General features: G+C 39.2%; 2 long non-coding RNA genes across 2 annotated transcripts; both read right to left on the bottom strand.

The window, feature by feature from the left end:
* Positions 1-27,814: 27,814 nt before the first annotated feature.
* On the bottom strand, positions 27,815-31,735 carry LOC140598435 (uncharacterized). The gene is made up of 2 exons (XR_012000866.1): positions 31,644-31,735; positions 27,815-30,470 (listed from the first exon to the last, which is right to left on the bottom strand). It is a non-coding gene; the product is annotated as an uncharacterized lncRNA (long non-coding RNA).
* A 14,378-nt stretch (positions 31,736-46,113) lies between these two features.
* Positions 46,114-117,284, bottom strand: LOC140598434 (uncharacterized). Its single transcript, XR_012000865.1, has 5 exons — positions 116,997-117,284; positions 115,570-115,660; positions 70,155-70,258; positions 58,113-58,329; positions 46,114-46,205 (listed from the first exon to the last, which is right to left on the bottom strand). It is a non-coding gene; the product is annotated as an uncharacterized lncRNA (long non-coding RNA).
* Positions 117,285-136,287: the final 19,003 nt, after the last annotated feature.

Below are 136,287 nucleotides of genomic sequence, written 5' to 3'. Positions count from 1 at the left end.
AGTGTCTTACTGTCTATGATTGCATGACAAATTACCGCAAATTGATGGCTGAAGATAACACGCATTTATTATCGCCATCTGGTACATCAGGGGTTGCTGTGACACAGCTGGATGCTCTACTCAAGAGTCTCACGCAGTTGAAATACAGGTGTCTCTGCAAGTGCAATCTCATCCATTTGCATCCATCAACCCAGAAGACCCAGGGTTCTCTTCCAAGCCCCTTGGCTGTTGGCAGAATTAATAACCTTGGACTGGGGTTACTGTTGTTTTGCTCCTTGGCCAGAGGGGAGTCTTGTGCCTTTGCCAGATGGCTCTTCCATAGACTTTCTCATACTGCGAGTCTGACTTCATGGAGATCCCTTTTAAGGATTCATCTAACTGGGTTAGACCTAGTCAGTTAATTTACCCTTAGCTAAATTTTTTTTTTTTTTTACCTTTGATGAATTTAATCCGGGAAGTGAATCCTATCATATTCACAGGCTCTGGCCACACTCAAAATGAGGAGAGTATCTAAAATGTGCTCCTTGGGGGATCCCTGGGTGGCGCAGCGGTTTGGCGCCTGCCTTTGGCCCAGGGCGTGATCCTGGAGACCCGGGATCGAATCCCACATCAGGCTCCCGGTGCATGGAGCCTCCTTCTCCCTCTGCCTGTATCTCTGCCTTGTCCCTCTCTCTCTCTCTCTGTATGACTATCATAAAAAAATAATAATAAATTGAAAAGATTCCTTTAAAAAAATAAAAAATAAATAAAATGTGCTCCTTAGAGGATTTTTCTGCCATCTTAGAATGCTGCCTATGACAGTGTTATCAGATTTTGATCAGTTTGAAACATACCTAATAGGCCAAGTAGCCCTAAAATATTTTCCGTACACCCTTCAATCTTTTGTACCTGTGTATACACACAGGTGTGTTTAAATCACCATCTTTTCACTACTTCCACCAGGAATTTAGAGGCAGAACTCGGGCATTATACTGGTAGAGCCACATGCTCAGCTTACTACAAATAAAAATTGTTTCTCTTTCTGAGGAATTTTATATTGATACTGAGCACGTAACGAAATATTTTCTTCGGTTTCATTTTTCTGAATATGTAAATAATTGTTGGTATAATTTTGGAGATTCTAGAATTTACTTTTTTAATTTTTTTATTTAATAAATTTATTTTTTATTGGTGTTCAATTTACCAACATACAGAATAATACCCAGTGCTCATCCCGTCAAGTGCCCCCCTCAGTGCCCATCACCCAGTCACCCCCACCCCCCGCCCTCCTCCCCTTCCACCACACCTAGTTCGTTTCCCAGAGTTAGGAGTCTTTATGTTCTGTCTCCCTTTCTGATATTTCCCACACATTTCTTCTCCTTTCCCCTTTATTCCCTTTCACTATTATTTATATTTCCAAAATGAATGAGAACATACACTGTTTGTCCTTCTACGATTGACTCACTTCACTCAGCATAATACCCTCCAGTTCCATCCACATCGAAGCAAATGGTGGGTATTTGTCGTTTCTAATGGCTGAGTAATATTCCATTTTATACATAAACCACATCTCCTTTATCCATTCATCTTTCGATGGACACCAAGGCTCCTTCCATAGTTTGGTATTGTGGACATTGCTGCTATAAACATTGGGGTGCAGGTGTCCCGGCGTTTCATTGCATCTGAATCTTTGGGGTAAATCCCCACAGTGCAATTGCTGGGTCGTAGGGCAGATCTATTTTTAATTCTTTGAGGAACCTCCACACAGTTTTCCAGAGTGGCTGCGCCAGTTCACATTCCCACCAACAGTGTAAGAGGGTTCCCTTTTCTCCGCATCCTCTCCAATATTTGTGGTTTCCTGCCTTATTAATTTTCCCCTCTCTCACTGGTGTGAGGTGGTATCTCATTGTGGTTTTGATTTGTATTTCCCTAATGGCAAGTGATGCAGAGCACTTTCTCATGTGCATGTTGGCCATGTCTATGTCTTCCTCTGTGAGATTCCTCTTCATGTCTTTTGCCCATTTCATGATTGGATTGTTTGTTTCTTTGGTGTTGAGTGTAATAAGTTCTTTATAGATCTTGGAAACTAGCCCTTTATCTGATACGTCATTTGCAAATATTTTCTCCCATTCTGTAGGTTGTCTTCGAGTTTTGTTAACTGTATCCTTTGCTGTGCAAAAGCTTCTTATCTTGATGAAGTCCCAATAGTTCATTTTTGCTTTTGTTTCTTTTGTCTTTGTGGATGTATCTTGCAAGAAGTTACTGTGGCCGAGTTCAAAAAGGGTGTTGCCTGTGTTCCCCTCTAGGATTTTGATGGAGTCTTGTCTCACATTTAGATCTTTCATCAATTTTGAGTTTATCTTTGTGTGTGGTGAAAGAGAGTGGTCTAGTTTCATTCTTCTGCAAGTGGATGTCCAATTTTCCTAGCACCATTTATTGAAGAGACTGTCTTTCTTCCAGTGGATAGTCTTTCCTCCTTTATCGAATATTAGTTGACCATAAAGTTGAGGGTCTACTTCTGGGTTCTCTATTCTGTTCCATTGATCTATGTGTCTGTTTTTGTGCCAGTACCACACTGTCTTGATGACCACAGCTTTGTAGTACAACCTGAAATCTGGCATTGTGATGGCCCCAGCTATGGTTTCCTTTTTTAAACTTCCCCTGGCTCTTCGGGATCTTTTCTGATTCCACACAAATCTTAAAATAATTTGTTCTAACTCTCTGAAGAAAGTCCATGGTATTTTGATAGGGAATACATTAAACGTGTAAATTGCCCTGGGTAACATTGACATTTTCACAATATTAATTCTGCCAATCCATGAGCATGGAATATTTTTCCATCTCTTTGTGTCTTCCTCAATTTCTTTCAGAAGTGTTCTATAGTTTTTAGGGTATAGATCCTTTACCTCTTTGGTTAGGTTTATTCCTAGACATCTTATGCTTTTGGGTGCAATTGTAAATGGGATGGACTCCTTAATTTCTCTTTCTTCAGTCACATTGTTAGTGTATAGAAATGCCATTGATTTCTGGGCATTGATTTTGTATCCTGCCACGCTACCAAATTGCTCTATGAGTTCTAGCAATCTTGGGGTGTAAGCTTTTGGGTTTTCTATGTAGAGTATCTTGTCATCGGCGAAGAGGGAGGGTTTGACTTCTTCTTTGCCAATTTGAATGCCTTTAATGTCTTTTTGTTAACACTGATTTTCTAAGCACAGAGTGGGTATAAGACTGTCTACACGTCCATCACACGAAGAAGGCAAGCTGCCCAAGCACCCCACAGGATGGCTTCACTGTACACTATTGAAGGTGGATGCCTAATGATCTAGGGCAAAATGCAACAGCCACACACCAGTGACCTCTTCAGTTTCCAAAAATGCTTAGGAGCAATTCTAACTAAAAAAAACAAACAAAACAAAACAAAACAAAAAACAACAACAACAACAACTGTGGATAAATAACCTCAAGAACAAACAATTTTACATCTTAGAAGAAGGTCAAAGCAATGCATGTGTAAGTCCGGGTGACCCTCTGTTGATATTCTCAAATTAAAAAGAACTTTCAAGGTGTTACCCTCAGCCTCCTGTGCTCCTCCCTTACTTTCCCTCTAAGAGGCTTAATACTTCAGCACTTTGGACCACGAGGAGTTGAAGAGGGCACCACTCCTAGAATATGTTCTAGCTAGACAAAGGAAAGCTGGGAAGAGGTGATAAAAGAAGTTGTAAAATTGTCATCCTGGTTCTGTGACTTCTAGTGAGTGCAACCTTATAATTTCAATTTACTACTCTGACTTGTAACCAGATCACGTGACTAGGTGAGAAAAGGGTCTCTTGTTGTTATACATTCTGAGAGAAAACAAAATTTAGGGCACCAGAGAACAGGGAGTCTTTACTCTTGGTTATCGTCTGGTATGCAACATATGTTTATTGAGCGCACACCAGATGCCGAGTGCTGGGCTTGGCCCTGCTGAAGAATAGATAAAGATAGGTTAGGTCCCTTCCCCCAAGCTTGCACTCAATTCAAGAGAAAAGATGAAAATACATCACTTTGATCATACCTAGCAAACAAAGTGAGGGTTAGTGGACCAGCGGCACTGGGTCACCTGAGATTTATTAGAAATGTGAATCATCAGGCTTTACCCCAGCCCTCCTGAGTCAGAAGCTATATTTTACCAAGATCCCCAGGTAATTTTGTATGCAATCCAAAGTACTTTGAGAAGTACTAACAAATAGAACACTATTTTCTCCTCCCATGGGTCTATTATGCTGCAACGTTAAAAATGGCCACTGGCCCAGCTACATGCCAAGACCAAATGTGTATGTTCATGAAAGACAAGGAATAATTTAAATGAAATATGCCTACGAGGCTGGAGATAACAGTAGACAAGCTTAGCAGAGATGCTTTTGTTCATTTTTAGTGCTATCAGAGTATAAAAAAAGAAGACATTCTTTTATTTAGCTTGCTATTTGTAGACCACTAAAAGGTACAAGTGACCTCATTAAAGGGAAGAAAAATCTACAGTTTGAAATATGTTTCCATTAGTTTACAAGGCTAAAAAGGATAGCATCTGGAGGTTATTCAATTTTACAAAAGATTTTGTGATTTAGTGATTAAAATTCTTGTCTCCTTATCCTCTTTCTGGAATTATCATATCTCTAGGATATGTCAACAAAAGGAGACCTATCAGCTAATGAGGATTTTTTTCAAAGGACGTTTCAGTTTGCATGTAAGAAAACCAAAAGTATCAGGGTGAGTTGTGGAAGGCTACAGCATGTAATTTAAGTACAACATATGTAATATAGTATCAAAATATTTTCATATTTAAAATTTATTCGAAATTAAAAAACAGCCAATTTTTGTACTCAGTAAAGATAAACAAAACCAATTTTAAAGTGATGGCTGATATCGGCAGAAAATGTACAACAATTGCTTTGTATCACTGGACTATGAGGGAAACACCTGAGAATTATTAATGATTACTAAATTGCTCTTCACAGTGTGGAGGCCAAGAAAAATCAAAGCCTTTCCACCTCAAGTTTAGCGTTAGCACAAGTACAGCCATTTTAGGCCCCTGTGAATAAGAGCTGAACTTTATGGGAAAACTGCAGAATGTCCTCAGTGTCCTCGGCAGGTAATCCCATATCAGAAAGACAACAGAGCCCACGCCCATGGTAGAAAGTCCCATATTAGAACAAGAACAGACCCCAAGCCAAGGGCAGGAAGCCCCTATTAGAATAAGAACAGAGCTCAATGCCCTTGAAAGCCCCATATCAGAATGTAAACAGAACTTGAGAAATTCCTCCATCCCTTCTGAAAATCCCCTAGACCAGCCCATAAAAACCCAGCTGTAACCCACTTCGGGGTCCAAGTCCTTGTTCCGCTGTGTCGGGTATACTTGGACCCAAGCTCGAGCTTGCTAATAAACCCTCGTGTGCTTGCATCGTTGTCAGCTCCTCGGTGGTTTCTCGGATTCCCTATCTTGGGCACAACAACAGTACTGATTACACTTTGCACTATATTCTGCAATTAGGTAGATGTATAATTATTACACATTACCATCATATTACTATTCTTATACATTCATTCTTTATTCTTTTAGGTCCCTTAAAGAATCAATGGCATTCCTGGAAGCTAAAGTAGATTTCATTTACATTAATGCAGGTTCTGATTAGTTCATGGAAAATAATTCTATGCAAGTTCCTGTATTGAATTATCCTTTATAGGTTTTTCACATGACTCTCTACTCTTTGTGTATTAGTATTTGTGGAGTGAAATGTAGTTCAAAAGAAGGAAGATGTTCTTCCTTTTATCATTTCTGACTCCTTTTTAAATGCAAGATTAATCATGTTACTCACTAAACATGACTTCTGAAAATCACATTTGGTCATTGAAGAACTATTTTTTCTCTTTTGTGGACTTCAATTCCCAATAGTGATGATATCTTACCATTTGCTGTGAGAAGGAAAACATAGCTGTGTTCCTAAAAGAAATTAAAAATATACTCTATTCTTGGTATATCACCATTAATGGGAATATAAATTTGTAAGAACATCACAAAGGCATTTGTTCTATCCAAAGTATTTGTCTTGTTTACCATGATGCTGTGGGATCCATGTTAAGAGATCCATGTTAAGGTCACATAAATGGCCTGCACCACTATAGAGTCTAACAATTGTGCTGTTGTCCCATTTACTTGGTTTGGGTGTTTAATGAGTTAACCATCACTATCTCTAAAGTATGAGGTAGGTCAAAAAATATAAATACCTTAGAAATGAAATATAAATATGTAAGCATATGTATAGGGGGAAATGTGAAAATATTTATATTTCTAGAAATGTCTATATTTATATAAAATGTATAAATGAACATAAAAATGTCAAACAGTAAGACTTTTAGTTCTAGAATATAAAAGTTCAGGTCTGTCATATTCTTTAGTTAGACACAAAGATATTTCTTCTCAAAGTAACACATTTATTGTAAAAATGCACTTTGGGTGTCATGTTCATCATGAGTGTTTCAGAATTTGAGACATATAAAAACTTTTTTTAGGTAATCTCTAGACCCAACGTGGGACTCAAACTTATAAACAACCCCAAGGTCAAAAGTCACATGCTCCACTGACTGAACCAGCCAGGCACCCTTAAAAATTATTTTTAATAGGGTGAGTAGTTTCTTTTTTCTCAACCAGATTTTCCAATGTTTATTTCATAATCATATCCTTATAGATACAGTTACTTTTAATTACAAGACACTATTCTAACATTTTGCTATATGCATGAAATAGTCAATATCTCATCTTCTCACAATGAGGTAAGTCGTCTTCTGGGGCAGTCTCATACAGATTCATGGAGATGTTGGTAATCAATACAAAGAAAATTTAGAGATCAGTGATTTTTCATGTCTCAAAACAGAAATTAATAAATCAGACAAATTCAGTTTTTACAAGAATGGCATAAAATAAAAAATCACAAAGGAAATATAACTATTACTCCAACAGCCTCCTGTAATCAAGCCAGTATCAGAGTAAGAAGAAAATTCTTCAAGGGAAATGTTTCACACTAAGGTTTTTTCTGTTCATTTTCTTGATGTTTATTTAGGAATCACAGCTGGGGTTTTTCCACATGCAATTTTCCATAAGTGGAAATCTGAATTTTCATGTTAACTTACATATTCTCTAAAATTGTGCCCTATGATTAGAGCTTCTATAATGATGGAATAAAGAAAGGGGCATTCTGGAGACATAATAAATGCCTATTTGGAGCCACAGGACTGAATTATCTGCTTTAGAGAACTCAGAGTAAATTCTCTGCAAAACTCTTATTATGTAACTGACAGCATTTTGCTAATATTTTTGTCCCTTCGCTTATTTATGTAAGAACTCATTAATGTATGTGATAAAGAACTGTGTGATGCTACTTTGTCCTACAATGCAGTATATGAAAGGGTCTTTTCTGGAATACAAACTCAATGGTATTTTCTTTACAATTCAGTTCATTTCATAACATATTACATATTATATACATATTATATACGAAGTACCTACTATGTGAGAAGTATAAGACCCTGTGTTTGACCCTACAAGGGATGGGATATAACAAGATAAATACGACTTAATCCAGCAAAATTACAATCTCTTTTTTTTAAGATTTTATTTATTTATTCATGTGAGACACACACAGAGAGAGAGGCAGAGACACAGGCAGAGGGAGAAGCAGGCTCCACGCAGGGAGCCCGACATGGGACTCGATCCTGGGTCTCCAGGATCAGGCCCTGGGCCGAAGGCGGCGCTAAACCGCTAAGCCACCTGGGCTGCCCAAATTACAATCTCATAAAGAAAACAGGACATGTAGCATTAGTTACTCTACTATAATCTCCCCCACAAAGGTGTCACGGGAATGATTTAAACATGGAGTAGACATATAGAGGACAGAGATAATTTCTTAATAGAGAAGGCTGAGGGAAAAAATATTTGATCCCATGACTTAGGTAGCACTCACAATGTTTTCAATCCAAATATCAGGCATACATTAAAAAAAATTGGTACAGGCTTGGTTTCATAGTTTTTGGGCAATGGCATCATAACTCATTAGCATCTACTAAGACGTCAGAAATTCCCCCATGGTCTCCCTCAGCAGTCCTTCATTTATTGTCCTCTTCATCCCTACTCCTGGACCTCTTCCACACTGCTTCCATGGTACAGATGACTCTGGGATCATCCCAACCCTCTCTGCTTAGACACACTCAACTACCTCCTAGGAGTCCCAGTGGGAACAGGGACAGTCCTTTTTTGACTTCTCTATTCTTTAGAGTCCTCTAAATTTTTCTGCAGCTGTGATCACCTCTTACCTTTAGGGGACACTACCTTGAGGTAAAAAGATTTTGTGGCAAAGATCCACAGTGGTGTGCACAAATGTATAACATATTGAAAAATGGCTAAGATGTTGCCATGCTGATGGGTGCCTGGGTGGCTCGGTGTTTGAGCATCTGCCTTTGGCTCAGGGCATGATCCCAGGGCCCTGGGATCAAGTCCTGCATCAGGCTCCCTGTGAGGAGCCTGCTTCTCCCTTGGCCTCTGTCTCTGCCTCTCTCTCTATGTGTGTCTTATGAATAAATATATAAAATCTTTTTTTTTAAAAGGATTTTGCCAGGATCCCTGGGTGGCGCAGCAGTTTGGCACCTGCCTTTGGCCCAGGGCACGATCCTGGAGACCCCGGATCGAATCCCACGTCGGGCTCCCGGTGCATGGAGCCTGCTTCTCCCTCTGCCTATGTCTCTGCCTCTCTCTCTGTGTGTGTGTGACTATCATAAATAAATAAAAAAAAAATTAAAAAAAAAAAACTTCGTCATTCTTTAAAAAAAAAAAAAAGGATTTTGCCATGACATGACAGAATGAACTACTCTTTACATATTGCAAATAGGAAAGTTTAGAGGTCAGTTTCAACGTGCCACCTCAAAAAATGGGCTGGGGGTAGTGGTACTTTGGTTCCAAGTCGCAATTGAGAGTTTGCCACTTAACTGACTGAATCACCCAGGCACCCCATGATGGTAGTTTTAAATGTATCTTAGGAAAAATATCAGAAATCCAATGGATATTTTCTTCGATAGATAATTAAAAAAACATAAATAAGTAAATACAATTAAGTACATTAATCACTCTGAACTTTAACTCATCTTGAGTCCCCTGTTTCTTCACTCTGATCTCCCTAATTTACTTTTACTTTCTGAATACCACACTAACAAATACAAGGTTTTATCTGGAAGGCAAATGGGAAAATTCTAGTTTTTTCAAGCAGAAGAAATGTATGGTATCCATGTGTTTCAGAGAAAAATAACCTATAGGTGTAATAAGAATTAAGTGCATTAACTGTTAACATAATTTATGGACCAGAGTTGTCAAAAAGAAGGCACTGGGACTAAAATAAGAACATAGAATCTTAGTTATGAACATTGATTTTTTTAATCGCACAGCCCTGAATTTCAGTCCTATTCTAGATTATTTACCATGTGAATTTGGAAAAGTTTTAAAATATTTTTAAGGGACACCTGGGTGGCTCAGCTGTTGAACGTCTGCCTTGGCTCAGGGCATGATCCCCGAGTTCCTGGATCGAGTCCCACATCAGGCTCTTTGCCTGGAGCCTGCTTCTCCCTCTGCCTATGTCTCTGCCCCTCTCTGTGTTTTTCATGAATGAATGAATGAATGAATAAATCTTGTTGCTTATGAGCCTTCAAGATTTAGCTTTCTAGGAAACAAAAAAGATTCATGGCATAGAGTCAAAGATTTCGGTGGCAATCCCATGGGAAAAGCCCCAAACCACTGGGTAGGTACATGAGATATCTGCACCATTTCCTGGATGGAAACCAAAAGGAAGCAGAAATTCCTCACAGAATAATGAGCTGACAAGTCTAAGAAAGAAGGGGCCTTCTATGTCCATGCAGAGTTGCTTATACCTCAACATGGAACAGATCAGTTAGTAAATGTCTTTCGATCAGTACCAGAATAGTATGGAAGAAATAGAGAGCCACTGCGATTGAAAGACGTGCCTCAGCAACAGGCGTACAGACCAATTTCCCATGGTCAGATAGCAGTTTGGACACCTCAGTGGCTATTAGTATACATCAATGACACAGAGCAACCAGATAAGTGCCACTTCACCATTTTACAGCCTCTACAGCACCAAAAGACTCTAGAACATAGACACACTCATGAGGGCAATTAAGAAATCCTAAATCTCTGGCAGTCTTGGAACAGAGAATCAAACTAGACATCAAGTGAGCTATTTAGAACTACAGAATTGGGATCCCTGGGTGGCGCAGCGGTTTGGCGCCTGTCTTTGGCCCAGGGCGCGATCCTGGAGACCCGGGATCGAATCCCACATCGGGCTCCCAGTGCATGGAGCCTGCTTCTCCCTCTGCCTGTGTCTCTGCCTCTCTCTCTCTCTCTCTGTGACTATCATAAATTTAAAAAAAAAAAAATAGAACTACAGAATTGTACATTTCTTACATATGCCAGTGTATAGACAGAGATTGCTATCAGTGCATATAGAATATATGATCCATGCATTGTTTTCCCATTTCCAGAGAAGGTTCCCCTGTCAAATAGGTTTGGAAAATTCATACTTTCCCTTTGAAAGTCAAATGCCCCAATTTTTTTCCATATTTATTTGACATTACTTGACCCTTTTGAAGTGACCCCATTAATTAATCATCCTGGGGACATTTACACTACATGAACATGCTGTATATTGGCCATGGTGAAAATAAGGCTAAGTGAATTAAAATACACTAATCGGGATCCCTGGGTGGCGCAGCGGTTTGGCGCCTGCCTTTGGCCCAGGGCGCGATCCTGGAGACCCGGGATCGAATCCCACGTCGGGCTCCCGGTGCATGGAGCCTGCTTCTCCCTCTGCCTGTGTCTCTGCCTCTCTCTATCTCTCTGTGACTATCATAAATAAATAAAAAAAAAAATTAAAAAAAAATAAACATATAAAAAAAAATAAAAATAAAAAAAAATAAAATACACTAATCAACCTTCTTCCTTAGATACAGGCCACAAGACCATGAAAAGCAGTGCTTTCAGAACTTGGCATTTTGGTGGTGCGCTGGCACTTGTCAGAACAACCAGTGCACAACTGCACCATCTGCAAAACCAGGACAGCTCTTTGGAGTTTCCCTCACAGATATCTGTGATAATGACAACTTGCCCTTCCCAATTCTGGTAGGTCTCAGTTTGGTCTTTTATTGCCTTCCTGAGGAGAAGGAACTTGGAGAGGCCAAGTGTTTTCATACAAACCTACCCCCAAATGTGGAAATTATTAGACAGCCCCTGGCTGTGGCTGAGAAGCCTTGGTAGTGTCATTTGATTTAGCCACTGCAGAGTCATGAGGCCAATACAGCAGCACAACTTTTTGTCCATTCCACTTGTTTCCATAGAGACCCATGTAGGCCTGTTCAGATCAGTCAAAATGGACTCTGTGTGCATGAATCATCTTCACATTTTCCCACTGTTTTCTGAACTTACAGTAGACTCCAGTCTCCTTAAACTGAGTCTACTTAATCTAAAAACAGAAAACATCTTACCTAAGCATAAAGACTCACCCTGCAGCAAATATGAATCCATTAATCCTAACAGAATATGTTAAATGACAGCCACTAGTTTGGCCTGTGTTATCTCAAATCGGTCTACTGAATTGTTGCTGTGCAAATTTACTAAGTACCCAGTACCTCTGCAAGCACTACACTAGATTTGGGAATGTATGCTAGGTGTGAAGACATATACCACGTTAGTTACATGCTAGCTACTACCCCGGTACTTGTATCACGGCAATTTTTGGGGGTAGGTAGAACTATCATCCTCCACAATTTACAAATGAATTAGAAATGTTTCAGTACAGTTAACATGTGCCCCAGGTCACACAATAGAATAGAAGGATAATAGATTTCCGATCCCTTGGTCTTTCTGACTTCAGCCCTTATTATCTTTCTACACTGCAGGAAGAGGACATGTAGATAGATCAAAGGACAGTGAAAGACTCATGAAGGGAATGTAATTGGAGAATAAGAAGAGAGCATTTGAGCTTGATTTTAATAGAGGAAATGAAATAGAGGTAGTACGAATGCAGCATGCAATCACTTAAAGAGGAATCAACAAATGGGAAATGAGTACGGCAAAAAAATTTCCATACTTGGGGCAAGAGCATCTATGGAAGGGAATAAGGAGAAAAGACTGGTAAAGTAGGAGACAGGCAAGGATTCCACAAAGGCCTTGAAACATGGAGTTTGATTTAAAAGGGTAAATGCAATGAAAAAAGTCAAATTAAAATAAGTGATTACAATGTTTCAGTGTATGACTGTAAGGTGGATTTTTGGGTAGAAACTATAGAGAGACATTGACTAAAGAATCTAAATTGACTTTAGTCTCCCCAGCTGTAAAACCACATATTGTCACATTCCCTAGGTCTTTCATAAAGGAAGCAAGCTTTTGCTCTGGGATTGGGATATGAAATGCCATATACTATTCTTCTTTTCCTACAGAATATGCTTTCATTTATCAATCAGAAAGGACCACTCATGAAAGACATCTTCAGAAAATCAGGAAGTAGAAAATCATGCAGAATCCTAAAGGAGAAACTAAATATTGGGGACAGAGTGAACTTGGACAGCGAATCTGTCCTTGTGGTAGCATCGGTTTTAAAGGTGGGGAAAGTTCTAGCTTTATCCACACATGAGTAGCTCAAGTGGTGATTGGTGTCTTTCAATCATGATTTTCCAAGAACCATCATAGGCATAACTGATTAAGAACTTGACACACTGGAAAAAACTTCATCAAATCAAAATTTAAGGAAGATACTGTAGGAGTTAAAAGCCCCAAACATTAGAAATACTTTGTTTTTACCACACACCGCCCACCTGAAGACTCCATGCAGAATACTAATGCTAATATGACTACTAGTAATAATAATAAATTTCAAAATATCCACTGGCACATACATGATGTTTACCAAAGCAAACACCTGCTTTTGATGACGTCCTCACCACCCTAATGAAGGCAGTTTCCAAAAGAAAAATCATATGATACATTTGAGAATAGACATAGAAGTTCACAATAGTAAGCAAATGTTTACTTTATGAGGAATCCAAAAAGGCTCAGTGAGGTGACCAAATCATTCTTAAGCATCATTGTCTCCTGTTTCTTAGTGCCTTTTACTTTATAAGTCATGGAGGAAATATTTTGCCATTTGTGTCTCTTTTTACCACATCCTAAGCATCCTTTTGTTAATATTTGTGATGTCTAGCCCACCATCCAAAGTGATAACAACATGGCAACCAGCTCTTGCTACATGCCTCTTTTGATAAATCTAACTTTTGAAGTAGGTGCAATGGACAAAAGTAGTTTGGAATTCTGAAAATTCAATAGATCGACTAAGAAATAGATTAATTTTGAAATTATACACCCTAAATCACAGATATCGCATTGTATTGCTAAAATGGTAATAGAGAAAGAAGTGAGAACTAGAACAAAGAATTTAATCCATCTACCTTGGTACATGCTAACACCTCTAAACAAAACTATGGTAATGCAGTAATGATGACACTCTTAGAATCAAGGTCATATTTGGTCCTTCCTTGTCACATTTGGTCTTTCCTTCTACCCCATTACTGTTCAACTATACAATAATAGCAATACTCCCTAACCACTACTACACTGGGCTACAGTAAAACACACCACAATGTATATATCAAGCGACAGGGGAAAGAATGATGATACATTAGGTACACAGATAACATGATAAGTGTAGCCCTCTTTAAGGTGCACACATGGAATTGACTTTTCTAGCAAGACTTAGTCAGGTCTTTTCTATTTCTGTGTTATAAGCACAGACTAGGAAGATGGTGACCACGTGTGCATAGAGTTCTTAGACATTTCTAAAGTTTTCCCTTCCTAAAGTTGACTAATCTTTGTGGAGAATCAGACTCTGCAACCTTGGCCTGAATAGTATCATATCAAACTATCTGGAGAACTGGCCTACACTAGAAATGAATATATCCTCAGGACCAACATGAGTTTGCCATTAGACCGTCTACTTTTATACAGTTAAGGAAAGGAAGAATGAAGCAATTATGAGAGTAGCTTTTGTAATAGTTTGCAAAAAAGTACACAAAAGAGTAAGTGCGATATGATGGAAGGGAGCTTTGTCTTCCTTTCCACTGAAGCCTAGGCTCTGCTTTGATGCTTTCATTTTTTTGTTGGAGAAAATCCACTCTCCTGCTTTTGCACGTGCAAGTAAATGGATAGTCAGAGCTGAGCTCCGTGTGGGTCACAGTTTGGGTATCTATGAAGGAAGTAGGGACCAAAGTGAAGTTTCAACTCAGTGTTTTCTCTGTAAAACTTCCAATATATATTTTCTATTTTATATCTATGTTTGTTTGTATATATCTTTTTTAATCTACATAAGGATTTTTTTCAAGATATCCAGGGAAGTATATTTTCATTCGACCTCTATGATAAATGGCTTGGTGTTATTGATGAATTGACTGAGGAGGAGAAAATAAATGTAGCCCAAAGGTAATGATACAATAATTACTCTATTCTGGTCATGTCTCTGAAATACAGCAAATATACTATTAGGAAAATATTGGCTTATATTTTGCCACTTTGTCCTCCAAAATAACAATCAATGCCAAAGAGTTTTAATTCTTCACACCCATGGAGGCCAGTTTCAGAATACAGGCATGCCTTATGGCTATTAATGCTCTTCGCCTGAAGAGCATTATTAATGTGGACTCCTTAGCCATTGTACACCTTCTGAATATGTGAAGCTGGTAGACAAAATTCAGTGGCCTACGAGAGATACTAGAGCATCAACAGCCAGTGGTATAACCTTAAGTTTGTCAAACATTACCAGAGTGGGTTACCTCAGAAATCGAATTCAGTGAAACATTTTTGTATACATTCATGCCTGGAACTCTGCTACAGCGGGTTGTGTACTAGATCTAAAAAGATGTCCTCTGTTCTCCGTCTCTATGCTTCCAGCTTCCTAAGTGCAATGACTTGCCTTATTCAAAAGTGCATCTTTCTGACTTTAGGCTTCTAGCCCAGCTGCCAAAAGCGAATCTTGTTCTCTTGTGATGCCGTTTTGGAGTGTTATACAACATTGAGCAACGAACCTCATCCAATCAGATGACAGCTTTTATTTTATCACTGCATATAGCCCCAAGCATTCTTTGTCTGTCTAATTCCTGCAGCTTGGAATTGTAAGACAACTTCCTAAAAAAGGTAGAGAGAGCTCTCATTTGTGTCCTCTGGGGTTTAGAATCCATGCTTTGAATGTGAAATGTGTAGTAGTAAATCGGATGGATCAGTACTGAAAAGAGCAATCTTATAGGCTTCCTTGGAATGGCAGAGTTTGTTATCCTACTCGGGTGGAATGTGGGAAGGGGTGTTGTTAAAGTGGGAAATGCAGAGCAGTTGAGTAGCTCCTTTCCTATCCAGGAGATTCAATACTAGACTGACTAAACAAAAGAGAGAGAAGAGTGGGGTGATATGGTAGAAAAGAACCTGGGCTCCAGAGTTTGACATGCCAAGCTTCAACTCTCAACCTGATCCTTGAGGGGGGAGCTTGGAACCTTGGGCAAAGCCATGGCTCCTCATGACACAGTGGTAACAATACCTAGCTCCTCTGGTCGTTACTGGCACATCCTAGGTGGCTTGGGCACTATGAGCACCCATGGCTCCAAACACATTGGCCTTGCTCTGCAAGTTGTGGCTCATTTAGAAAAATACTTGGCTACTGTTTTGCCTCTGCTACATCAGACAGAAACTACTAGAGTATTCCAGGACATCCTAATGGAGCCACAATGCCTAATACGATGATAGCTTTTCCGCAAGCTCATGTCTAGAGTCCGCATTAGGCAAAGCAAGACATGAGAAGGGGACTGCCCTGCAGTTAGACACACGTTTTCTCTCCAGCCATGTGAGTTTTTCCTCAAAAAACAAAACAAAAACAAACAAACAAAAAAAAGCCCACAGGAATCTCCAAATTCCACTAAGATACTTCCTCATTTAAGAAATGGATTTCATCAGTTTTTGTCTATGCTTTATGCATTTAAATAAGATGTTATACATAAGTTACAACCCAATATAAAGTGGAAACGAAATTTTGAAAAATAAGTAGTTTAATAAATTAGGTTACTTTGAAAACCATCCTAGTTTTAAAAATGTAACCATTGATATCACAATGTTAGCTATTAAACTAGGCCACAAATTAGAACTTTAGCCCACTGACTAGTAGTATTTTAAAATCTGTACCCAAAGTTCACTGTAAAGTATCACTCTATGTTATTTTTCTTAGAGAACTCTGGTCTCTCTCTATTTTTATCAACTCTGAATTCTTCTTAGAAGTCTTTCACATTATTGGTTAGATCCAAGATTTTAAACAAAATGTGACTTATAGCTATACTATATGATAAAGAGCACCGCTTTGTGGTCTTTTTGCATTACAGGCTTGTCTTGTACACTTTTTGATTGATAATGGCCTCAAGATATTTGGAGAAGACATCACTTCTCTCTTGGGAGAGAATTAAAAAAGAGTTGTGATAACAATGAGAAGGCTGCAGGTACTGTGAATAACTTAATTGGCTTTGGCCAGATATAGACAGCAAGGTTGCCAGAGTTCATGGTAGATACTTAGCCCTGTTCTGGAGCCCAGAGCATCCCCAGGGCAATGATCGATTGCCAGCTGCTCCTTCTTCCAAAGGCTGGCTCAGAGGTCAAGGGAAGTTTCACACTGCTGGAGACCAAAGAAAGCATAGAAACTTCAAGAAGTTTCTAGCAGTATTAGGAGATAGCATGGTATGATAGAGCGTTTGGCAATTTTTTCTAACAAAATTTTAAATTGATCCCATATCTATATTATATTATATTATATTATATTATATTATATTATATTATATTATATATGCAGTTAGGCATATAATACGCAATTATGTAAATCTATTTATAATATATAAATGTGTTCTGGTTGAAACCAGAGCATGAGGCTTTTATTCATTCTTCCTCCTTGTTTTGCTCAGTGCTCTTGAGGCACCACAGGATTCCAGTTTTCTTTAAAATGAGTTGAAGGGAACCAGCATCATTGAGTACAAAGGACTTGACTTGATGTCAAACTACCTCTCCAGAGTACAAACTCCAGTGCCCCCATTTATCAGCTATATGACCTTTGGCCAATTACTCTAGCTCAGTAACAGTTTATTCATCTCTAAAATTTGGATAAAAATAATGTATCAATCTTAGAAATGATGTAAAAATTAAATAAGATAATGATGTAAAATACATTTCTAATAAAGCAATTAATAGAACTAGGAGAAGTTCCCCCTGAGACTAGTGCGAGTGTTATTGGAGCCTAGCTGACCACAGCTCACTGGCAACACCCCATTTTGTAAAACAGAGTTTAGATTCAGAACCTGGAGACACATATCATAAATCCCTCCCTACTTTTGACATGTCTTCGCTTTATGACATATACCTCATTGTGTTGAGGGAATCTTTAGGGTAATCCGTGTCATCAGGAATTAAGATGAGTCTAGTGTCATGTCTGAGAATATGCTGGATAAGACAAGTGTCTGTTTTTCATTTCATCAGTGACAGAAAAACAAACTACTGAATCCAAGCCACTGAGAGTGATAATGATTTCCAAAAGAGCACAACTGCAGAATGCTACCAAGTCCCTATCTGGCATGGGTCCATCCACCTACATGTCTACAGTTTACTAAGTCACAAAAGACTGGAATCTCCATAATGACCCTTGACACTTCCTCTTTCTTTATTTTTCCAATGAATGAAAAATGAACCCCTTCCAAGACCAAGCTATTTCCATTTAAAGCTTTTTCCTTGGTCCCTTACATTCATATTGAGGAAATCTTCCCACAAATTATCTCCTCTATCTTCAATGCCTACCATATCCTATGACATATTTTTGGAATCGTACTGTATTGTACTGTATGGTATTGTATTGTGTTGTATGTTTTTATATGGATACTAAAAATCATTCCATAACTCAGTAGGTTAGACAACCATTTCATTTGTTTATGATTCACAGAACACTTCAGTGGAGGCTCACCTGAGCAGTTCTGGCCGCAGCTGAGGTCACTTATGCAATTGCAGTTAGCCTGCAGCTCATCTGGAGCTAACCTAGGTGTCTGTCTATTGGTGCTGGCTCTTATTGGTCCCCATGTCTTCAAGTAGTTGGAATTCTGAAAATTCAATAGATCGACTCAAGAAATAGATTAATTTTGAAGTTATACAGCTAAATCACAGATATCCAGTTCTATTTCTAAAAGGGAAATTGAGAAAGAAGTGAAAACGAAAACAAAGAATTTAATCCATCTACCTTGGCACTTGCTAAAAGCTCTGAACAAAACTATGTTAAGGCAATAATGATGACACTCTTAGAATCAAGGTCATATTTGGTCCATTACTGTTCAACTCTATGATAAATCGCAATAGTCCCTGACCACTACTACACTGGGCTACAGTAAAACACAGCACTAAATATATATATATATATATATATATATATATATATATATATATAGGCATCAAGAGACAGGGGAAAGAATGATGATACATTAGGTACTCAGATAACATGATAAGTGTTGCCCTCTTTAAGGTGCACACATGGAATTCATGTTTCTAGAAGACTTAGTAGGGTCTTTTCTATTTCCATGTTATAAGCACAGACTAGGAAGATGGTGACCACGTGTGCATAGAGTTCTTAGACATTTCTAAAGTTTTCCCTTCCTAAAGTTGACTAATCTTTGTGGAGAATCAGACTCTGCAACCTTGGCCTGAATAGTATCATGTCAAACTATCTGGAGAATTGGCCTACACTAGAAATGAATATATCCTCAGGGCCAACATGAGGTTGTCATTAGACCATCTACTTTTATACAGTTAAGGAAAGGAAGAATGAAGCAATTATGAGAGTAGCTTTTGTAATAGTTTGCAAAAGTACACAAAAGAGTAAGTGCGATATGATGGAAGGGAGCTTTGTCTTCCTTTCCACTGAACCCTAGGCTCTGCTTTGATGCTTTCATTTTTGTTGGAGAAAATCCACACACCTGCTTTTGCATGTGCAAGTCAATGGATAGTCAGAGCTGAGCTCCACGTGGGTCACAGTTTGGGTATCTATGAAGGAAGTAGGGACTGAGAGAAGCTTCAACTAAGTGTTTTCTCTGTAATATTTCCAATAAATATTTTATATTATATATACATATATATGTGCATATATTTATATTTTTTAATCTACATAAGGATTTTCTTCGAAATATCCAAGGATGTATATTTTCATTCTACCTTTATGATAAATGCCTTGGTGTTATTGATGAATCGAGTGAGGAGGAGAAAATAAATGCAGCCCAAATGTAATGATACAATAATTGCTCTTGTCTGGTCATTTCTCAGAAATACAGCCAATATACTATTAGGAAAATATTGTCTTACTTTTTGCCACTTTGTCCACTAAAATACCGATCAATGCCAAAGAATTTCAATTCTACATACCCGTGGAGGCATGTTTCAGAATACAAGCATGTGTTATGGCTATTATTGCTCTTCACTTGACCTTATTAATGTAGATTCCTTAGCCATTGTACACCTTCTGAATATATGAAACTGGTAGACAAAATTCAGTGGCCTAAGAGATATCCTAGAGCATCAACAGCCCATGGTATAACCTTACGTTTGTCAAACATTTAACCAGAGTGGGTTACCTCAGAAATCGAATTCGGTGAAACATTTTTGTATACGTTCATGCCTGGAACTCTGCTACAGCGGGTTGTGTACTAGATCTAAAAAGATGTCCTCTGTTCTCCGTCTCTATGCTTCCAGCTTCCTAAGTGCAATGACTTGCCTTATTCAAAAGTGCATCTTTCTGACTTTAGGCTTCTAGCCCAGCTGCCAAAAGCGAATCTTGTTCTCTTGTGATGCCGTTTTGGAGTGTTATACAACATTGAGCAATGAACCTCATCCAATCAGATGACAGCTTTTATTTTATCACTGCGTATAGCCCCAAGCATTCTTTGTCCGTCTAATTCCTGCAGCTTGGAATTGTAAGACAACTTCCTAAAAAAGGTAGAGAGAGCTCTCATTTGTGTCCTCTGGGGTTTAGAATCCATAGTAGTAAATCGGATGCATCAGTACTGAAAAGAGCACATCTTCATAGGCTTCCTTGGAATGGCAGAGTTTGTTATCCTACTCGGGTGGAATATGGGAAGGGGTGTTGTTAAAGTGGGAAATGCAGAGCAGTTGAGTAGCTCCTTTCCTATCCAGGAGATTCAATACTAGACTGACTAAACAAAAGAGATAGAGTGGGGTGATATGGTAGAAAAGAACCTGGGCTCCGGAGTTTGACATGCCAAGCTTCAACTCTCAACCTGATCCTTGAGGGGGGAGCTTGGAACCTTGGGCAAAGCCATGGCTCCTCATGACACAGTGGTAACAACACCCAGCTCCTCTGGTCATTAAGGCACATTCTAGTTGGCTCGGGCACTATGAGCACCCATGGCTCCAAATACATTGGCCTTGCTCTGCAAGTTGTGGCTCATTTAGAAAAATACTTGGCTACTGTTTTGCCTCTGCTACATCAGACAGAAACCTCTAGAGTATTTAGGAATTCCTAATGTAGTCACACCTACCTAATAAGATGACAGATTTTTCCCAGCCCATGTCTAGAGCCAGCATTAGGCAAAGCAAGACATGAGAAGGGACTGCAGTTAGACAGACAGACATGTTTTCTCTCCAGCCATGTGAGATTTTCCTCAAAAAACAGACAAATGAACAAACAAAAAAACCCACGAGAATCTCCACGTTCCAACTAAGATACTTCCTCTTTTAAGAAATGGATTTCATAAGTTTTTGTCTATGGTTTACGCATTTAAATAAGATATTATACATAAGTTACAATCCAATATAAACTGGAAATGAGATTTTGAAAAATAAGTAAAGTTTAATAAAGTAGGTTACTTTGAAAACCATGCTAGTTTAAAAAATGTAACCATTGATATCACAATGTTAGCTATTAAACTAGGCGACAAATTAGAACTTTAGCCCACTGACTAGTAGTATTTTAAAATCTGTACCCAAAGTACACTGTAAAGTATCACTCTATGTTATTTTTCTTAGAGAACTCAGGTTTCTCTATATTTTTATCAACTCTGAATTCTTCTTAGAAGTCTTTCACATTATTGGTTAGATCCAAGATTTATAAACAAAATGTGACTTATAGCTATGCCATATAAAAAAGAGCACCCCTTTGTGGTCTTTTTGCATTACAGGCTTGTCTTGTACACTTTTTGATTGAAAATTGCCTCAAGATATTTGGAGAAGACATCACTTCTCTCTTGGGAGAGAATTCAATGAGTTGTGATAACAATGAGAAGGCCGCAGGTACTGTGAATAATTTAATTGGCTTTGGCCAGATGCAGACAGCAAGGTTGCCGGGGGTCATGGTAGATACTTCGCCCCGTTTTGGAGCCCAGAGCATCCCCAGGGCAATGATTCCCAGCTGCTCCTTTTTCCGAAGGCTAGCTCACAGTTCAAGGGAGGTTTCATACTGTTGGAGAACAAAGAAAGCATAGAAACTTCAAGAAGTTTCTAGCAGTATTAGGAGATAGCATGGTATGATAGAGTGTTTGGGAATTTTTTTTTAAACACAGTTTTAAATGGATCCCACATATATATTATATTATATATGTAGTTAAGCATATAATGCATAATTTTGTATTTCTATTTGTAATATATAAATGTGTTCTGTTTGAAACCAGAGTGCAAGGCTTTATTCCTCCTCCCTCCTTGTTTTGCTCAGTGGTCTTGAGGTACCATAGGATTCCAGTGCTCTTTGAAATGAGTTGAAAAGAACCAACATCATTGAGTAAAAAAGGACTTGACTTGACTTCAAACCACCTCTCCAGAGTACAAACTCCAGTGCTCCCATTAATCAGCTATATGACATTTGACCTATTACTCAAGCTCAGTATCAGTTTATTGATCCCTAATATGTGGATAAAAATAATGTCTAAATCTCAGATATGCTGTAAAGATTAAATAAAATAATGTATGTAAAATACATTTCTAATAAAGCAACTAATGGAACTAGAAGTTCCCCCTGAGACTAGAGCGAGTATTATTGGAGCCTAGCTGACCACAGCTCTCTGGCAACACCCCATTTTGTAAAACAGAGTTTAGATTCAGAACCTAGAGACACATATCATAAATCTCTCCATAGTTTTGACATGTCTGCATTTTTACGACATATACCTCATTGTGTTGAGGAAATCTTTAGGGTAACCCACGTCATTAGGAATTAAGATTAGTCTAGTGTCATGTCTGAGAATATGCTGGTATAAGACAATTGTTTGTTTTTCATCAGTGACATAAAAACAAACTCCTGAAAATAAGCCACTGAGAGTGATAGTGATTTCCAAAAAGGCAAAACTGTAGAATGCTACAAAGTACCCATCTGGCACGGGTCCATCCATCTACATGTCTACAGTTTACTAAGTCCTGAAGACTGGAATCTCCATAATGACGCTTGACTTTTCCTCTTTCTTTATTTTTCCAGTGAATGAGAAATGAACCCCTTCCAAGACCCAGCTATTTCCATTTAATTTTTTTCCCTTGGTCCCATATATTCATATTGAGGAAATCTTCCCACAAAATATCTCCTTTTTCTTCAATGCCTACCATATCCTATTACATACTTTTTGTATTGTATTTTAATGTATTGTATTGTACTGTACTGTATTGTGTTGTGTTGTATGTTTTTATATGGATAATAAAAATCATTCCATAACTCAGTAGGTTAGACAACTTTTTAACTTGGTTATGATTCACATAACACTTCAGTGGAGGCTCATCTGAGGTCACTTGTGCACTTGCAGTTAGCCTGCAGCTCATCTGGAGCTAACCTAGGTGGCTGTCTGTTGGAGCTGGCTCTCAATTGGTCCTCATGTCTTCCATAAGGTAGCTTCTCCTCCTTTCATAGGGTGGAGGAAGAGTTCCCAGAACCAAAAGAGACTTTTCAAGAGTTAATGTGGGAGAGGACTGTGCAAAGGACCACGCCCAAGATGGTGGTTTACAAGATGAGGAGGCATTATTTCTTGAGACCACACATCATAAAACTCATGGCAGCACCACTACTACACATATCCTCTTCTTCACTGGCTTTTAATCCTCAGTTCTCTACAACAGCATTTCCTAAGGGGTATTCCAAGTATGGTAGGAAGTATCTTTGAAGTACTAACTCATTTTTTTACCTCAGGTATTTTGTCCCTCATCCTTCTTCCCATCTTAAGCTGCCTTAAGAGGCAACTAAATCACCTCCTCAGGGAATAGAAGCAAGAAGAGAATATGAGGAAAAGGGAGCTCTTTGTTGCTTATGAGTCTTAAAGATTTAGCTTTCTAGGAAACAAAAATGATTCATGGCATAGAGTAGAAGATTTTGGTGGCAATCTCATGGGAAAAGCTCAAAACCACTAGGCAGGTCCATGGGATATCTGCACCATTTCCTGCATGGAAACCAAAAGGAAGCAGATATTCCTCACAGAATAGCGAGCTGACATGTCTAAGAAATATGGCCCTCTATGGTCACGCAGAGTTTCTTATACCTCAACATGGAACAGATCGGTTAGTAAAAGTATCTCCATCAGTCACAGAATAGTATGGAAGAAATAGAAATCCACTGGGTTTGAAAGACATGCCTCATCAACAGGCACACAGACCAATTTCCCAGGTCAAGAGAGCAGTGCCGACACCTCAATGGCCATTAGTGAACATCAATGACACAGAGCAACCAGATAAGTGCCACTTCACCATTTTACAGCCTCCCTGGCACTAGAAGACTCCAGATAATAGACACACTCATGGGGGCAATTAAGGAATCCTAAAACTCTAGCAGTCTTGGAACAGAGAACCAAACTAGACATCAAGTGAGCTATTTAGAACTACAGAACTGTAGGTTTCTTACATATGCCAGTGTATAGACAGAGATTGGTATCTGTGCATATAGAATATATGATCCGTGCATTGTTTTCCCATTCCCAGAAATGTTCCATTGTCAAATTGCTTTGGAAAATTCATATTTTTATTTTGAAAGTCAAATGCCCCAAATTTTGCCACATTTATTTGTCATTATTTGACCTTTTTGAAGTGACCCCGAAAATTAATCATCCTGGGGACATTTATTGCCTTGTGCTGAGTAGAATATTATATATTTAGTTTAAGAGTTGTAGGCAGCATCATTTATGTTAAAGTTGAGCAAACCGAAGCTTTAAAATGCTGAGCTTCCTAAGTGGCAGAACCAGGATGCTTCTGGTGGAGTGCTGGCACCCACATCAGTGGAGGTGGTGATGTACTCACTACATTCCAGAAAAGCCAAGAGGCCAGGTGTTTAAGGTCATTTGGTGAAATGTTGCTCATCTCTTTATCCTTCAACAGCTTGGCTCATCTGTTGACTTTTAAGGAATTCACTTATTTAAGCAATGTTAAGGTATCTTCAAAGGAAAACATTCATAGCTGACCACTCGAAACACTGAATTCAGCTTTTCACTGCTGATCACCTTTTCTTTGGAAAGCTCTTCCTTTGATAGGGAATGTTGAGTAATTAAAAATCATCTCTGGAAACTGGTGGTAAATAAATGCATTTATAACCTCTCATTGTTTTGCTTTTTCTATGTTTTCTCAAGCTTGTACTTGTGTGTAGATGTATATATACATGTATGTTTGAGTGTGTGTATGAGGAAGTGTGTTTCCACAGTTCATTGTGGTTTAGGCTCTTTTCAGTAAATGTTAAACATATTTAAACAAAAACATCATCTCTGGGTGGGTTGGTGGGGTATGACAAGAAAACACAGCCACCACATAGCCAGCATGTGATGACAACTTCCCAAGGACCCTGACTGCAGAAAGTCGTCCTTGAAGATGACCCAGAGCAGAGGAACCAGAGAAGTAGGGCTCAGGCAAATTGTGTCACAAGAGGCAGATCCTCTGCATGGGAGAAACTTGAGCACTGAGAAAACCAAAGAGGATATCTGAGGCTGAGGGGAGAAGGGCTGGGAAAGCCTATGATTAGCAAACTCCACGTGATTTGAATATAAATCCTTCTAGCTTTTAAAATGAGATCCGACACCTGAACCCACTGATCACACCAGTAGAAAACAAACGTCTACAGGTTCAGTGTCTCCTGATGCAGTGTAATCGACAGTAACTGATGGCACAGGAAATACTGACCTTGAGTGTGATCGAGTCTCTAGTCTTAACCATCAGTCTGAAGGATATGGGCAAGAAGTCTTCAACACCAAGAGGATGGTATTAGCCAACATCAGAACGTGCAGAATTCTATACAACAAATGACTCAGTTTCCCTCGTCTAGCCAGTACAATGAACACGCTGTATAATAGCAATGGTGAAAATAAGGCTAAGTGAATTAAAATACACTAATCTCCCTTCTTCCTTAGATTCAGGCCAGAAGACCATTAAAATTAGTGTTTTCAGAAACTTGGCCTTTTGGCGGTGCGCTGGCACTTGCAAAAATAACCAGTGCACACCTGCACCTTCTGCAAAACCCAGACAGCTCTTTCCATTTTCCCTCATTGATATCTGTGATAATGACAACTTGCCCTTCCCAATTCTGGTAGGTCTCAGTTTGGTCTTTTATTGCCTTCCTGAGGAGGGGGACCTTGGAGAGGCCAAGTGTTTTCATGTAAACCTACACCCAAATGGAGAAATCATTGGACAGCCCCTGCTGTGGCTGAGAAGCTTTCGTAGTGTCATTTGATTTAGGTATTGCAGAGTCATGAGGCTAATACAATAGGACAACTTTTTGTCCATTCCACTTGTTTCCACAGAGACCTACGTAGTGCTGTTCAGATCAGTCAAAATGGACTCTGTGTGCATGAATCATCTTCACAGTCTGCCATTGTCTTCCGGAACTCACAGTAGTTTCAGGTCTCCTTCAACTGAGTCTACTTAATCTAACACTAGAAAACATCTTACCTAAGCATAAAGACTCATCTTGTGGCAAATATGAATCCATTAATCCTACCAGAATATGTTAAATGACAGCCAAAGAGTTTGGTTATGTGTTATCTGAAATTGGTGTACTGAATTTTCAGTGTGGAAATTCACTGAGTACCCAGGACCTCTGCAAGCACTGCACTAGATTTGGGAATGTTATGCTATGTGTGAAGAAATTTACCACATTACTTACTTGCTAGCTACTACCCCAGTCCTTACATCATGGCAATTTTAGGGGGTAGCTAAAACTATCATCCTCCACAATTTACAAATGAATTAGAAAGTTCTCAGTACAGTTTGCATGTGCCCAAGGTCCCACAATAGATCAGAAGCATAATAAGTTTCTGGTCCCTTGGTCTATCTCACTCCAGCCCTTATTATCTTTCTACACTGCAGGGAGAGGACATGAAGATAGAGCAAAGGACAGTGAAAGACTCATGAAGGGAATGTAATAAGAGAATAAGAAGAGAGCATTTGAGCTTGATTTGAAAAGAGGAAATGAAATAGAGATAGTAGGAATGGAGGATGCAATCACTTAAAGAGGAATCAATGAATGGGAAATGAGTATGGCAAAAAGTATTCCATACTTGGGGGAAGAGCATCTATGTAAGGGAATAAGGAGAAAAGACTGGTAAAGTAGGAGACAGGCGAGGATTCCACAAAGGCCTTGAAACATGGAAGTTTGTTTAAAAGGATAAATTACCCCAAAGATTCAGATGCAATGAAACGTCGGGACACCTGCACCCCGATGTTTCTATCAGCAATGGCCACAATAGCCAAACTGTGGAAGGAGCCTCGGTGTCCATCAAAAGATGAATGGATAAAGAAGATGTGGTTTATGTATACAATGGAATATTACTCAGCAATTAGAAACGACAGATACCCACCATTTGCTTCAACGTGGATGGAACTGGAGGGTATTATGCTGAGTGAAATAAGTCAGTCGGAGAAGGACAAACAGTGTATGTTCTCATTCATTTGGGGAATATGAATAATAGTGAAAGGGAATATAAAGGAAGGGAGAAGAAATGTTGGGAAATATCAGGAAGGGAGACAGAACATAAAGACTCCTAACTCGGGGAAACGAACTAGGGGTGGTGGAGGGGGAGGAGGGCGGGTGTTGGAGGGGAATGGGTGACGGGCACTGAGGTGGACACTTGACGGGATGAGCACTGGGTGTTTTTCTGTATGTTGGTAAATTGAACACCAATAAAAATTAATTAAAAAAAAAAAAAGGATAAATTCAATGAAAAAATCTTATTAAAATAAGTGATTACAATATTTCAGTGTATGACTGTAAGGTGGATTTTTTGGTTAGAAACTATAGAGAGTCATTGACTAAAGAATCTAAATTGACTTTAGTACTTCCAGCTCTAAAATGTATACCATCACATCCCTACCTCTTTCCAAAAGGAAGAAAGCTTTTGCTCTGGGCTTGGGATATGAAATGCTATATACTCTTTCTTTTTTTTCCCTACAGGATATGCATTCCTTTATCAATCAGAAAGGACCACTCACAGAAGGCATCTTCAGAAAATCAGCCCATATAAATTCATACGGAATCATAAAGGAGAAACTAAATTCTGGGGACAGAGTGAACTTTGACAGTGAATCTGTTCTTGTGGTAGCATCTGTTTTAAAGCTGGGCAAAGTTCTAGCTTTATCCACACATGAACAACTCAAGGTTTGATTGTTGTCTTTCATTATGATTGCCCAGGAACCATCATAGGCATAACTGATTAAGAACTTGACACACTGGAAAACACTTCATGAAATCAAAATTTAAGGAAGATACTGTAGGAGTTAAAAGCCCCATACATTAGAAATACGTTCTGTTTTCACCATTCACCGCCCGCCTGAAGACCCCATGCAAAATACTAATGCTAATATGACTACTAGTAAAAATAAATTTCAAAATATCCACTGGCACATACATAATGTTTACCAAAGCAAACATCCCGCTTTTGATTACATCCTCACCACCCTCCTAATGCAGGCAGTTTCCAAAAGAAAAATCATATGAAACATTTGAAAATAGGTATAGAAGTTTACAATAGTACGCAAGTGTTTACTTTATGAGGAATCCAAAAAGGCTCAGTGAGGCAATCATTCTTAAGCATCATTTTCTCCTGTCTCTTAATGCCTTTTACTTTATAAGTCATGGAGGAAGGATTTTGCCATTTGTGTCTCCTTTCACCACATCCTAAGCATCCTTTTATTAATATTTGAGATGTCTATCCCACCATCCAAGGTTATAACGACATGGTAACAAGCTCTGGCTACATGCCTCTTTTGATAAAGCTAACTTTTGGAGTAGGCACAACATACAAAAATAGTTTCGATTCTTAAAATTCAAAAGATTGACTAAAACAATAGGTTTTTGAAATTATACAGCTAATTCACAGATATCCAGTTATATTCCTAAAAGGGAAATGGAGAAAGAAGTGAGAACTAGAACAAACAATTTAATCCATCTACCTTGGCACTTGCTAACAACTCTGAACAAAACTATGTTAAGGCAATAATGATGACACTCTTAGAACCAAGGTCATATTTGGTCCTTCCTTGTCCCCCATTACTGTTTAACTCTATGATAGATAGCAATAGTCTCTGACCACTACTACACTGGGCTATAATAAAACACACCAGTAAATATATGTATAGACACCAAGAGAAAGGGGAAAGAATGATGATACATTAAGTACTTGCATAGCATGGTAAGTGTTGCCCTCTTTAAGCTGCACACATGGAATTGACTTTTCTAGCAAGACTTAGTCAGGTCTTTTCTATTTCTGTGTTATAAGCACAGACTAGGAAGATGGTGACCAAGTGTGTGTAGAGTTCTTAGACATTTCTAAAGTTTTCCCTTCCTAAAGTTGACTAATCTTTGTGGAGAATCAGACTCTGCAACCTTGGCCTGAATAGTATCATGTCAAACTATCTGGAGAATTGGCCTACACTAGAAATTAATATATCCTCAGGACCATCATGAGTTTGCCATTAGACTATTTGATACAGTGATTGAAAGGAAGAATGATGCAATTATGAGAGTATTTTTTTAGTAGTTTGCAAAAAAGCACACAAAAGAGTAAGTGCCATATGATAGAACGGAGCTTTGTCTTCATTTCCACTAAAGCTTAGGCTCTGCTTTGAAGCTTTCGTTTTTGTTGGAGAAAATCCACACACCTTCTTTCGCATGTGCACATCGATGGAGAGTCAGAGCTGAGCTCCGTGTGGGTCACAGTTTGGGTATCTATGAAAGAAGTAGGGACTTAACTGAAGTTTTCAACTAAGTGTTTTCTCTGTAATATTTCCAATATGTGTGTGTGTGTGTGTGTGTGTGTGTGTATTTTTGTTATCTACATAGTATTTTCTTCTAAATATCCAAGGAAGTTTACTTTTATCTGACCTCTAGGATAAATGGCTTGGTGTTTTTGATGAAGTGACTGAGGAGGAGAAAATAAATGCAGCCCAGAGGTAATGATGCAATAATTACTCTACTCTGGTCATGTCTCAGAAATACAGGCAATATACTTTTAGGAAAATATTGGCTTACATTTGCCACTTTGTTCACTACAGTAATGATCAAAGCCAAAGAGTTTCAATTCTTCAGACCCATGGACGCATGTTTCAGAATACAGGCATGCCTTATGGCTATTAATGCTCTTCGCCTGAAGAGCATTATTAATGTGGACTCCTTAGCCATTGTACACCTTCTGAATATATGAAACTGGTAGACAAAATTCAGTGGCCTAAGAGAGATCCTAGAGCATCAACAGCCCGTGGTATAATCTTACATTTGTCAAACATTTAACGAGAGTGGGTTAGCTCAGAAATCGAATTCGGTGAAACATTTTTGTATACATTCATGCCTGGAACTCTGCTACAGCAGGTTGTGAACTAGATCTAGAAAGATGTCCTCTGTTCTCCATCTCTATACTTCCAGCTTCCTAAGTGCAAAGACTTGCCTTATTCAAAAGTGCATCTTTCTGACTTTAGGCTTCTAGCCCAGCTGCCAAAAGCGAATGCTGTTCTCTTGTGATGCCTTTTTGGAGTGTTATACAATATTGAGCAACAATCCTCATCCAATCAGATGACAGTTTATAATTTATCACAGAGTATAGCGCCATGCATTCTTTGTCCACCTAATTCCTCCAGCTTTGAGTTGATAAACAACTTTATAAAAAAGGTAAGAGAGCTCTCATTTCTGTCCCTTGAGGTTTAGAATCCATGCTTTGAATCTGAAATGTGTAGTAGTGAACTGGATGGATCAGTTCTTAAATGTGCACAACTTCATAGGCTTCCTTGGAATGGCAGAGTTCGTTATCCTACTCTGGTGGAATATGGGAAGGGATGTTGTTAAAGTGTGAAACGCAGAGCAGTTGAGTCGCTTTCTTCCCATCCAGGAGGTTCAATACTACACTACCTAAATAAACAAGAGAGAAGAGTGGTGTGATATGATTGAAAAGAACCTGGGCTTTGGAGTTTGACATGCCAAGGTTAAACTCTCAGCCTGATCTTTGAGGGGTGGGGGAGCTTGTAAAGGCAAAAGCCATGGATTTTGGGCAAAGCCATGGATTCCTGATAACACAATGTTAACAACACCTAGGTCCTCTAGTCAGTACTGGCACATCCTAGGTGGATCGGGCACTATGAGTACCCATGGCTCCAAACACATTGACCTTCCTCTGTAAGTTGTGGCTCATTTAGAAAAATACATGGCTACTGTTTTGCCTCTGTTACATCAGACAGAAACTACTAGAATATTCCAGAACATCCTAATGGAGCCACAGATGTCTAATAAGATGACTGCTTTTCCCCAAGCACATGCCGAGAGACAGCATTAGACAAAGGAAGACATGAGGAGGGACTGCAGTTATACAGACAGACATGTTTTCTCTCCAGCCATGTGAGTTTTTCCTCAAAAAAAACAAAAAACAAAAAACAAAAAACAAAAAACAAATACAAAGAAACCCTCAGGAATCTCCAAATTCCACTAAGATACTTCCTCATTTAAGAAATTGATTTCATAAGTTTTTCTCTATGCTTTATACATTTTAATTAGATATTATACAGAAGTTATAACCCAATATGTATTGGAAACAAAATTTAAAAAAATAAGTAAAGTTTAACAAATTAGGTTACTTCAAAAACTATCTTAGTTTTAATGATGTAACCATAGGTATCACAATGTTAATTGTGATGTGTTAATAAAAATATACAGAAAGCAGAGTTCCCAAAGAAAAATAACATAGAGTGATACTTTCCGTTGTACTTTGGGTATAGATTTTAAAATAGTACTAGTCAGTGGGCTAAAGTTATAATTTGTGGCCTAGTTTAATAGCTATGACTATTATGACTTATAGCTATGCCATATGAAAAAGAACACCCCTTTGTGGTCCTTTTCATTACAGGTTTCTCTTGTACACTTTTTGATTGAAAATTGCCTCAAGATATTTGGAGTAGACATCACTTCTCTCTTGGGAGAGAATTCAATGGGTTGTGATAACAATGAGAAGGCCGCAGGTACTGTGAATAATTTAATTGGCTTTAGCCAGAAGCAGACAGCAAGGTTGCCATTGGTCTGGCAGATACTTACCCCTGTTCTGGAGCCCAGGGCATCCCCAGGGCAATGATTCTCAGCTGCTCCTTCTTCCGAAGGCTGGCTCACAGGTCAAGGGAGGTTTCACACTGTTGGAGACCAATAAAAGCATAGAAACTTCAAGAAGTTTCTAGCAGTATTAGGAGATAGCATGGAATGATACAGTTTTAGGGAATTTTTTTGAGCACAATTTTAAATGGATCCCACATATATATTATATTATATATGTTGTTAAGCATATAATACATAACTGTGTATTTCAATTTATAATATATAAATGTGCTCTGGTTGAAACCAGAGCATGGGGCTTTTATTCCTCCTCCCTCCTCTTTTTCCTCAGTGGCTCATGAGGCATTCAGAAATTCAGTGCTCTTTAAAATGAGTTGAAAAGAACCAGCAACACTGATAGAAAAGGACTTGACTTGATGTCAAACCACCTCTACAGAGTACAAACTCCAGTGCCCCCATTTGTCAGCTATATGACCTTTGGCCAATTAGTCCAGCTCAGTATCACTTTATTTATGCCCAAAATGTGGAAAAACATAATGTCCAAATCTTAGAAATTTTGTCAAGATTCAATAAGATAAAGGATGTAAAACACATTTCTAAAAAGCCAACTAATAGAACTAGGAGAAGTTCCCCTGAGACTAGTGTTAGTATTATTGGAGCCTAGTTAAACACAGCTCACTGGCAACACCACATTTATAAAACAGAGTTTAGATTCAGAACCTGGAGACCCATATCATCGATTCCTCCATAGTTTTGATATGTCTTCTTTTTACGACATATACCACATTGTGTTGAGGTAATCTTTAGGGTAATCCATGTCATCAGGAATTAAGATGAGTCTAGTGTCATGTCTGAGAATTCGCTGGTATAAATCAAGTGTTTGTTTTTCATTTCATCTGTGACAGAAACACAAACTGTTGAATCCAGCCAGTAAGAAGAACAGTAAATTTCAAAAAGGCACAACTGCCCAATGATACCAAATCCCGATCTGGCATGGGTCCATCCACCTATATGTCTACAGTTTACTAAGTCACTGAAGACTGGATACTCCATAACGGCACTTGACACTTCCTCTTTCTTTATTTTTCCAGTGATGATAAACGAGCCCCTTCCAAGACCCTGCTATTTCCATTTAAATTTTTTTCCTTGGTCCCATATGTTGATATTGAGGAAAACTTCCCACAAAATATCTTCTCTATCTTCAATGCCTACCATATCCTATTACATACTTTTTGTATTGTATTGTATTGTACTGTATTGTACTGTGTTGTGTTGTGCTGTATATTTTTACATGGATAATAAAAATGATTCCGTAACTCAGTAGGTAAGACAACCATTTAATTTGGTTCTGATTCATATAACACTTCAGTGGAGGCTCATCTGAGCAGTTCTGGTCTCAGTTGAGGTCACTTGTGCACTTGCAGTTAGCCTGGAGCTCATCTGGAGCTAACGTAGGTGTCTGTCTATTGGTGCTGGAACTCAATTGGTCCCTATGTCTTCCATAAGGTAGCTTTTCCTCTTTTCATAAGGTGGAGGAAGAGCTCCCAGAAGCAAGAGAGACTTCTCAAGAGTTAATGTGGGAGAGGATGTGCAAAGGACCATGCCAAAGATGGTGGTTCACAAGACAAGGAGGCATTATTACTTAAGAGCACACATCAAAAAACTCACGGCAGCACCACTACTACACATATCCTTTCCTTTACTGCCTTTTAATCCTCAGTTCTGTACCCCAGAATTTCCTAAGGGATATTCCAAGTATGGTTGGAAATGTCTTAGAAATAAAAACTCATTTCTTACCGCAGGTCTTTCCCTCATCCATCTTCCTGTCTTAAGCTGCCTTAGGCAACTAATCACATTCTCAGGGAATAAAGCAACAGGAGAATATTAGGAAAAGGGAGGTCCATGTTGCTTATCAGTTTTACAGATTAACTTTCTAGGAAACAAAAATGATCATGGCATAGAGTAAAAGGTTTCTGTGGCAATCTCACAGGAAAAGCCCAAACCCACTAGGTTAGGTACATGGGATATCTGCACCATTTCCTGGATGGAAACCAAAAGGAAGCAGAAATTCCTCACAGAATAGCGAGCTGACATGTCTAAGAAAGATGGCCCTCTATGTCCATGCAGAATTCCTTATACCTCAACATGGAACAGATCAGTTAGTAAATGTATTTCGATCAGTCCCAGAATAGTATGGAAGAAATAGAGAGCCACTGCGATTGAAAGACATGCCTCAGCAACAGTCACACAGACCAATTTCCCATGGTCAGATAGCAGTTTGGACACCTCAGCGGCTATTAGTATACATCAATGACACAGAGCAACCAGATAAGTGCCACTTCACTATTTTACAGCCTCCACAGCACCAAAAGACTCTAGAACATAGACACACTCATGAGGGCAATTAAGAAATCCTAAATCTCCAGCAATCTTGGAACAGATTATCAAACTAGACATCAAGTGAGCTATTTAGAACTACAGAATTGTACATTTCTTACATATGCCAGTGTATAGACAGAGATTGCTATCAGTGCATATAGAATATACGATCCAAGGATTGTTTTCCCATTCCCAGAAAGAGTTCCCCTGTCAAATAGGTTTGGAAAATTCATACTTTCCCTTTGAAAGTCAAATGCCCCAATTTTTTTCCATATTTATTTGACATTACTTGACCCTTTTGAAGTGACCCCATTAATTAATCATCCTGGGGACATTTACACTAGATGACATGCTGTATAATGGCCATGGTGAAAATAAGGCTAAGTGAATTAAAATACACTAATCAACCTTCTTCCTTAGATACAGGCCACAAGACCATGAAAAGCAGTGCTTTCAGAAACTCGGCATTTTGGCGGTGTGCTGGCACTTGCAAGAACAACCAGTGCACAACTGCACCATCTGCAAAACCAGGACAGCTCTTTGGATTTTCCCTCACAGATATCTGTGATAATGACAACTTGCCCTTTCCAATTCTGGTAGGTCTCAGTTTGGTCTTTTATTGCCTTCCTGAGGAGAAGGAACTTGGAGAGGCCAAGTGTTTTCATACAAACCTACCCTCAAATGTGGAAATTATTAGACAGCCCCTGGCTGTGGCTGAGGAGCATTGATAGTGTCATTTGATTTAGCCACTGCAGAGTCATGAGGCCAATACAGCAGGACAACTTTTTGTCCATTCCACTTGTTTGCACAGAGACCATGTAGGCCTGTTAAGATCAGTCAAAATGGACTCTGTGTGCATGAATCATCTTCACATTCTGCCATTGTCTTCCTGAATTCACAGTAGTCTCAGGTCTCCTTCAACTGAGTCTACTTAATCTAACACTAGAAAACATCTTACCTAAGCATAAAGATGCATCCTGTGGCAAATATGAGTCCATTAATTCTAACAGAATATGCTTAATGAAAGCCACAGAGTTTGGCCTGTGTTATCTCAAATTGGTGTACTGAATTGTTAGTGTGGAAATTTACTGAATACCCAGTACCTCTGCAAGGGCTACACTAGATTTGGGAATGTTATGCTAGATGTGGAGAAATTTACCATGTTAGTTACATGCTACCTACTACCCCAGTCCTTGCATCACAGCAGTTTTAGGGGGTAGCTAGAACTACTGTCCTCCACACTTTACAAATGAGTTAGAAAGTTAGAAAGGTATTCAGAACAGTTTGCATGTGCCCCAGGTCACACAATAAGAAGCATAATAGGTTTCCAATCCCTTGGTCTTTCTGACTCCAGCCCTTATTATCGTTCTACACCACAGGGAGAGGACATGAAGATAGATCAAAGGACAGTGAAAGACTCATGAAGGGAATGTAATAAGAGAATAAGAGAGCATTTGAGCTTGGTTTGAAAAGGAAAGGAAATAGAGGTAGTAGGAATGGAGGATGTAATCACTTAAGGGGAATCAACAAATGGGAAATGAGTATGGCAAAAAGTATTCCATACTTGGGGGAAGAGCATCTATGGAAGGGAATAAGGAGAAAAGACTGGCAAAGTAGGAGACAGGCGAGGATTCCACAAAGGCCTTGAAACATGGAAGTTTGTTTAAAAGGGTAAATTCAATGAAAAAATCTGATTAAAGTAAGTGATTACAATGTTTCAGTGTATGAGTGTAAGGTGGACTTTTGGGTAGAAACTATAGAGAGACATTGACTAAAGAATCTAAATTGAATTTAGTCTTTCCAGCTCTAAAACCGTATACCATCACATTCCCTACCTCTTTCCCAAAGGAAGCAAGCTTTTGCTCTGGGATTGGCATATGACATGCCATATACCCTTCTTTTTTCCTACAGGATATGCTTTCTTATCAATCAGAAAGGACCACTCACAGAAGGCATCTTCAGAAAATCAGCCCATATAAATTCATACAGAATCATAAAGGAAACTAAATTCTGGGGACAGAGTGAACTTTGACAGTGAATGTTATTGTGGTAGCATCTGTTTTAAAGGTCGGGAAAGTTCTAGCCTTATCCACACATGAGTAACTCAAGGTTTGATTGGTGTCTTTCATTAAGATTTCCCAAGAACCATCATAGGCATAACTGATTAAGAACTTGACACACTGGAAAACACTTCATGAAATGAAAATTTAAGGAAGATACTGTAGGGGTTAAAAGCCACATAGATTAGAAATACTTTGTTTTCACCACACACCGCCCACCTGAAGACCCCTTAAAAATACTAATACTAATATGACTACTAGTAATAATAATAAATTTCAAAATATCCACTGGCACATACATAATGTTTACCAAAGCAAACATCCTGCTTTTGATGACTTCCTCACCACCCTCCTAATGAAGGCAGTTTCCAAAAGGAAAATAATATGAAACATTTGAAAATTGGTATAGAAGTTTACAATAGTAAGCAAGTGTTTACTTTATGAGGAATCCAAAAAGGCTCAGTGAGGTGACCAAATCATTCTTAACCATCATTCTCTCCTGTCTCTTAATGCCTTATACTTTGTAAGTCATGGAGGAAGGATTTTGCCAATTGTGCCTCCTTTCACCACATCCTAAGCATCCTTTGGTTAATATTTGTGATGTCTAGCCCACCACGCAAGGTTATAACAACATGGTAACCAGCTCTTGCTACATGCCTCTTTTGATAAATCTAACTTTTGGAGTAGGTGCAACAGAGAAAAGTAGTTTGGAATTCTGAAAATTCTATAGATCAACCAAGAAATAGATTAGTTTCGAAATTATACAGCTAAATCACAGATATCCAGCTCTATTTCTGAAAGGGAAATGGAGAAAGAAGTGAGAATTAGAACAGACAATTTAATCCATCTACCTTGGCACCTAACAGCTCTAAACAAAGGGATGTTAATGCAGTAATGATGACACTCTTAGAATCAAGGTCATATTTCATCCTTCTTTTTCACCTTTGGAATTTCCTTGTCCCCCATTACTGTTCAACTCTATGATAAATAGCAATAGTCCCTGACCACTACTACACTGGGCAACAGTAAAACACACCAGTAAAAAAATATATATAGCCATCAAGAGACAGGGGAAAGAATGATGATACATTACGTACCCGAATCGCAGGATAAGTGTTGTCCTCTTTAATGTGCACACATGGAATTGACTTTTCTACCAAGACTTAGTAGGGTCCTTTCTATTTCCATGTTACAAGCACAGATTATATGGTGTCCACGTGTGCGTAGGTTCTTAGACCTTTCTAAAGTTTTCCCTTCTTAAAGCTGTCTAATCTTTGTGGAGAATCAGTCTCTGCAACCTTGGCCTGAATAGTATCATGTCAAACTATCTGGATAATTGGTCTCCACTAGAAATTAATATATCCTCAGGACCATCATGAGTTTGCCATTAGACTGTCTATTTTATACAGTAAAGGAAAGGAAGAGTGAGGCAATTATGAGAGCAGCTTTTGTAGTAGTTTGCAAAAAAGCACACAAAAGAGTAAGTGCCATATGATAGAACGGAGCTTTGTCTTTATTTCCACTAAAGCCTAGGCTCTGCTTTGAAGCTTTCGTTTTTGTTGGAGAAAATCTACACCTGCTTTCGAATGTGCACATCAATGGAGAGTCAGAGCTGAGCTCCGTGTGGGACACAGTTTGGGTATCTATGAAGGAAGTAGGGACTTAACTGAAGTTTTCAACTGTTTTCTCTGTAATACTTCCAACATATATTTTCTATTGTGTGTTTATATTTTTTATAACCATAAGGATTTTTTTCAAAATATCCAAGGAGGTATGTTTTCATTCGACCTCTATGATAAATGGCTTGGTGTTATTGATGAATCGACTGAGGAGGAGAAAATAAATGTAGCCCAAAGGTAATGATGCTATAATTACTCGACTCTGGTCATGTATCTGAAGTATAGCCAATATACTATTAGGAAAATATTGGCTTAATTTTTGCCACTCTGTCCACTAAAATAATGATCAATGCCAAAGAGTTTCAATTCTACATACCCATGGAGGCATGTTTCAGAATACAGGCATGTGTTATGGCTATTTTTGCTCTTCACCTGACCTTATTAATGTAGAATCCTTTACCATTGTACACAATCTGAATATATGAAACTAGTAGACAAAACTCAGTGGCCTAAGAGAGATGCTAGAGCATCAGTAGCCAGAAGTATAACCATAAGCTTATCAAACCTTTAACCGGAGTGGGTTGGCTCAGAAATTGAATTCAGTGTAACTTTTTTTTGTATACATTAATGCCTGGAACTCTGCTACAACGCGTTGTGTACTAGATCTAGAATGATATTCTCTGTTCTCCGTCTCTATACTTCCAGCTTCCTAAGTGCAATGACTTGCCTTATTCAAAAGTGCATCTGTCTGACTTTAGGCTTCTAGCCCAGCTGCCAAAAGCGAATGCTGTTCTCTTGTGATGCCTTTTTGGAGTGTTATACAACATTGAGCAACAATCCTCATCCAATCAGATGACAGATTTTAATTTATCAGAGAGTAGAGCCCCATGCATTCTTTGTCCACCTAATTCCTCCAGCTTTGAATTGATAAACAACTTTATAAAAAAGGTAAGAGAGTTCTCATTTGTGTCCCTTGGGGTTTAGAATCCATGCTTTGAATCTGAAATGTGTAGTAGTAAACTGGTTCAGTTCTGAAAAGTGCGCATCCTCATAGGCTTCCTTGGAATGGCAGAGTTCATTATCCTACGCTGGTGGAATATGGGAAGGGGTGTTGTTAAAGTGTGAAACAGAGAGCAGTTGAGTCGCTTTCTTCCCGTCCAGGAGATTACATACTAGACTGACTACACAAAAGAGAGAGAAGAGTGGTGTGATAAGATAGAAAAGAACCAGGGCTCTGGAGTTTGACAAGCCAAGGTTCAACTCTCAACCTGATCTGTGATGGGGGGTGGAGCTTGTAAACATAGGCAAAGTCATGGCTTCCTCATAACACAATGAGCTCCTCTGGTCATAACACTGTCTAATAAGATGACAGCTTTACCCCAAGCTCACGACGACAGCCAGCATTAGGCAAAGCAAGACATAAGGAGGGACTGCAGTTATACAGACAGACATGTTTTCTCTCCAGTTCTCTCCAGCCATGTGAGTTTTTCCTCAAAAACAAAAACAAACAAACAAAAAAAAAAACAAAATAGAAAAAAACCCCACAAGATTCTCCACGTTCCAACTCAGATACTTCCTCATTTAAGAAATGGATTTCATGGAGGAGGGGCAAGATGGCGGAAGAGTAGGGTCCCCAATATCCTGTCCCCACCAAATTACCTAGATAACCTTCAAATCAATCTGAAAATGTACGAATTCTGCCTGAGATTTAAAGAGAGACCAGCTGGAATGCTACAGTGAGAAGAGTTCACGCTTCTCTCAAGGTAGGAAGATGGGGAAAAAGAAATAAAGAAACAAAAGGCCTCCAAGAGGGAGCGGCCCTGCGAGCAGCCGGGCTGAGGCCAGGGCAACTGTCCCCAGGACAGGAGAGCCCCGTCCCGGAGAAGCAGGAGCTGCACCAACCTTCCCCGTGGAAAGGCACCCTTAGGGAGTTAGAGCAGGACCCAGGAAGGCGGGGATGCCCTCGGGCTCCCTGGGACACAAACAGGCACCTGCGGCGCACCAAGGAGAGTGCGCTGAGATCCCTAAGGGCTGTAGCAAACACGGCGGGACCGGAGCAGCTCAGAGGGTCTCGGGGGGGCGGCTCCGTGGAGAGGGCTGCATGGCCTGGAGCACGAATCCAAGGGCGCAGGCGCCAAAGCACAGGGCGCCAGGACACAGCCCAGAATCCGGCCTCCCCCAGGGACAGGAAGAGGCCGGGAGGGCCCAGGAGAGCAAGGACGCTCCTGCCAGGAGCTGAGCAGATCAGCGGCCCTGCCCCGGGGCCTCCAGGCCCTGCAGACAGAGAGCCCCGGAGTTACTGCGGGGCCGAATCCAGGTATCCTGAGCTGCCACCCCACTGTGGCTGTTCCTCCTGGGGCCTCACGGGTAAACAACCCCCACTGAGCCCTCCACCAGGCAGGGGGCAGAGCAGCTCCCCCAAGTGCTAACACCTGAAAATCAGCACAACAGGCCCCTCCCCAAGAAGACCAGCTAGAAGGACCAGTTCCAGGGGAAGTCAAGGGACTTAAAGGATACAGAATCAGAAGATACTCCCCCGTGTTTTTTGTATTTTTTGTTTTGTTTTGTGTTTTTTTCTCTCTTTTTGATTTCTGATTGCTTCCCCCACCCCTTTTTTTCACCTTTCTTTCTTTTTCTTTCTCTTTTTCTTTTTTCCCCTTTTTTCTCCTTTCTCTTTTTCCTTTTTCTCTTTTTTTTTCCTTCTCTCTCTCTCTCTTTTTCTCTTTTTCCCAATACAACTTGTTTTTGGCCAGTCTGCACTGAGCAAAATGACTAGAAGGAAAACCTCACCTCAAAAGAAAGAATCAGAAACACTCCTCTCTCCAACAGAGTTACAAACTCTGGATTACAATTCAATGTCAGAAAGCCAATTCAGAAGCACTATTATACAGCTACTAGTGGCTCTAGAAAAAAGCATAAAGGACTCAAGAGACTTCATGACTGCAGAATTTAGATCCAATCAGGCAGAAATTAAAAATCAATTCAATGAGATGCAATCCACGCTAGAAGTCCTAACGACGAGGGTTAACGAAGTGGAAGAACGAGTGAGTGACATAGAAGACAAGATGATGGCAAAGACGGAAACTGAGGAAAAAAGAGACAGACAATTAACAGACCATGAAGACAGATTAAGGGAAATAAACAACAGCCTGAGGAAGAAAAACCTACGTTTAATTGGGATTCCCGAGGGCGCCATAAGGAACAGAGGTCCAGAATATGTATTTGAACAAATCCTAGCTGAAAACTTTCCTAATCTGGGAAGGGAAACAGGCATTCAGATCCAGGAAATAGAGAGACCCCCCCCCCGCTAAAATCAATAAAAACCATTCAACACCTCGACATTTAATAGTTAAGCTTGCAAATTCCAAAGATAAAGAGAAGATCCTTAAAGCAGCAAGGGACAAGAAATCCCTGACTTTTATGGGAAGAAATATTAGGGTGACAGCAGACCTCTCCACAGACACCTGGAAGGCCAGAAAGGGCTGGCAGGATATATTCAGGGTCCTAAATGAGAAGAACATGCAACCAAGAATACTTCATCTAGCAAGGCTCTCATTCAAAATGGAAGTAGAGATAAAGAGCTTCCAAGACAGGCAGGAACTGAAAGAATACGTGACCTCCAAACCAGCTCTGCAGGAAATTTTAAGGGGGACTCTTAATATTCCCCTTTAAGAAGAAGTTCAGTGGAACAATCCACAAAAACAAGGACTGAATAGATATCATGATGACACTAAACTCATATCTGTCAATAGTAACTCTGAACGTAAACGGGCTTAATGACCCCATTAAAAGGCGCAGGGTTTCAGACTGGATAAAGAAGCAGGACCCGTCTATTTGCTGTCTACAAGAGACTCATTTTAGACAGAAGGACACCTACAACCTGAAAATAAAAGGTTGGAGAACCATTTACGATTCAAATGCTCCTCAAAAGAAAGCACGGGTAGCCATCCTCATATCAGATAAATTAAAATTTACCCCAAACACTATAGTGAGAGATGAAGAGGGACCCTATATCATACTCAAAGGATCTATCCAACAAGAGGACTTAACAATCCTCAATATATATGCCCCGAATGTGGGAGCTGCCAAATATTTAAATCAATTAATAACCAAAGTGAAGAAATACTTAGATAATAATGCACTTAAACTTCGTGACTTCAATCTAGCTCTTTCTACCCTCAATAGGTCTTCTAAGCACAACATCTCCAAAGAAATGAGAGCTTTAAATGATACATGGGACCAGATGGATTTCACAGATATCTATAGAACTTTACATCCAAACTCAACTGAATACACATTCTTCTCAAGTGCACATGGAACTTTCTCCAGAATAGACACATACTGGGTCACAAATCGGGTCTGAACCGATACGAAAAGATCGGGATAGTTCCCTGTATATTCTCAGATCATAATGCCTTGAAATTAGAACTTAATCACAACAAGAAGTTTGGAAGGACCACAATCACGTGGAGGTTAAGGAACATCCTGCTAAAAGATGAAAAGGTCAACCAGGAAATTAAGGAAGAATTAAAAAGATTCATGGAAACTAATGAGAATAAAGATACAACCATTCAAAATCTTTGGGATGCAGCAAAAGCAGCCCTGAGGGGGAAATACATCACAACACAAGGATCCATTCAAAAACTGAAAATAACTCAAATACAAAAGCTCACCTTACACATAAAGGAGCTAGAGAAAAAGCAGCAAATGGACCCCACGCCCTGCAGAAGAAGCGTTAATTAAAATTAGAGCAGAACTAAATGAAATCGAGACCAAAAGAACTGAGGAACAGATCAACAGAACCAGGAGTTGGTTCTTTGAAGGAATTAATAAGATAGATAAACCATTAGCCAGCCTTATTAAAAAGAAGAGAAAGAAGACTCAAATTAATAAAATCATGAATGAGAAAGGAGAGGTCACTACCAACACCAAGGAAATACAAACGATTTTAAAAACATATTATGAACAGCTCTACGCCAGTAAATTGAGCAATCTAGGAGAAATGGACACATTCCTGGAAAGCCACAAACTACCAAAACTGGAGCAGGAAGAAATAGAAAATCTGAACAGGCCAATAACCAGGGAGGAAATTGAAGCAGTCAACAAAAACCTCCCAAGACACAAGAGTCCAGGGCCAGATGGTTTCCCAGGGGAATTCTATCAAACGTTGAAAGAAGAAATCATACCTATTCTACTAAAGCTTTTTGGAAAGATAGAAGGAGATGGAGTACTTCCAAATTCGTTCTATGAGGCCAGCATCACCTTAATTCCGAAACCAGACAAAGACCCCACCAAAAAGGAGAATTACAGACCAATATCCCTGATGAACGTGGATGCAAAAATTCTCAACAAGATACTAGCCAATAGTTCATTAAGAAAATTATTCACCATGACCAAGTAGGATTTATCCCCGCGACACAAGGCTGGTTCAACAGTTGTAAAACAAACAATGTGATTCATCATATCAGCAAGAGAAAAACCAAGAACCATATGATCCTCTCATTAGATGCAGAGAAAGCATTTGACAAAATACAGCGTCCATTCCTGATCAAAACACTTCAGAGGGTTGGGATAGAGGGAACTTTCCTCGACATCTTAAAAGCCATCTACGAAAAGCCCACAGCAAATATCATTCTCAATGGGGAACCACTGGGAACCTTTCCCCTAACATCAGCAACAAGACAGGGATGTCCACTCTCACCACTGCTATTGAACATAGTACTGGAAGTCCTCGCCTCAGCAATCAGACAACAAAAAGACATTAAAGGCATACAAATTGGCAAAGAAGAAGTCAAACTATCCCTCTTCGCCGATGACATGATACTCTACATAGAAAACCCAAAAGCCTCCACCCCAAGATTGCTAGAACTCAAACAGGAATTTGGTAGTGTGGCAGGATACAAAATCAATGCCCAGAAATCAATGGCATTTCTATCCACTAACAATGAGACTGAAGAAAGAGAAATTAAGGAGTCAATCCCATTTACAATTGCACCCAAAAGCATGAGATACCTAGGAATTAACCTAACCAAAGAGGTAAAGGATCTATACTCTCAAAACTATAGAACACATCTGAAAGAAATTGAGTAAGGCACAAAGAGATGAAAAATAGTCCATGCTCATGGATTGGCAGAATTAATATTGTCAAAATGTCAATGTTACCCAGGGCAATTTACACGTTTAATGCAATCCCTATCAAAATACCATGGACTTTCTTCAGAGAGTTAGAACAAATTATTTTAAGATTTGTGTGGAATCAGAAAAGACCCCAAATAGCCAGGAGAATTGTAAAAAAGAATACCATAGCTGGGGGCATCACAATTCCAGATTTCAGGTTGGACTACAAAGCTGTGGTCATCAAGACAGTGTGGTAGTGGCACAGAAACAGACACATAGATCAATGGAACAGAATAGACAATCCAGAAGTGGACCCTGAACTTTATGGTCAACTAATATTCGATAAAGGAGGGAAGACTATCCATTGGAAGAAAGACAGTCTCTTCAATAAATGGGGCTGGGAAAATTGGACAACCACATGCAGAAGAATGAAACTAGACCACTCTCTTTCACCGTACACAAAGGTAAACTCAAAATGGATGAGAGATCTAAATGTGAGACAAGAGTCCATCAAAATCCTAGAGAACACAGGCAACACCCTTTTTGAAGTCGGCCACAGTAACTTCTTGCAAGATGTATCCATGAAGGCAAAGGACACAAAAGCAAAAATGAACTATTGGGACTTCATCAAGATAAGAAGCTTTTGCACAGCAAAGGATACAGTCAACAAAACTAAAAGACAACCTACAGAATGGGAGAAAATATTTGCAAATGATGTATCAGATAAAGGGCTAGTTTCCAAGATCTATAAAAAACTTATTAAGCTCCACAGCAAAGAAACAAACAATCCAATCATGAAACGGGTAAAAGACATGAACAGAAATCTCACCTAGGAAGACATAGACATGGCAATCATGCAGATGAGAACGTGCTCTGTATCATTTGCCATCAGGGAAAGATAAATCAAAACCACAATGAGATCCCACCTCACACCAGTGAGAATGGGGAAAATTAACAAAGCAGGAAACCACAAATGTTGGAGAGGATGTGGAGAAAGGGGGACCCTCCTGCACTGTTGGTGGGAATGTGAAATGGTGCAGCCACTCTGGAAAACTGTGTGGAGGTTCCTCAAAGAGTTAAAAATAGATCTGCCCTACGACCCAGCAATTGCACTGCTGGGATTTACCCCAAAGATACAGATGCAATGAAACGCTGGGACACCTGCACCCCGATGTTTCTAGCAGCAATGTCCACAATAGCCAAACTGTGGAAGGAGCCTCAGTGTCCCTCAAAAGATGAATGGATAAAGAAGATGTGGTTTATGTATATATACAATGGAATATTCCTCAGTCATTAGAAACGACAAATACCCACCATTTGCTTCAACGTGGATGGAATTGGAGTGTATTATGCTGAGTGCAGTAGGTTAATCGGAGAAGGACAAACAGTGTATGTTCTCATTCATTTGGGGAATATGAATAATAGTGAAAGGGAATATAAAGGAAGGGAGAAGAAATGTCCGGGAAATATCAGGAAGGGAGACAGAACATAAAGACTCCTAACTCTGGGAAACGAACTAGGGGTGGTGGAAGGGGAGGAGGGCGGGGGGTGGAGGGAAATGGGTGACGGGCACTGAGGGGGGCACTTGATGGGATGAGAACTGGGTGTTATTGTGTATGATGGTAAATTGAACACCAATAAAAATTAATTTATTAAAAAAAGAAATGGATTTCATAAAGTTTTGCCTATGTTTTATACAGTTTAATAAGATATTATACAGAGGTTACAACCCAATATCTACTGGAAACAAAATTTTAAAAGAGAGGTAAATTTTAATGAATTGGGTTACTTTGAAAACTATTGTAGTTTTAAAGATGTAACTATTAGTATCACAATATTAGCTGTAAAAATAGGCCAAAAGTTAGAACTATAGCCCACTGATGATAATTACTTCAAATCTGTACCCAAAGTACACCAGAAAGTATCACTCTATGTTATTTTTGTTAGAGAACTCTGGTCTCTCTATATTTTATCAACTCTGAATTCTTCTTAGAAGTCTTTCATATTAATGGTTAGATCCAAGATTTATAAACAAAATGTGACTTATAGCTATGCCATATGAAAAAGAGCACCCCTTTGTGGTCTTTTTGCATTACAGGCTTGTCTTGTACACTTTTTGATTGAAAATTGCCTCAAGATATTTGGAGTAGACATCACTTCTCTCTTGGGAGAGAATTCAATGAGTTGTGATAACAATGAGAAGGCTGCAGGTACTGTGAATAATTTAATTGGCTTTAGCCAGAAGCAGACAGCAAGGTTGCCATTGGTCTGGCAGATACTTACCCCTGTTCTGGAGCCCATGGCATCCCCAGGGCAATGATTCTCAGCTGCTCCTTCTTCCGAAGGCTGGCTCACAGGTCAAGGGAGGTTTCACACTGTTGGAGACCAATAAAAGCATAGACTTCAAGAGGTTTCTAGCAGTATTAGGAGATAGCATGGAATGATACCATTTTGGGGAATATTTTCAAACACAATTTTAAATGGATCCCACATATATATTATATTATATATGTAGTTAAGCATATAATACATAATTATGAATTTCTATTTGTAATATATAAATGTGCTCTGGTTGAAACCCGAGCATGAGGCTTTTATTCCTCCTCCCTCCTCTTTTTGCTCAGTGGCTCTTGAGGCACCACAGGATTCCAGTGCTCTTTAAAATGAGTTGAAGTGAGACAGAACATAAAGACTCCTAACCCTGGGAAACGCACTAGGGGTGGTGGAAGGGGAGGAGGGTGGGGGGTGGGGGTGAATGGGTGACGGGCACTGTGGGGGGCACTTGACAGGATGAGCACTGGGTGTTATTCTGTATGTTGGTAAATTGAACACCAATAAAAAATAAATTTACTATAAAAAAAATAAAATGAGTTGAGGACTCCTAACTCTGGGAAATGCACTAGGGGTGGTGGAAGGGGAGGAGGGCAGGGGGTGCGGGTGACTGGGTGGCAGGCACTGAGGGGGGCACTTGACGGGATGAGCACTGGGTGTTATTCTTTATGTTGGCAAATTGAACACCAATAAAAAATAAATGTATTATTAAAAAGGAAAGAAAAAAATGAGTTGAAAAGAATCAGCATCATTGAGAGAAAAGGACTTGACTTGATGTCAAACCACCTCTCCAGAATACAAACTCCAGTGCCCCCCATTTATCAGCTATATGACCTTTGGCCTATACCTCAAGCTTGCTATCAGTTTATTCATCCCTAAAATTTGGATGAAAATAATGTCTAAATCTTAGAAATGTTCTAGAGATTAAATAAGATAATGGATGTAAAATACATTTCTAATAAAGCAGTTAATAGAACTAGGAGAAGTTCCCCTGAGACTAGTGTATTATTGGAGTCTAGCTAATCGCAGCTAACTGGCAACACCCAATTTTGTAAAACAGAGTTTAGATTCAGAACCTAGAGACATATATCATCAACCCTCCATAGTTTTGACATGTCTTCATTTTTTTTCTATAGTGTAATTCATGTCTTAATGAATTAAGATGAATCTAGTGTCAGGTCTGATAGTATTCTGATATAAGACACAGGTTTGTTTGTTTTTTTCATCAGTAACAGAAAAATCACCTGTTGAATCCAAGCCAGTGGGAGTGATAGTGATTTCCAAAAAGGCACACCTGCAGAATGATACCAAGTCCCCATCTGGCATGGGACCATCCACCTACATGTCTACAGTTTATTAAGTCACTGAAGACTGGAATCTCCATAATGACACTTGACACTTCCTTTTTCTTTATTTTTCCAATGAATGAAAAATGAACCCCTTCCAAGACCCAGCTATTTCCATTTAAAGTTTTTTTCCTGGGTCCCATATATTCATATTGAGGATATTTCCCCACAAAATATCTCCTCTATCTTCAATGCCTACCATATCTATCATATTACATACTTTTGTATTGTGTTGTGTTGTATATTTTTATGTGGATAATAAAAATCATTCCATAACTCAGTAAGTTAGACAACCATTTCATTTGGTTATGATTCATATAACACTTCAGTGGAGGCTCATCTGAGCAGGTCTGGTCTCAGCTGAGGTCACTTGTGCACTTGCAGTTAGCCTGCAGCTCATCTGGAGTTAACCTAGGTGTCTGTCTATTGGTGCTGGCTCTCAATTGGTCCCCATGTCTTCCATAAGGTAGCTTCTCCTCCTTTCATAGGGTGGAGGAAGAGTTCCCAGAAGCAAGAGAGACTTCTCAAGAGTTAATGTGGGAGAGGATGTGCAAAGATGGTGGTTCACAAGACAAGGAGGCATTATTTCTTGAGACCACACATCATAAAACTCATGGCAGCACCACTACTACACATATCCTCTTCTTCACTGGCTTTTAATCCTCAGTTCTGAACTCTAGCATTTCCTAAAGGGTATTCCAAGTACGGTAGGAAAAATATTTGAAATAATAACTCATTTTTACCTCAGGTATTCCTTCCTCATCCTTCTTCCTGTCTTAAGCTGCCTTAAGAGGCAACTAAATCTCCTCCTCATGGAATAGAAGCAAGAGGGGAATAGGAGGAAAAGGGAGTTCTTTGTTGCTTATGAGTTTTACAGATTTAGCTTTCTAGGAAACAAAAATGATTCATGGCATAGAGTCGAAGATTTAGGTGGCAATCTCATGGGAAAAGCCCAAAACCACTAGGTAGGTACATGGGATATCTGCACCTTTTCCTGCATGGAAACCAACAGGAAGCAGAAATTCCTCACAGAATAGCGAGCTGACATGTCTAAGAGAGATGGGGCCCTCTATGTCCACGCAGTTTCTTATACCTCAATATGGACAGATCAGATAGTAAAAGTATTTCCATCATTCCCAGAATAGTATGGAAGAAATAGAAAGCCACTGAGATGGAGAGATGCCTCAGCAACAGGAGTACCGACCAATTTCCTAGTACCAGACAATCAAACTAGACATCAAGTGAGCTACTTAGAACTACAGAACTGTACATTTCTGACATATCCCAGTGTATAGACTGAGATTGGTATCAGAGCATATAGAATATATGATCCATGCATTGTTTTCCCTTTCCCTGAAAGGATTCCCTTGTCAAATAGTTTTGGGAAATTCATATTTTCCTTTTGGAAGTCAAATGCCGCAGTTTTTCCCCATATTTATTTGTCATTATTTGACCCTTTTGAAGTGACCCCGTTAATTAAGGAGCCTTGAAACATTAATAAACATTTCTCTAAATTTATTTTAAGTCATAGTTTAACATTCCACTCCCTGCTAAGAAGCCATCAATGGATTTCAATAAATCTTTGGTTTTTTTTCCTCTTTTCGTGAAAAAAAAAAAAAATGTCGTCTTTAAGATCCTCCACAATGCAGCCTGCTCTAGTAATTAGTATTGTCTTCACTCTTTCCCAGTGCAGATCCTTTACTTAACTGGTTCAGACATTTCCTTGGCTCTTGAACAAATCACACTCACTTTTCTACTATAATTCGCACCTCTTCTTGGACTCTGCATTGCCACACACAAAGTAGGCTAGCCATTTGGGCTCTCCACTCCGAGAAATTTCACAAAGCCTTTCGGATATCAATTTAATTGTTCTTTATAAAACATGAGCACTTGACCCTACTAGACATTGGCTGATATGCTGCTTTGACCATCAGGAATTATGCTGATGTGCTCATACATTATCCAGAAAATCCAAACTCCTGTGGTAAACAACTGTATCTTGTGTTAGTTTTATACTACTTTTAAAGCCTGGCTAAATGTCTACTCAAAAAAATGTACAGATGAATATGTTCACTTTCCTACGAGTATAGAGATTTTATAGATACTGGTAAAAACTGCAAGTTTTAAAACAAGAGGTAGAACACAGCACATGAAATTTTAGGGGGTGACAATAAGACATAGGTTTGAGTAATTGTTTTAGATATGACTTCACAGGCTGATTCACATGTGCTTGGATATACTATTTTCATTCATTATACCAAAAAAAGTGATATTGGTGTGATATATTTGGGAATGATTGCAAGTTTGTATGAAATTTCTTTTAAATATCAACAATCCAGAATAAAAGGGGCAAAAAACATAGCTGGGCAATGCAGCTATGAGTTTTTAAACCAAAGAAGATATTGAAGAAAGAAAGAAAGAAAGAAAGAAAGAAAGAAAGAAAGAAAGAAAGAAAGAAAGAAAGAAAGAAAGAAAGAAATTGAAGAGGATATAGAAATACAAGGAGGCATAGAAAAGCTGAAACTGAACTAATTTGTCAACTGTGACTCAGAGAAGAGATTTCTCACATAGGGAAATAGTTAATAAGTGTTAGTTTTTCCCTCAGGATACTCAAGCATAATATCTCTGAGAACAGCAATTCATTTCCTATTTTTGAGGAAAAGATCCTGAGAACTCTGATAAACTGCAAAAGGATCTAATTGCGTAATCTAGAATGAATGACAGGCAATTAGGTGTTCCCATATTGGCCTTTACCATACCTGGGAGTAAGATGTGTGTAATCATTAGTTAATACGCACTTAGTGATACAGTTAAGGTTAAACATTTCTAAAAGTAAAATAAAGGTACTTAGAATGACTATCTTACTTTATTCCAGAAAGAAAGTTACTCTGAGGCTACCAATATAAGGAAACTAATTCTCATAGCTGGTCTGGATCAATTACCATGATGAATAAAATTATATATATATATATATATATATATATATATATATATATATATATATCACTCAATTTTTATTTATATGAGCAACATGTAAGAATTTGGTGAATGAAATATATCTTAGTACAAGAAACCAACTTTTTTTTTCAGAGAGCACTGAACAATGCCTTTTATATTTTTCTGTAATTCTTTCTATGCTAGTCAAATGGGCCAATACATACTCTGAAGATTTATAGTGGATGGTGACTATTTTCCAGTTTTGTTTTGTTTTACTCACCCATTGCATAACTGGTGCTATGAACAAATTAGTTTCTTCATAGTCTTGGGCCTCAATGTCAGTATTAATTTAGTTGGCTTGCTCTTTTAAAGAATGAAGTCATTCCTTTGTCAAATAAAAGAAACAAGTAGAAAAACCAAATTGCCAAAGGAAAATTGTAATTTCTTAAAGTGGATAAAGAGAAACTGCTTTATTAGAATGGAAGGTTTTCCAAAATGTAAAAGTATAAAACTAGCTGGGAAACAAAACAAAACAAAACAACACCATCCTCAGGATAATAATTATCTCTGGGCAAGGAAAGAGTAGGATTAGGAGAAAGGGGAAAGAAAGAAACTCCAAGCACACATACATCAATTTAAATTCTTGGAAGATTTCAAAATGCTTACACTTCACCATGTGCTTCATACTAATGAAGAACATGTTGTAGGTAACTTGATCATATAAATATCTACCACATACCCATGCACACACAAACGCACACATTGAATTGTATATGTAAACATACAAAACACTGTTTAATGAATAAGTAAATAAACGACAGAAATTTTAAGATTTTCTATTTATTCATAAGAGACCGATAGAGAGGCAGAGACACAGACAGGGGGAGAAGCAGGCTCCTCACAGGCAGCCAGATGCGGGACTCGATCCCCAGACCAGGATCACATCCTGAGCCAAAGGCAGGCAGATGTTCAATCACTGAGTCACCCAGAGGTCCCTAAAAAACAGAATTTCTGATCATTCAGCAATTTTGTCTGTGATTCCTCTGTATTGATGATCTGGTTCACTCAGTCCAAGTGGCTGAACAGTAGTATTCCATTATATGATGATACATTTATGTGTGGGCACATCTAGTCAAACTTTCTAGAGGCTTACCTAGTTTATTAGCTTTCAAAGAAATTGATTTTTAAAATCATCTCCATAAATGTTTTTCCTAGGCTCTTTGTGTTTTGTTTTTATAATTCTGTTGCTTCAACTTTCTTACTCTTTTGATTTCTTCATCTATCTGCTTGGATTAAATGCTAGCTCATTGTAGTAAATATATTGAAGACTATTCATAACTTCTAAGTATGGCTTTAGCTATACCTCACAAATTTATTTTTCATATTTTAGTTTGTTGGTAATACCATTACAGTTTATGATTTTCCTTGTGAAGTCTTTTTTAACCTAGTCATTATTTAAGCTTTTGTGTTTTTTTTTCAGATTTTTCTAACCTGTAGGATTTTAATTATTAGTTGTAATAGTTAATTTCTAATTAAACTGCATTGTAATCAGATAATACGGTTTGAATAACTATGACTCTTTGTGATTGAGAGTATACAGTTAATTTTATAAATATTTAAAATGTTGCATGCATGCTTTAGGAGAATGTGTATTTTCTGTTGTATTCTCTTTTGAGTGCAAGGATATGTAAACTCACAATTATGTCAAACATGTTACTCAAATTCTCTATATATTCTCCAAATGTGTAGCTTCTGAGAGAGGTGTTAAATTTTGCCATTATGCTTCTATGAGCTTTTCCCTTTTATTTTGTAATTCTGAGTTTTGGTAGCTGTTGGCTTTTGGTATTTTATAGTTTAAGTCTATATTATTAGGCACATACAAATTTATAATTTCTAGAGCCTTTTCATGAATTATAGCTTATATGCTTTATTCACATTAATGCTTTGACTTCATATTCTACTTTTTAAAAAATTTTATTTATTTATTTATGACAGAGAGAGAGAGAGAGAGAGAGAGAGAGGCAGAGACACAGGAGGAGGGAGAAGCAGGCTCCAAGCTGGGAGCCTGACACGGGACTCGATCCTAGGACTCCAGAATCGCGCCCTGGGCCAAAGGCAGGCGCTAAACTGCTGAGCCACCCAGGGATTCCCCTTCATATTCTACTTTGACAGATATTGTTGCACTAGCAATTTTTTTTTTTTTTTTGCTTCATATATGCTTAGTCTATTTCTTTTTTTTTTCTTCCTTTTTATATTTTCTGTTTTAGGTTGTTTGTGTAGCAGTGTCCCCTGTAAGCAGCATATAATTGATTTTTTTTTATATCCACACTGACAATTTCTGATATTTATTAAAGCGATTTAATCTATTACATTTACTGTCATTATAGTGTATTTCGAGTTATACTGACACACCATATTTTGCATTTTTGTTTCATCAAAGATTTCTTCTGGTTCCTTTTATCTTCCTTAAGTAAGATTTGTTAGACTCATAAATCTTATTTTAGTATCCTCTGTGTCAATTTTTATTTATATTAAAATTTCTCAGCTATTAGGTCTTTGACCACTTTGTTCCAATATTCCTCTAGTATCTTTTACGAGAATCCACTAAAATTTTAAGAAACAATGATTCTCAAAGAGCACTCGATATGAACAACTTTTTCACTTTTTCTCTTCATACTGCATCCAGGGTAAAATTCTCAGTTCTTTTTTCCAGTTTATTAATTCCTTAACCTTGGTCATTCTAGAGATTATTCTTTTACTTTCATATTTTTTTTCTTTTTTTGACACCTATATATTTTCTGAGATTACTAATCAGATCTTTTTCCTCTTCATACAATTTATATTTTTTCAATAAAGATCATTTCAGGGGCACCTGGGTAGCTCAGTCGGGTGAGTATACAATTCTGGATTTCGGCTCAGGTCATGAGATGGAGCCCCACATGGGGTTCCTCACTGGGTGGGGAGTCTGCTTGGGATACCTTGTCTATCTCTCTCCTTCCCTGCTCTCTCTCGCTCCCTCTTAATTAAATAAAAATCTTTAAAAAGATCATTTCATTCATTTTCCCCTTTGATTTTGGTAGCAAGAAGTAGGGTCCTACTATGACAAATACCTAAAACTGTCAAAGCAGCTTTAGAACTGGATAAGGGGTAATAAGGCTGTAGGAGTTTGGAGGGCCATGCTGGGAAAAGCCCACATTGCTGTGAAGGTACTATTGGTAGAAGTAATAGATGCTGAAGGTAATTCTGGTAAGAGTTCAGAAATAAAAGCAAGAACTTCAGAGAGAGACTCTATCTTCTTAGAGAATACATAACTAATCAGAAACAGATTGTTCGAAACATGGATGTTGAAGATCTTTCTGTGAGATCTCAGAATGGAAATAAGGAACATGTTATTGGAAACCATAAAAAAGGAGAACCTTGTCATAAAATGGCTGAAACTTGGCTTAACGAGTGTTCTAGTATTTTGTGGAAGTTTGAACTTGGAAACAATAAAATCAGATATTTATCTGAGTAGATTGCTCAGGAAAGTTTTAAAGGAGCTTGTGTCCTCCTGACTGCTTATACTAAAATGCAAGAAGAGAGAAATGAGTTGAAGAAGGTATAAAGCAAAAAGAAGTCAGGACTCAAAGATGTGGAAAATTCTCAAGTTTCCGAATTTCTCAGTTTGTCATCTCTGCTCTAGCACTTGTACTCATGCTCTTGCTGCCCCTAGACAGTTCCCTTCTTGTCCTCTTCCCATCCAAGTCTGACCTATAGAGTCAGCTTCCCAACAGTCTGTCTTGATTTGTTCAGTCATGTTGGCATTTTCTCTTGTGAATTTCTGTAGCCTTATAATCATTTTCCTGTGATTTTTGTGACATGTAGTCTTTAATGCCCATTTCTTTTTTTAATTTAACATTTTCTGAAATTGAAATTTCAATGTTACTCTTTTGTCTATGTATATATGTATATCTTTTCAGCAATTCTAGGGCTAGCCTCAAATGCTTTTTATGGATAACACACATGTAATCCACGGGTTCTAGAATATGAGGAAATAGAAAATGTGAGTTCTGAATGGTTCTCAGATGGTTCTCCATGGCACCTACAAGAGCAGGGCTAGAGCAGTGTGAAATTTAAGCAAACCAGTGGAGCCTTGCCCTGGTCACTCCTACAGCCTTGAACAAGCAGCTCAACTCTTTTTTTTTGATACTTTTTGCTCTATTATTTTATTTATGGATCTGAGCAAAAAGTTTTGTGAACCCAAAAATATTGTTATAAATGTGTAGTATGTTTTAGCTTTGTCTCTCTTAGGAGAACACAGGCTTCTGCACCCAAAGAGACTGGCACAGTTATGTCTAGATAATTGGGTCAGCTTATTCTTGATTGGATTGTGTGCAAACATGCAGACTACATCCATAGTGATCAACCTCTTAATTTTTTCAAACAACTCTGTGCCAATCTCCTAAATGTTAGTTCCCTTCTAACATTTTCTTTAAAAAAAAAAAAAGTGTCTCAGGCCTCCCAGAATGAACACGAATTTTATAGCATTAGTATTTCTTTACAGACCACAAATTTTAGATTTCTTTCCAAAGCACATGAATGGATTTTAAGAAAATCTGTAAATGGCTATAATTTAAGAGGAAAGTATTATCCTTAAGAGAAGATTAGAATTTGGAGGGAAAAACAACCACAACTTTTATCTAGAAACGTGTTACTTCTCCCTCTGCCCCTTTTCTTGCATGCTCTCAATCAATCAATCAATCAAATCATTATTTCAAAAGAGGAAATGGGCTCACACAATTGTGGAGTCTGGCAAGTCTCAAATCTATAGGGCAAGCTTGCAGGCTAGAAATTCAGGTAAGAATTGATGTTATAGTCTTGATCCCAAATTGCACAGGCAAATGAGAAATTCAGGCAAGGTTTCTATGGCACAGTCTTGAGGCTGAATTCCTTCTAAGGAAACTGGTCTTTGCTCTAATGGCCTTCAAGTGTTTGGATGATGCCTACCCACACTACGGAATGTAATCTGCCTAACTCAAAGCCTACTAATTTAAATGTTATTCACATCTAAAAAATATATTCACAGTAATGTCTACACTAGTTCTTGAACAAATTATTGGGCACCATAGCATAACCACCATAGCATAACCACAATAACATATAAAATTAACCATCACTGTGTGTCATTACCTATTAGGCTCTGTTTTCTTCTTTCCCTCACTCTGCTCTACTTAGTTTTACCTTACTCGACTAAATAAAATGCAGTATGATTTGAGCCTTGTAAGGGTCTCCAATCTGCTACAGACCTAAAATCTCTGAACTAATCAGGAGTTCAAAGAGCTCTCTCTAGCCACAAAGACCAAATTCCCAACAGCTTTGTGTATCAGAGGTTTTCCTGCATAGTAGGTTTGGTGGAAGAGACAATGAGTGAAAGCAGCAAATGTATATGTGGCAGGCTGATCTCAAAATGTTAATACACATTTGCCACTGAATTCACATCATGGATGGTGTATCATTTGTGTCATTATTGCTAGCAGTAAATTTTCATGAAGTCTTTAAAACTGTACCTGATACATATTTCAAGACTGATGGAGTGTGGCTAGGTAAGAGTGGATCTGAGCTGCTCTTTCATTCTGTATTTGGAATCTCAGCAGTCATCCTCTGGATTACTCTATTAGGTATCCTACTAAGATTTCTGCAGTATGATCTCATTTAATTCTCATAGCAACCCGATGAAGCAGGTGCTTTTTTTTTAATAATAAATTTATTTTTTATTGGTGTTCAATTTGCCAACATACAGAATAACACCCAGTGCTCATCCTATCAAGTGCCCCCCTCAGTGCCCACTACCCAGTCGCCCCCACCCCACCCCCCTCCCCTTCCACCACCCCTAGTTCATTTCCTAGAGTTAGGAGTCTTCCATGTTCTGTCTCCCTTTCTGATATTTCCTACCCATTTCTTCTCCCGTCCCCTCTATTCCCTTTCACTATTATTTATATTCCCCAAATGAATGAGACCATATAATGTTTGTCCTTCTCTGATTGATTTACTTCACTCAGCATAATACCCTCCAGTTCCATCCATGTTGAAGCAAATGGTGGGTATTTGTCATTTCTAATGCCTGAGTAATATTCCATTGTATACATAAACCACATCTTCTTTATCCCTTCATCTTTCAATGGACACCGAGGCTCCTTCCACAGTTTGGCTATTGTGGACATTGCTGCTAGAAACATCGGGGTGCAGGTGTCCCAGCGTTTCATTGCATCTGTATCTTTGGGGTAAATCCCCAGCAGTGCAATTGCTGGGTCGTAGGGCAGGTCTATTTTTAACTCTTTCAGGAACCTCCACACAGTTTTCCAGAGTGGCTGCACCAGTTCACATTCCCACCAACAGTGTAAGAGGGTTCCCTTTTCTCCATATCCTCTCCAAAATTTGTGGTTTCCTGCCTTGTTAATTTTCCCCATTCTCACTGGTGTGAGGTGGTATCTCATTGTGGTTTTGATTTGTATTTCCCTGATGGCAAGTGATGCAGAGCATTTTCTCATGTGCATGTTGGCCATGTCTATGTCTTCCTCTGTGAGATTTCTGTTCATGTCTTTTGCCCGTTTCATGATTGGATTGTTTGTTTCTTTGCTGTGGAGTTTAATAAGTTCTTTATAGATCTTGGAAACTGGCCCTTTATCTGATATGTCATTTGCAAATATCTTCTCCCATTCTGTAGGTTGTCTTTTAGTTTTGTTGACTGTATCCTTCTCTGGAAGCAGGTGCTTTTATCACCATCCTGATTTTATAAATGACAACAGTGAGGCTTCAGAAGTGTAACTAGTCTATCCAGTGTCATGTAGGTAGTAAATTATGAGGAAGGTTTAAAACTACGTAATGGGATTCCAGACCTCATGCTCTTGACATTACATAATGTTTTCCAATATACACATGTAATCAAATATTTAAAATTGTAAGAGAAGAAATCAAAGAAGCAATTTAAAGACACTTGCAGACCAATGAAAATGAAAACACAGTGGTCCAAAAACTTTGCAATCCAGCAGAAACCTTTCTAAGAGGGAAGTTTAGAGCAATCCAGCCCTACCTCAAGAAGCAAGAAAAATATCAAATAAACAACCTAAACTTACACCTACAGAGGCTAGAAAAAGAAGAACAAATAAAACCCCAAACTAGCAAAAGAAAGAAAATAATAAAGCATAGAGCAGAAATAAATGAAATAGAAACTAAGAAAACAATAGAACAGATCAATGAAACCAGGAGCTGGTTCTTTAAGAAGATCAACCAGCCTGTACCAGGGCCCCAGCAGCCTCTGCCTCCTGCCCTGCATGCCGCCCTCCCTGGCCGACCCTGTCAGCCACTGTTGGGCAGATGCAGCCCTGCAGAGGGTCCCCAGCTTGGCCTTGCCCCACTGCCGGCCCTCCCGGGGAGCTGTCCTTGGGGCTAAGGGCCTGCAGGGGCCACATGCGGCTCCATGCCCCCAGGTGGGTGGGCACCCGGTGCTGCTGCCCCTCAGCAGCCCGTTGGGGGAAAAGAGGCTGTAACCCGTTGATAGTCCTTTTTGGCTACTCCTTTTGGCCGTCCAGCCAAGGAAGGACTATCAGGCTCTGGGAAGGCATCGTGCACTTGGTGAAGACCGCAGGTGGGCGCCTGCTCAGCCCCTGCTGGACGTGCCCCCCAACTCACCGCTTCCCCTCTGTGGGGCAATTCCCGGAGGCTGCTCTGGAGAGAAGGGGCCCTGCCGGTCCATCCTGGATGAAGAGGCGTTCTGAGAGCCTCAGATATCCTTCACACGCTCTGGACATCAAGACCACATCCAATCCTGGGCATGGAGAGGTCGGTGACTCCGTTCTTCAAACAATGGGACTGCATGGCCTCTAACTCTTCTGACTTGGCTTTTGCCCTGGAAGAAAGACAACAGTTGAATATACACGGATTGTTGCCCTCTTGCTGCATCAGTCAGGATATCCAGGTTCTAAGAATCATTAAAAATTTTGAGCGTGGCCAGGCGGGGCAAGATGGCGGAAGAGTAGGGTCCCCAAGGCACCTGTCCCCACCAACTTACCTAGATAACTTTCAAATCATCCTGAAAACCTACGAATTCAGTCTGAGATTTAAAAAGAGAACAGCTGGAATGCTACAGTGAGAAGAGTTGGCACTTCTATCAAGGTAGGAAGATGGAAACAAAAAATAAAGAAAACAGCAGCCAAGCGGGAGGGGCCCCGTGAGGAGCCAGGCTTAGGCCACGCAGCAAGTGCCCCCAAGACAGGAAAGCACAGGCCCGGAGAAGCGGGAGCTTTACCAAACTTTCCAGATGGAAAGGCGCTGGGAGGGAGCTCGGGCAGGATCCCAAGAGGGGTGGTGATGCCTTCAGGCTCCCAGGTGCAGTAATGGAGGAAGTGCACCCTGGGGGAGAGCGAGCCACACACCCCAGGTAGAGCTCCCTAAAGGCCTGGAGCATGCGTCCACTATGGCCCTGGAGCAGTTCAGGTGGCGGTGATGCACGGAGGTGGCTGCGAGCCCAGGAGCTGGATTCCAACGGTTAGGACCCCAGAGCCCAGGGCACGGGGGACACAGCCCAAGATCCGGCACCCCCCAGGACAGGCAGAGGCTGGGAGGACACAGGAGAGCAAGGACGCTCCTGCTGCCGCCCCCAGCTGTACAGATTGGTGCCCCTGCCCAGGGAGCATCCAGGTCCCTGTGGACTGGGAGCTCCCGGTATTACTGCGGGACTTGACTCTAGGGCTGGAGAGCTGGCCGCTGCCACTGTTGTTCCTACTGGTGTCACCTTTTACCCCGGACTGAGCAGGCGCCTCACAGGATAAACAGCTCCCATGGAGCAATGCACCTGGCAGGGGGCTGGGCATCTCCACCAGGTGCACACACCTGAGAATCAGCACAGCAGGCCCAGCAGGCCCCTCCCCCAGGTGAAGAACAGCTAGAAGGACAGGGGGAAATAAAGTTATTGACCAAGCAGCACTAGAAAGTTCAAGAGCAGTCGAGGGATTTACAGTGTATAGAATCAGAGGACACTCCCCCTTGATTTTTGTTTTCCGTTTGTTCCCCCCCCCCCCGCTTTTATTCTTTTCTTTTTTTTCTCTCCTTTTCTCCTTTTTCCAGTACAACTTGTTTTTGGCCACGATGCACTGAGCAAAATGACTAGAAGGAAAAACTCACCTCTAAAGAAAGAATCAGAGACAGTCCTCTCACCCACAGAGTTATAAAATTTGGATTACAATTCAATATCAGAAAGCCAGTTCACAAGCACAATTATAAAGCTACTGGTGGCTCTAGAAAAAAGCATAAAGGATTCAAGAGACTTCATGACTGCAGAATTTAGATCTAATCAGGCCGAAATTAAAAATCAATTAAATGAGGTGCAATCCAAACTGGAGGTCATAACAATGAGGTTTAATGAGGTAGAAGAGTGAGTGACTGACACTGGAGAAAAGCTGATGGCAAGGAATGAAACTGAGGAGAAAAAGAGAAAAACAATTAAAAGCTCATAGGATAGGTTAAGGGAAAGGGAAACAAATGACAGGCTCAGAAGGAAAAATATACGTTTAATTGGGGTTCCCAAGGGCGCTGAAAAGGACAGAGGTCCAGAATGTGTATTTGAACAAATCATAGCTGAGAACTTCCCTAACTTGGGAAGGGAACAGGCATTCAGATCCAGGAGATAGAGAGATCCCCTCCCCCCTCTAAAGTCAATAAAAAACCGCTCAAAACCTCGACCTTTAATAGTGAAACTTGCAAATTCCAAAGAAAAAGAGATCCTTAAGGAAGCAAGAAACAAGAAATCCTTAACTTTTATGGGGAGAAGCATTAGGATAACAGCAGACCTCTCCACAGAGACCTGGCAGGCCAGAAAGGGCTGGCAGGGTATATTCAGGGTCCTAAATGAGAAGAACATGCAGCCAAGAATACTTTATCCAGCAAGGCTCTCATTCAGAATAGAAGGAGAAATAAAGAGCTTCCAAGGTAAGCAGGAACAAAAAGAATATGTAACCACCAAACCAGCTCTCCAAGACACCTACAGCCTGAAAATAAAAGGTTGGAGAACCATGTACCATTCAAATGGTCCTCAAAAGAAAGCAGGGGTAGCCATCCTTATATTAGATAAAGCTTATCCCAAAGACTGTAGTAAGAGATGAAGAGGGACACTATATCGTACTTAAAAGATCTATCCAAAAAAATAAAAAATAAAAAAATAAAAAGGATCTATCCAACAAGAGGACCTAACGATCATGAATATTTTTGCCCCAAATGTGGGAGCTGCTAAGTATATCAGTCAATTAATAAACAAAGTGAAGTCATACTTAGATAATAATACACTTATACTTGGTGACTTCAATGTAGTGCTTTCTACAATCGACAGATATTCGAAGCACAACATCTCCAAAGAAACAAGAGCTTTAAATGATACACTGGACCAGATGGATTTCATAGATATTTACAGAACTTTACATCCAAATGCAACTGAATACACATTCTTCTCAAGTGCACATGGAACTTTCTCCAGAATAGATGACGTATTGGGTCACAAATCAGGTCTTAACTGGTACCAAAAGATTGGGATCGTCCCCTGCATATTTTCAGACCATAATGCTTTAAAATCAGAACTAAATCATAAGAAATTTGGAAGGATTTCAAACACCAGGAGTTAAAGGACCAAACTGCAAAAAGATGAAAGGGCCAACCAGGAAATTAGGGCAGAATTAAAAAGATTCATGGAAACTAATGAGAATGAAGATACAACCGTTCAAAATCTTTGGGATGCAGCAAAAGCAGTCCGGAGGGGGAAATACATCGCAATACAAGCATCCATCCAAAAACTGGAAGGAATTCAAAAATGAAAGCCAACCTAGCACCTGAAGGAGCTGGAGAAATAAAACAGCAAATAGATCCTATACACAGCAGAAGAAGGGAGTTAATAAATATTCGAGCAGAACTCAATGAAATCGAGACAAGAAGAACTGTGGAACAGATTAACAAAACCAGGAGTTGGTTCTTTGAAAGAATTAAGATAGATAAACCATTAGCCAGCCTTATTAAAAAGAAGAGAGAAAAGATTCAAATTTAAAAAATCATGAATAATATAGGAGAGATCATGACCAATACCAAGGAAATACAAACAATCTTAAAAACGTATAACGAGCAGCTTTATGCCAATAAAATAGGCAATCTAGAAGAAACGGATGCTTTTCTGGAAAGCCACAAACAACCAAAACTAGAACAGGAAGAAAATGAAAACCTGAACAGACCAATAACCAGGGAGGAAATTGAAGCAGTCATCAAAAACCTCCCAAGACACAAAAGTCCAGGGCCAGATGGCTTCCCTGGGGAATTCTATCTAACGTTTAAAGAAGAAACCATACCTCTTCTACTAAAGCTGTTTGGAAAGATAGAAAGACATGGAGTACTTCCAAACTCCTTCTATGAGGCCAGCATCACCTGAATTCCTAAGCCAGACAGAGACCCCACCAAAAAGGAGAATTATAGACTAGGATCCCTGATGAACACAGATGCAAAAAATCTCAACAAGATACTAGCCAATAGGATGCAACATTACATTAAGAAGATTATTCCCCATGACCAAGTAGGATTTATCCCCGGGATACAAGGCTGGTTCAACACTCGTAAAGCAATCAACGTGATTTATCATATCAGCAAGAGAAAAAACAAGAACCATATGATCCTCTCAATAGATGCAGAGAAAGCATTTGACAAAATACAGCATCCATTCCTGATCAAAACTCTTCAGAGTGTAGGGATAGAGGGAATACTCCTCAGCATCTTAAAAGCCATCTACGAAAAGCCCACAACAAATATCATTCTCAGTGGGGAAGCACTGGGAGCCTTTCCCCTAAGATCAGGAAGAAGACAGGGATGTCCACTCTCACCACTGCTATTCAACATAGTACTAGAAGGCCTAGCCTCAGCAATCAGGCAACAAAAAAGAAATAAAAGGCATTCAAATTGGCAAAGAATTCAAACTCTCCCTCTTCGCAGATGGCAGGATACTGTACATAGAAAACCCAAAAGACTCTACCCCAAGAGTGCCAGACATACAGCAATTCAGCAGTGTGGCAGTCAGTGGCATTTCTATACACTAACAATGAGACTGAAGAAAGAGAAATTAAGGAGTCAGTCCCATTTACAATTGCACCCAAAATCATAAGAAAACTAAGACTCCTAACTCTGGGAAACGAACTAGGGGTGGTGGAAGGGGAGGTGGGCAGAGGGTTGGGGTGACTGGGTGACAGGCACTGAGGAGCGCATTTCATGGGATGAGAACTGGGCATTATATTATACGTTGGCAAATCAAGCTTCAATAAAAAATGAATGAAAAAAGAAAAATAATTAAAAAAAAGAAACCTAGGAATAAACCTAACCAAAAGGTAAAGGATCTACACCCTAAAAACTACAGAACACTTCTGAAAGAAATTGAGGAAGACACAAAGAGATGGAAAAATATTCCATGCTCATGGATTGGAAGAATTAATATTGTGAAAATGTCAATGTTACCCAGGGCAATTTACACGTTTAATGCAATCCCTATCAAAATACCATGAATTTTCTTGAGAGAGTTGGAATGAATTATTTTAAGATTTGTGTGGAATCCGAAAAGACCCCAATAGCCAGGGGAATACTAAAGAAGAAAATCATAGCTGGGGGCATCACAATGCCAGATTTCAGGTTGTACTACAAAGCTGTGGTCATCAAGACAATGTGGTACTGGCACAAAAACAGACACATAGATCAGTGGAACAGAATAGAGAATCCAGAAGTGGACCCTCAACTTTATGGTCAACTAATATTCGATAAAGGAGGAAAGACTATCCCCTGGAAAAAAGACAGTCTCTTCAATAAATGGTGCTGGGAAAATTGGACATCCACATGCAGAAGAATGAAACTAGACCATTCTCTTACACCATACACACACACACACACACACACACACACACACACACAACCTCAAAATTGATGAAAGATCTAAATGTGAGACAAGATTCCATCAAAATCCTAGAGGAGAACACAAGCAACACCCTTTTTGAACTTGGCCACAGCAACTTCTTGCAAGATACATCCATGAAGGCAAGAGAAACAAAGGCAAAAAAGAATTATTGGGACTTCATCAAAATAAGAAGCTTCTGCACAGCAAAAGAAACAGTCAACAAAACTAAAAGACAACCTACAGAATGGGAGAAGATATTTGCAAATGACTTATCAGATAAAGGGCTAGTATCCAAAATCTATAAAGAACTTATTTGAACTCAACAGCAAAGATATAAACTATCCAATCATGAAATGGGCAAAAGACATGAACAGAAATTTCCCAGAGGAAGACATAGGTGTAGCCAACAAGCACTTGAGAATATGCTCTGCATCACTTGCCACCAGGGAAATACAAATCAAAACCACAATGAGATACCACCTAACATCAGTGAGAATGGGGAGAATTAACAAGGCAGGAAACAACAAATGTTGGAGAGAATGTGGAGAAAGGGGAACCCTCTTGCACTGTTTGTGGGAATGTGAACTGGTACAGCCCCTCTGGAAAACTGTAGAGGTTCCTCAAACAGTTAAAAATAGATCTGCCCTATGACCCAGCAATTGAACCCCAATGTTTATAGCAGCAATATCCACAATAGCCAAACTGTGGAAGGAGCCTCGGTGTCCATCGAAAGATGAATGGATAAAGATGTGGTATATGGGGGATCCCTGGGTGGCGCAGCGGCTTAGCGCCTGCCTTTGGCCCAGGGCACGATCCTGGAGACCCGGGATCGAATCCCACATCAGGCTCCCGGTGCATGGAGCCTGCTTCTCCCTCTGCCTGTGTCTCTGCCTCTCTCTCTCTCTCTCTCTCTCTTTCTCTCTCTCTGTGACTATTATAAATAAATTAAAAAAATTTAAAAAAAAGATGTGTTATATGTATACAATGGAATATTACTCAGCCATTAGCAAAGACAAATAGCCCCATTTGCTTCAATGTGGAGGGACCTGGAGGGTATTGTGCTGAGTGAAGTAAGTCAATCGGAATGGGAGAAATATTATATGGTCTCATTCATCCGAGGAATATAAAGATTAGTGAAAGCTAATAAAGGGAAAGGAGAGAAAATGAGTGAAAACATCAGTAAGGGTGACAAAACATGAGAGACATTTAACTCTGTGAAATGGACAAGGGGCAGTGGAAGGGGAAGTGGGCGGGATGTTGGGGTGACTGTGTGATGGGCATTGAGGGGAACTTGGTGGGATGAGGACTGGGTGGTATGCTATATGTTGGAAAATTGAAATCCAATTTAAAAATAAACTAAATTGATAAACATTTAGCCAGACTCATAAAAAGGAGAAAGAGGGGGGATGTCTGGGTGGCTCAGTGGTTGAACATCTGCTTTCAGCTCAGGGTGTGATCCTGGAGTCCCGGGATCGAGTCCTACATTGGGCTCCTTGCATGCAGCCTGCTTCTCCTTCTGCCTGTGTCTCTGCCTCTGTCTCTCTCTGTCATGGATAAATAAATAAGTTCTTAAATATTTCTTTTTAACAAGCATTTAAAGAAGAGTTAATACCTACTCATCTTAAACTACTTGAAAAACAGAAGGAAAGCTCCTATGTATTCTATGAGGCCAGCATCACCCTGATACCAAAACCAGATAAAGACACTACAGAGAGGGAGGGAGGGAGGGAGGGAGAAAGAGAGAGAGAGAGAACTACAGGCCCATGTCTCTGATGAACATAGATGCAAAAATCCTCAACAAAATATTAGCCAACCAAATCCAAAAATACACTAAAAAAATCATTTACCATGATCAAGTGGGATTTATTCTTAGTATTCAAATGTGATTCAATATTCACAAATCAATTAACATCATACATCCCATCAACAAGAGAAGTGTAAAACACCATGATTGCTTCAATGGATGCAGAAAAGCATTTAAAAGTACAACATCCATTCATGATAAAAACTCTCAACAAAATAAGTTTGGAGGGAACATAACTCAACAGAATGAAGACAATATATGAAAAAATAACAGCTAATATCATACTCAATGGTGAAAAAAGTGAGAGCTTTTCCCCAAGATCAAGAGCAAGACAAGGATTTCCACCTGACTACTTTGATTCAGCATAGTACTGGAAGTCCTATCCCCAGCAATAAGAAAAGAAAAAGAAATAAATGGCATCCAAATGGGTAAGGAAGAGGTAAAACTTTCACTATTTGCAGGTGCCATGATACTATATGTAGAAAACCCTCAGGATTCTACCAAAAATTGACTAGACCTGATAAATGAGTTCAGGAAAGTCACAGGATACAAACCAATATACAGAAATCCACTGCATTTCTATACACTAATAATGAAGAAGCAAAAAGAGAAATTAAGAAACAGTTCCATTAACAATTGCGCCAAAAAGAATAAGATACCTAGGAATAAACATAAACAAGGAAGTGAAAGATACTGAAAAACTATAAAACACTGATGAAAAAAATTGAAGACCAAATGAAAAAATATTCCATGTTTATAGATGAGAGAACAAGTATTAATAAAATATCCCATGCTCAAAAAAAATCTACAGATTTGATGGAATCCCTATTAAATACCAGTAGTATTTTTCACAGAACTAAAACAAGTAATTCATAAGCATGTATGGAACCACAAAAGACCCCAAATAGCCAAAGCAATCTGAAAAAGAAAAAAACTGGAGGTATCACAGTCCCAGATTTCAAGATATATTACAAAGCTGTAATAATCAAAACAGTATGGTATTGACAAAAACAGACAATTGATCAATGGTATGGTATTATGGGCATAAAGATCACCTTACAGTATCACTTCTATTTGATATTTAGGGTGAAAATATAGGTGTTCGGTGAAATAGATGAAAACAGACCCTAGGGCAGCCCGGGTGGCTCAGCGGTTTAACGCTGCCTTTAGCCCAGAGCATGATCCTGGAGACCGGGGATGGAGTCCTGCATGGAGCCTGCTTCTCCCTCTGCCTGTGTCTCTGCCTCTATCTCTTTCATTCTGTGTCTCTCATGAATAAATACATATATTCTCTGCTCCTATGAATTCTTTTTTTTTATTCCACATGTAAGTAATATATAGTATTTGTCTTTCTCTGATTTATTTCACTTAGCATAATACCTTCAATTTCATCAACGCTGTCACAATGGGAAGGATTTTCTTTGGTTTTTCTCATGGCTGATTAATAATGCATTATTATATATGGAATATAATGTGTATATATACACAATATACATGCACTACATTTTCTTTTTTCATTTGTCCATTGTTAGACATTTAGGATGTTTCTATGTCTTGGCTACGATAAATAATGCTGTGATAAACATGAGAGTGCAGATATGCTGCTTTCATTTTCTTCAGATAAATGTCCAGAAGTTGATTTCTTGGATGATATGGTAGTTTTATTTTTAATTTTTCAAGAAACATCGACAGTGGGGGTTTTCCATAGTGGCTATACCAATTTACATTTCCACCAATAGCCACAAACATTGCCTTTTCTCCACATCTGTGCCAGCACTTATTATATCTTGTCTTTTTGATAATAGCCATTATAACAGACATGAGATGATATCTCATTGTGGTTTTGATTTGCATTTATCTAATGACTAGTGATGTTGAGCATCTTTTCATGTGGCTTGTTGGCTATCTGTATGTCTTCTTTGGAAAAATATTCAGTTGTCTTGTCTATCTTTAAATCAGATTGTTTTGCTTGTTTTTGTTTTGCTATTGAGTTGTGGGAGTTTCTCATATATTAGGGTTGTTAACCCTTTATCAGATAAATGGTTTCCAAATTTTTTATGGAATTTTTATTGGGAGGCTATTTCAGTTTACCAAATCCACCAATTGTCAATTTATCCTCAGAAAAAAATTACGTTCAATCTTCTGGCTGTATTTTTGGAAACCATTCATACTGTATAATTGCCAGGTAGGAAACAGAGATATAATTCTACTTGTTCACCTTTTAAAGGTACATTCAGGGATGCCTGAATGGTTCAGGGGTTGAGTGTCTGCCTTCGGCTCAGGGCATGATCCCAGAGTCCCAGGATCAAGTCCCACATCGGGGTCCCTGCATGGAGCCTGCTTCTCCCTCTGCCTGTGTCTGTGCCTGCCTCTCTCTCTCTCTCTCTCATGAATAAATAAATAAAATCTTTAAAAATAATAAAATAAAGGTACATTAAACTGTTTGTTTTTTAATATTTTTATTTATCTATTCATTCGGGCTTATCTGAAAGCCCTGGACACTTTGAATTAATGAAAAAATTGAAATGAATATTAAAGTCTCATTACCCTAGATAGTGATTCATGAATTAGGTTTAATAGCCTAAGTATTCTCCCATCTGCTGAGAAATATACCTAGAGAGGATTAACATTAATTCTAATAATTCCAGTTTTAAATGCTGTTTTTCACAAACAACTTATTAAAAGAATTTGCAATACTTCTTTGGAAAAATCCCTAAAGTTTTATATGACTGAAATCTGCTCAGAAATATAAAAACAAAGAAATCATGAAAATAGAAATATCAACAGAATGAAAATGACTTAATAAGAAACTACATAGATCACTGACTATTAAAGGACTTATCTCCCTGTTTGTCGATTATGATAATTCCCAAATTTTCCTTCTGATTTTTTTCTATTAACTAGTTATATCCCTGTTAATTAACAACTGGATCAAAATGTAGACAGAACTGAAAATTTTTTAAATCACAAAATGAGTAAAAGAAGTCCTCAGAGGGGATCTATTAAAGCCATTCAATTTACAAATGAAGAAATTGATGACAGGTGAAGTAAAACATTTATTTAAGGTTGCAGTGACTTGGTGATTTCATCCCCCATTTCAATTCCATTGACTTAGAGCAATTGTTTATTAATTTTAGTTATCATACTATTGAAGGTTTTCAGTGATACATAAATAAGTGGGCAGGGAAACTGATAGGTAGGTAGGTAAATAGATAGGCAGACCACTAAACCCTCCCCCAATTTTAGACATTCCAAGATCACCTAGATTTTGTCAGTTTTCAGTAGCTCTATTTTAAATCAGGCACTCAGTATGCGTACATTATTGAGCATCTGCCATGTACTACTCCTGGGATAATTGTTAGTGGATGTAACGAATAAGAAATCATCCTTGTCCACAGAAAACTGACAGAGCTATTTATTTAGCTCAGTGTAGTAAATAGGTATGAGGAAAGTGAATGGGATTGAATACATAGAGGAAAGTGAATGGGATTAAATATAGAGACCTCAGCCTGCTTGAAGGTAGGAGAAATTAGATCTGAATCTAGTCTTACCCTACTCTCAGTAGGAATTGGTCTATTCAAGGGTTGGCTGAAAGAACATTCCATCTATAGACAGGCAGAGACAAGAAATCAGGTGTTGTGAAATGGATGGGAAAATGTGTCTAGTACAAGCCTATCAGACAATAGGAACTTCAGCCTATTATTGTGGATACGTGCTGATTTTCCCTAACTTTCAGTGACCCTTCTTTATGATGAGAGCAAGAGGTTTGCCACATGTAAATTGTAACAAAAAGGCAACTGACTAACTGCAAATTTAAATACAGATAATCAAACAAGAAAGTGAAGTGACAGAAAAGAGAGTAGGACAGACTTCATAAGGGCAAAAAGGATTCCTGAGAGGAATTTAATCCATGTCTTAGTGTTATACTGTGTATTCCAGGTTCTCTTCCTATATGTATCCATTAAATTTCCAGGAATGTGAGGGACATAATAATTGAAATTACTGTCCAATTATAAAATATGAGTATGTTTTTCCTAAGTCTGTGATCCTGAAAATGCATATGTGAATACCTTCTTCCCAAATTCAATCATATTTAAATATTCTATGAAGAAACTAACACTTAAATAACTATGATAAATTAATTTGTTGGAAGAAGATAATATAATATATATCCTCAATATATATAATGTATATTGAGCTGTGATTAGATTATTATAAAAATTTTCTAGGACTACCTGGAATAAATATGAAAGGAGAAAACTGTCCTATAATTAGAACCTAAGTAAATATACAATTAAATATGTATCTTCTATATTGTCCTCTTGGCTTGAAGAAAAGCTAATTCTATAGAAAATACACCTCAAAAGTATTACTTTCACATTCAAACCTATTCAACTCTACCTACTTCATGTGCATCTGACTGAATACATTCTTTGTATGTGACAATATTTACGTATTTAAGTCTAAGAATCACACCTGAAGAACAAATATTGGTAAATAGGAATAAAGATAACTTGAAAACCAACAAATTAACATGTGTATTTGTATTTCTGTTGTAAAAAACAGCCATAATTTTCAATATGACCTCTAATCTTTATTTAAAGTATTGTCATGAATTTCCAGCTATGGTAGACCAAATGTTAAGGACCAAGATTCAGGAGAAAAAAGAAACACAGGAGGGGAGTCTAGCATTTCCCATTGTAGTGTCTCCTGATTCTCTTAAAGGTGATTAGAAGATGAGCAGTGCTTTTGACAGCCTTGGGGCCACAGTAGACAGTGTAAGAATTCAGAATAGTGGCTTATTGGAAGGAAGGAGGGAGTAAGGATTAAGAAAGGATGATGATCTTTCTTTTTTTCTTAGTGGTCATTATACACGTGTTACTTTGCCCTAACTCATCAAGCTGCACATTAGTATTTTGTGCACTTCTCTGTGTGTTGTACTTCAAAGTAGACAGTAAAAACTTACCACGATAAGAAACGTCAACTCATGCTTACACCCTTAAATTCACTCCAGTAAACACATTGAGCATCTTCTCATGCCAGCCATGATGCTGTGTTAGCCTCGCAACTCTAAATAAAAGACAAATACCATATGATTTTATTCATGTGTGGAATTTAAGAAAAAAAGCAAACAACATGGGAGAGGGAGAGGAAAACCAAGAAACAGACTCTTATCCATAGAGAACAAAATGATGGTTACCAGAGGGGAGGTGCCCAGCAGGATGGGTTAAATAGGTGATGGGGATCGAGAAGTGCGCTTGTGATAAGCACCGGGTGTTGTTTGTAACTGTTGAATCACTAAATTCTACACCTGAAACCAGTATTGTACTGTCTGTTAACTAACTGGAATTTAAGGAAAAATTTTGTAAAAAGGCCATACATTTTTTAAAATAAACTTATGTATAGAAACAAGAACAAAAACAAAAAAAGAGAGAGACACACACACATCCCTAATTTCATCAAGCTTACTATTCTAGGAAAAATATGGCATTAAGAAACGCCATACTAGGAAAATTCAAGACTTTAGCACTTACATTGAAAGCCACTGATTTAATAAAGAAATCATATCAGTTCGGAATGGTAAGTTCTACAGCCTAAGTTATAAATTTATAAATTTAATATTTCCTTTTCCATGGTCATATTTTTGCTGTGATTTTTAAAAATATTTTATTTATTTATTTGAGAGAAACAAAGAGCATGAATAGAAGGAGGGGCAGAGAGAGAGAGGTAGAGGGAGATACAGACTCTCCGTTGAGTGGGGAACCTGACGGGAGGCTCAAGCCCAGGTCCCTGAGATCATGATCTCAGCCAAAGTCAGACCCTTAATGAACTGAGTCACCCAGCCCCTTTGCTGTGATTTTTAAACATATTTACTACAAATTCCTTGAGGTAAGAGGCTATGTTTTATTCATCTTTCAATCCACTGTTCATTGCACAAGGTGTAGCTAAGAGACTTAAGTAAATAGATTGGATGAAGAAAAAAAATCAAGATATATAGAACGTCTTCTTTAATGTATCTGGTTGCCTGTGTGATTCTTTCTTTATAAAATAAGCCAATTTAAGGCAAGAGACTTTATTCTTTACATTTTCTTGAAGAAATTAAATGTCATGCATAAATTTAGTGCTTAATAATTCTTTTATGATTATTAAATATCCATTGTTCAACTTTTAATTTTTAATCTTAGACGGGCTCATGGCCATCTATTAACAATTCCTAACCCTTCAGCTCTTCAAGGATTTATAATTTAGTACAAGTTTTTAACTTCATAGATGAGGTAAATTAAGCCCCAAGAACTTGTAAAGTAAGGCATAATACTTAGCTCTCACTTGCAAATTCTCTCTTATACTCAAAGATAAACATATCAGATCACTTTGTACATCTCCAAATGTACTCTACTGGTAATTGTTTAATTCATAAAAGGAAAACATTTCATATTCAGTGTAAGAAAAACAGTGTGATTGCTACAAACAGGAAGCAAAAACAAAATGACATATACATATTTTTTATGTGAAAAAAATCTACAGGTGTGTGTATTTAATACTAACCTATGGTTTTGACAGAGTCAATGGTATTTTCTGGGAATAGGCAATTGGAAGAGTTTTTACAAAAAAAAATTGTCTTAAGAAATTTGGAAAGCAATCTACATTCACAGTTATGTTTTATCTGCAATCAAGGAACTGACAGTCTACGTAACCACAGATTTCCTATTTGTTGTTATTTTAATGATTGCAACACTAGTTTGAAAAGTTCAGCTAGAGAATTCAGTCTCTACCTTGAACTATGTTCTATGAGAACACTATGAGAAGGAAAAGTCAAACTGACCAGCAAATACATTAAATTAGACTCTTGGGATACGTGACCACTTTCTAAAAGAAAAACCACATTACACTCACAAAGCAGAGGAAAGTTTTCACTAAGAAGGCTTTATCCCAAGATAAAGCAGAGAACTGACAGTGAGGACCTCTGGAGACCATCACACTAATTAATCTCTCTGGTATCCAAGGGTTTATTATCTCCACTGAGGCCTATTCATAGGTGGAAAATAATCCTGAAGGTAGATTCATTTCCAAGTTGTTATGCTAAACAATGAAACTAGTCATGATCCAATATATCATTTATCCTTACTAAGGAAATACTTAAGGGATTTGAGATGATGAGTGAATGTTATAGAAAATTTAAAAATTAATGTCATTTAATGAACCATGGGTTTAATTATGAGCATATGAAAGAAACGTATTTGATTATTAAAAGATTATCTAAAATTACAGATTATACAACTTCTTGGGCACTTGATCTTTTTGATCAAATTCAGTTAATAAAAACTGAATAATGAGCCATTTAATAGGAAAATTCTTGCACCAAAGAGATCATCTTCCTAGGTTCAAATGTTTCTTAGGGTTAAAGGCTGATGAACGTTTCATGAAAACAAAATGGATCATACACTCAGAGAAAAATCTTGCTTTGCCAAAGCATTTTATAACCTAATTTTGAAATTAGAATGGAAATTAGCATATGGAATATTTTCATTATCATACAGTTACAACAAAGTTTCTATCTACTCTCTCGTGCACTGTATTAGCTCCTGGGTTTTCTCAACTCACATTATTTCACAATATTCTTCCACACATGACTATTTTTGGTATTTTATACTTCGAAAAATATGTTAGCTTATTATTCAGAGATAACATCCAGAGGGAGTTAAAGCAGCTAAAAACTTCATGATCAAAATCCTTGCCCTCTGACATAACTGAAACAGTATTTCTTTGAGTTATATTCTGACACCAAATAATAATTATGGAGAATAAACAAACGCTAGTAAGAGCCCTGGATGTCATCAGCAACAGAAAGGCTATTTGTAATACTGTCTTAGAACTTTCCTACTTTAAAGATAACTAACAAGCCTACTCAACCTTTTGGGGAAACTCTCAAGAGAGGAGGAGTATTGCATGGAAATAGCAAAAGTGAGCAACAATAATGCTCCCACTCCTGGCCACTATAGCATGTGAGGGGAGACAAACAATGTTCCAGTCAAGGCAAAAATAAAATAAGGAAGCTGAGATAACTTTTTAAAAAGATTTTATTTATTTATTCATGAGACAGACAGAGAGGGAGGCAGAGACACAAGCAGGGGAAGAAGAAGGGTCCATGCAGGGAGCCCAATGTGGGACTCGATCCCGGGACTCCAGGATCAAGCCCTGAGCCAAAGGCTCAGCTTAACCACTGAACCACCCGGATGTCCCCAAGATAACATTTTAAATATGGTTGAGGATATTAGGGGAGTCTTTTTACCTTAGAAAATGAATTCCCTGAGACACAGTGAAGAAATTTTGAAAGGTAAGATGAAGTAGAGGGATAAATAAGAGATAAACAAACATACAGAAAATGAGGGCATCACTGGACGATGCTACCATAGAGGTAAGGAGGGCAGTAATTAAAGTTGGGTTTTGCCTGATGAGAATAACAAGAAGTTTAGTGGAATTATCCTATGAAGGCTCTTTCTTTTTTCTTTTCTTTTGAAGGCGCTTTCTACTCACAATCACTTCCCCTTAATATTTACATCCACTTCAATCCTGATTCTTTTTCCACATTCCACTGAAATTGCTCATGCTAAGTTCACCGTTGACTTTGACATTGCCAAATCAGTGAAATTTTTCTTCCAAATGATCTAACCTTAAGCATATCTGACCACTCTGACTTTTTCCTTGTTTTCCCAGCACCACACACTCATCCATTTATTCTTATTTCACTGACTTATTTTTCTACCTCTTTTTTTTTATTCTCCTCTTACCCTAATATAAATTTTCCTTCTCTTTCTCTATCATCTTCTGAGGTAATACCAGCCAATTTCATGACTTAACACCATTGTTTCATGATGATCTCCAAATTTATATCTAAAGTCTAGACTTTTCCTCTGAGTTTGAGTTACATTTATCCAACAGTTTACTTCACATCTCTACTTGTATGTCCAATAAGCATTTCAAAATTAGTGTGACTGTCAAATTCCCTCCTCTTCTATCCTCCTCTAACATCACAACGCTGTCAGTAAAATAAATAATTGAAGGAAAAACTACTAAGTTTAAATAGTTTAATACTGTGTTTCTTCTTCTACTTTTAAATTCCTATTTCCAGCAGTGCCTTTCCAGTTCCACATGGTCTGCTAACAAAAATGTAACTATTGCTGTTGCTTTATGTCTTTTTAGTCATTATCTTTATCTTTCACTTTCCTGCCTCTGTTTCACAGTAAAGATCTGTGAAATCAGTGACTGTTATTTTTGCCATATGTTGCCATAGGAAAATAAATTATCAATAGGATTTTGCTCCAATTCTTTTATTATTTATCAAAGGTGGGAAGTTTCATTTTTTAATTAATTTACTTTTTATTGGAGTTCAATTTGCCAACATATAGCATAACCTCCAGTGCTCATCCCACCAAGTGCCCCCCTCAGTGCCCATCGCCCAGTCACCCCAACCCTCCGCCCACCTCCTCTTCCACTACCCCTTGTTCATCTCCCAGTGTTAAGTCTCTCTCATGTTTTGTCACTGTCACTGATATTTTCACTCATTTTCTCTCCTTTCCCCTTTATTCCCTTTCATTGTTTTTTATATTTCCCAAATGAAGGAGACCATATAATGTTTGTCCTTTTCCAATTGATTTATTTCACTCAGCATAACACCCTCCAGTTCCATTCACGACGAAGCAAATGGTGGGTATTTGCCGTTTCTAATGGGTGAGTAATATTCCATTGTATACATATACCACAGCTCTTTTATCCATTCATCCTTTGCTGGACACCGAGGCTACTTCCACAGTTTGGCTATTGTGGACATTGCTGCTAGAAACATCGGGGTTCAGGTGTTTCAGCATTTCACTGCATCTGTATCTTTGGGGTAAATCCCCAGCAGTGCAATTCCTGGGTTGTTAGGGCAGATCTATTTTTAACCCTTTGAGGAACCTCCACACAGTTTTCCAGAGTGGCTGCACCAGTTCACATTCCCACCAACAGGGCAAGAGGGTTCCCCTTTCTCCACATCCTCTCCAACATTCATTGTTTCCTGCCTTTTTAATTTTCACCATTCTCACTGGTGTGAGGTGGTATCTCATTGTGGTTTTGTATTTCCCTGATGGCAAGTGATGCAGAGCATTTTCTCATGTGCTTGTTGGCCATATCTATGTCTTCCTCTGTGAGATTCCTGTTCATGTCTTTTGCCCATTTCATGGTTGGATTGTTTCTTTTCTTTTGAGTTTAATAAGTTCTTTATAGATCTTGGATGCTAGCCCTTTATCTGATAAGTCATTTGCAAATATCATCTCCCATTCCGTAGGTTGCCTTTGTTTTGTTGACTGGTTTTTTTGCTGTGTAGAAGCTTCTTGTCTTGATGAAGCCCCAATAATTCATTTTTGCCTTTGTTTCTTTTGCCTTCTTGGATGTATCTTGCAAGAAGTTGCTGTGGCTGAGTTCAAAAAGGGTGTTGCCTGTGTTCTCCTCTAGGATTTTGATGGAACCTTGTCTTGCATTTAGATCTTTCATCCATTTTGAGTTTATCTTTGTGTACGGTGTAAGAGAATGGTCCGGTTTCATTCTTCTGCATGTGGATGTCCAATTTTCCCAGCACCATTTATTGAAGAGACTGTCTTTTTTCCAGTGGATAGTCTTTCCTGCTTTGTCGAATATTAGTTGACCATAAAGTTCAGGGTCCACTTCTGGATTCTCTATTCTGTTCCACTGATCTATGTGTCTGTTTCTGTGCCAGTACCACACTGTCTGGATTACAACAGCTTTGTAGTACAACCTGAAATCTGGCATTGTGATGCCCCCAGATATGGTTTTCTTTTTTAATATTCCCCTGGCTATTTGGGGTCTTTTCTGATTCCACACAAATGTTAAAATAATTTGTTCCAACTCTGTGAAGAAAGTCCATGGTATTTTGATAGGGATTGCATTAAACGTATAAATTGCCCGGGGTAACATTGACATTTTCACAATATTAATTCTTCCAATCCATGCGCATGGTATATTTTTCCATCTCTTTGTGTCTATCTCAATTTGTTTCAAGAAATGTTCTGTAGTTTTTAGGGTATTGATCCTTTACCTCTTTGGTTAGGTTTATTCCTGGGTATTTTATGCTTTTGGGTGCAATTGTAAATGAGATTGACTCCTTAATTTCTCTTTCTTTAGTCTCATTGTATAGAAATGCTTCTGACTTCTGAGCATTCATTTTGTATTCTGCCATACTACCGAATTGCTGTATGAGTTCTAGCAATCCTGGGGTGGAGTCTTTTGGGTTTTCTATGTATGGGAAACTTCATTTTCATGAAGCTATATTAAGTAAGTACTTGCCTAGAATATGGCATTGCTATCATTTGACCTTTATCAGCCTTTCTCCCTATTCTTTTGTTTGAACGAAGGTCCTTTCTTTCGTGGGAAGATAGGAAGGGCCTTTAATATACAGGTGGAGAAATGTGCCACGATTCAGAGGAAGCCTAGAAGAGGAAGTAAATAGTCCTATATAAGTAAGGTCATAGGGTGTCTCTTCCAAAATAGGCAGAAGAGACAAAAAGAAATATTATAGAAACAGCAGCTGCCATGTGAAATGGGACTGAGGGAATACTGTGTTATATGGGGGTAAAGTCTCTTAACTGCTTCTTGAGAATGTCTGTGAAGGGCTGCATCTTTCTTCCAGGCTCTTGGAGTTGAATTTGTAAATATTTTGGATGTGTCACTGTTGGTCCTAAGGTGAAAGCAATGTTATATTTGGTTTATACAATCTTACACGCAAAAATGTATTTAATTAAGCTATATTTAATGAAATACACATTAGTATATGGCCCTGTTCTAGAGACTCATAAAATTAAAAAATTGTTTCAATGATAATACCAAAACATTGAGAACTTGCACACTAAGTACTATGTTTCTTCTTGATTTTAATGTGATAAATTTACATTAATCATCTTTATTTTAGTTCATCTTTATTTTATTCTTTTCTCCATATAAGTAAAATAAGATAAAAATCTCACAATAATACTGATAATTTTGTAAAACAGCTACAGTGATTTTAACTCCTTTTCTTTGACTATGTTCTTTTGTTTACCCTTCTTTTTCCTACTTTGGGAAAAATCTCACATGTTTTTCTGGAGAATTTTCTTTTAGTGTCAGTAATTTAGAGTGGTGGTTAAGTTGGGGGACTTCCACTTATTAGCCACATGACTGGCCTCTGTTTTCATCTAAGTTATGGGGATACTAACAATAAGTTTATATACCGGGAGGGAGGGGCAAGATGGCAGAGGAGTAGAGTCCCCAAATCACCTGAGCCCAACAAATTACCTAGATAACCTTCAAATCATCCTGAAAACCTACGAATTCGGCCTGAGATTAAAGAGAGAACAGCTGAAACGCTACAGTGAGAAGAGTTCTCGATTCTCTCAAGATAGGAAGACGGGGAAAAAGAAATAAAGAAACAAAAGGCCTCCAAGGGGGAGGGGCCCGGCGAGGACCTGGGCTGAGGCTGGGGCGAGTGTCCCCAGGACAGGAGAGCCCCGGCCCGGAGAAGCAAGAGCTGCACCAACCTTCCTGGGCAGAAAGGGGCCCGCAGGGAGTTAGAGCAGGACCCAGGAGGGCGGGGATGCCCTCGGGCTCCCTGGGACACTAACAGACACCTGCGCCCCGGGAGAGTGCGCCGAGCTCCCTAAGGGCTGCAGCGCGCACGGCGGGACCTGGAGCACCTCGAAGGGGCTCGGGCGAGGAAGAGTCTCCGTGCAGAGTGGGCTGCACGGCTCCGGGAGCAGGTAGGAGAAGCTCAGGCGGCGGCTCCGCGGAGGGGGCTGTGCGGCCAGGAGCACGAATCCAACAGCGCAGGCCCAGGAGCACTGCGTGTGGGACACAGCCCAGGATCCGGCTTCCCCCCAGGACAGGCAGAGGCCAGGAGGGCACAGGACAGCAAGGACGCTTCTGACCCAAGCTGAGCAGATCACCGGCCCCGCCCCGGGGCATCAGACCCTGCGGACTGAGAGCTCCGTAGTTACTGCGGGAGTTGAATCCAGGGCTCTGGAGCTGGCCGCCACCACCAGGGTTGTTCCTCCAGGGGCCTCACGGGGTAAACAACCCCCACTGAGCCCAGCACCAGGCAGGGGGCAGAGCAGCAAACCCAAGTGCTAACACCTGAAAATCAGCACAACAGGCCCCTCCCCCAGAAGACCAGCTAGACTGACAACTTCCAGGGGAAGTCAAGGGACTTAAAGTATACAGAAAGAGAAGATACTCCCCCGTGTTTTCTGTTTTTTTTTTTTTTTTTTTTTTGCTTTTTAATGTCTGTTTGCTTTCCCCACCCTTTTTTTACTTTCTTTCTTTTTCTCTTTTTCTTTTTTTTCTTCCTTTCTTTTCTTTTTCTCTTTTCTTTCCTTCTTTCTCTCCTCTCTTTTTCTCCCTTTCCCAATACAACTTGTTTTTCTCCACTCTGCACTGAGCAAAATGACTAGAAGGAAAACCTCACCTCAAAAGAAAGAATCAGAAACAGTTCTCTCTCCCACAGAGTTACAAAATCTGGATTACAGCTCAATGTCAGAAAGCCAATTCAGAAGCACCATTATACAGCTACTGGTGGCTCTAGAAAAAAGCATAAAGGACTCAAGAGACTTCATGACTGCAGAATTTAGATCCAATCAGGCAGAAATTAAAAATCAATTCAATGAGATGCAATCCAAACTAGAAGTCCTAAAGAAGAGGGTTATCGAGGTGGAAGAATGAGTGAGTGACATAGAAGACAAGTTGATGGCAAAGAGGGAAACTGAGGAAAAAAGAGACAAACAATTAAAAGACCATGAAGATACATTAAGGGAAATAAACAACAGCCTGAGGAAGAAAAACCTACGTTTAATTGGGGTTCCCGAGGGCGCCGAAAGGGCCAGAGGATCAGAATATGTATTTGAACAAATCCTAGCTGAAAACTTTCCTAATCTGGGAAGGGAAACAGGCATTCAGATCCAGGAAATAGAGAGATTCCCCCCCCCTAAAATCAATAAAAACCGTTCAACACCTCGACATTTAATAGTTAAGCTTGCAAATTCCAAAGATAAAGAGAAGATCCTTAAAGCAGCAAGAGACAAGAAATCCCTGACTTTTATGGGAAGAAGTATTAGGGTAACAGCAGACCTCTCCACAGACACCTGGAAGGCCAGAAAGGGCTGGCAGGATATATTCAGGGTCCTAAATGAGAAGAACATGCAACCAAGAATACTTTATCCAGCAAGGCTCTCATTCAGAATGGAAGGAGACATAAAGAGCTTCCAAGACAGGCAGGAACTGAAAGAATATGTGGCCTCCAAACCAGCTACGAAAGCAATTTTAAGGGGGACTCTTAAAATTCCCCTTTAAGAAGAAGTTAAGTGGAACAATCCACAAAAAACAAGGACTGAATAGATATCATGATGACACTAAACTCATTATCTTTCAATATAACTCTGAACGTGAACGGGCTTAAAGACCCCATCAAAAGGGGCAGGGTGTCAGACTGGATAAAAGAGCAGGACCCATCTATTTGCTGTCTACAGGAGACTCATTTTAGACAGGAGGACACCTACAGCCTGAAAATAAAAGGTTGGAGAACAATTTACCATTCAAATGGTCCTCAAAAGAAAGCAGGGGTACCATCCTTATATCATATAAACTAAAATTTACCCCGTTGACTGTACTGAGAGATGAAGAGGGACACTATATCATACTTAAAGGATCTATCCAACAAGAGGACTAAACAATCCTCAATATATATGCCCCCAATGTGGGAGCTGCCAAATATTTAAATCAATTAATAACCAAAGATAAGACATACTTAGATAATAATACACTTACATTGGTGACTTCAATCTAGCTCTTTCTACCCTCGATAGGTCCTCTAAACACAACATCTCCAAAGAAATGAGAGCTTTAAATGATACACTGGACCAGATGGATTTCACAGATATCTATAAAACTTTACATCCAAACTCAACTGAGTACACATTCTTCTCAAGTGCACATGGAACTTTCTCCAGAATAGACCACATACTGGGACACAAATCGGGTCTGAACCGATACGAAAAGAAAGGGATCGTCCCCTGTATTCTCAGACCCTAATGCCTAGAAATTAGAACTAAATCACAACAAGAAGTTTGGAAGGTCCTCAAACACGTGGAGGTTAAGGACCATCTTGCTAAAAGATGAAAGGGTCAACCAGGAAATTAAGGAAGAGTTAAAAAGATTCATGGAAACTAATGAGAATGAAGATACAACCGTTCAAAATCTTTGGGATACAACAAACACAGTCCTAAGGGGGAAATACATCGCAATACAAGCATCCATTCAAAAACTGGAAAGAACTCAAATACAAAGGCTAACCTTACACATAAAGGAGCTAGAGAAAAAACAGCAAATAGATCCTACACCCAGCAGAGGAAGAGAGTTAATAAAGATTCGAGCAGAACTCAATGAAATCGAGACCAGAAGAACTGTGGAATAGATCAACAAAACCAGGAGTTGGTTCTTTGAAAGAATTAGTAATACAGATAAACCATTAGCCAGCCTTATTAAAAAGAAGAGAGAGAAGACTCAAATTAATAAAATCATGAATGAGAAAGGAGAGATCACTAGCAACACCAAGGAAATACAAACGATTTTAAAAACATATTATGAACAGCTATACACCAATAAATTAGGCAATCTGGGAGAAATGGACGCATTCCTCGAAAGCCACAAACTACCAAAACTGGAACAGGAAGAAATTGAAAATCTGAACAGCCAATAACCAGGGAGGAAATTGAAGGAGTCATCAAAAACCTCCCAAGACACAAAAGTTCAGTGACAGATGGCTTCCCAGGGGAATTCTATCAAATGTTTAAAGAAGAAACCATACCTATCCCACTAAAGCTGTTTGGAAAGATAGAAAGAGATGGAGTACTTCCAAATTCGTTCTATGAGGCCAGCATCACCTTAATTCCGAAACCAAACAAAGACCCCACCAAAAAGGAGAATTACAGACCAATATCCCTGATGAACATGGATGCAAAAGTTCTCAACAAGATACTAGGCAATAGGATCCAACAGGACATTAAGAAAATTTTTCACCATGACCAAGTAGGATTTATCCCTGGGACACAAGGGTGGTTCAACACTCGTAAAACAATTAATGTGATTCATCATATCAGCAAGAGAAAAACCAAGAACCATATGATCCTCTCATTAGATGCAGAGAAAGGATTTGACAAAATACAGCATCCATTCCTGATCAAAACTCTTCAGAGTGTAGAGATAGAGGGAACATTCCTCAACATCTTAAAAGCAATCTACGAAAAGCCCACAGCAGATACCATGATACCATTCTCCATGGGGAAGCACTGGGAGCCTTTCCCCTAAGATCAGGAACAAGACAGGGATGTCCACTCTCACCACTGCTATTCAACATAGTACTGGAAGTCCTCGCCTCAGCAATCAGACAACAAAAAGACATTAAAGGCATTCAAATTGTCAAAGAAGAAGTCAAACTCTCCCTCTTCGCCGATGACATGATACTCTACATAGAAAACCCAAAAGCCTCCACCCCAAGATTGCTAGAACTCATACAGAAATTCAGCAGTGTGACAGGAGACAAAATCAATGCCCAGAAGTCAGTGGCATTTCTATACACTAACAATGAGACTGAAGAAAGAGAATTTAAGGAGTCCATCCCATTTACAATTTGCACCCCAAAGCATAAGATACCTAGGAATAAACCTAACCAAAGAGGTAAAGAATCTATACCCTAAAAAGTATAGAACATTTCTGAAAGCAATTGAGGAAGACACAAAGAGATGGAAAAATATTCCATGCTCATGGATTGGCAGAATTAATATTGTGAAAATGTCAATGTTACCAAGGGCAATTTACACGTTTAATGCAATCCCTATCAAAATACCATGGACTTTCTTCAGAGTTAGAACAAATTATTTTAAGATTTGTGTGGAATCAGAAAAGACCCCGAATAGCCAGGGGAATTTTAAAAAAGAAAACCATAGCTGGGGGCAGCACAATGCCAGATTTCAGGTGTACTCTAAAGCTGTGGTCATCAAGACAGTGTGGTACTGGCACAAAAACAGACACATAGATCAATGGAACAGAATAGACAATCCAGAAGTAGACCCTGAACTTTATGGTCATCTAATATTCGATAAAGGAGGAAAGACTATCCATTGGAAGAAAGACAGTCTCTTCAATGAATGGTGTTGGGAAAATTGGACATCCACATGCAGAAGAATGAAAATAGACCACTCTCTTTCACCATACACAAAGGTTAACTAAAAATGGATGAGAGATCTAAATGTGAGACAAGATTCCATCAAAATCCTAGAGGGGAACACAGGTAACACCCTTTTTGAACTTGACCACAGTAACTTCTTGCAAGATACATCCATGAAGGCAAAAGAAACAAAAGCATAAATGAACTATTGGGACTTCATCAAGATAAGAAGCTTTTGCACAGCAAAGGATACAGTCAACAAAACTCAAAGACAACCTACAGAATGGGAGAAAATATTTGCAAATGACATATCAGATAAAGGGCTAGTTTCCAAAATCTATAAAGAATTTATTAAACTCAACACCAAAGAAACAATCCAATCATGAAATGGGCAAAAGACATGAACAGACATCTCACAGAGGAAGATATGGACATGGCCAACACGCACATGAGAAAATGCTCTGCATCACTTGCCATCAGGGAAATACAAATCAAAACCACAATGAGATCCCACCTCACACCAGTGAGAATGGGGAAAATTAACAAGGCAGGAAACCACAAATGTTGGAGAGGATGAGGAGAAAAGGGAACCCTCTTACACTGCTGGTGGCAACGTGAACTGGTGCAGCCACTCTGGAAAACTCTGTGGAGGTTCCTGAAAGAGTTAAAAATAGACCTGCCCTACGACCCCGCAATTGCACTGCTGGGGATTTACCCCAAATATGCAGATGCATTGAAACGCCAGGACCCTGGCACCCCGATGTTTCTAGCAGCAATGTCCACAATAGCCAATCTGGAAAGGAGCCTCGGTGTCCATCGAAAGATGAATGGATACAGAAGATATGGTTTATTTATACAATGGAATTTACTCAGCCATTAGAAATGACAAATACCCACCATATGCTTTGACGTGGATGGAACTCGAGGGTATTATGCTGAGTGAAGTAAGTCAATCGGAGAAAGACAAACATTATATCTTCTCTTTCATTTGGGGAATATAAATAATAGTGAAAGGGAATATAAGGCAAGGGAGAAGAAATGTGTGGGAAATATCAGAAAGGGAGACAGAACATAAAGACTCCTAACTGTGCGAAATGAACTAGGGATAGTGGAAAGGGAGGAGGGCGGGGGGTGGGGGTGAATGTTTGACGGGCACTGAGGGGGGCACTTGAAGGGATGAGCACTGGGTGTTATTCTGTATGTTGGCAAATTGAACACAAATAAAAAATAAATTTAATAAAATAAATAATCTATCTCAATATGTGTCATAAATTTGAAACTGCAAAAATAGTGACTTAAGAATATGAGACTTAAACTCTTTGAGAATGATGTAATCAATTTGGATTCAGCTATTAATGTTATCCCAGATGGTACTGCCTTTGCTGTCATTTCTATGAGAAAACAGAAATGATTTTTCCATTTGGAAAATTTTACAGATTTTTAGCATAAAATAACATATGTATTTTGTTAAAAATAATAAATGGTTATCTTACTGACATGGAATAACAGATGTGATTCCTTATATGCTTAATTTATGGTGAAAATTGCTTAGGCTTAATAGAAGGTTGCACAGAAATTCATAGTACACAGTAAGGTGTTATTAAAATATATAATATCGGGATCCCTGGGTGGCGCAGCGGTTTAGCGCCTGTCTTTGGCCCAGGGCGCGATCCTGGAGACCCGGGATCGAATCCCACATCGGGCTCCCGGTGCATGGAGCCTGCTTCCTCCTCTGCCTGTGTCTCTGCCTCTCTCTCTCTGTGACTATCATAAATTTAAAAAAAAAAATAAAATAAAATATATAATATCATTTCTAATAGAATTATTAATATCCCAAGAGAAATTGTCTAGCTATGGTTTCAGTTAAGCCAGCTCAACAAATGCTGCCACTCTGTTATATGCTGAACATTCTAACAGGAGATAAAAAGATAATAAAAGCAGAATTACTACCTTTAAGAAACTTTCAATCTGACAGAGCCACAGAATTTAAACAGATATAACTAGGGAGCTTTATGTATACTGAAGTAAAGGCAAATTACAAAAGTAGTACAAAGAAGGCAATAATGAATTCAGTTTGGAGAAACTAGAAGGAATAATATGGAAACTGGCCTTCGTAGGATAAGTAGCAGTTCAATGGGTGGTGAAAGTGTTTCAAATGGCCCAGACCTATAAAACAACCTTGTCATCTTCAGAGAACTACAAACAATTTAATGCTAAAAGGAAGAAAAGGAGGGTATGGAGAGAAAAAGAAGAAAAAGAAGGGGAGGGGAAGATGATCAAAAAAGGAAAAAGAGAAAGAGAAGGAAGAAGGCAAGAAGTAAAAAGTAGGGGATCCCTGGGTGGCTCAGCGGTTTAGCGCCCGCCTTCAGCCCAGGGCTTGATCCTGGAGTCCTGGGATCGAGTCCCACATAAGGCTCCCTGCACGGAGCCTGCTTCTCCCTCTGCCTGTGTCTCTGCCTCTCTCTCTGTGTCTCTCATGAATAAATAAATAAAATCTTTAAAAAAATAAAAAAAGAAGTAGAAGGAAAGGAGGCTGGAGAAGTAGGCTGGGAACAGATTAGAAAGGATTTTGTTGAGCTGGAACCTCCTCTTTTAGGCATCAGGAAGTCACTGAAGGAATTCATCTGGAGAACAATATAGTCAGATTTGAAATTTGGAAAGGTCACTCCAGTAACAACATACAAAAAGAAAAAACTGCATGGGCAAGAAGGAAACCAGGAAGACCAAAAAGCAGCCTATTATTATAATTCAGGCTGGAGGTGACGTGCTTGAACTAACACAAGGCTACTGGTGATGCTGCAGAGAAGACAGGCCTGACAGATCACTTGAGTGAGCACATGGGTATTGAAGGTGAGAGAAGAAAGGAAGCACTGGATAGCTTAGAATGTTATGGACTTCAGATAGCAGTGGTGCCATATCACTAATGCAGACAGTGACAAGAAAAGTGGAATCGTTTCAGAGTAAAGAAAGAGGAACCACATTACTAAACTCTGGGGATGTTGACTAAGGGACTTATAAGACCTCCAGCTGAAGGTACATATTTAGGGTTATCCGTTTTTAAATTATACCCAGAGACAAATGATGTTATCCAGGGAGAGAATATAATGAGAAGAGGAATAATAACCCTGGAGAAAAACAAAGTTAATCATACATTCAAGTAAGGGGTGCTCTAAAGAAGAGGTCACAGAAATACAAAGAAATCCAGACTATGTTGTCATGGAACTCAAGTGAGAAAATAGTTGAAAGAAATAATCAACACTGTTAAGTACCACAGAAAACCCAAGTGAAATAGTGACTGAAAAATGTTCATTGGATTTGGCAATTGAGGTAAAAATAACACAGTGGTAATTTCAGTGGAATTGGGAAGTTAGAATTCAGATTTCAAATGGAGGGCAATAAAACAAAGGTATTTTCTTTTATTTTGTGATGTATTTATTATTTTATTTATTTTATTCAATTTTTTATGTTTTATTTTATAAAGCTATTATTCCAGAAAGATGGTGGAGAAGACAAACATAAAAAAAGGCATTAGCCAGGGGAAAAAAAGTTTCAAAGAGTATGTTAGACTTCTTTTTTTTTTTAAGATTTATTTATTTATTCATGAGAGACACCGTGGGCGGGGGTCAGAGACATAGGCAGCGGGATAAACAGGCTCCATGCAGGAAGCCCAATGTGGGGACTCAATCCTGGACTCCCAGGATCACACCCTGAGCCAAAGGCAAATGCTCAGCCTCTGAGCCACCCAGGCGTCCCTGTTAGACTTCTTTTTAATGTCAGTTCATTGTCTTCCTTTTAAGAAAATAGGATCACTAGCAGTTTGGCCTCTAAAATTTTCCTGGTAGCCAGAAAATTCACTACTAAAAATTTTGAAGTCATTTGAAACAACAGAAATTTTAACATTTTGGAAATCCTTGGCAACAGAGAAACAACCTTCTAAAAGCAGGGCACCATAATGTCAGATACTGGCATAAAGAGCAAAGGAATGTCTTTCAGAGATCCTACACATCAAAAAGCTATTGGCACTGTAGAGGCGGTAATGCATGGTGGTTAAGAATGGTTCTGCGGTCTACGGCCATACCACCCTGAACACGCCCGATCTCGTCTGATCTCGGAAGAATGGTTCTGCGGGTGCCTTGGTGGCTCAGTCAGTTAAACATCCAGCTCATGGTTTCAGTTCAAGTCATGATCTCATGGATCGTGAGATGTAGCCCCAAGCTGGGCTCTGTGTTTAGCAGGAAGTCTGCTTAAGATTCTCTTTCTCTTTCTCTCTCTCTCTCTCTCCCTGCCCCCAATCACATCCTCTTGCCCTCTCTTCCTCTCTCTCTAAAATAAAGAAATAAATCTTTAAAAAAAGTTCTGGAATCACCTATCCATATTCAAGGCCTGGCTCTATACCACTTTGTGACTGTGCCAGAGTGAGGTGGTCTTCAGTCTCGGTTTTCTCACCTGTGAAATGGAGATAATAACTCATCTACATCATGAAGTTCTGTCAGGAGTAAATGAGATAACATTTCTCTGACACTTAGTGATAAGAATGATAATGCTAATTTGGTATATTTTGCTAATGAAGATGAGGATATTGATTATACACAGTTGTATAGCTCATATGAAGAACTATGGAACTGGATGAGACCATGAAAGCAGGGAGTAGAGACAGAAAAGAGAAGAGGTCTAAAGAGTCTTCTGGCATATAAGATATTAGGATTTTGAGAAAGAACCAACAGAGGAGACTAAATTGGAGCAGTGAGGTAGGAGCAAAAGTAGGAGAACAAAGTCATGGGAGCAATGGAAAGTGTTTCAGGAATGATCGATTGAGTCAAATGATACTAATAAGTCAAGTAAAATGAAGACTGAGTATTGATCACTGGATTTAGCAGGAAAAAAAAAAACAGAAATCTTTGGTGACCTTGACAGGAGAAGGCTGGTGGACACTGTTTGTGTCTCTATGTTAGCACATGTATGTAACTTTGATGATTTATGTCCAAGCCACTGAGGCAGATTTTTGTCCATTACTGCATATGATCCAAATAAGGAACGTGATATTTTCTGGGGGCTTCTCAGATAGCTAATGGAAAGACATACGTTCTGCCACTGGATGTGACCAAGATCGCTATCCCTGGGAATTGTTAGCAGACATCTTCAGTCTTGAAAAAGAACAGTTTTGGCACAGAAGGAATAGAAGCTAAGCAGAAACCAGTTGATGATGACAGAAGTAATTATCCAGCTACCCAAAGTTCAATATATCTCTATTTAATTTCCTCAAAGTCTGTTTATCTCAAGATAGTTATACTAGCAAAAAAATACCATTTTTACATAAGCCTTATTATATTTTTCTGTTATTTGCAAAACAAATATCCTTAACTAATAGTTCAATTTACCAAGGCTGAAACTGCATGAACTGGCTGAGGGAAAGGGTAGTGGTTCCTGGAGGAATTTTGCACAGTCAATAAAAACTCCTATCACAATCTATACATGACCAAATCCTGATCATTTTCATTTCTACGTCCCCATTCTGAAGGCATTCTAATGATGTATAAAATAATTAATTGTTAAAAGCTAGAATCTGTTTTAAGAGAATTCTGGGACAACAGTGATCAAATTTGAATGTCTTATTTCCTATCCATTTCTGGCTTAAATATATTTGTCTACCTTGAGCCAAGCAGCAGTTGGTGGTGGTGAGCCACTGAGTATAAGTAAGATGTTGAGTTATGAAAAGATCTTGGCAGAGGAGAAAATGTGGGGCCTTTTCCAACATGGGTGAGGCATGAGTTTGAAAGCCAAATTCAGAGACTCAAGATTAAGTTTGCATTTGATGAATACTAGGGATAGCTTCAAAGTTCTGTACACTCCAAGCATCTAAGGATGACTTGGTCTCTTGTGAAGGGCTCTTAGTCTGACCCCTACAAAGCTGAAAAAGCATATCTAGAAGGCTAAACATCCCTTTTTCTGAGGGCAGGAAGGTATGAGTAGGAAAAGGGACAGGAAGACTCTCTGCTGTCTAGATAGTCTAACTGTCTACCTTCTATGCAATTCCCCAGGGAGTTAGGCAGGTGATGCTTTGCTTCCCATCACTTAGGGAACCTTCAATATTTGTACCCAGGTCTACATCAAAAAAATAACAACCTTTTAGAATAAGAATCTGAAAGAGAAAGAGCAAGATCAAAGGATATAGGTATCCAGTGAAATAGTGCTGCTGGACAGATTTATGACAAGTTGTACAAAAAACTTGAAGAGCATTTTAGTAGAGTACACACACACACAATCTAAATATATATTTAAGTCTAAGTAGATATTGGTAGACTGTCTGGGAATGTGTTTTTAAAAGTACTAAATAAGAATTCTTGAAATGAAAGTGGAATTGGTTTAGAATAAAAGTATTTAATTATCTCAGCAAAACCCAGAAGTTGAAGATGGTGGCAGGGTTGGATTAGAGTGGAGTGATTAGGTGATAAAAACATTCCTTGGGGCACCTGGGTGGCTCAGTGGTTGAGGATCTGCCTTTGGCTCAGGACATGATCCTAGAGTTCTGGGATTCAGTCCCATATGGGGCTCCCCACAGGTAACCTACTTCTCGCTTCTCCCCCTCCTGAGTCTCTGCCTCTCTCTCTGTGTCTCTCATGAATGAATGAATGAATGAATGAATGAATGAATGAATATATAAAAAAATGATTTTTAAAACCCCACATTCCAAACCTCTCATCTGATGGGATGAAACACAGAAAAGCAGCAAGTGAAAGTTTGCTAAAGGACTCATCTTATTGGTTTGAGTGTTATGATAATTAGGAGGGAAGCCTCCAGGGTGTTGGGGGGGTGGTGGGGAGGCAACTGTTCTCTCTTTTCACAATGAGTATGTACATCAAATCATCACATTGTGCATTTTAAATATATCACAATTTTATTGTCAGTTATACCTCAATAAAACTGAAAAAATGGAAGAGAGCAGGAACAAGATAGAGAAAATAAGTCTAGTGAAGTTTTGAATTTCTTCATCCTGCTATACCTCTTGGACTTCATCTTCTGTGAATCAGTATAGTTCCTTTAAGTATGGGTTTAAAAATATATATATCTTGCTTTTAAACAGTAGGAGAGAAATGTGTGTCTGACTTAGAGCAGAAGAGGGGTACATAAAGGTAAAGGGGAATAGAATGAATAGTAACTTGAATAAACCAGAGAAATAAGAATAAATTGCAAACAATAATGTAAAATAAGAAAAAAATTAAGGAAAGCAGATCAGTCAATATGCTCAGTGTTAATGGACTATATGCTTCCATTAAGTCAGTCATATTGGATTAATAAAAGAAGAAATTAGAGAATATTATTAAATATAAAGTAATTTGAAAACTGAAAATAAAGAAATAGGAAAAAAATACCAGGTAAATCCAAGCAAAGTAAAAAAGACAAATAGCAAGGTTAATAGCAGACAATATATAACTTAAGTATTATATTAAATTCAATAGACAGGGAAAAGCACTAAACTAGATAAAAAGGGAAGTCATATCCTCATAAAAGGCACAAAAGAATGCACTGTATGAATGTACCAGTCAACACAGGTGCTAACCATATAAAGCAAAAACTATTATAATAGAAGGGGAATCTGACTAAAAATGTATTTACAGCTTGAAATTGAAATACATCTCTTTTCAAATCAGAGCCCTAGTCAGAAAAAAAAACAGAGAATTTGAAAAGTATAACCCACAATTATAAATACATAGCTTATATATCTTAAATAGAGAATCTAGTATCTCTCCACACTCTAACTCAGCATAGTCTTATTAGAGGAGAAATGAGTGTGCAGAAATGGCCTACTGCCTCTCTCTGGCAGCCTAAGGGAGAAGGAGAAAGGGAACAGAAAAAGAAAGAGACAGGAGGGGGAAAAGAAGGACTAGGAGATAAGGAAGAGGGAGGGAGGAAAAAAAAGAGAGAAGAGGGTAAAGAACAAGAAGGAGACAGAGAGAGAGGATCAGGGGAAAGGGAGGGGGAGACCATGAGTTGAAATTCTGTCCCTGCCTCTCTATGGCTTCTGTGTAATGAACAGCGTGACACATTGAAATGAATGAATGTGTTTTTAGAGGTTTAGAAGGTAATAGTATTTAGCATCGAGACAAACTTTTCTGCCTATTTATCACATGAAAAGCAAAGAACACCCTGAAGTGATATACATAATGATGCTTAATTTAGATTTTTTGGTTCTGCACAGTCCTTAAATTCTTTTCCTGGAAAAGCTATTATTAACTGTGCTAATTGTAGTTCAGTGCAACAGCTCTCAATGCTTGTCATGTTTAGAGGGTGTTTTTCAGTAAGCTTCTGAAAGCCCTAATTAATGGAAAAGACCAGACTCTCACTGCTTCTTCTATACATGCTTAAAGTACCAAAGATGCTTGATGAAACTACATTACCAAATGATCAAAATGGACTTTTCCCAATGAAATAAATGTAGTTAACACGACCATAAATCTCAGTAACACAATACATGGACTATAATATTTATTATTTCTAAGAATATTGTTAAATGCTTTCATCAGAGTATCTAAATTTCATTTTGTTCTCTCATCAAAAAGAAATAAATAATATTATACTACATTCCATTATATCTAGTCATTTAACTTTTCAGAAATTCTATTATCAGAAAGGGAGACAGAACATAAAGACTCCTAACGCTGGGAAACAAACTACGGGTGGTGGAAGGGGAGAAGGGCGGGGGGTGGGGGTGAATGGGTGACGGGGACTGAGGGGGGCACTTGACGGGATGAGCACAGGGTGTTATTCTGTATGTTGGCAAATTGAACACCAATAAAAAATGAATTTATTATTGAAAAAAGAAATTCTATTATAAAATTTTTCAAATATTTATAAGTTGAAAGAATTTCACAGTGAAACTGTGAAGACCTACATACTCACCCTTTAGAATCTTTTTTTTTTAGATTTTATTTATTTATTCATGAGAGACACAGAGAGACAGAGGCAGGGACATAGGCAGAGGGAAAAGAAGGCTCCAGGCAGAGAGCCCAATGTGGGACTCGATCCTGGCACTCGAGGATCATGCCCTGGCCGGAAGGAAGGCACCAAACCACTGAGCCACCCAGGCATCCCTCACCCCTTAGATTCTAACATTAATATCTCACTATCTTGTTTCATTCTATATCTATCCAACTCTCCATCCATTAATACATCTTGGTCTTTCTTTTTTTTTAAGATTTTATTTATTTAGTCATGACAGACGCACAGAGAGAGAGAGAGAGAGAGAGAGAGAGAGAGGCAGAGACACAGGCAGAGGGAGAAGCAGGCCCCATGCAGGGAGCTTGATGTGGGACTCGATCCTGGGACTCCAGGATCACACCCTGGGCTGAAGGCAGGCGCTAAACCACTGAGCCACCCAGGGATCCCCTATCTTGGTCTTTCTTTATGAACTTCAAAGTAAATGGAAACACCAATCTCCTTTTTCTTAAGTACTACAGCAAACACTAGTGATGTAGCTTTTGACACAGACAAGATACATTTATCTCCACTACAATAAGCAGGAAGATGCAAGGCACATATACTAGTATAGGAACTAGGACCCTGAATATATGACTTCCTACTCATGTCTAGAAAATAAGGCAATAGCTAAGTAACATCTTGAGGTTCTGTGGGAAAATGAAAGCTACAGAGATTATTATTGATAATAATAAGTAATAAGTTCATTTTTCCTTAAGATTTCTTCATCTAAAACTATCAGAGACTCCTATAAACAAGCCAAACCTCTGATTTGTCACTGAGGAAAAATAATGTTTAAGAATTTTGCTACTCGGGATCCCTGGGTGGCGCAGCAGTTTAGCGCCTGCCTTTGGCCCAGGGCGCGATCCTGGAGAACTGAGATCGAATCCCATGTCGGGCTCCCGGTGCATGGAGCCTGCTTCTCCCTCTGCCTATGTCTCTGCCTCTCTCTCTCTCTCTCTCTCTCTCTCTCTCATAAATAAATAAAAATAAAAAAAAAGAATTTTGTTACTCAAGCAATAGAGAAGATTATAAAGAAGAAACAAAAAGCACATGAAACCTATAAGTGTTAATATTTTGGTGACTATCCTTGTCCAAATATCTCCATTTATTCATTCATTCAGCAAATAATTTTTGAGTGCCTACTGTGTGCCATGGGACACAAAGCTTATGTCCTCAAGATGTTTATATTCTAGTCATATGTCAGGTGGTAATATGCTCTAAAGAAAAGTAAAGAAGGGTATTAGTGCCAGAGATGTTATTTTGGGTAGGGTTGTCAGGAAAATCCTTTTTAAAGAAGTGACATTTAAGCAGAAGTATGGAGGAGAGGGCAGGAAGATGGAGATGGCAAAGGGGATTGCAAAAGTACTAAATTTGTAAGGTGACATGGCATTCAGCACATCCGAGGAATAGTGAAGACAAGTGTAGCTGGAGTGTCCTGAGGGAAGGGAGAGAATGACCTGAGGTTAGAGAAGCTACAGGGGCCACATTCTACTCTGAGTGAGATGGAAAGTACTATCATGTACTACCATGTACTATCATGTACTCAGAGAGTACTATCATGACAGTACTCATCAGAGAAGGATCTGATTTAGCTTTTCAAATAATCACTCTGGCTGTGTGCAGAGTGCTGCAAGAAGGCAAGCATGGAAGAGGGAAATGAGAAAGAAGATTCTAAAGGGAATCCGGGTGAAGAGCTGATGTTTGGACTTGGGTGGGAGCAGTGGAAGTAGTATATACACAGACCTATACATAGACATATACTTCAATAATTTTACATGAATGGGACTAGGTATATGCTGAATGTGTTCTTTAAACTTTTCTTGTGTACTCATTTTTTCTTTTATTTTCCCGTTCCCTAGTCCTCCATCCCACACTCCACACTCCTCCTTTCCAGTAACCAATGTAAGAAGCCAGCCATTTATGCAACCTTTCACATTTCTCTCCATTTCAGAAATCATCCATGGAGGACTGTTGTTTAATGTCTTGCTTTATAAAAACTGAACTATATTATCTTACTTTGCTGCATGAATTGCTAATACATTTGCGTACTTTTCTATTTGGTTAGTTGTCTTTTTCTTACTTGGTAGGCACATTATAAGTATTGACTCTTTTTTGTGTTTTGTTTTCTTTTATCATATGAATTCCCTAACCCTGACCTCCAAGCTCCTATGTGATCACCTCCTCCCTAGAATGACCTAGAACCCTAGATGGTAGAGGCTTCCTGGGTCTACTGATCTCTGGTTAGTCTCACGGTCCCTCCTTTGTCTTCTCAGCATTCCCATCACTGAGTAAACGAATTCCCTGCTTTAAATTTCCTATATTTTCTTGGTTCAGCCCTGATAACTCTCCTATAGTATTTATCCTTGTGCCTCAATCAGAGGAAAAGCTAAAATATTTTTTTAAGCAATGATTATCATGGACAGCCTCCCACACGTCAGCAAATTAGTGGGAACTGTTCATTCTTACTTATTCAACACCCCATGCAACATAATCAACCAAACAGTGTTGACTGAGTATCACTTAATCACCACCTCCAAAAATACAGTGTCAAGTTTCCCCATCACCACAATGCTGGTACCATCCTCTCAGGGGCCAAAAGGCAGACCACCCCAGGATGGATAGCTACTTTGAGTTAAAAAGTAATCAAAACTTAGAAGATTCAGGAAAAGTTCATCTCCCCCACAACTGACTAAAAATAGTTTAGATAGACACCCTGCTCCAGGAAGAGAGCTATCATCAGAGCTAACTATAGTACACTACAAACTAGATACGGTAGAGAGGAAAGAACATAGCAGGGCCTGTTTGATCAAAGTCCTTTCTCTCCCATTGTTTCTGAGTGGTAAACAACATTTTACCAAACATTAATTATTTTATGTCTTCCTGACAATTGCATTCCTTACCTTTGAAGTACCAGATCCCTATCTCTTTTTTATTAGTTCAGAATGACATATATATACCTCCCTTGGTTTGACTATCTTTGGTGTATTTCTGAGTGTGTGGATTCTCCATATGTAGGAAATTAAATTTTGTTTTCTTCTATTAATCTGTCTCACGTCAATTTGATTTTAGCCCACCTAGAATGACCTACTAGGGAACAGAAAATTCTTGCTCCCTAACACCTCATTAATAGATTCTGTAGTTTCCAGATTTAGTTCAAAATTTCTCTGTCCTTCATTCAATTCAGAAACAATTCAATTCAGAAACATTTTTTCACCTAGGACTCTACTGAATGTATTGATTATTAAGATTTTTTTCTCTTTTGGCCTCCATGCTTTCTACCACCCAAACACAACTGTCAACATTTATTAAGTGACTGAGCAAGTATTTATTGAGAGTCCAATATCTGCCAAGCACTATGCAAAGCACAAGCCAGGTCCACCAAGAGATAATCCTTCTAGGATCTCAGCAATTTGGCAATTATAATGCAATGTGATAAAGGATATTTTGAGATGACTGATGTCTCGGTCATAAAGCAAAAATGGCAGAATGTTGAGATGACTCCCTAGATCCCCTACCCTTTGGTATACACAAACAGGATGATCCCCTCCCGCTTAAGTATGGGCAGAATTTTTGAATATGATGGGAAAGTTACTCCCATGATTATGTATGTTACATAAGCTCCTATTTTAGCAGATTCCCTGCTGGCCCTGAAGTGCCAGACTACCATGTTGTAGAGGGTCACATGGTAAGGACCTGAGTTGAGAGTAGGTCCCCACCTACAGCTATTAAAGAAATAGGAACCTCAGTTCTACAGCTGCAAGGAAACAAATTCCTCCAACAAGCTACAGAAGCCTGGAAGCTTAATTTTCCCTGGTCAAGTCTCCAGATGAAGACACAGCTGGCCAACATCCTGATCTTAGCTTTAGTTCCTGAGCAGAGTGTCCAGGATACCTAAGGCACAAAAACTGTGAGAAAATAAATTTTGTTTCAAGCTGCTACATTTGTGGTGATATGTTACAAAGCAATACATAAAGAAAACAAACTTGACGGGTAAGAGGAGGATATTAGTAGTACACGCAGGAATAGACCTAACCACTCTATGGTCAGGGATGGCTTTTTAAGAAAGTCCTAAACTGAGACATGAAGACTGCAGGAGTTAGTTTAAGCAAACAGGAGGGGAATGGGGAGAGGAAGGATAGAGAGGTATTCCAGATACATAATCCAGGAAGTGTGGTGGAGTAGAGGGGGAGACAGAGGGAAAGAGGGAGAAAGAGGAACACAGTCCATAAACTCTTCTTCTTTAAACCTCTAGTAGTTTGCAAATTACCTTGACTCTAAACCACATTCTTTAGGACTCTTCACACTAGGTTTTTACCCTGCCCAACCACTCCCATCCCATTCTATGCTTTAGCCAAAAACCTTCATTGGTGCTAGGAAAGATCTGTGCGTTTATTTTGCAACTCCTATCCCAGAAATTTTGCCAAATTAAATATCCTAGGTGCAGAGAACAACTCTTTGACTCAACAACAGGTCTGCCTCATGTGTTTCACATAACAAGGGCTTTATCATCTCTAGGATGCTATCATATAGTACTTCCTTAGTCTCTACAAAGACCCCATGCCTCACTCCCAACAGCAGTGCACTTTGTAATACCCGTGTGCACCTCTGTTCACAGTATCCCTGGCTACGTAGTCTCTTCTTCAACTTTTCCAAGGTTAGGGCCATGTCTGGTTGATGTTTTGTCTTGTTTTCACTTGTTATCATATCATAACTGCTGCCTGGCTGCTTTACTTTCTTGTGAGCAAGGCTTAATGACATCTGAGCTATTCAAAGGAGAATGAAAGTTCTCACCCAGAGCCCCCAGACCACTCTTCAGATCTTCCTTTTTCATGGGGTATTTTTATGGTTTGGAGATATGGACAATGGTCTAGGAATTCTTTTTTTTTTTTTTTGTTATCAGTCAAGTGTAAGTATAGCTAAACTTTTCTGAGTGTATATTACATGCCCAGCATTGTGTAAAGTATTTTCCATGGATTATCTTGTCCCGTGCTCACAGCAGACCTACAGACATGTGTAGTAATATTTTTCTCATTATACAGACAGGGTAATTAAAGCCTGGTAGGTAGCAAAGCAGGGATGCCACCCTCAGCACACTGTTTGTCTAGAGCCCAGGTTTTCAACCACTATTCCATGATGTTTCTTCAGTCTGAACCCAATCATTTCCCACTCCCAGAGGCCCTCCATGCTCACAGAAGCAACCAAACAATGCTGGGCCTAGGAAGCTGTCCCCTCTCCAGAGGGTTTTATATTCTAGCACAGAGCTGGGAACTGAATTGAGACTGCTTGGATTTTTCCACAGTTCTGCCATTTATCAACTTTGTGATCTTAATCCCTTAGCCTCAGTTACTTCATCTCTAAAATGGGGTCCATAATAACCATCTCACAGGGTAGCCATAAGAATTCAATAAGATGATGCAAATAAAGTGTTTATTCCCAGAACTGGCAGCTTGTAAGCACTCAGGAAAAATGTGATTACTATTATTCTGGTCCTCAAGGGAAGTAAAGCAGATACAAATACTTCAGTTAATGCACTTCCTATAGTTAAAAAAAAAATTCCTCAAATCGAGCTTTCTTTTTCTTTCTCTTTCTTTCTTTCTTTCTTTCTTTCTTTCTTTCTTTCTTTCTTTCTTTCTCTCTTTCTATTTATGTATTCATGAGAGACAGAAAGGAAGACAGAGGCAGAGACACAGGCAGATGCAGAAGCAGACTCCACGCAGGAAGCCCGACGCAGGACTCGATCCCAGGTCTCCAGGATCACATCCTGGGCTGAAGGCAGACGCTCAACCGCTGAGCCACCCAGGGATACCCCTAAGCATTTATTTCTATGCATTAAGATGTTAAATGTCACATATGGTGAAAATGGAAATATTCCTTTGAAACAATATCTTAACATTATTTAAATTATTAATAATAGCCAGAGGGAAGGCAGACTATAAATGAGTATCATTATGTTTGTGATTTTTAATGGTGAACATTAAATTACATTGTTGTAAACTATGAAATATTTCACTTGATTCCCAAATTCCCAATAACTTTTCAATAAGGTAAAGAGGATGGTGTTCAAGAGAGAGGCTCAAAAAGTAGCTGCAAACCCAATATATCAGAGAGGAACAGTATATTCAGGACAGGAGGTGGGACTGGCTCTTTCACTATTTTCACTGTAGCTAATGAAAGGCAAACCCCAAAATGTTCAGAGCTCTAGGACTTTTCAGATAAATACTGGAAATGCTGAGTATGATTCATGTCCAAGATTGATTTACTGAAAAATACAGATGTGGAGACAAAATTTCAGCATTTTAATCTTTGCTAAATATGGTCTCCTTGAAATAGGTCTCAACTGCAAGCCAAGAGATGTGGGCTCCAGTGCTGGCTCCTCCTTTACTAGCTGTGTGGCCTTGGCAAGCTGCACCATCTCACTAGGCTTAGTATCCTTATCTTTAAAAAAGAGAAGATGAGGAGCCCTGACTGCAGGACCTCACACACTCCCTCTAGCTTGAATATTCAATGGAATAAAGGACTTAGTATCTTTATTTATTTTTGGTGTTTCTTACTTTTAAAGTGGATGATCACCTTTGAAAGCATACATCTTAAATAAAATATGGATTTGAGGCACCTTAGAAAGTCATCTTCATGGCCACTGGCTGGAAGAAAATAGATTGCAACCAGCAGCTGGAGTCAATACAAAATTAAATGACACAGCAAGAGTATTCAAATATTTTCTTAGGCATAGAAATAGACCTTTCAGAATTATCATTTTTAAAATCATAACTATTTCAAAAGGTACATGGTTAGTAACCATGTAAAAAAATAAGGTACAGCATGTTATAAATAAAACATGTTTTACATGGAAACCTCAATTATAGAAAGTAAAGCCTACTTATGAACTATTTTCAGACATTCAAGTTAAATTATAATTGATAACAGCCCAATTTTCCGATTAACTTATGTTTCAAAATAGTATACAATTTTTAAAATAAGCTTCAATATAATCATACTTCTATAATTCCTCTGGATATTCTTGCTTCAGAGAGCTGTGCAAGCCCAGAGAAACAGACTAACCCTTCATACCCCAGTTTCACACATGAAATGGGAATATTAACAGCAATGCTGTACACAGTCCCTCAAACCTTCACAGAAGAGTAATATGTTCCACTAAGCTAGACTGGAAGCCGGCATTGGAAGTACTTGTCAATGGTCTAGTGGAAAGTCATTTCAAAACTGATGAAATAGCATTTCCCTTGGTAACTCAGGGGAATTTTACTGGTATGCTACAAAATCTGACTCCTGGTTTATATCAAATTTTTATTTTCTGTTGCTGTTGACATTGTTATGTCTTTTGTTTTACATTTGTTTTGGTCTTCCTTCTCCCAGAAACTATTATTTATGAGCAGATGTGTTAGTTTGCAGGCATATCTCAAAGCTATGACTTTCTTACCACTTTCTGTCAGAAGATGATCTAATCTGTGAGTCAAACTGTATTACAAACACCTAATCTTATTCTGGTCCTGATGAAATCAAACACTTTGGAACAATTTCTTCTTCATTGTTCTAGAGCATTGCCATTATGCTTCTCCTGTATTTGAGCAAACAAGAACAGATGAGAGAGGACTAGGCAAGTTAAAAATATCAGTCTGTCTGTCTGTCTGTCTATCTATCTATGTATTTTTACTTAACTTCAATTTGCCAACATATAGTACAACATTAGTTTCAGATGTCGTTTTTAATAATTCACAGTTGCATATAACCCCCAGTGCTGATATAAGCCCTTTAAAAAAAAGATGACAACTCAGTAAAGATTATTGGATTATGTTCTTTGGTAAATCTATTTCTTGGCTATTCCTAAAAAGAAAAGATCACACCCAAGGACCACATTAGAATACATTTATTTGAAAACACTCCTTATCAGCTGCCAATTAAAAAAATTCTCAAGCAGCAATGAATTTAATCAACATAGACCTTCTGAGTCCCAGGCCTGAGATGCTGAAAGGAATGAATAAAGTTAAGAAGCTTTTACTTGTAACTTTTCATTCTGGCAGATTAAACAACTAAGTCTCTTTTTCCTAAATTATTAATATTTCCAGGTAAGGTGGGATTATTCAGAGGTTATTTTTCATATAATTCCCATACTCTAGCACAGGATTAGCAACATCCTTCTAATTCTTTTAATTTAAATAATGGTGGGAAGGAGGGGGGAATAAAATCATTAAGCATTGTAAACAGTCTAGCTGATAAAGAGCTTTTGTTTTTTTTAGTTTGTCTTATTATTTAATTATGTATAATTAACATAAAATGTTTATATAGCAAAATTACATACAAATGTATAATATTATCTAAGACCTGGAACAAATTTTCATAACTGAGACTCTATACAGAAATATATGTTTGAAAAATTCATTCGAACTTTAAGGAAAAATAAATAATTATTTTAAGTACAATTTTTTTGTCCTCACAATTTAAAACTACCCCAAAATTGCTTCCAGTATCATGTAAAATAAAGACAGAATTCAATAAAGGTTTTTTTTTTTCTGGGAAACCAACTAGGGGTGGTGGAAGGTGAGGTGGGCAGAGGGTAGGGGTGACTGGGTGATGGGCACTAAGGGGCGCACTTGATGGGATGAGCACTGGGTGGTATGCTATATGTTAGCAAATTGAACACCAAAAAAAAAATAAATAAATTATAAAAAAAACAATAAAGAGCTTTTGTAGGGATATTTTTTTTGGTGAAATAAATCGGCACTGATGCATAGAAACTGATTTGAGGGAAAAGGGATACCAAAGAAGACACAATGCAAGAAAATAAATTAAAAAGTAATATGAGGAAAAGGTTTAATGACTGACAGTAAATCATTTATTCATGGCCATTTATTGATACTATACTTCCAACAGCATGCTAAAGTAATACTAAAATCTTTATTTTTAGAGAAACATTTATTTATCTCAAAGGCTTAAGGAACTATTCATTCCATTTAATACACTTTTCCAATATATTTGATGTAAGATTCTAAATATAGCAAATATAGTAGAATTTTCCCATTCTTATCCCTATTATGTTTTTATTCTTTTTTTCTAGAGGTATTTGGAGGATCATAAGACAGATATTTGAGGTTCCATGTCCCCATTAGATAACTGATTTGACAAACTCTTAACTTGTGAAGATCATTTTAAGGTTTGTATAAATTCATCCTTGGCCAATATGCTGGAGTGGACTTATTATGCATTGTAAGAATTAATTATTAAACTTTCAAGAGGTTTTCAAGCCAATTGACATCCCAGGGGTAGTCTGAAACTGGCCCCATGTAGGAGTATTTACATCATGTTAATTGTCAAATGCTACGAATCAGGACTTCTCTAACCCCATATCCAGAGCTAGTTAATAAATATTTACCAGTAAGTATAAGTACACCGTTGGTCAGAGCTATTCTTTGACTTTTTCATAATATGCCAAGGAAAATAAAGCCTACTATATAATACAACTTTGACCAAAATGCCTTCTAAAATATTTTATGTTTATTTTTTGTATTAATAATTTCAAAATTTCAAGAATTGGTACTACTAAGCTTAAAAAATATGGGCCAGTCAAATCACATTAGATTAGGCTTCTCTGTTTTGATTTTAAAGTTGGAAATGATGTCCTTCAAAGATATATATTCATTTTACTCAGACACAGTAAGTTAGTGAATTTCTCCATTCACTGTAGTCTCTTCCTGCTGTCCCACCTGTTTTGAGGAGTTAACTCTGCTGATACAGCAATTGGACATCCAAAGAACACATTATTTTATAAGTAACTATATAAATGAAATATGTATGTTTACATAGTCATTTGACATTACTCTGCTGAAGTAAGACAAAAAAGTCAGAAGGCAATGGTCAAATCAATAGAAATTAGAATAAACACCAATTAAAATGTAAAAAAACCTTAGGAGGAGACAGCTTCCCAGGCCCAACATTATTGGTTTACTGTGATGGCCAGGGAGGACTTCCAAGACAGAGGAAGGACCAGATTGAGACCTAAATCAGCACCATGCTTTACTAAATAAGACCTGAACTCTTGGCAGTTTCTAACAGGCAACCAACACATATTAAACTGTTTGTAGGGATCCCTGGGTGGCGCAGCGGTTTGGCGCCTGCCTTTGGCCCAGGGCGCGATCCTGGAGACCCGGGATCGAATCCCACGTCGGGCTCCTGGTGCATGGAGCTTGCTTCTTCCTCTGCCTCTCTCTCTATCTCTCTGGGACTATCATAAATAAAATTTAAAAAATAAAAAATAAAAAAAATAAACTGTATATCAACTTATTACAGTGTTCTCCATCTAAATTGTCATAGGAAAAATAAAGTTGTTTCATTCATTTCGGCTTCAGTTTCACATCTGGGCAAAGCACACTGCTGGTAAAGACAGCTCTTATTTTCCTGGTGAAAAATGGACCCTGGGTCTCTGCACAGGAAGTATTTAGCGCCTTTGTGGCAGTGTTCAGTTTAAGCCAGACTGCAAATAAGAGAGCCATCTGTGTTTAAACATGGAAAGGGTTCACAGTAAGGGAAGAGATCTTAAACTTTTCTCTTTTCCTGGGTGTGGATCTTGCTTAGTATCCCTGAGGAAATGAGCTGTTAAGGGATGCGCTGCTCTGTGAATCACAGCTCTGAAAGGAGATACAGATGGCTGTATCTGTATACAAATATACACCAAAGTAAACCTTCCATTGTGGATAATTTAGTAGGTTGATTAGAGCACATTTCATCACTGACCAACAGAACAGAAACAACTACGAAAGCTGAAGGCTCATTCCAGAAACATCTCTGACCAAAGTTTTCTCGAGCTTTAACTTCATGGTTTTATATTTAATCATTTCAGCATTTTGCTAGTTAAACAATTCTGATATGAAATGTGAATCCCAGAAAGTGCAGTTTCATTCCACATAGCTGGAAAATTGGTAACTCATTTTTCTCTTCCACTTGTTATCGATTCGTAAAGATCATTCCAAATCCCCACTACTTATTCTGTTCATTAAATTGTCTTATTCCATGGTTTTTCCAGAAACTTTAGCCACAGTTCTAATATCTCTTTGTAAATGTTGTCTCATTTTAAATAACTGCTTTAAACAAATATTCTAAACTCACTACCAAATTTAGGGCAGCAGATTCAGACTCGAGCCCTCCAGATCACTTGTCTACAATCCATACAACACATAAGAACAAAGTCTTCCAGGGGCACCTTGGTGGCTCAATGGCTCAGGTCATGATCCAGGGTCCGGGGATTGAGTCCCACATTGGGTTCCCCACAGGGAGCCTGCTTCTCCCTCTGCCTATGTCTCTGCCTCTCTATCTCTCATGAATAAATAAATAGAATCTTAAAAAAGAAAAAGAACAAAGTCTTCTAGTTCAGGCAGGGCAAGCCCTCCAGATCGGTTACTCTTATCTCTTTTATTCACATCATCACCATTACTTATAGTTTTTCTCTAAATTTGTATTAAAGAAATCAAGTATCTTTGTAAAACTGTATAATGTAGACATTATATCAGTATTAATTTTCTTTATTAAAATCCTACTTCAGTGACTTTAACTCTGAAAAGTAAAATGACAATGTTTTTTCTTAGAACATACCAGGTATCAGAGATATTGCTGTTTCCATGCAACAGTGATATTCATGAACTTGATCAATGTGTCATCACTTAAGAATCCATAAGAATAGGATATAAGCTGGTTGGTGTGGATCTGGCTGTGTCCACTACTTTTTATTGTCTTGGAGGGCACTGGGCAAATGCTGAATTCTCTCTACAGGAGGGACAGAAATGCAAGGGTTCCCTGACCATGTCCCACTGATTCTGAATAATTTGAGGCCATGTATTAGAACACTAGAACTTAAGAGTGTCAAAGTATGAGGTGGTCTAGTCCAGACTGAATCCTAATCAAGTAAATCTCTGAATGGGCCAAGCAGAACCACCCCTTTCTGTCCTTTTTCCCAGGGATGGAAGAACTGGTGGTGGTCTTGGAAAGCACTCCAGCTCCAGCTTCAGCTCTAGTTCTAGACTCTAGGTCTATCCCTCTTATCTACGGAACCATTTTTAAACTGCTAGGAAACTCTGGGTAGACCATATACCTATATGAACTGCATATTTATATAATCACTCTCTGGATGTGTTTAGATTCTTTACTATGAAAAAGGCATTGCAAATCTCACATAGGCATCTGATTCCAGGTTGGTTCCCTGTTAGATTCCAGGAGTTTTATTAAGCAAAGGAAGAAGCCCTTCACAGCTGATCTCACTTCACATGCTGGCATATAGTTCTAGGTATTGATATATCCCCACAGACCTAAACAACAGTTAAGTCCAGCAGAACATTATATGACGCACAGTCTTTCTTCACGTTGGCAGCAATAGTTTGGATACTGAGAATACGGTTGTGGGTTTTTTCCTCCTGTTGTGTTACATATTTTATCAGTAATCTGAAAATCACTATATTAACACATTTGAACTGCTTAATCAATGCTAGTAAGTTGGCACTGTCAGCCTTTTCCCTCACTATCTATACTTAATATTTCTCTTGGGTGTGTTTTTGAATGGAACAAAGAAGGATAATTCTTCCTGTTTTTCTATTTTCCTTTTCCACCTCCCTGTCCTTTGGCTGCTATTTTACAAAACATCCTAATTTATAAAAGAATGGTCTCTTACAAGAGATGAAGTACAAGAATTTTAAACCCCTTAATTGCACTGTGTGTTTCAAATCTTAAAACTGAATTCTAATTTAGTGCCTCAACATTCTAAATCAACATTCCAGGAATTTTTTAAATCTTGCAATGATGCAAAGTATCAAGTTGAAAATCAACCACAAGAAGACATAACATTTCCACACTTTTAACTTATGGGCTAAAAATGGAAAAAGATTCACATTGCTTATATTTGCTTTAGCCTGATTAATGGCAGTTATATCAGAAGGCCTTGGCCAACACTTGGGGAAAGCAGCCAAGTACACAGAGACAAGCCAAAAGTCACTAAAGATGAGCAAGTCACAATGCACCATCTGTGGTGGCACCAGATACCTGCATAAAATAAATTCTCAAAATAAGAGAAAATTCACTTAAGAGAAATGCAGCTTCTTTTAATTAACTTTCCTCCAGTAATTGTTATCTTTTTAGGAAATACCATAAATATCCTGCTGGATATTTATGATTGTTTGGGCAGCTTTTCTCACGAGGGCCATAATTAACAGGGAGACACAGTTTTGGTTCCCTCTGTCCCACACAAAGACAACTTGGGACTCTTAAATAATGCCTTGCTTTCAAATTAATGCAAAATGTTATTACATTAACCCAGGAATCAATTAAGCTATTTTAAAGAAATAATATATTTTTTACAATAACCAGGCTTTAGTTGAATAAGCTGAGCTGAAGTGTGGCTATAACTCCAATAACACTTGGATGAATTTAACCTAAAGGAATTACAACTTAATACAAATAGATGAGGGATATCTGGGTGGCTCAGTAGTTGAGTGTCTGACTTTGGATCAGGTAATGATCCTGGGGTCCTAGGATGGAGTTCTGCATCAGGTTCCCCTTAGGGAGCCTGTTTCTCCCTCTGCCTATGTCTCTGCCTCTTTCTATTAATCTCTCATGAATAAATAGATAAAATCTTTAAAAAAAATACAGATAGATGAGATTTCATCAGAGCACATGGCAAAATATTTTTTACCACTTTTATGTAGTTTGTTTTAAAATATGTCAACTCAGTCTTTGGAATTTTAAAGACATTTTTATATCTTCTCTAATATAATCATTTATATGTGTACTAATACAACCATCACACTTCCACATACTAGACTCTTCCTAAGTTAGGGGTATGAATTAAATTATTGTTTTTAACCACATTAGTGGAGACAGCTCTACTTTCAGCACTTGAGCCAAAGGATCAGGAATGGCCACACAACAGAGGCAATGACTTCAACACCTCACTGACCTTGACTCACAAGTATCTCTGACTTTATCACCCCTCCGGTTCCATTGTCTTGTTTAGTTCCAACCTTCATTAATTCTAAAATGGTCCATGACAGTAACCTCCTCTCTAGCATCTGGGCCTCCAAACTACCCTACACTCCATAGGAATGTGGCCATTTGACACCTGTCCTAACAGAGCTTTGGAAATTGTTCAAATGTCAATAGCCCTTAAAGTTCAAACTCTAGTAAGTCAACAATTTTCTGTTAAGCAAATCAATTGATAAACCAACCTCTTCACAATTTGTCTCTAACCTATCTCTTTGGCCTTATGTCTAACTATCCATATGCGCTCCCAAATATCCTAAACTGTAGTTTTCATCACAATGGCAAATTATAGACTATATAATCAGGCTCCCTGGGTTCTAATCTCAATAGTATCACCTTCAAAATGTGTTAGCGGGAGACCAAATACTTTATTTTTTGAAATTTCAGTTTTCCCATCTGTACAATTGGGATCAAAAGGTTGTTGTTAATTAAATGACACACACTAATATTAAATAAAGAGTAGCACAGAACATGAAGACTCCTAACTCGGGGAAATGAACTAGGGGATGTGGAGGGGGAGGAGGAGGGGGGGTGGTTAGTGGGTGACGGGCACTGAGGGGGGCACTTGACGGGATGAGCACTGGGTGTTACTCTGTATGTTGGCAAATTGAATACCAATAAAAAATAAATTTATTATGAAAGAAAAGAAAAGAACAAAAAGAAAAGAAAAGAAAAGGAAAGAAAGAAAGAAAGAATGAAAGAAAGAAAGAAAAGAAAGAAAGAGTAGCTAGTAATAATCACAGCAAACAAACACTTAATCCATGCCTTTACCCCAAACTTTCTGGCTGATGTGTCCTCCCATCTGGCATCCTTTTCTCAATGAACTCCTATATGTCCCTCAAAGATTAGTTCAAATGGCACCTGCCTTTGAAAGCCTTCCTTTACCATTTCACTTGGGAAAAGGTAGCTTTCCCCACTGCAATACGCTTACAGCATTTTGTGAATATTGTATATTACAACCTGCATCTTCATAAATCTCTATATATGTGTTCTTCCTATAGTGTAAGATCTGCATGGAAAACAATAATATCTTGACATCCCCATACTCGGTTATGGGTACACTGTACCATCCCTCACCCAAGAAAGATATAATAAAGTCCTAATACCCAGTACCTCAAAATGTGACCTATTTGAAAACAGAGTTGTTGCAGATATCATTAGTTAAGATCATACTGGAGTAGAGTGGAGTCCTAATCCAAAACAAATGATATACTTTTAAGAAGACAGCAATGTGAAGACACAGAGTCACAAGCACCATATGAAGCCAGAGGCAGAGATTGGAGTGATATATATCTCAAGCCAAAGAGTGCTAAGAATTGCTGGCCTTCATCAGAACCTATGAAGAGGCAAAGAATTCTGCCCCAGATCCTTCAGAAGGACTGTGGCCCGACCAAAACATTGATTTCAGACTTCTAAACTACAGAATTGCGAGATAATAAATTTCCGTTGTTTTAAGCCAGCAACTTATGGTACTTCATTATAACAGCCCGAGGAAACCAATACATGTTCCCAGATTCAGGGGGAAAAACTAACATATTTGTGTTAAAGAAGCAAATGACTTTAAGAATTTTACTTAATCAATTGGGACTTACATAGAAAAATAGGAGTGTACAGAGATGGCTAGATTAGACCATCCTAAATTCTGGCTTTAAGAATCTGTAAGTACCTGATTTCCTATTTAAGTATCATATTTAACTTCCTTGCCCACCTAAAAAATTAAGGTTATTGATGCTTTTTCTTTTAAGATTTTTTTATTCATGGGATCCCCGGGTGACTCAGTGGTTGAGTATCTGCCTTTGGCCCAAGACATGATCCTGGAGACCCAGGATCGAGTCCCGCATCGGGCTCCCTGCATGGACCCTGCTTCTCCCTCTGCCTGTGTCTCTGCCTCAGAGAGACACTGAAAGAGAGAGAAAGAGGCAGAGACACAGTCAGAGGGAGAAGAAGGCTCCATGCAGGGAGCCCGATGCGGGACTCAATCCTGGGTCTCCAGGATCTTGCCCTGGGCCAAAGGCAGGTGCCAAATCACTGATCCACCTAGGCATATCAAGATTGATACTTAAGACTTAGAAAATGTTGACATATTCCTCCTTGCCCTGTACCTACACTGACTGCTTATAAAATGAAACCTAGTCTTATTCATCAGAGCAATGACATAAAAGTTTTTCAACAGGTGATTCATAAAAAATGGCATACTTATTCATCTTTATATGGTATCTATAGTCCAAGGAGATTGTGTCTGAGACTCCAGAAAGTTTTTTCCAAAGCATTTTTATTAACAACATGTTTGCTCTCAGGGACCTATTAATTTATTATAATGTAGTTATACTGATAGGCATCTTACCTAAAAACATTCATTTACATGGAAATAACAGTGTAAAGACAGATAAAAGTAGTCTTATATTTAGGCCAGAATCAAGGTCTATCTACTCTTTACGTTAGTAATTGCAGCTAAGAAGGAAGGAAAAAATATAGAATTTGGAAGGAGAAATGTAATTTCAGTCACTGTGGTTAGAAGGGACATTTATTGTATGATTGAAATAAGTCAATAGGAGAATGACAAACATTAAATGGTCTCATTCATTTGGGGAATATAAAAAATAGTGAAAGGGAATAAAGGGGAAAGGAGAAAAAATGAGTGGGAAACATCAGAAAGGGAGACAGAACATGAGAGACTCCTAACTCTGGGAACAAACTGGGCGGGGGGTGGAAGGTGAGGTGGGCGGGGGGGGGGGGTGACTCGGTGATAGGCACTGAGGGGGGCACTTGATGGGATGAGCACTGGGTTTATTCTATATGTTTGCAAATTGAACACCAATAAAAAATAAATTTATATTAAAAAATCCAAAGTACACAAGGAAGGCAAAATGCCATACTTATTTGGTGCCTAAAATAACATGTTATTATAAAGTAAAGCAATTTCATTTTTGGAGCATGGAAAATCCCAAAACTATGAAAAATGTGCTTTCTGAGATCTCTAAGAGCCTTAACTTCAAAAACATGCAGTGAAGGTACTAAATAAATCTTTCAAGAAAAAGAATGCTCTGGCATGAGTCAAACATCCAGTTTCTGACACCTACATTCAATGTTGCCTCTAAAGAGATGTCTTGTCTTTCACTGCTCAGGTCCTTGAGAACCAGGCCTCACAATGAAGGAAGTCAGTATAGTCACAGTCTGGTTCTCCAGCTTCTGGAACTCCCAAGAATGCACAGATTTGATCCAGTCATCTATAATCCAACAGTCATTCAATAATCATGAGTTATGCCTTACCCTAGGCTCACCACTGATTTGCTGTTGGCAGCTTTGATTAATTTTTTTTTTCTGAAGCTCAGTATTCTCATCTGTAAGCAAGGATAATGATGGTATCTGCTTCCTAGGATTTGTTGTGGTAATTAAATAAGAGATGGCTCATAGGACTTCACATAGAGCCTGGCATATGATAATTACCCAATACAAGTTAACTGCTGTCTTTATCATCATTACTGGAATATGTTATAAAACTAGTAAGCAAGTTGAGGGTAGGACTGTGCCTATTACTTAATGGACACCCACACTGAACAGCTGAGACCAGTGAATGCTAAAGTAAATCTTCGTGCCAATTCCAGCCCAAAGCCTACTTCTGTAAATGTTTATTGGAACACAGCCACTCCTGATCTTTTATATGTTGTCTATGTCTACGTTACCCAGCAGATGTACATAGTTGTAACAAAAGGACTGAATAGGCTGCAGACTGTGAACCATTTATTACTTGGCTCTTTAAACAATAAGTGTGTTAATCCTGCACTAGAGCATCGCCACTTACTATGTGGTCCTCAGCTCATTAGAAATACAGACACTGGGATCCCTGGGTGGCTCAGTGGTTTAGCACCTGCCTTCCGCCTAGAGCGTGATCCTGGAGGCCGGGGATCAATTCCTGCATCAGGCTCCCTGCATGGAGCCTGCTTCTCCCGCTGCCTGTGTCTCTGCCTCTCTCTGTGTGTCTCTCATGTAGAAATAAACAAAATCTTTAAAAAAAAGAAATACAGACACGTAGGCTCCCTTGACCTACTGAATCAGAAACTATATATTTTCACAAAATCTTCAAATGATATACAAACATTAAGGGTTGAGAAACAGTGGTCTAGGTCAGAGGTTAACAAAATTTCTGTAAAGGGATAGAGAGTAAATATTTAAGCCTTTGTTGCAGGACTATAATATCTGTTCAAATCTGCCTTCCTATCTCAAAAGCAGCCAGAAAAAAATATGTAAATAAATGGGCACGGTTCCATGCCAATAAAACCAAGTATGGAACCTGAAGTTTCAATTTTATACAATTTTCATGTATCACAAAATATTCTTTTAATTTTTTTCAACCATTTAAAAATGTTGAAACCTTCCCTTAGCTTGTGTACCATACAAAAACAGGCAGCAGGGCAGCCCGGATGGCTCAGCGGTTTAGTGCCACCTTCAGCCCGGGGCATGGTCCTGGAGACCCGGGATCGAGTCCCACATCAGGCTCCCTGCATGGGGCCTGCTTCTCTCTCTGCCTGTGTCTCTGCCTCTCTATGTGTCTCAAGAATAAATAAATAAATAAATAAATAAATAAATAAATAAATAAATAAATAAAATCATTAAAAAAAAAAAAAAACAGGCAGCAGGTAGGATCTGGCCTGTAGATCAGAGTCAGTAGTCTTAATCTAGGCTAATGCCACATCACTGTTTAGCCAGCAGGTTACCCCTCCTCCCATACTCTCCCCAGGACTCTAAAAACCTATGTGTATTTTCTGGCACATGTGACTTTAGAGAAGTTATCTTCTACTCATCTAACTTATCCCAAAAAATATTTCTGTTCCTCCTTTATGACTTCTAACTTGTAATATAAAGTTCCTATCAAATGATGTGATGGTGTAACTGTTTCCTTTTCTTTGGCAGATTAAATAGAACATACCAGAGAGGCTGAACTAGGAAGCTATAGGTGAATAGACAGACAGGTGGACAGATAAGATACCTGCCTCCAAAGGAATAGGAACCTGATCACAATGAAAAACTCTTTGTCTCTAAATTCAAACCAAGTATGCTGAGCATTTCTAAATATATACTCAGGATTTGTGTCTATTTGATCCACAATATCCTTCTCCTTGACTCTTCAAGTAGTCTGAAGCTATTGGAAAGTAACATAGGAAGTCTGCACATCTTGCCCTTGCCCTTCCCCTTCCAGAGGCTAGTAGATCACAAGCAACTGAGAAGGAACTGCCAGAGAGGGTTCTCCATCCAGAAAAAAAAAAGAGCTTTGCCCCACTCTCAGGGCTCTGGGACACATTGGTGAGAGATGGCTAGAGGAGGGGATCCCTACCTGCCTTTTACTTAAGCCAGTATTCTTTGTTCCTGCTTATACTGAGATCATAAATCAGTTTCAGAAGAGAAGCTTAGTTCATAGAAACCTTTAATTTATGTTCAAAGTTTATTGAAGCTAAGCTCAATAAATGGTAGATAAGAGGACTTTGTTGAGTAAACACAACATTCATAATTTAGGTTTAGCAATTTAAGAAACATGAAAGTACTCAAGATTCATCAGAAGCACAAACTATATGAACTATCTGCACAATCTTAGAAGAAAGATTTACATATACCTATAGACTTATGATATATATATATATAACATTTTAATCTAAATGAATGTGTTAGAATACATTCTGACCCCTGGTCTCGGCTACCATCACATCTTTTTTGTCGTTTAACCTTACTCTGTTTTATCTTTCTACCATCATCCAATTTTCCCTCTCCTTTCAAGGATAATTTATTCTGCGAAACAGGCTGAGATAAAAACCTTTCTACATAGCCTGATAAATCTTATAATTATAAATTATTCAATAATGAAATGGTTCCCATAGTGTATTAATGAGGAAGATTTCAGCTACAAGAAACAGAAAATCCTGGCCTCACTAGCTGACGTCTTAAGAAATTGATCATTTCATAAGAGAAATTCTGCAGTTAGGCAGCTACACGGTTGCTTAATTCAGTGCCTCGACAACATCATCAAGGATCTTTCCAATTTTCAATATTGCATTATTCAGGATATAGGCTTATCCTTATGTTAACTACCTTACACCATATGTGACAAAATGATATCCAGTAAAAATGCTGTTTTTGTGTCTCTTTAATTATGACAAAGTTTTTCCCTGAGCTCCCACAATATTCCACTTCATAGCTCATTGACCAGAAATGCATCATACCTGTTTCTAAAATATGAGCAGCCAAGAAGAATGAGATTACCATAATTGTGCTGAATGGGGAAAATATGCAGCCAAGAATATTTTATCTGGCAAGCCTGTCATTCAGAATAGGAAGAGAGATAAAGAGTGTCCCACACAAACAAAAACTAAAGGAGTTCATAGACCACTAAGCCAGCCCTGCAAGAAATATTAAGAGGAACTGAGTGGGAGAAAAAAGATCAAAAGCAACAAAGACGGGCATCCCCGGTGGCCCAGTGGTTTAGCACTGCTTGCAGCCCAAGGTGTGATCCTGGAGATCCAGGATCAAGTCCCATGTCAGGCTCCCTGCATGGAGTCTGCTTCTCCCTCTGCCTGTGTCTCTGCCTCTCTGCCTGCCTTCTCTCTCTCTCTCTCTCTCTCTCTGAATTAATAAATAAAAAATCTTTTCTAAAAAAAGCAACAAAGACTAGAAAGGAACATCACCAGAAACACCAAGTTTATAGGTAACACAGTGCCATGAAATTCATATCTTTCAATAAGCAATCTGAATGTATATGAACTAAATTTCCAATCAAAATACATTGGGTATCAGAATAGATTTTTTTAAAAAGGCACATCTATATGCTACCTACAAGAGACTCATTTTAGACCTAAAGACACCCCCATATTGAAACTAAGGAGATGGAGCACCACTTATCATGCTAATGGATGGCAAAACAAAGCCAGGGTTGCCAAACTTATATCAAACTAGATTTTAAAACAAAGACAGTAAGAAGTGTTTGAATGATACACTCGACCAGATGGCCTTAACAGGTATATTCAGGACATTTCATCCCAAAGTAGAATATGCATTCTTTTATATACAATGGAGTATTACTCAGAATGAAATCTTGCCATTTGCAACAATGTGGATGGAGCTAGAGCACATTACACTAAGTGAAATAAGTCAGTAAGAAAAAGACAAATACTATATGATTTCACATTCATATGTGGAATTTAAGAAACAAAACAGATGAACATATGGGAAAAGGGGGAAAAAAGAGAGAAGGAAAAAACCATAAGAGACTTAAGGACAGAGAACAAACTGAGGGCTGCTGGAGGGAGATGAGCAGGGATGGGCTAGATGGGTGGTGAGGACACTTGTCAGGATGAGCACTGGGTGTTGTATGTAAGTGATGAATTACTGAATTCTACTCCTGAAACCAATATTGCAAATCTATGTTAAGTAGAACTTAAATACAATTTAAAAAAAAATTACCGTAATTGGATTAGGAAAGCATATGGTCATGTGAAAGATTATATTACCTGAATGAAAATCAGCATTAGAAAGAAGTGGGGAGGGATGCAGGAGCTATTACTCAGTAGTCACACAATACTCAATACTACAATCAATAAGAGGTATCCTGTTCATCAGCCTTTGAAGGTAGCCAATTAATTTGCAGGAAATAGTAACTGGGAGATTCTGTGACTACACAATTTTATATTACTGGAGTAATAAAGACCTGAAGCAGCCTCAATGTAATTACAGAATAAAGGCACATACCACAATCTGAGAATAGTTCTAGAATTTGGCAAAACCTGGTCCTAACACCTTTCAGTAAACCAATGTTCATCAAGGACTCAAGCAGTTGGGATTTATAACTGCCACTCAGGCCCCAGCCAACTTTCCCCATGATGTGATCAGTTCCAATTAATATAATACACTTTAATTTGTGTATCATTCTGTATTCAAGTATGACAAGTACCTTAAGCAAAGAAAAAAAGCAAAGTTGAATTTAAAAAAATTAAAACATTCTAATGTGACCCAGAAGCTATCAATTTGTGAATGCTGCCGGGGCGGGGGGTCTTCTCTTACAGCCTCATTTAAGGGGGCTGCAAGTGGACAGAAACAAGGCTTGGTCATTCATAGCCGATAGATGATAGAAAACTGAAATGGAAAGAGAAGTCTGTGCATTCTGGTCCTTCTGTCCCTCCCTGTTCACCCACACTGTCCACCTAGCAGCACAAGTACAGAAACTTGGTTTCTGTAAGCCAAGAGGAAGAGAACACTATTTCTGAGACCCAGTTGATGGAGGAGGGGCCATGGCACACAATTCCTATTTACTTTTTCAACTATTTCTTCAAACTAAGAAAAAAACCCTATTCTAAATCTAACCTATTCTAAAATTATCTTAAATTTTCCAAAAACGAGATAGAAAGCATCTCAAATTCCCCTTCATAATTTGAAAGCACAAGTTAGAAATTGAGCACCAATAAAAAATAAATTTATTATAAAAAAAAGAAAAGAAACTGATGTCTGTTAATATATATCAGTACCTCATGTGTTTCAGACACAGCTATCTTACCTTCCTGTTATGTTTCGCTCTTTATTATACGAATGTACTAATGTAGCCAAGTAATTTAGGATGGGATCAACTCTAGTGGACTTCACAAGCAGGTTTAGTTTAGTTGGACAGCTATTCTTTTAAGTGTGTTGTTGCTAAAAATGTGACAGAGCTACTCTTTCTTCCATGAGTGTTCTGAAGACGTATTTAAACATTTCAACCTGTAAGAATCTGCTTAATCCCTCTGCAGAATATTAAAGGGAAAAGAAGTTACTCTTTGACCAGGAAAGTTTAAGGCATTTAAATATGATCAGATATCCAGAAATAAAATAGTACATTCCATGAAGAAACTAGGAAATCACAACACAGATACATTCATTGTACATGAAAAACTCAGAAACTTAGTATAAAAGCAAAGAAAATATTAAGTGACATTATTAAAGTAAGCTAACTAGAATAAGAAAATAACACCAAAACCACATTAATTCTATTGGTTTTTCTTGCACAGAACAGAGGGAAAATGATAAAAAATTGGACATATTAAATTTCTCCATTCTTTCCACTTAAGGGTAAAGTCTAGATCGAAAATGTTCTAAGAATTTCCTTTTATTTTATTATTATTATTATTTTAATATTACTTATTATTATTTATATGGAGCCCAATGCAGAACCTGAACTCATGATTTGAGCTGATACCAAGAGTCAGACACTTGATCAACTGAGCCACGCAGGTGCTTCGAGAATGTTTTGAGAATTTAATGGATAATTATTTCCCTTAAATCCAAATTTTTCCTTAATAGATTTTTAAAGAACCATATGCTCCTCAATAGTACTTAGTTTTGGCTTATGAATAAGATGAAAAACGTTTGAGGGATAATGGCTTTTATGTATGGACCTGGGTGTGCAGATGCACACACACACACACACACACACACGCATGTGTGTGTGTATTTCCATCAACTGTTTATAATGGAAGTGTATCCAGAATAAGGATAAAACTACTGATTGGATTCTTAAACAATATAACTACTGCCTCAGAGTCTTAGAAAAACACTAGCTCAGAAGCTGCCAGGACTCTAAGAAATCAACCAGGATATGTACAAGCAAACTGCAGAACATTTATTAAAAGTCCACTACCTAATCTAAGGTGATTTGAGTACATCTATAGGTGTTTATGAGATTTTATCACATATCACTATGGTTCATAAAGCATTATTTATACAAACAATAACCATAGAAGTCCAACTCTCTAAACTTTCAAGATACCACTCGGTAAAGCAATCAATTACTTTGATTTAGTACACTGCTCTGGATTTTTCCTGGATGGCAAAGCCTAGATATTGGGAAAGACGCTAAAGACACGGCCAAGCTTCAGACCTTATCCTTTCTCCCTAAAAGACATTTATTTTTTTTTAAATTTTTATTTATTTTTGATAGTCACAGAGAGAGAGAGAGAGAGGCAGAGACACAGGCAGAGGGAGAAGCAGGCTCCATGCACCGGGAGCCCGACGTGGGACCCGATCCCGGGTCTCCAGGATCGCGCCCTGGGCCAAAGGCAGGCGCCAACCCGCTGCGCCACCCAGGGATCCCCCTAAAAGACATTTAAATAGTACCTACCGGTTGCAGACAGATATCATGTTGGTTTATGTAGATTTTCATCTATATCAAGTGTTAGTACCTTGGAGTACAAAGGATCCTTTTGGTCTTCCTAAAAACAAGGGAAAAATTGAGCAAAGGCATTCCTCATATGTGTGCTTTACTCAGTTACTTTTGCCACTTTGGCTTTGGACTTTTTGGAGTGGAAGGTGAAATCTAGATGAAAATCAGACCCTTATCATACCCTGTTAACTCTTAACTCCTTTCTTTTAATTCCAGTACAATACCAACTTTATTTCTTAAAGGCCCTTCCAGTTCTGTGTAATCCATAATCCCATGAAGACTTCCACAGACCCTGACCACAGCAAATTCAAATTATTTGATAAGAAGACACCCTTCAGATAAATGGGACTTTTGTGCTGCTCTTTCGAATAATCTCTGGGACCCGGTCTTGCTATTGTGGTTTGTTGTCTGTTTTTATTTAGGGTTTTTATTTATTTGAGAGAGACGCAGAGACAGTGACAGAGAGCACAAGCTCAGGAGGAGAGGGAGAAGCAGACTCCCCACTGAGCAAGGAGCCTGACGCGGGGCTCCATTTCAGGACCCTGGGATCATGACCTGAGCCAAAGGCAAACGCTTAACCAACTGGTCACCCAGGTGTCTTCTCTTGTTGTTGATCATCCTGTCTTTAGGAATTTTCTCCACATTTGGCCACACTAATCTGACTTCCCCACTTAACCCACCACCCATTGCATCTCATGAGCGGCTTTAAACGACAAAAAGGAAAATCCTGAAAGACATCAAACTCCTAAAAGACAGGGGAATTGTTAGGGACACTCCCAGAGCTGCAGCCCACCCCCTGACTTGTGATGGTATTTGAGGGCACTGAAACCAAGGGTAGAGCAGAACACACAGTTGTCTGGTAAAGCTCAGCAGTAATGACCAACTGGTGTTTGGCCAGAAATTCCGTTTTCCCTCCTCTTCCCCTAAAGACCATTAACGTTTTTTCTTTTAAGGATTTTATTTAGTTATTCATGAGACACACAGAGACAGAAGCAGAGACAGGGGCAGGGGCAGAAGCAGGCTCCAGGCAGGGGGCCCGAAGCGGGACTCGATCCTGAGTCTCTAGGATCAGGCCCTGGGCTGCAGGCCCGCTAAACCGTGAGCCACCCGGGCTGCCCACATTTTTTCTTTAATGTGATGGATTTGGCAGGTGAATTTATTCCATCTAAATACGAATGCCCTGTCTCGATTCATTCTTATAGCCTGAACTTTTAAAAAGTCTTCCGCCAGAAACAAACCGCCATCGCTGTACCCTCCGCCACCTCCCGCAGAACATCCGGTCATCAAATTGCATGAAAATCCTCTCCTCCCCGGGCTGCAAAGACGCATCCGATCCCTTTCCCCCGTCCCGCCCTCAGAAAGGCAGGCCCGGGGGGCACACGTACCTCGCGGAGGCCCTGCCGGTGAGGGGGGCGGCGGCCCGGGAGCCCACGTGCCCTCCACAGAGAGCCGTCCTCCGCGGTGCGGCCAAGGGCGCCCGGACAGTGGCCGGGCAGGGCCGCGGCGGGAGAGCGCACCTTGCGGGGTGTTTTCAGGCAGGCTTCCAGCTCGGCGGCCCGGACTCTCGGATGCGCCCCGAAACCCTGGTCTCCCTCGGGGAGTCCCTGCCGCCGCACCGCGCATGTGCTGGCAACTGCAGGCGCCCAACGGCCTCCCGCCCGCCTCTCACCTGCGCGTGCGCAGTCGCTCCTCAGAGCCAGCGGGCGCCGGAGCACCCGAAGACTGTGGGAGCGGAGCTGCTTCCGCTCAGGCGGGCGTCCCCCGGCCTGGAGCTGGTCCCGCGAAGCCTGCAGCCGCGCTCGCCGTTGACGTGCGGTAGAAAGCAAGCTCGAAGCCGGCGCTTTCCTGCCTGCGGCCAGAAGCCTCTGCCTGTACGCAGATCTGGGTCGGTGCGGCCGAGGCCTAGACGTGGGGTTCACGTGCCGTTCCACAGCCCAGCCGCTCTCGCGGGGGCGGCCGCGCGGGGAAGAGCTCGCCGTCCGGGGGTCTCCCTGCCAGGACCCCCTTAACTGGCCGTCCGGCTCCCCGGGACCCTCGAAGGCAGCTCGGACAGAGGCCCAGGAGAGCAGGAGGAAAGGAGGAGAACTTGCTGCCCCACCTGCCCTGCCCCAGAAGGCGCCGTCCAGCCTGGCGGGCGGGGGGCGGAAGCCGGTGGTCACCCCAGCGCGCGGGGCGGCTGTGCAGGCGCCCCAAGGCCCGGAGGAGCCTGCAGCAGCAGCCTAGGAAAAGCTTTCTCAGCTGACAAATGAAACGATTCTTGGAGCCAGAAAGGAAACACGACGGGTCCGTAGGGGCTGTGGTTTTAGATGCTCATCTCCTTCAGGGCAGCCCAGGGGCCCAGCGGTTTAGCGCCGCCTGCAGCCCGGGGTGTGACCCTGGAGACCCGGGATCGAGCCCGGCACGGGCTCCCTGCCTGGAGCCGGCTTCTCCCTCTGCCTGTGCCTCTGCCTCTCTCTCTCTCTCTTGCCTCTCCTGAATGAATAAATAAAATCTTCAAAAAATAAAATAAATTATCATCCTCTTCAAACAGTATTATGCTAATCCACATAGGTGGATTTTCCATTTCCCTGTCTCATTCTTTGTGCCAAAATTTGCATACGGTTTACTTCTACATATGTTTAAAAAAACACTGGCAAACATTACTATTATTTATTTTTAAAGATTTTTTACTATTGTTTCTGTAGACACATGGTTAACTGTATGGTTTTTTTTTTCCTTTAAGAGTTTATTTATTTATTTGAGAGGGAGGGAGCGAGAGCACCTGCCCACAAGTCAGATGCGGGCTGAATCCCAGGGCCCCTGTATCATGACCTGAGTGGAAGGCAGATGTTTAAAGGACTGAGCCGCCCGGGGTGCCCTATGTTTAACTTTTAAAGAAATCGCCAGACTAGGGATCCCTGGGTGGCCCAGCGGTTTGGCGCCTGCCTTTGGCCCAGGGGTGATCCTGGAGACTCGGGGTCGAATCCCACATCGGGCTCCCAGTGCATGGAGCCTGCTTCTGTCTCTGCCTCTCTCTCTCTCTCTCTGTGTGTGACTATCATAAATTTAAAAAAAAGAAAGAAATTGCCAGACTATTATACAAAGTGATTGCAGTGTTTTGCATTCCTACCAGAGATATAGGAGACTTCCAGTGTTCTCTATGTCCTTGTCGATAATTGCATTTGTCAGCCTTTTTATTTCAAGCTTTTTAATGGTTCTATACTGGTATTTTATAATTTTGGTTTGCATTTTCTTAATGCTTGATGATGTTGAGTATCTTTCCAGGAGCTTGTTAGCCAGAGTGTCTTCTTTTATGAAGTGTCTTTCTTTTGCTCATTTCTTAATTGAAAAGTTTCTCTTGTTATTGTGTTATACAAGTTCTTTGTATATTTTGTGCTATGTGTCTGGATCTACCTTAGACAGATGTATGTTTTGCAAATATTTTCTCTCATTTTGTGGCTGCCTTTTCATTTTCAATAGTGTCCTTTGACAAGTAAAATTTTTGGTTTTGGTGGAGTCCAATTAACAAAATCTTCATTTATGGGCTTATGATTATGTCTTGCCTAAGAAATCTCTGCCTAAATCAAGGTTATAAAGATCTTCCTTTATATTTTCTTTTAAAAGATTTAGCTCCTATGTTTATTTTGAATTATTTTTCAGGTATGGTGTAATGAGAAGGCTGAGATCCATTTGTGTGTGTGTGTGTGTGTGTATACGTACATATATACATACATATATATATATATATACATACATATATATATATATCCATTATTCTAGCATAGTTTACTAAAAAGACAATCTTTCCCCCAGCCGTAAATTTTTGACATCTTTGTTGAAAAATCAATTGGTTATATAATTGATGTATTTCTGCATTGTCATTTCTGTTCCATTTATCTGTCTATTCTCTGCCATTACTATAGTGCCTTGGTACTTTAACTTTGTAATCTTGAAATCAAATGGTATAAATCCTCCTTTATTAGTTTTAAAAATCATTTGCAAATTCTAGATCACTTGAATTTCCCTATCAGTTATATATTAAGTTTGTCAATTTCTCTTTACTCTCATTTATGAAAGATATTTTGCTGAATATAGAATTTAGAATTTTTTTCTGTCAACATTTTATTTTTATTTTTTATTTTTTTCTGTCAGCATTTTAGAGAGATAAGCCTCTTTTCTGTGGTTTGAATGATTTCTGACAAAAAGTCTGCTGTTTTGTTTAACTTTGTGTCTCTGCGTGCAATGTGTCTGTTTTCTTGATGCTTTTAGGATTCCCTCTTTAACACTTTTTTGGCAGTTTGATTACAATAAAACTTGGAGAGATTTGATTTATGTTTATTTTACTTAGGCTTCATTTTGTCTTTTGGTTCTGAAAGTTTATAACTTATTAAATTTGAAAAAAAAGTTGTACTATTATGTCATCAAGTATTTTTTTCTCTTCCTTTCCTTACCTACTGAAATTCCAGTTGCACAAGTGTCAAATCATTTGTTATTGTCTCAGAAGGTCACTAAAGACTAATTTTTCTTCAGCCTTTGTTAGTTTTCTGGGCTTCGTTCTCGCATTTCTATCACTATCCAATATACATATTGGATTTGTGCTGTTTTAAAGTTCTTGTCTGTTAATCAAGATTATATTTTTATATATTTTTATATATTATATGTTTAATTTTGGGTCTGTTTCATTGATTGACTTTTCTCCAAGTTATGGGTCACATTTTTCTGCTTCTTCATATATGCAGTGATTTTAGTGATGTGGGACATCATGGTTTTATGTTCTTGAGTACTGCATTTGTTACATCTTTTTGGGTGAATTTAGAATACCTTTAATGCTCATTTAGCCCCACTTTTAAGATGAGGCTTCTCTGGGCTCTCCACTAAATGTACCATGTATTCATGAAGGTCTCTTTGCTTGGGTTTATGGGAACTTGAATGATTCTCAGACCTTTACAATCTCCAGGAATTAATTGTTCAGCTCACTGGTAACTGTTCTGTTCTCTGAAATTATTCATATCCAGTGATGGGTTTGCAAATTCATTTTCAGCCAAAGACTTGATGCAACTTCCATGAAAATATCCTGAGCACTTCTGCATAGCTCCCTCCTCTTAGGTAGTCTGCCTCACAAATTCTAATTGCCTTGGCTTCCCCAAATGATGATTTCTATCTCCTCAATTCATTCATATACACAAGTTTTGTTAGAATTCCCCTTCCTGAACTTCAGTAGAAATTCTTCTAGGCAGAAGGTCTAGACAAAGGTAGAGTTCACCTCATTCCTTTCTCTTTCCTCCAAGATTATTCTCCTATACTGCCTACCATCAAGTTTCTTAAAGTAGTTACTTCCTAAACTATGTCCAGTTTTCTAGTTGTTTATGGATGGAGGGTAATTGAAATCCTTGTTGTCTCTTGTGTGTGGCCAAATTCTCACAACATTTAGCAGGAAGGTTGGTTTTAGAAAATCCTGAAATTTCCTGTCTCGGACATGAACATAATAGAACTAAATGTAAATTCAGCTGTTAAAAGAAAAGTTAGCTGCCTTTGTTATTTAATCTCACAAGTCTTCCAGAATCTGAGTCCTTTTACTAGCAGGAAAAAATACAGTAACACTGGCCAAATAAGATTAATTCAACTTGAATTCAAAATACTTTGGGGAGGGATCCCTGGGTGGCGCAACGGTTTGGCGCCTGCCTTTGGCCCAGGGCGCGATCCTGGACACCCGGGATCGAATCCCACATCGGGCTCCCGGTGCATGGAGCCTGCTTCTCCCTCTGCCTGTGTCTCTGCCTCTCTCTCTCTCTCTGTGACTATCATAAGTAAATAAAAATTAAAAAAAAACAACAAAATACTATGGGGGAAAAAATCTATTAAACGCTAGTCACAACTGTTTCTCCCCTCTACAGAGTCTTCTCTAACTTTCTTTCCTGTACAACTGGCTTCTGGGTGCATGCCAGCATGGTGGGTATAAAGAGGTCCACATTCTGTCTTCTGGAATTTTCCTTTCCTTCTCTCATCACTGGATGGCCCACTGGAGTGCCTACTGAGGTATGACTGGTCTGGCTTATTCTGTGGTGTCATGTCTGTTAATGCCTCTGGATCTTGTCATGACCCCACAGTGGCTCTTTCACATTTTTCTGATTGTCTCAAATCTGTGATTCTTGCTGGAGACCCAAAAGCTATCACTGATTTTCCTCATCATGCCACAGTATGCAGAATTCTTTGAAAGAGGCAGGCTTCAGATACTTCCTCAGACATTGCTTCTCTGCCCAGGGATTATATAACACCAACAAAAGGCATAATATAAGGCTTTGCAAAGGAGTGTACAGCATTCCCTCTTCCCTCTCCCTGGAGCATTAGTTCCCAAGTAGGTGGGTAGGTCACTAATACCTATACTCTTCTCCTCTTTCTCTCCTTTCCAAATCCTATGCTTCTTAGTAAAGGAAACTTTCCTTCCTGTTGTAAGGAAACTTTGTTTGCAATATGGTCTCTGTTCTTTATACTATGTTTTCTTATAAATGCAATACTATAGAAATTAAATGAATCAAGGCCACCACCTTCAATTGTAAAGAGAAGCTTTTGAAATTGAAAAACATTTGTTCTTTAACAAAGCATGGCTTCCTGACTAAATGTTTGCAGTGGACTAAAAGAGGACTCGAAAAGGAATAAAAACACTCTTTGTTCTGTACCTACTCTCTCATTCTGAAGCAGTATCATTGATTTAACAGGATCACGGTATTGGATTCTCTGCAGCCCAGGTTACGTCCTACATTCTTGAGAGTTCAGAAATCAGCTTTTGCTGCACCTAATGAGTAGATGTGTGTCTCAGGCTTGGGACAAACTTGCAAGGACCAAGATCTGGAGGCATGAAGATCAATCCCAACACTCCAGGAAACTTCTTTGAAACATTATATGCACCAAACTGTTCTTTAGTTCTTTGACAAAGGCAAGGGAAAGAAAATGTGATTATTATGAATCATGCATTGTCACCCATAATAACCCTCTTTTACCTGAAGGACCATACTGTCAGAATTTACTGACATAACTTGTATAATCACATTTAGTCTTTATATGTTGGTCTTGTATTTATACTTCTATATCAGAAGATGGCAGGAAAATCTCTTTACAAGAATACTGGGAGATCATTTTTATGAGCTCATTTAAAAGAACTTCACATGATCTGCTAATCTAAGAAATTATTAAGAGACTTCGGAGGAGGTCCCCGTCCATTAAACATTTAAACACTTGCACCAAATAACAGTCGCTGACATGAGAACTGCCAAAATCACATTCCTCTAATGACATATGATCGAGAATGTAGCACAAAAAGAATTCACAGCACAAAACCATCTAGGAACAATCAATTTTACACTAAATGTTAACATTCCCATGTGTTAAACGCACAGACCATTTTGAGAATCGGTAATCATTTCAAAAACAAGGGCTCAATATCCAATATCATGCTTTACTAGTCCTCATTGACACACAAGTACGCATGCACACAGACACTGACACACGTTCATAGATGTAAAACTTCTAGCCACATAGATTGAACAGTTTTATTGAGATCTAACTTACATCACTTTGTGGGGAAAGGTGGTGGAAAGAGCAGAAAATGCTGCTAGTGTCAATAACCAGGGTCTCGACTAGGGCCACTGTAATCAAATATATGACCTCATTTATCATGTGTTGCAGATACTGTAGTTTCCATGAAGACAGATATCACATCATTTTTTCCCCTAAAATATGAGGTGGAAAACAACTTTAGTAATTTCCATTTGGTAAGGAAGGATTGCTTGATAATTTAAGAACAGATTTAAGATGTGTCTCTTTATCCTGAAATCCTGAAATGTTTTATCGCAACACTGCAATTCTACTCATGGCCAGAAATAAACAAACAAATACATCTATGGGACTTACAAACATCAAAAGACCCCAAAATGCCACTTCAGTATTTTTATGCAAATCATTGCTCATAGCACTATAAATGTGATTTTAGTAGATTCATTAACATAAAGTTGTTCTTTTTTCCCCAAATAATTGACCTAGCTCCTTGGAACTTCTTTAGTGAGAGATACAAGAAAAGAAGAATGAGCTGTTATTTAAAACTTTTCCAGCTACTTATTTTATGTATTTTTACTCTGCCTAGATTTATAAATAGTAAGGTTGCTTCTTTCTTTTGTTTTGAGCATGTAATTTGCTAGTTCTATATCCTTGGGGGGAAAATGCTTCCTAAACCAAGATGCGAGCTGACACATGCAACTTCTCTGTGCAGGTCACCTGTTAGTAAGGTTAAAATTACTAAGAAGATGGCACTTTTAATTATTTTTGATAGGTTAGAGAGTTCAGGGTTGCCAGTTTGTGTGAGAGGAGTCTCCCATTTCCCAGTCACTCCCACTCCTCCCTTTTGTCCTTTGCACTAATGATATGCAGTGTCCTCCATCTTCAGTGATTAATTCTGGTGTTCTACTGAGCTGGTAATTTGATGTGCCCAGGAGGCTTTTTTTTTAACCAAAGGGATCAGAATGAAAAGTGGCTCAATTAAAAAATCGTGGGTAAAAGGAGAGAGCCTGTAAAACTCACACATTTCTATGTATGCGTGCAACATCCATTTCCTTTGCACTTGAATCATATAAATGCACATTAGGTCACCCTTCACAGCTAACTCTTTTTTTCTTTTTTCAATTTTAAAGTTTGTTTTGTTTTGTTTTGTTTATTTTTATTTTATTAATAATAAATTTATTTTTTTTAATTAATTTTTATTGGTGTTCAATTTACCAACATACAGAAAAACACCCAGTGCTCATCCCGTCAAGTGTCCACCTCAGTGCCCGTCACCCATTCCCCTCCAACACCCGCCCTCCTCTCCCCTTCCACCACCCCTAGTTCGTTTCCCCGAGTTAGGAGTCTTTATGTTCTGTCTCCCTTCCTGATATTTCCCAACATTTCTTGGTGTCCAATTTGACAATATACAGAATAACACCCAGTGCTCATCCTGTCAAGTGCCCCCCTCTAGTGCCCGCCACCAAGTCACCCCCACCCCCCGCCCTCCTCCCCTTCCACCACCCCTAGTTCATTTCCCAGAGTTAGGAGTCTTCCATGTTCTGTCTCGCTTTCTGATATTTCCCACCCATTTCTTCTCCCTTCCCCTCTATTCCCTTTCACTATAATTTATATTCCCCAAATGAATGAGACCATAAAATGTTTGTCCTTCTCCGATTGACTTATTTCATTCAGCATAATACCCTCCAGTTCAATCCACGTCGAAGCAAATGGTGGGTATTTGTCATTTCTAATGGCTGAGTAATATTCCATTGTATACATAAACCACATCTTCTACTTTTTAATAATAAATTTATTTTTAATTGGTGTTCAATTTGACAACATACAGAATAACACCCAGTGCTCATCCTGTCAAGTGCACCCCTCAGTGCACGTCACCCATTCACCCCCACCCCCCACTCTCCTCCCCTTCCACAACCCCTAGTTTATTTCCCAGAGTTAGCAGTCTTCCATGTTCTGTCTCGCTTTCTGATATTTCCCACCCATTTCTTCTCCCTTCCCATCTATTCCCTTTCGCTATAATTTATATTCCCCAAATGAATGAGACCATATAATGTTTGTCCTTCTCCGATTGACTTACTGCACTCAGCATAATACCCTCCAGTTCCATTCACATCAAAGCAAATGGTGGGTATTTGTCATTTCTAATGGCTGAGTAATATTCCATTGTATACATAGACCACATCTTCTTTATCCATTCATCTTTCGATGGACACGAGGCTCCTTCCACAGTTTGGCTATTGTGGACATTGCTGCTAGAAACATTGGGGTGCTGGTGTCCCGGTGTTTCATTGCATCTGTATCTTTGGGAAAAATCCCCAGCAGTGCAATTGCTGGGTCATAGGGCAGGTCCATTTTTAAAACTCCTTGAGGAACCTCCACACAGTTTTCCAGAGTGGCTTCACCAGTTCACATTCCCACCCACAGGGCAAGAGGGTTCCTATTTCTCCACATCCTCTCCAACATTCATTGTATCCTTCCTTGTTAATTTTCCCCATTCTCACTGGTGTGAGGTGGGATCTCATTGTGGTTTTGATTTGTATTTCCCTGATTACCAGTGATGCAGAGCATTTTCTCATGTGCATGTTGGCCATGTCTATGTCTTCCTCTGTGAGATTTCTCTTCATGTCTTTTGCCCATTTCATGATTGGATTGTTTGTTTCTTTGGTGTTGAGTTAAATAAGTTCTTTATAGATCTAGGAAACTAGCCCTTTGTCTGATAATGTCATTTGCAAATATCTTCTTCCATTCTCTAGGTTGTCTTTTGTTTTGTTGACTATATCCTTTGCTGTACAAAAGCTTCTTATCTTGATGAAGTCCCAATAGTTAATTTTTGCTTTTGTTTCTTTTACCTTCGTGGATGTATCTTGCAAAAAATTTCTGTGGCCGAGTTCAAAAAGGGTGTTGCCTGTGTTCTCCTCTAGGATTTTGATGGAATCTTGTCTCACAATTAGATCTTTCATCCATTTTGAGTTTATCTTTGTGTGTGGTGAAAGAGAGTGGTCTAGTTTCATTCTTCTGCATGTGGATGTCCAATTTTCCCAGCACCATTTATTGAAGAGACTGGCTTTCTTCCAGTGGATAGTCTTTCCTCCTTATCGAATATTAGTTGACCATAAAGTTCAGGGTCCCCTTCTGGGTTCTCTATTCTGGTCCATTGTTCTATGTATCTGTTTTTGTGCCAGTCCCACACTGTCTTGATGACCACAGCTTTGTAGTCCAACCTGAAATCTGGCATTGTGCTGCCCCCAGCTATGGTTTTCTTTTAATATATTCCCCCGGGCTATTCGGGGTCTTTTCTGATTCCACACAAATTTTAAATTATTTGTTCTAACTCTCTGAAGAAAGTCCATGGTATCTTGATAGGGATAGCTTTAAACGTGTAAATTGCCCTGGGTAACATTGACATTTTCACAATATTAATTCTGCCAATCCATGAGCATGGAATATTTTTCTATCTCTTTGTGTCTTCCTCAACGTCTTTCAGAAGTGTTCTATAGTTTTTAGGGTATAGATCCTTTACCTCTTTAGTTAGGTTAATTCCTAGGTATCTTATGCTTTTGGGTGCAATTGTAAATGGGATTGACACCTTAATTTCTCTTTCTTCAGTCTCATTGTTGGTGGATAGAAATGCCACTAACTTCTGGGCATTGATTTTGTATCCTGCCACACTGCCAAATTGCTGTATGATTTCTAGCAATCTTGGGGTGGTGTCTTTTGGGTTTTCTATGTAGAGTATCATGTCATCGGTGAAGAGGGAGAGTTTCACTACTTTTTTGCCAATTTGAATGCCTTTTATGTATTTTTGTTGTCTGATTGCTGAGGCTAGAACTTCTAGTACTATGTTGAGTAGCAGTGGTGAGAGTGGACATCCCTGTCTTGTTCCTGATCTTAGGGGAAAGGCTCCCAGTGCTTCCCCATTGAGAATGATATTTGCCGTGGGCTTTTCATAGATGGCTTTTAAGATGCTGAGGAATGTTCCCTCTATCCCTACACTCTGAAGAGTTTTGATCAGGAATGGATGCTGTATTTTGTCAAATGCTTTCTCTGCATCTATTGAGAGGATCATATGGTTCATGGTTTTCTCTTGCTGATATGATGAGTCACATTGATTGTTTTATGAGTGTTGAACCAGCCTTGTGTCCTAGGAATAAATCCTACATGGTCATGGTGAATAATCTTCTTAATATACTCTTGGATCCTATTGGCTACTATCTTGTTGAGAATTTTTGCATCCATGTTCATCAGCGATATTGGTCTGCAATTCTCCTTTTTCGTGGGGTCTTTGTCTGGCTTTGGTATTAAGGTGATGCTGGCCTCATAGAACAAATTTGGAAGTACTCCATCTCTTTCTATCTTTCCAAACAGCTTTAGTATAATATGTATGGTTTCTTCTTTAAACGTTTGATAGAATCCCCCTGGGAAGCCATCTGGCCCTGGACTTTTGTGTCTTGGGAGGTTTTTGATGACGCTTCAATTTCCTCCCTGGTTATTGGCCTGTTCAGGTTTGCTATTTCTTCCTGTTCCAGTTTTGGTAGTTTGTGGCTTTCCAGAAATATGTCCAGTTCTCTAGATTACCTAATTTATTGGCATATAGCTGTTCATAATATGTTTTTAAAATCGTTGGCATTTCCTTGGTGTTGGTAGTGATCTACCTCTCCTTTCTCATTCATGATTTTATTAATTTGAGTCTTCTCTCTCTTCTTTTTAAAAAGGCTGGCTAATGGTTTATCTGTATTATTAATTCTTTCAAAGAACCAACTCCTGGTTTTGTTGATCTGTTCCACAGTTCTTCTTATCTCAAATTCGTTGAGTTCTGCTCGAATCCTTATTAACTCTCTTCTTCTGCTGGGTGTAGGATCTATTTGCTGTTTTTTCTCTAGCTCCTTTATGTGTAAGGTTAGCTTTTGTATTTGAGTCCTTTCCAGTTTTTGAATGGATTCTTGTATTGCAATGTATTTCCCCCTCAGGAATGCTTTTGCTGCATCACGAAGATTTTGAATGGTTGTATCTTCATTCTCATTAGTTTCCATGAATCTTTTTAATTTTCCTTAATTTACTGGTTGACCCTTTCATCTTTTAGCAGGATGGTCCTTTAACTCCACGTGTTTGAAGTCCTTCCAAACTTCTTGTTGTGATTTAGTTCTAATTTCAAGGCACTATGGTCTGAGAATACACAGGGGACCATCCCAATCTTTTGGTATCGGTTCTGACCCGATTTCTGATCCAGTATGTGGTCTCTTCTGGAGAAAGTTCCACGTGAACTTGAGAAGAATGTGTATTCAGTTGAGTTTGGATGTAAAGTTCTGTAGATATCTGTGAAATCCATCTGGTCCACTGTATCATTTAAAGCTCTCATTTCTTTGGAGATGTTGTGTTTAGAAGACCTATCGAGTGTAGAAAGCGCTAGATTGAAGTATAAGTGTATAATTATCTTAGTATGTCTTAACTTTGGTTATTAATTGATTGATATATTTGGCAGCTCCCACATTCAGGGCATATATATTGAGGATTGTTAAGTCCTCTTGTTGGATAGATCCTTTAAGTATGATATAGTGTCCCTCTTCATCTCTCACTACAGTCTTCGGAGTAGATTTTAGTTTATCTGATATAAGGATGGCTACCCCTGCTTTCTTTTGAGGAGCATTTGAATGGTAAATGGTTCTCCAACCTTTCATTTTCATACTGTAGGTGTCCTTCTGTCTAAAATGAGTCTCTTGTAGACAGCAAATAGATGGGTCCTGGTTTTTTATCCAGTCTGACACCCTGCATCTTTTGATGGGGTCATTAAGCCCTTCACGTTCAGAGTTACTATTGACAGATATGAGTTTAGTGTCATCACGATATTTATTCAGTGCTTGTTTTTGTGGATTGTTCCACTGGACTTCTTCTTAAAGGGAATTTTGAGAGTGCCCCTTAAAATTTCTTGCAGAGCTGGTTTGGAGGTCACATATTCTTTCAGTTCCTGCCTGTCTTGGAAGATCTTTATCTCTCCTTCCATTCTGAATGAGAGCTTTCCTGGATAAAGTATTCTTGGCTGCATGTTTTTCTCATTTAGGACCCTAAATATATCCTGCCAGCTCTTTCTGGCCTGCCAGTCTCTGTGGAGAGATCTGCTGTTAATCTGAAATTTCTCCCCATATAAGTTAGGTATCTCTTGTCTTTTGCTGCTTTAAGGATCTTCTCTTTATCTTTGGAATTTGCAAGCTTCACTATTAAATGTCGTGGTGTGGAGGGCTTTTTATTGATTTTGAGTGGGAGAGCTCTCTCTTTCCTGGATCTGAATGCCTGTTTCCCTTCCCAGATTCGGAAAGTTTTCAGCTAGGATTTGTTCAAATACATATTCTGGACCTCTGTCCCTTTTGGCACCCTGGGGAACCCAAATTAAACGTAGGTTTTTCTTCCTCCGGCTGTTATTTATTTTCCTTAATCTATTCTCATGGTCTTTTAATTATTTGTCTCTTTTTTCCTCAGGTTCCCTCTTTGCCATCAACTTGTCTTCTATGTCACTCACTCGTTCTTCCACCTCGTTAACCCTCATTGTTAGGACTTCTAGTTTGGTTTGCATCTCATTCGATTGATTTTTAATTTCTGTCTGATTGGATCTAAATCCTGCAGTCATGAAGTCTCTTGAGTCCTTTATGCTTTTTTCTAGAGCCACCAGTAACTGTATAATAGTGCTTCTGAGTTAGCTTTCTGACATTGAATTGTAATCCAGATTTTGTTACTCTGTGGGAGAGAGGACTGTTTCTGATTCTTTCTTTTGAGGTGAGGTGTTCCTTCTTGTCATTTTGCTCAGTGCAGAGTGGCCAAAAACAAGTTGTAATGGGAAAAGGAGGAAAAGAGAGGAGAGAAAGAAGGAAAGAAAAGAGAAAAAGAAGAAAGGAAGAAGAAAAAGAGAAAGAAAAAAAGGATGGGGGAAGCAAACAGAAATCAAAAAGCAAAACAAAACACGACAAAACAAAAACAAAAACACAGGAGAGTATTCTCTGATTCTGTATACTTTACTTCCCTTGACTTCCCCTGGAACTTGTCTGTCTAGCTAGTCTATGTGGGGAGGGGCCTGTTGTGCTGCTTTTCAGGTGTTAGCACGTGGGGGAGCTGCTCAGCCCCCTGCCTGGTGCAGGGCTCAGTGGGGGTTGTCTACCCCGTGAGGCCCCTGGAGGAACAAGTATAGTGGCTGCGGCAGCTCTGGAGCCCTGGAGTCAGCCTCCGCAGTAACTCCGGGGCTCTCTGTCTGCAGGGTCTGGAGGCTCTGGGGCGGGGGCTCTGATCTGCTCAGCTCGGGGCAGGAGCGTCCTTGCTGTCCTGTGCCCTCCCGGCCTCTGCCTGTCCCCTGTGGAGGCCGGATCTTGGGATGTGTCCCGGCGCCCTATGCTCCGGGTCTTCGCTGTTGGATTCGTGCTCCCGCCCCCGCAGCCCCCTCAGCGGAGCCGCCGCCCGAGCCCCTCCGAGCTGCTCCGGGTCCCGCCGTGCGCGCTGCAGCCCTTAGGGAGCTCGGCGCACTGCTCGCCGCAGGTGCCTGTTAGTGTCCTGGGGAGCCCGAGGGCATCCCCGCCCTCCTGGGTCCTGCTCTAACTCCCTGCGGGCCCCTTTCCGCCCGGGAAGGTTGGTGCAGCTCCTGCTTCTCCGGGCCGGGGCTCTCCTGTCCTGGGGACACTCGCCCCGGCCTCAGCCCAGGTCCTCGCGGGGCCCCTCCCCCTTGGAGGCCTTTTGTTTCTTTATTTCTTTTTCCCCGTCTTCCTACCTTGATAGAAGCGCGAACTCTTCTCACTGTAGCGTTTCAGCTGTTCTCTCTTTAAATCTCAGGCCGAATTCGTAGATTTTCAGGATGATTTGCAGGTTATCTAGGTAATTTGAGGGGACAGGTGACTTGGAGACCCTACTCTCCCGCCATCTTGCCCCTCCTTCCAATTGGTACTTTTTCACCTGGTTATTTGCAGCCCCGTTTTCATCTTGAAATGATGAAAAGAGTCTTTTCAAGAATTTTATTTGAGTGAGAATAAAATTGAAAGAATGTTAGCAAAAATCAAAAAGAAATGATTTGTTAATCTATATCTATTTTTATGTCCATAACTATGTCTGTCTATATATAAAGCAGGTGTGAATTTCCAAGAAGAAGAGCCATCAAGAAAGAAAGGAATAAACTCCCAATAAGCATGTCCATTGGGAAGTAATCCTTGTCAGAGACAAAAACTCAAAGTAGTCTAAATTCCAACAACTGAAAGACAAACAAGATTATTTGCAGACTGGTGTATTATTTCCAGAAGGAAAGATGTACATTGTTAAAAAATTCCTATTGGGTCTATTTTCTGAAAGCTTGGCAGTCCCCCTACCCCGATAGGAGTGTAGTCACTGGGCAGCCCCGGTGGCCCAGTGGTTTAGCACCTGCCTTTGGCCCAGGGCGTGATTCTGGAGACCTGGGATCGAGTCCCATGTCAGGCTCCCTGCATGGAGCCTACTTCTTTCTCTGCCTGTGTCTCTGCCTCTCTCTCTCTCTCTCTCTCTCTCTGTCTCTCTCTCTCTGTGTCTCCCATGAATAGGTAAATAAAATCTAAAAAAAAAAAAGGGAAGGTAATCACTAATACCTATGGGCAGTAGCTGTGCTCTCCATCTGTCTCCACCTCCATCCACAATAGGATTATTTGATCTATGTACAGGACAGCTCAAATTTATAAGCCTTTGTATACCTGTGTCCAGACATTCACACAGTAACTTGGTAAATCTACAAAAAACCGGAAAAGTCTAATATTCATTTGGTTTCCCTAGGGCAGACATCCAGATTTGACAGGGGAGTTTAAGAGACATTTCTCTAAGATCATCATATATGGTATTTAGAATACTGCGGTCTTGTCTTTTTCTTCAATCATGATAATATTCTGGATTATTTTTCTTAAGGCCAAGTAAAAGTAGTTACACTGAAACATATGAGAAGATATTCTACAGAATAAGTCACAGTAAAGGGAAATTATTACTGGATAGTTTCATCAAATTTATCCAAGGTTATTCTGCTCTCTGCATTTTCCAAAAACCTCGCAAAAGCTGTAATTAATGAAATCACACGGCATGAAACAATAATGGCAAAGTTATAGAGTATGTTAACTTGCAGTGTCCCAGGCACTATTTTATATGAATTCCCACAAAATAATGTATTTATTATTCCCATTTTGTGATGAAGAAACCGAGGCAGAGAGACACAGAAACCCTGCACAAAGTCATACAGTTTGAACATCAGATCCAGGGTTCTAACTCCAACTGCCTAACTCCAGAGGGCAAGCTCTGGAGACACTAAAGTGCATGGATACTTTGTCAAACACATTTATGTCATGTTGCTATCGCCTAAAGAAGAATCCTGACTGACCAAAGCCCTGGGGAAATGAAGAATTACCTTAGGATTAAACTGTTCCACATAAATAAATCTTCCTTTTAATTTAACATGTTCCTTTAGCTGATACTTCTGAGGAGTATTTATTCTAAAAGAAACTGTGTACGTTTGTGATTTCTTTGCCAGAGCTCATTAATTGCAAATTTTTTATGCAGATTCCGGAACATCAATCAAAATATCTTTGATTTTTTTAACTTTGTGTTCTAGGTAATGGATTCAGAAGTATGGAAGTCTGTAAAGCTGCTTACCATACCCTTATTGCCATTGCTGTTTTTTAGGGGGTATTAGATCTTCTTTGAATAATTTTCTGCATTCTTTAGCATAGACGTGATTTTATATGTTGCGTATTCTATTCTATGCTTTCTTTTCATTCTAGAATGTTTCCTACTCCTCCTGATTTACTCCTCCAAATTGTCTGTGTAGTATTAGGAAATTCTATAACTACATTTATAGGAATTGGGTGTATAGTAAGTGACTGAGAAAATGACTTGTTTTCCTGTGGATTCATTGCTCAAAATTTAATTATTGTCCTTCTGATAGGAGGCCTCCAGAACAGTTGTGATTGGCTCTCCATTAACTTTTTAACTGAGAGTAGGAAACACATTCTTTGACTGTGGGATCATCTTCACATTCTCACCCTCTATTTCTAACTGGGCTCTTCCCCTCCTTGGCTGCCAACCTGCAGGCCTCCCCCCCAGGCCTGCCCTCCATTTCATCTCCACCACTAACATTCCCCTTCACCATATTCTCTTACTCCATGACCAAGACCTTGGCTTCTTTCCCTAAGCCTTCCTTTCTGGTATTGAGCCTTTAATTTCCAACTAATAAATTTCTAACTGGGATTTCAAACAAAAACAATTTTTAAAAATGCAATTCATTGTTTTCTCCCTAAGCCAACTGTGTTTCCATTTGCCATGAAGTAGTTCAAGGAGCATCAAATCTGGATTCATAGAGCTCCAGTTGGGCCATTTATTAACCTATGTGAACCTTCCTAGGACACCTACTCTCTGTATTCCTTGATTCTCTCTTCTGCAAGTAGATGAAATAATCCTGAACGACAAGGATGAAGAAAGGGAAAAGACTCAGGGTGGTCATCCAGCCCCTTGCCACAGCTGTTTTCATCCCCCTGCTTCAGCTCTGGTGCAAGCAGTTGCTTCCTTCTCAGCCTCCCTTTGGGGTTTTTCTGACTCAGTGAACTGCAGCCTCTTGCCTCTGGGTTCCAGGAAGCTGGGCAAGACCACCTCAAGGCTCCATCCCACAAACACCTGTGGCCCCTTCACACCACTGCCTCACATCCTTCCATGCTGAAAACACTGGAAATGTTTCCTATGTCCCTTTCAGGAGAGAGAAGCCACCTAGAAACTTCCTACTTTTGTATGCCAAACCTATAAAATGTTTTTGTGACCTTGGAAACTAGAGGGGAGTAGAGCACCAGGCCCTCTTAAAGGACTCAACAGAATTTAAATCTCTTATGTCCATTCTGATTCACCCCTCCCTCTCCAACTGTCTAGTCCCTGAGAAGGGATACTATCTTAGGTCAGAATAGTTTTTTGAAACTGGAATTTTTTTTTCTGAAATTGGAAAATCAAGTCTTTGAATCACTGGCACCTTTCCCACTTCCTATGTAAAGACCATCTGCTGAGACGGTGGGGATTTGTGGGGATCCTCCAGGTGGGTCAGCGTGGGGGAGGCCCACATAGACTGAGGAGGGCTGTGGCAGGCAGGACAGCCTGATCAGTTAGTGCATCAAAAAACCATACTGCTAAAAAAAAATACTGCTATACACTATAACAGAATGAGTCTAGCTCATAGTAACAAGTCTGGTCTCAGCTCAGAAAAGTTATTTATCTCACACTGTAAATTGAACAATTTGAATAAAGACATGGCCCTGATTTTCTGGGGCTTTAATTTTAGCCCTGTGGAAATTTTCTTTTTCCTCTTCCTGCCTTTATTACCTTCACTAATTTCCCCACCCCCATCCTCTTTTTTATGCTGCGCACATATTGACCCTTTCTTGCCCTAAATGAGGGGTGGCAGTAGGTTGAAGTCAGTGTTCTGAGGGACAATGGGCTCAGGAAAAAGAACAATACCTTTCTTCTATGGGAAAATAAGCCTAGAGAGCTGACATATTTCATATATCTCCCGCAGGGAGCCTGCACATTAGTTTAGCAAATGTTCTAGGAAAGCTTGCAATAAAGAAACCTGTTAAAATTAACCAGTTGTTTTACAAACACCCAATGACCCTAACATTTTAAGTAACACATGCTGAAAAACGTTCCTTTGGATAATTTACCAAAGTGGAGAGAAAGAGAGCTTAGAGGTTCTTCCAATTTCTTAGCATCATGCACTTTACATTTCAAAGTAGTTTTAGGTATCCCTGGCAATGGAGAGTCAAGCTCCAGATGCATCCATCCTAAACACATGGCTAGTATCAGATCTTATAGAGGTACCTTATCTGCATCAGTGTGAAACTTAGAAACCACTATGTTCAAAATGTCTTATGTGGAATTTTTTCTTAACTCTATGGGAAAATATATGGGTATTTGTTTTTTTTTTAAATATTTTATTTATTTATTCATGAGAGAGAAAGAGAGAGGCAGAAACACAGGCAGAAGGAGAAGCAGACTCCATCCAGGGAGCCCGACGTGGGATTCGATCCGGGGTCTCCAGGATCCCGCCCTGGGCTGAAGGCAGGCGCCAAACCGCTGTGCCACCCAGGGATCCCAAATATATGGGTATTTGGATAACATATATTGATTTTTAATTTCTGCCTGATTAGATCTAAATTCTGCAGTCATGAAGTCTCTTGAGTCCTTTATGCCTTTTCCTAGAGCAGCCAGTAGCTTTATAATAGTGCTTCTGAATTGGCTTTCTGACATTGAATTGTAATCCAAATTTTGTAACTCTGTGGCAGAGAGGACTGATTCTTTCTTTTGAGGTGGGGTTCTCCTTCTCCACTCAGTGCAGAGTGGCCAAAAACAAGTTGTATTGGGAAAAGGAGAAAAAATGAAAATAAAAAGAAGAAAAGAAAAAGAAATAAAAAGGGAAAAAAAGGGGAAGAAAAAGGGGGGAAGCAAACAGAAAACAAAAAACAAAAAACAAGGGGGACTATCATCTGATTCTGTATACTGTAAATCCCTCCACTTCCCCTGGAACTTTCCAGTGCTGCTTGGTCAATAATTTGTTTCTCCCCTGTCCATGTAGCTGGTCTTCTGGGGGAGGGGCCTGCTGTGCTGGTTCTCAGGTGTTAGCACTTGGGGGAGCCGCTCAGCCTCCTGCCTGGTGCAGGGCTCACTGAAAGATGTTTAAGCTGTTTACCCTGTGAGGCCACTGTGAGGCTCAGTGGGGGTTCTTTACCCTGTGAAGCCCCAGGAGGAACAACCCCAGTGGCGCAGGCCAGCTCTGGAGCCCTGGAGTCAGCTCCCGCAGTAACTCCGGGGCTCTCCGTCTGCAGGGCCTGGAGGCTCCGGGGCAGGGCCGCTGATCTGCTCAGCTCGGGGCAGGAGCCTCCTCGCTGTCCTGGGGCCTCCCGGCCTCTGCCTGTCCCGGGGGAGGTCGGATCCTGGGCTGTGTCCCGGCGCCCTGTGCTCCCGGGCCTGCGCTGTTGGAGTTGTGCTCCTGGCGGCCCAGCCCCCTCCGTGGAGCCTCTGTCCGAGCCCCTCCGAGCAGCTCCCGGGACGCATAGCCCCCTCCACGTGGGAGGCTGGTGTTTCAACCACTGTGTGTTGCATGAGACATGTTGCTTTCAGGGGCGCCCAGGG

The sequence above is a fragment of the Vulpes vulpes genome, chromosome 4, assembly GCF_048418805.1.
Source record: "Vulpes vulpes isolate BD-2025 chromosome 4, VulVul3, whole genome shotgun sequence".
NCBI lineage: Eukaryota > Metazoa > Chordata > Mammalia > Carnivora > Canidae > Vulpes > Vulpes vulpes.
This window is presented reverse-complemented; position numbering and strand designations above follow the sequence as displayed.